The sequence below is a fragment of the Schistocerca gregaria genome, chromosome 1 (genome assembly GCF_023897955.1).
Source record: "Schistocerca gregaria isolate iqSchGreg1 chromosome 1, iqSchGreg1.2, whole genome shotgun sequence".
In the NCBI taxonomy this organism is placed as follows: Eukaryota; Metazoa; Arthropoda; class Insecta; order Orthoptera; family Acrididae; genus Schistocerca; species Schistocerca gregaria.
In genome coordinates this window covers 559,463,428-559,607,606 of record NC_064920.1, presented here as the reverse complement: position 1 = coordinate 559,607,606, position 144,179 = coordinate 559,463,428, and the positions used below count along the sequence as shown (strand labels likewise).

The 144,179-nt window shown below is 41.2% G+C and overlaps 1 protein-coding gene across 1 annotated transcript; it reads right to left on the bottom strand.

Annotated features, from left to right (window-relative positions):
* Nucleotides 1-32,718: 32,718 nt before the first annotated feature.
* Nucleotides 32,719-114,605, bottom strand: LOC126360465 (probable serine/threonine-protein kinase tsuA). The gene is made up of 3 exons (XM_050007716.1): nt 114,542-114,605; nt 114,021-114,125; nt 32,719-33,090 (listed from the first exon to the last, which is right to left on the bottom strand). The coding sequence occupies exons 1-3, from the start codon at nt 114,572-114,574 to the stop codon at nt 32,719-32,721; spliced, it is 510 nt and encodes a 169-aa protein (XP_049863673.1). The 5' UTR covers nt 114,575-114,605.
* Nucleotides 114,606-144,179: the final 29,574 nt, after the last annotated feature.

Genomic DNA, 144,179 nt, shown 5'->3' with positions numbered 1-144,179 from the left:
ACAGCAAAAAAACACATCTACGTTAATATATTTTAAGATAGCTGACAAATTTGACATTACAAGTGTATTCATTTAGCCAGTTTTTTAATAGAAATATGCGTACCTTCAAATTTACAAGCACAGTATACACGAGAGCTTGGAAGAGTTGAGCATATCTCCTTCTCTAACTACAACGCGATTTTGTAAACGTCTGAACGGCAACACTCTGTAGGCGATTATTGTTTTCGCCTGCAGCCGTTTGCGCTTCGCAATTAAAAGCTGCCACAAGTGCTGCCAGGTGTCAGGGATTTCCTTAAGTTAATGATTCGACTGTAGGATTGCCTTAGTAGTAAGGGCAACATATATTAAAACTTCATTCGTGAATCTCAGAGATTATGACGGCGTCGTAGAGTGACATAATTTTGCAGGTACTCTCAGTGCTATAAGTGGATACTGCCAACATAACTTGTTGCAAATGTGGTAAGTACGAAAAAAGCAATGAAGTAAAGCATGTCGCCAGAAACTGAAGTTTCACTGCAAGATCAGCGCAACTGTAGTAAGAGATACACTCTTTATCTTTTAATGTGGGGTATCAGCGAGCAGAAATTAGTAAACAATTGCATTTTTAAGTGAAATTTGTTGAAAAGTGGTAGGTACTCATTCTTCCTTACTGGATGAATGGAATGGGTAATTTTCGTCTCGAGAGTCACTCTGCCTCAAGACGTATGTACATTGCTTCTAACTACGACACTAATCTACCTACGTTAAACTCTTAACATAATATCATACCCCGTAATTAGTATATTGTAACTAATTTAAATTTTTAAATTCGGCTAAGAATAATAAGGAATGTGGGAAATCCAATTTCTGTGGCCCCTGGAAGCCGTTAGCAATTCAGCCTGCGACAGGAACGGAGTGATCGTGCACTGGAAAACCTGTGCAGGAATCCATTTTCTGTACTGCATTCTAGCGCCCTGTCTACCTGCTTAGCTGAGCCCCATTACGGCAGCTCAGCGTGTCCGGTCAGTGTGTTCGCTGCCCTCTGTAATAAAAAACTGAGCTAATGGTTCAACGATGAACTTCAAAAACAAACGTCATGGGACGTCCGCCCGGAACAAATAGAATGTACAACAACAAACAATATGAGATTAACAAAAAAATGTGGTTGCGTGCTTCCCTCCCATGCAGCGGGCTCGCGTTCGATTCCAGGACGGGACTGGGTGTTGTGTCGTCCTCATCATCATTTCATCCTCATCATCGGCCTGCAAGTCGCCCAGTGTGGCGTCGATTGAAATAAGACTCGCACTGGGCGGTCGAACTTTAACGGATGGGGCCTCTCGGCCAGCAGTGCCATACGATCATTTAATTTAATTTTGTAGCTCTCTTTTTTTACGCGCCGGTTATTCTTCTGAGGTTTAGTTTTTCAAATTAGAATTTCTGCAAAACATGGGACACACCAGATAACTGACTAAAGAAAATGTTTTGCTGCTGAATTCTCATAACTTTCATTGCCCGAACGTCGTAACTATTAGGTTGGTGCCAGGTACGTGGCTTTCTTCCATGAGTTTAATAAACGCAACAGATATTCATAAATGAGACTATAGTAGCCAGTAATACCTTCTCCCTCCCTATTTACAACTGTCAGAACTATGGGGTTAATTTTCGATTCCGCGACTGTGAAAATCAAGTGGTTTTCAAATGAGGAACTCGTCAAGCCATGTTTTGAGTGCATCTTCATCCGGTACGGAAGTTCCTTCAGCGTTGTTCGACAGAGAGCGGAAAAAATGAAAACCTCAGGATGCCAGATCAGGTGAATAAGCTGGGTGTGGAATGATTTCCCAACTCAATTCCTGTATAGTGTTTTTAGTCAGTTTAGTAGAATGCGGGAGGGCGTTATCGTGGACTAGAATGACTTCATATAGTCTTCTTCGTGGTTTCTGAACCTTCCCCATTGCATGCAAATGTCGCACAATGGTGGAATGTTCGCAGTGCATCACATCCGCCAATTCTCTGATACAGTGAAATGGATCGTCGTTTATTAATGCTTTAAACAGTATTCATCATACCGGGGAGTGCTTCATTAAAGTGGAGAGTCACTATTGTCAAAACGATTCTACTTTAAACGAAAAAATCATTTTCTTGTCATTTTCTGTCCTATGACATCATTCTCATACATGGAACAAATGCTTGTGGCTGCACCCGCTGCTGTCACCCCTTTACTGTACTCAATCAGAAGAGTAGGTAGAAAAATTTTCCCATTTCTCCAATTGTGACTCCCTTTTCTGGCGTCCACAGCTCCATTCACAATCTCCAAATGACAAAATGACAGTACGTAAATTCAAACAGCAACATCGAACTACAAATAAAAAATGCCAATCAGTAAATAAAGCCATAGCAACAGGAATACTAATATACAAAACAAAACCGCTACGAACTTTATCATTCCGGAGGTCGTAGTTGGAAAACAGTACCACTGGTGACACCGGAACCCGTAATTATTACAGTTAATGCTCACAGTCAGCTTTGCATGAGGATAGTAATGATGATCGGTCATCATTAAAATTATAAAGTGCAGGCTTCAACGAATAACGCAGTCATTTGGTAACAGTAGCGCTCTCATGGCCTGTGATCATTGCATCGCCAAACCGACCACTTCAAATTAATTTAACGGGCAGAAAAATACGTAAACTGTTTTTAGGTTAGTGTATTATATAACATATATCTCTACTAAATGAAACATATATTTTAGGCACTTCATTATTAAGCTAACAATTATATAGGACTTTCTCGATTGAGGTTCGAACAGGAAGAAGAACAAGAGTGAGCTGCAGATGGTCTTCACATGTTTTAAAACATGAGATAAACGTAATTCCCATAAATATCAGAATATGCACTAGACGCAAGCTTTCTATATCCCACTTAGGCCTGTCATGCTAAGTCTTATATTTACTCCAATATGTTCTATAAACTGGGATATCTGTCTCTATGTTCCACATCGCCTGCTAAACCACTGCATGTAATTCAACCAAGCTTGGTACACAGATAAGGGGAAGCAGGAGAGAGACAGAAGAGGGGGAAGAGGAAATAGGCAGAGAAAGGGAAGGGAGGAAGGGAGGAGGTGATGGACAGATAGGGAGAATAGAAAAAGTTTGAGAGAGAGAGAGAGAGAGAGAGAGAGAGAGAGAGAGAGAGGGAAGAAGAGAAATTCGATGGTGTGTTGGGGCTTATGGGCGCTCAACATCGAGGTCATCAGCGCCGAGAGAAGTTCGACAGCAAAAGGAGAGGAACAGTTGGGACAGAGAGAAAGTGGTAGGAGGAGATGGTGAAAGGGGGGGGGGAGCTTGAGGAGGTGGACAGAGGGGTAGGGAAGGAGGAAATGGACTAATAGAAGCTTGGAATAAAGATACACCCGGGCAACGACGGTGGCTCTGCAAGTATAGATTGTAAACTGAAGTCCTTGCCAAGTTTTTCTTTCTGTATGTGAAGGCTAATCTCGGCTTGGACACTAACAGATAAGACTGGTTCAGGGGAAAGTCTGTGACAGAATTAACTGCTGCAGTCTTATCTTTACGAGTACAAACTTACAACGAATATACTTGTCTAGGATGCACGGAATTACTGATTTGGTCTTGTGTAATAAAAACTTAATGAACATAACTTTGCTACTTTCGATAAGTTTTATTTATACTCTTTTCTAGGAAAAGCGTATTTATTGCGTTTACTTTGTGATTTGGGTGCATACTCAGTACACCTTGATTACGTATTCCTTACGAATAATAATGCCTACAAGACGGTCGAATTCTTCTAAATTCACCAGAACGACTAACAGATTGAGGATTATCTGTCTCAAGAATCGGATGAATGTCGTGAGGCGAGACTTGCTGCTGTTCGAGAACATCATGCTTTAAGTCGCTCTTTGGAAACTCCTTCCAACATCGAGGTGTGACATATCTCTTATCGACAGCACCGTGCGTTATCTCGCTCCCCTGACCCCTTCACTCCCAGATGATTAAAGTTACTTCTCTCCAACATAACGTCATAGAAGCGAAATTCTGGCGGGAAGTCAGGAGTACCTGTATGTACATGCGTCGTATGTCATAAAGTAAACTCACGCCTACTACAGCACTAGAATAGGTATGTAATGTGTGCAATCAGTCCATACAAATGTTCAAATGTGTGTAAAATCTTACGGGACTTAGCTGCTAAGGTCATCAGTCCCTAAGCTTAGCCGGACGAGGTGGCCTAGCGGTGCTAGGCGCTACAGTCCGGAACCGCGCGACCGCTACGGTCACAAGTTCGAATCATGCCTCGGGCATTGATGTTGCGCTGCAAACGAAGACAGATGTTTACCAGAGATAGAATCTTGTCACGTCAGGCAGTTTTTGTGATATAGGATTGATGCTGTGAGAAATGGAGAGTATCTGCCCAAAGTTGGTGAAGAAACAGTTACACAGGAAACATTAACTCGAAGAAGTATCAGGAAGGTAATTTAAATGTGTTGAGACCTCGGGGAATAACTTCGATGGTACTAAAGGGAACGGCAGAGGTCAATAACTCTAGAAGAAAGCAGAGATCGGAATATATCCAACAAATTATTATTCAGATATTGGCACTAAGTCTCATCATTGTTTCTTTTCTGCCTTTTCCTATAAGCTTCTTCGAACTCACACCGAGTTGAATTCCACACAGTGTGTCCTTTGTAACTATTTGTGTTGTTTTCTTAATTTTTAATACCAAGCGTTCTTACTTTTTACAGTCCTTGCTATCACGTCTTTCTGGGATCTCCCTCCTTTATGTGACCTACTTCCACGAGAAAAAGGTCATCCTTCCCTTAGAGAGACAGCCAGCATGTCGCTCTGATATATATGCCCAATTACTTCAGTTCTCATCTTGTATCCGGCCATCACCTAGCAAACGGCCTATTTCTCTCCACAATTCATGTCCATTTCCGGGGATATTGCTAAGTAATCAGTGAACTGTATCATGCTGACATTAATAGTAATAGTAATAATAATAATAATAATAATCCCCGTGGAGGCCCAGGAAAAGAATAGACCTCCGGTATGTTCTGCCAGTCGTAAAAAGGCGAAAAGAACAAACCGCTAATAGGGCCAACCCTCCTTTTAGTGTGATTAGTTGGTTCAGGACACAACTAAAGAAACCTCGGAGAAGCGCCGTCATGGTCGGGGACGACGCTTGAACCCTATGCCCGCCCACAATGGTAACGACACTGCTAGCCAACTGGAAAATGATTTAAATCCAAATAGAGGTGTTTAGCAGGATATGCTTCCTGCAACCACCCTAGAAGGAAAACAAAGACAGAGGATGAGATGATAAGATGAAGTTAATCGACACCTCATGTTCTGTTATTACCAAGCAACAAACCTAGGAACCAACAAAACTGGATACAGATCACAAGTATACACAACATTTATTACCAGATACCCAGAATTAAAATTTTTAACAGAACAACGACTAGCTGATCAGATCCGTGTAATAATAAAAAATAACAGGATACCCCATTCAGAATTAGAAAACATCAAACAACAAGTACAACAAATACTGGAACAAAATAATGTGCAACCAGAAGAAGAAGAAAATAGGGTAATGGACTCACACATCCCAGAGCAAACAAACGAAGAACAACACGCATCAATTAAACAATCAGAGGAAAATGAAATCTTAAGACTGCCACCAGAACAAGTACAAATAGAACAAGAAGTGACACACATGTTAGATATAGAAGAAAAATTTCAGCTGACATATATAGAGTACAAAGACACAAATATGGACATTAGACCATTCTTGCATAGACCGTCAAATAACCCACAAGTCGAAACAAAAATAAAAACTATCAACACAATCATACACAACAAAATAAATGAAAACACAACTATGGAAGAGTTACAACTACTGGTTTATATAGGAGCACTCACTACACTAAATATACACACTAGGCAGAGATCAGAACCAACCAACACACAGAAGAAACCCACAAAACCAGCATGGCAACACAGGCTACAGATCAGAATCGAAAAACTGAGAAAATACATTGGACAGCTAACACAATTTATAAGACATCAAATGTCAGAAAAAAACGAAACAGGTTAGGTAAAATCTCACAAGAAGAAGCGATAGAGCAATTAGATGAAAAAAAGCAGAAATTACAAGCATTGGCCAAACGACTTAGAAGATACAAAAAAGTGAAAATAGAAGGAAACAAAACCAAACATTCAACACAAACCAAAAGAAATTTTACGAGACAATAGATAACACACACATTCCAATAGACAATCCACCAAACATAACAGACATGGAACACTACTGGAGCTACTTGTGCTCAAACCCGGTACAACATAACAGGCATGCACGATGGATAGAAGCAGAAACAGACACATACAAGATGGTACCACAAATGCCTGAAGTGATAATTTTGCAACATGAAGTCACCAAAGCAATTAATTCTACTCACAACTGGAAAGCCCCTGGAAAAGATAAAATAGCAAATATCTGGCTAAAGAAGTTCACCTCAGCACATTCACATCTAACTAAATTATTTAAAAGTTACATTGCAGACCCATACACATTCCCTGATACACTTACACATCGAATAACTTATATGAAACCTAAAGATCAAGCAGACACAGCAAACCCAGCTAAATACCGCCCATAACATGCCTACCAACAATATACAAAATATTAACTTCAGTCATTACACAGAAATTAATGACACATACAACACAGAACAAAATTATAAATGAAGAACAAACAGGCTGTTGCAAAGGAGCACGAGGATGTAAAGAGCAACTGATAATAGATGCAGAGGTAACATATCAAGCTAAAACTGAACAAAGGTCGCTACACTACGCATACATTGATTACCGAAAAGCTTTTGATAGTGTACCCCACTCATGGTTACTACAAATATTGGAAATATACAAAGTAGATCCTAAATTGATACAGTTCCTAAACATAGTAATGAAAAATTGGAAAACCACACTTAATATCTAAAATTCAAATAATATCACATCACAGCCAATACAGATTAAGCGTGGAATATACCAAGGAGACTTATTAAGTCCTTTCTGGTTCTGCTATTGCTCTGAACCCACTATCCAACATGCTAAATAATACAGATTATGGATACAATATTACTGCACAATATTACTGCAATATACCCACACAAAATCACACGTTTGCTATACATGGATGATCTAAAACTACTGGCAGCAACAAATCAACAACTCAACCAATTACTAAAGATAACAGAAGTATTCAGCAATGATATAAATATGGCTTTTGGAACTGACAAATGTAAGATAAATAGCATAGTGAAGGGAAAACACACTAAACAAGAAGATTACATATTGGATAACCACAGCGACTGCATAGAAGCGATGGAAAAAACAGATGCCTATAAATATCTAGGATACAGACAAAAAATAGGAATAGATAATACAAATATTAAAGAAGAACTAAGAGAAAACATAGACAAAGACTAACAAAAATACTGAAAACATAATTGACAGCAAGAAACAAAACAAAAGCTATAAATACTTATGTTATACTAATATTGACCTACTCATTTGGAGTAGTGAAATGGAGTAACACAGACCTAGAAGCACTCAATACACTTACACGATCACAATGCCACAAATGTAGAATACATCACATACATTCAGCAACAGACAGATTCACATTAAGCAGAAAGGAAGGAGGAAGGGGATTTATCGATTTAAAAAACCTACATTATGGACAGGTAGATAATTTAAGAAAATTCGTTCTAGAATGAGCAGAAACTAGCAAAATACACAAAGCAATCACTCATATGAATACATCGGCTACACCACTGCAATTTCATAACCACTTCTACAACCCTTTAGATCACATAACATCAACAGATACGAAGAAAGTAAATTGGAAAACGACAACACTGCATGGCAAGCACCTATATCATCTAACACAGCAACACATCGATCAAGACGCATCCAACACATAGCTAAGAAAAGGCAATATATACAGTGAGACGGAAGGATTCATGATTGCAATACAGGATCAAACAATAAACACCAGATATTACACCAACCATATTATTAAAGATCCCAATACCACAACAGATAAATGCAGACTTTGCAAACAACAAATAGCAACAGTAGATCACATCACAAGCGGATGTACAATACTAGCAAATACAGAATACCCCAGAAGACATGACAATGTATCAAAAATAATACATCCACTGCTTGCCTTACAACATACACTTATATAACAACACGTTCCCACATACAAGTATGCACCACAAAATGTACTGAAGAATGATTAATACAAATTATACTGGAACAGAACCATTATAGCAGATAAAACAACACCACATAACAAACAAGACATCATACTCACCAACAAAAAGAAGAAATTAACACAACTAATCGAAATATCCATACCCAATAGAACAAATATACAAAAGAAAACAGGAGAAAAAATTGAAAAATACATCCAACTGTCTGAGGAAGTCAAGGATATGTGGTATCAGGATAAAGTTGATATTATACCAATTATACTTTCAACTACAGGAGTCATACCACACAATATCCACCAGTACATCAATGCAGTACAGCTACATCCAAACTTATACATAAAACTACAGAAATTCGTAATTATTGATACATGTTCAATTACCCGAAAGTTCCTAAATGAAATATAACATATGCCGTACAGTTAGAAGGAAATCACGCTTGATCAAGGTCCACGTCACTTTCTACTTTTGACCAGACATAACGTCTGAGATAAGAAAGAAATAGTAATTATAGCTTCATATAGTTCAATAGCTAGGGGAAAATCTTTCAATTGGACGACACTCGACTCACGTGTCCCTACGATAGCTCGGAATCCGAACCACGTGTCGCTTCTGGCTGAAACTAATGACAGAAGAATGCTAGGTTAGAAGGCAGACTGAAAAATACATGGCATCGTTGGGACTTTTCAATTTAGAGACACCTTATATAAAGGCACACTACCAGAACTGAGATGATAGTAATATGCCTGTGACAATCAGTTCTCACACCTAGATAGTCCATTACTGATCATTGGTGACGATGTACAATCCTATGTTTCATCTTTTCTGACTGCGGCCACTTGTCTCATCACGTCTGCTGTGGCTACTCCTTTCTGACTTACATAAAGAGAATACATTACTTACCTATTACTGTCATTGATAAAATAATATTTACGATTACAAAAAGGATTTTCCCAGACAATAGAAATAGCCCTCCTGAAATCTACGATTGGAATGTATATTATTATATGTCGATTAACTTTGTTTTTCTCGTAGAAAATGGTACTAACGGATTAAAAAATTTATCATGATTCTACAAACCATGGTTGTTAACAACTAGTAATTCAGCTATACCTCGAAGATATTTCAGTATAGACCAATAGCACCATATTTATACCTTCCTTGGAGGAGTTTTAAGCACAACGTAATGTGCAGCACCTCATAAAAAATTAGAACCACAAATCTCTTTATTTAATGTCCCAAGCCTCTTAGTACAAAATTGCTGGAATGAGTTCCCATAAGCTACGGTTTTCCATATAAATGCAGATGAGCACAGAATCGAAAGAAAATGCATAATGAAGGTTACCTTGCTCCATATTCATTGCGTAACACCGGTATTAAAAACGAAGTGTCTTCCAGTCCTAGCGGACCTGCTACGCTTCTTTCCCATCCCACTTCCACCTTGCGCCTCCCGTAATAAATTCAGCTGCTGTTCCGGAACTTCCTGTTTTCTTTTCAACAATAAGGCTTGTACGGCTGACATTCGCGGGTTGACGACAGACTTTCATTCACAATCGTTGCTTACTATAAAATTTGCTGTTTGATTATGTAAAGTTTGAGTGTAACACTGTGAGAGTGAATCATGTTTACAAATCGCAAAACGACAGTTTTACACATTCGATTTTCCTGCGCAAATATCGCAGTCGTTCAACTTTATCCAGTGGATAAATTCCTCACTTATCATGTCTACTCGATAATTCTATTTATTCACAAAATAATAGTCACCTATCTCCGCCGTAGTGTGAGAGAAGACATTCCAGACACTGATATCATACAGGTGGATGCAAGTATTTAACATGTGCGCGACAATAGACTAAGCGTACAGCCGCACACAGTCCTGTGGTCATGAAATGGTTTGAGGTATATATTCGATACAGCAGGCATTTAATTTGAAGAAATAGAGGTTCCTTCTCAATCAATTGTACACCTTTTACACTTACTCAATATACACGATACTCATTTCCTCCTTCAGCATCAGTTTTCTTAGTTATACCAAATTTACTTCCCCTCTACTCACAATTCTAAAATAAAATGACTCTGAGCACTATGGGACTTAACATCTATCGTCATCAGTCCCCCAGAACTTAGAACTACTTAAACCTAACTAACCTAAGGACATCACACAACACCCAGTCATCACGAGGCAGAGAAAAACCCTGACATCGCCGGGAATCGAAACCAGAAACCCGGGCGCACGGAGCGAGAACGCTACCGACGACCACGAGCTGCGGACACAATTCTAAAATAAACGACATATCCCAGACAATCCAGCAAAAAGCCCTATCGTAGTCATATCTTTGGTCATGAACTGCAACATCAGTGAAAGTTAGTTAATTGCAGCAATATCCACCATTCACAATAGTAGGAAACGTAAAATCAGCAGCACAAAAATTTTGACCTACGACTGCGATAATAACCACCTACAAAACGAAAAACGATGATCCCACACTAAATCTGTTTTGATTAGTGAATGAGTATTTCCAAAATTAATTTTCACTCCGCAGCGCTGTGTGTACTGAAATGAAACTCCTGGCAGATTTTCCAGACTGGAACCAGGACTTTCTCTCTCGCGAGCAAATTCTCTATCACTGAGCTATCCGAGCACAGCTCACGACTCGCCTCGTGAGTCGTGCTCGGGTACTCAGTTGATAGAGCACTTGCTCGCTAAAGACAGAAGTCCTGAGTTCAAGTCCCAGACTGGCCCACAATTTTCAATCCTCCTGGAAGTTTCAGTAAATAAGTAGTCTGTCTGAGCAGCGTACTAGATTACAAAGAAATTTACAAGTATTGGGAAGGAGTCGATAACCCACTGAGCTGACAAAAGTCATGTGATATCTCTTAATATTGTGTTACCTCCTTTTGTCCGGCTAGGGCAGACTCAGCGTGGCATGAACTCAACAAGGCTCTGCAAGTTAAGCACAGGAATATTCAGCCATGCTGCCTCCATATCCCTCCTTGATTGTGAAAGTTTGCCGGTGTAGGATTATGTGCAGGAACTGACCTCTCGATTCCGTCCCGTAAATATTTGATGGGATTCATGTCTGGTAACCTGGGTGGCCATATCATTCAATCCAGTCGTCTAGAATTCAAATCAGTAGCGAACAATTGTTTCCCGGTGAAATGGTGGATTGCCATCCATAAAAATTCCGTAGTTATTAGGGAACATGAAGTCCTTGAATGGTACTACCGTCATCTGATAATGTGCATATCGCTATTCTACCACTTTTTTCATCTCATTGTAAGTCGTGAAGTTCACTGAATTTTGTGTTGTTATTATTGAGTCAGCCGGAGAATGGACGATTCTTATGAACAACAGGGCAATACTTTAAACGTGAAGTATCAACCACACGTCAGTGTCAGTGACGGTGGTCCGAGGGAAGGCCACATACGCTCCGATCAAGATTTGTTGAAGCGGTTTCATGATTATCACCAACTTTCCTACTGGAATCTGGCCTACGAACATCCACATTTCTCTCCCTGTCAAACCTGGGATACACGAAACTCTTCAAGAAAAATTAAGATCAGTGGTATGATTAGAGATAAGACCAGACTCTGTCTTAACTTACCTCGACCTCACAATTGCGACGTAGATACTGTACCGTACTGATACTCGTCGCGATAAGCTACTGGTCAGTGATATATTTACTAATTTCTGCCCAACAATGACAGCAGGATATCCGCGTGAACCAATGTGCACGTTGCAGTTATCGATTTATCTTTGTGTGTCAAGGGTAAAATTTACGATGAGTGCAGCATAAAAGCAGCCATTACATTAGGGCGCTGGCAACTAGGTCTCCAAGATACGTTTTGAATACGCTGATAATATGTGAACAAATAATATTTCTCCAACATATGTCAGTGACGAGCCAGAACATTATGGTCATCTATGTTGTTTTTTTTTTGGTCATCAGTCTACTGACTGGTTTGATGCGGCCCGCCACGAATTCCTTTCCTGTGCTAACCTCTTCATCTCAGATTAGCACTTTCAATCTACGTCCACAATTATTTGCTTGACGTATTCCAATTTCTGTCTTCCTCTACAGTTTTCGCCCTCTACAGCTCCCTGTAGTACCATGGAAGTCATTCCCTCATGTCTTAGCAGATGTCCCATCATCCTGTCCCTTATTATCAGTGTTTTCCACATATTCCTTTCCTCTCCGATTCTGCGTAGAACCTCCTCATTCCTTACCTTATCAGTCCACTTAATTTTCAACATTCGTCTATAGCACCACATCTCAAATGCATCGATTCTCTTCTGTTCCGGTTTTCCCACAGTCCACGTTTCACTCCCATACAATGCTGTACTCCAGACGTACATCCTCAGGAATTTCTTCCTCAAATTAAGGCCGGTATTTGATATTAGTAGACTTCTCTTGGCCAGAAATGCCTTTTTTGCCATAGCGAGTCTGCTTTTGATGTCCTCCTTGCTCCGTGCGTCATTGGTTATTTTACTGACTATATAGCAGAATTCCTTAACTTCATCGACTTCGTGACCATCAATCCTGATGTTAAGTTTCTCGCTGTTCACATTTATACTACTTCTCATTACCTTCGTCTTTCTCCGATTTACTCTCAAACCATACTGTGTACTCATTAGACTGTTCATTCCTTTGAGCAGTTAATTAAATCTTCTTCACTTTCACTCACGATAGCAATGTCATCAGCGAATCGTATCATTGATATCCTTTCACCTTGTATTTTAATTCCACTCCTGAACCTTTCTTTTATTTCCATCGTTGCTTCCTCGATGTACAGATTGAAGAGTAGGGGCGAAAGGCTACAGCCTTGTCTTACACCCTTATTAATAGAAGCACTTCGTTCTTGATCGTCCACTCTTATTATTCCCTCTTGGTTGTTGTACATATTGTATATGACCCGTCTCTCCCTATAGCTTACACCTACTTTTTTCAAAATCTTGAAGAGCTTGCACCATTTTATATTGACGAACGCTTTTTCCGAGTCAACAAATCCTATGAACGTGTCTTGATTTTTCTTTAGCCTTGCTTCCATTATTAGCCGTAACGTCAGAATTGCCTCTCTCGTGCCTTTACTTTTCCTAAAACCAAACTGATCGTCACCTAGCGCATTCTCAATTTTCTTTTCCATTCTTCTGTATATTATTCTTGTAAGCAGCTTCGATGCATGAGCTGTTAAGCTGATTGTGCGATAATTCTCGCACTTGTCAGCTCTTGCAGTCTTCGGAATTGTGTGGATGATGCTTTTCCGAAAGTTAGATGGTATGTCGCCAGACTCATATATTCTACACACCAACGTGAATAGTCGTTTTGTTGCCACTTCACCTAATGATTTTAGAAATTCTGATGGAATGTTATCTATCCCTCCTGCCTTATTTGACCGTAAGTCCTCCAAAGCTCTTTTAAATTCCGACTCTAATACTGGATCCCCTATCTCTTCTAAGTCTACTCCTGTTTCTTCTTCTATCACATCAGACAAATCTTCACCCTCATACAGGCTTTCAATGTATTCTTTCCACCTATCTGCTCTCTCCTCTGCATTTAACAGTGGAATTCCCGTTGCACTCTTAATGTTACCATCGATACTTTTAATGTCACCAAAGGTTGTTTTGACTCTTCCGTATGCTGAGTCTGTCCTTCCGGGAATCATATCTTTTTTGATGTCTTCACATTTTTCCTGCAGCCATTTCGTCTTAGCTTCCCTGCACTTCCTATTTCTTTCATTTCTCAGCGACTTGTATTTCCGTATTTCTGATTTTCCCGGAACATGTTCGTACATCCTCCTTTCATCAATCAAATGAAGTATTTTTTCGGTTACCCATGCTTTCTTCGCAGCTACCTTCTTTTTACCTATGTTTTCCTTCCCAACTTTTGTGATGGCCCTTTTTAAAGATGTCCATTCCTCTTCAACTGTGCTGCCTACTGCGCTATTCCTTATTGCTGTATCTATAGCTTTAGAGAACTTCAAACGTCTCTCGTCATTCCTTAGAACTTCCGTATCCCACTTCTTTGCGTATTGATTCTTCCTGACTAATGTCTTGAACTTCACCCTACTCTTCATCAGTACTATATTGTGATCTGAGTCTAAATCTGCTCCTGTGTACGCCTTACAATTCGGTATCTGATTTCGGAATCTGTATCTGACCATGATGTAATCTAATTGAAATTTTCCCGTATCTCCCGGCCTTTTCCAAGTATACCTCTTCCTCTTGTGATTCTTGAACAGGGTATTCGCTATGACTAGCTGAAACTTGTTACAGAACTCAATTAGTCTTTCTCCTCTTTCATTCCTTGTCCCAAGCCCATACTCTCCTGTAACTTTTTCTTCTACTCCTTCCCCTACAACTGCATTCCAATCGCTCATGACTATTAGATTTCGTCCCCCTTTACATAATGCATTACCCTTTCAATATCCTCATACACTTTCTCTATCTGTTCATCTTCAGCTTGCGACGTCGGCATGTATACCTGAACTATCGTTGTCGGTGTTGGTCTGCTGTCGATTCTGATTAGAACAACCCGGTCACTGAACTGTTCACAGTAACACACTCTCTGCCCTACCTTTCTATTCATAACGAATCCTACACCTGTTATACCATTTTCTGCTGCTGTTGAAGCCGGCTGCGGTGGTCTCGCGGTTCTAGGCGCTCAGTCCGGAACCGTGCGACTGCTACGGTCGCAGGTTCGATTCCTGCCTCGGGTATGGATGTGTGTGATGTCCTTAGGTTAGTTAGGTTTAAGTAGTTCTAAGGTCTAGGGGACTAATGACTACAGCAGTTGAGTCCCATAGTGTTCAGTGCCATTTGAACCATTTTTTTGCTGCTGTTGATATTACCCGATACTCATCTGACCAGAAATCCTTGTCTTACTTCCACTTCACTTCACTGACCCCTACTATATCTAGATTGAGCCTTTGCATTTCCCTTTTCAGATTTTCTAGTTTCCCTACCACGTTCAAGCTTCTGACATTCTACGCCCCGACTCGTAGGACATTATCCTTTCGTTGATTATTCAATCTTTTTTCTCATGGTAACCTCCCCCTTGGCAGTCCCCTCCCGGAGATCCGATTGGGGGACTATTCCGGAATCTTTTGCCAATGGAGAGATCATCATGACACTTATTCATCTACAGGCCACATGTCCTGTGGGTACACGTTATGTGTCTTTAATGCAGTGGTTTCCATGGCCTTCTGCATCCTCATGTCGTTGATCATTGCTGATTCTTCATCTATGTAATAGCCCATATATCCACCCCTGGCACGGATAAAAGCGGCAATCGTCGTGGCATGGTAGCGATGAGGCCTTGGTAGGTCGCTGTAGGGAGCTGGTACAACATCTCCTCACAGCAGTCATCTGATTCCCGTAAATTCCGGGGAGGATGGGAATGAACTTTCAAGCACGTAGGATTACGAACTAGATGTGTTAGGGTTGAGATCTGGCGAGTTGGGACGACAGCTTATGAACTGAAACCCATTAATGAGTTCCTCGAACCACTCCACGCCATCATAACCCTGGTATTGTGATGTTGTGAATTATAATGTTGAGAAATACCATCGCCCTCTGGAAACACGATCGTCATGAAGGGTTTTACGCGGTCTGCAACCAGTGTAGGATACTCGTTGGCCGTCATGGTGCTTTGCAAGTGCGCCACGGGACCGATGGATGCCGATGGAGCAGCAGCCAAATGGTCTCCGACCAGCTTTACAGGTATCAAGGATCTGTTCCCTGGAAGTTGACGGATTCGAGCCGTCCCCTCGGCGTGATGAAGAAGATATCGGGATTCATCAGACCATGCAACGCTCTGCCACTGTACCAACGTCCAGTGCCGATGGTCACATACAGATTTCAGTCGTAGCTGCTGATGTCTTGGTGTTAACATTGACATGTGCATGGATCGTTGACTACTGAGGTCCCGAAGGTTAGGAGTGTTCGGTGTATTGTGTGTTCCGACACACTTGTACTCTGTCCAATATTGAAGTGTGATGTTAGCGGCGCCACAGTTCGCCGCCTGTCCTGTTCTACCAGTCTGCCCAGCCTATGACGTCCGAAATATGTAATGAGGGATGGCTGCCCAACCCCACGGCGTCGTTTCATTGTAATGTCTCCACGTTTTGAATATACTGACCACCTCGAACGCACGACAAGTAGTGCAATTTCCAAAATGCTGGTGGCGAACCTCTGGCCTTTACAATCCACTTCGGTCAAACTCAGACAGATCGTACGTCTTCAACATTCCACACACAGACAGCTGTCTGGTGCAATATCCATCGCGCATTTGTCTGACTAGCAGTCATTCCTCACCAGGTAACGCTGCTATCACCTGGACGGTTTTATGCTGATAGTAAGTCGATGATCATAATGTTCTGATTTTTACCATCCAAATGAAAATGAACAGAGAGTAAAGTAACGATTAACATCAAATATTTTTTGAAAGTAAGTTGACGCTGCTATCTCCTGGACGGTTTTATGCTGATAATAAGTCGATTGTTAGAATGTTGCGGCTAATTAGCATATATACATTTTTACCATCCAAATTAAAAAGAACAGAGAGTAAACTAACGATTAACATCAAATAGTTTTTGAGAGTAAGAGAACTTCTTTGACATTTTAGTGGTGGATTGGCGAATAAACTCGTATTCATTTTGATGGTGATACTGGTTTTTCCGTTAACGTTTCCTGGATATTTCAAAAGTTGTAAAAGGTTAGAAGTGCTTAGCCCCAGAGAGAAACAGCTAAAGCTACCCCATTGGCGAGCTTATTTTTCGGAACTATAGGGAGAAACGAACAGAAATATTTTCTACTTAAACAACGGGCTGCATCGAGTATCCAACACTTGTTGTAATCAGTGTATTTTAGATACTTGTATGTTGTAGGATGCCAATGCGTGAACTGCTTTATTTTTATAAATACATCCGAGTTTATTGGTGTACCTTTAGAACTGTTTGCTTTTAGATGAATATTTTGAAGTATTATTAAACTGTAACATCTCCAGCAAAAGAATTCTTTCGCAGTGTGTGACTATATGTGATGTTTCCGGAGAGTGATTAATATGGCAGCAACGGGATAACGGCAATAGGGCATCACAAGTAGCCTCCACTGATTCTCTGTAGTAATCGACGGGACACAGTCCCATAAGCTCTTTAATCCCGGCATAATGGCATGACAAATAGTTGGAACCCATTCTTCTACAATAGTACCAGTCGCGACTCACGCAGAATTGTAGGGATTGCATTGCATAGGAGTGAGATCATCAAGTTATGTCGCGCGGCGTTCCCTCGTTGTCTCAGGCGCCTTGCCACGATTTGCCGCGCCTACTCCCGTCGGAGGTTAGAGTCCTCCCCCGGGAATTAGATAGTTCAAGTTAGATTAAATAGTGTGCAAGCCTAGGGACCGATGATCTCAGCAGTTTGGTCCCATAGGAACCTACCAAAGTCAACAAATTATTGTGCTAGGTAATCTATGCCGGTTTGGGATTACAATTATACACAGAACATAATATTTGTTAGGTTCTTGAATGAGGTGTACTAAAAGTAACAGGAATTTTCGTTGTTCTTAAAGATTCTTTATTTATTCACCAACACCAACTTTGTTCTCTTCAAAGTAATCCCGTCGGATATAATTCTCTTGTGCTGGCTTTTTCCACTCTTGGAAGCACTTCTGGAATTCAATTTTCGTTATGGTGTTTAGCTCCTTCGACGGTTCCGATTTATGCCATCAGTGGTGCCAAAGCGATGTCGTTTCGAGGTCTCCTTCAGCCTCGGAAACCAAAAGAAGTCGCCGGGGGCCAATGATGGGAAATACGGTGGCTCAGACGACATAATGGTTAGGCTTTTTTTCAAGAAATCATGAAAAAGCTTTGAGGTGTGAGAGGGAGTATTACCATGATGTAATTTCCACAAGTGGTTTTGTCACAATTTTGGTATCTGTCTTCGGATTACTGGAGGCAGATGACGCGTAGGTTTCAGATAGACCCTACGACCATATGGCAGGACTTCGTGATGCACTATCCCATTGTAATGCCAGAAAACAGTGAGAAGAACGTTAACAAATGATCGAACTTATAATTTTTTTTCGGTTTTGGCTCTTCATGCAGTCTCCTTTGGGACGTTCGGCCTTAGTTTCGACGTCATACCCGTACACAAAATGTTTCATCACGTGTTATAACCTTCTTTAGAAGTTCTGAATTATTTTCGACATCATTCAGCAACTCCGAAGTAATGTACGCGACATATCGTAGAGGTTCCAAAACTTTCAAACAAATTTTGTAGCTACATGTTTTATGCCTAAAACATCAGAAAACATTGTTTGGCAGGAGCCAAAGGAAATGTTGACACCATCAGCTACATATTTGATTCGAGGACCACCCGAAACCAGTTTCGTTAATTCTTCCGCATCGTCGTCAGTGTCAGTGTCCGGGGCGGTCGTCGTCTGCAACTTCTCTACTCTCTGGGAAACGTTTATACTAACTGTAGCCAGCCGGTGTGGCCGAGCGGTTCTAGGCGCTTCAGTCTGGAACCGCGCGACCGCTACGGTCGCAGGTTCGAATCCTGCCTCGGGCATCGAAGTATGTGATGTCCTTAGATTAGTTAGGTTTAAGTAGTTCTAAGTTCTAGGGGACTGATGACCTCAGATGTTAAGTCCCAGAGTGCTCACAGTCAACATTTCGAATGCGGTGCTGCACTTTATATCGTTTCCCTAGCAAAATTCAGTGCTAATCCTTTGATCCACCTTTAGTGCTAATCCTTTGATCCGTCTTGTCCAATAGTAATTATTAGCCGCGAACTCGAAAACACGTGTAATCTTTTCAACTTGAAAACGATAAAATAAATATTCAAAACAACTGAAAATGCAAAAATATATCAGGAACTTATGTACTAAATAGATTTTTTTTTAAATTCGATGGATAAAGCCGACGAAATTAAAAATACCTTTTACTTTTTCATCACAATTCGTATGTTGGACTTCAGTCTAAAGGCATTTGTAATTGAGCTCTCCATGCTAGTCTAGCGCTTGTAAGTCAGCTTAAGCCTTATTTCCCTACACTACTATTATCTCCCACATTACTCTCTATTATCAATCTGACTGTTTCCTGATGAATCGGGATGTTTCAAATCTACCGATATCTTCGGATACTCGAATAACGTCACACATTTCATTTTTACTCAAAACGGTTTAGTACTCATTCATTGATTATCTAGTCTACCCATTCATTTTTCGAATTTCTTCTGTCGAACTAAGTTTCAGAAGCGCATATTCTGTCCTTGTCACTTTCTTGAAAGATGCGCTACAGACAAGTAAGAACAGAAAAGTCTTCGTAACGTGTGTATGTAAATTTTATGTCAAAAAATTCTCTATTTCACGACTGCTTTCCTCGTTAGTGTAACTCTTCACTTTATATCCTTTTTTCTTTGCCCCTCATCAGTTTATTTTGCTGCCCAGACAACACACATCTATTACTTACGATGTCTCCTTTTCTTATCTGGTACCTTCGGCATTGTCTGACTTCATTCGACTTTTCTAGACACTATCTGTTCCGTCCAACAGATATTTCAAGTTTCTGGACGTGTATGACGTTGCAAAACGTAGGTGAACATTAAGTATTTACATCAACTCCCCCTTTTAAATTCCCTTTCCCAGTATCTCCTGGGTTTCCCTTATTGTTTGCTTTATGTACCGACTGAGTAACACTCAGCAGGCTGCAACTCTTTTAATTTCTTTGTCAACCGCTGTTCCTCTTTCTTGTCCTTCGCCACTGATATTTGCAGTCCGATTTTGTAGATATTTTAGGTATCTTCTCGGCTTCTGTATTTCCTCTCTGCCACCTGTACCATTTTAAAGTGAATATTCTAGTCAGCTTCACGAAAGCTCAGTCCAGATATGTAACTGCTTTGAACGGAGATCTTTATCTTCTTCAACCCATCTTCTGACCTATATTGTAGGGTCACCAGTGCCTCGCGTGTTCTCGTATTTCTGTGGAACCTTTATAGGTCTTCCCCGAGGTCGTCTTGTATCAGTTTCTTTCATTCTTCTGTTTATAACTAAGCCATTAATTCTCAAAAATTAGTTACCTGATGGTTATTTTATATCCACGATAGTAAGCACCTATATACATTGCAACTGGATTTTTTCCATTCATCTTGAGGTCTGAAATTGTTACCCCAGACAATTTGTGTCGGCTTGTGATCACAGAGTAGGTTGTGTACATATGTTGGGTAACTTTTAGTGATGTGGAACCACTGTTTCACAGAGTTCAGGGGAATGACATCATATTTAATTATACTGTAAGCGGAAGTTCGTTTTAAATAAAACAACTCGACTATCTGTGATTATGCTGCCTAGTATAATCATAGATTGCATGTAACGAGATTAATGGCTAAAAGAAAAAGCTGATACATAACACTGTTGCAGATCGTGTGTGTGCGCCATCGACTAACGAATAGCACACTAGCTTCGATGTATCGATTCGTTAATCTCTAAAACAATTGATTCTTCCTTTATCATCTTTTTCATGCGCAAATTCGTGCCCTAATCTAACGGAATCGGTATTAATACTGACTAACAAACGCATATGCCACTTCGTCCTTCTTGATGCGGTTCTACTCTAGTAAATTCGTTCTCACCATGCACGCGCCTAGTCACCGTGAACGTAATATAGGTTGATGCGTGTATATCGCAAGGCTAAAATTTTTTGGTACTTGTACACCGATATAATTATTTTCTACGTAATCTAAATAGCAACTGAACTGGTAATGTAGTCTTCATGTGGTGTTACTGAAACAAAGGTCTTAATATACCTTTTTGAACCGACAAATAGTATTCGACGTATACTTTAACTATAAAACGTCTTGGATGTAAGTAATGGATATTTACCAACGTGGAATCATTGAAGCTTTTCCTCAACGGTAGCAATTCGCAAGAATATCGTTCCTTCTAGAGAAGATCTAAGAGAAGATCTGAACAAGTGACAGGAAGCCAGTGAACTTCGCATTCATTCACCACAGCCGGAGCTATAAATAATTTTAGCCTGGAAATGAACATATGTCAAAAGCTGAAGGCACAGAAACGCCTAACGTATTCCACTCGACTACAGGAACCACTGGCGACGTGTTAGCAGCAGAAAAGTGTCTTCGCATTTTTGAGGAGCAATTAATTGCAGAAAAACTAATTTCATAATTGTTTTATTGTGCTGTGACTATGTTTCGTGTAATTTCTTTCGCAACTAACTTGCTGTCCTTACTTCGAGAACATCAGTTACAGGAAGGAAATTTAAACCTACAATTATGGATAGAGAGATGTAAGGCGAAAGGGTTGGTCTTATGTGCCATCATGTGTCATTTCCTGTTACTACCTTATTGACATAAATACCCCTGAAACACGTAGGCCTTTGGGAATCCCAATTTCAGTTAATTACAACACAGATTGAGTAAGATATCAGATCTCAAAAACAGGACAATAACAATAGGTAGTCTGTTACTAATAAGAGTTTCAGGTAACCCTAATTATGAAACAGCTCTTAATTTTATTAAAAGGGAACAGTTAGGACTTCGCAGTAACAGCTTCCGTTAAATAAAATTACTAAATACACTCCTGGAAATGGAAAAAAGAACACATTGACACCGGTGTGTCAGACCCACCATACTTGCTCCGGACACTGCGAGAGGGCTGTACAAGCAATGATCACACGCACGGCACAGCGGACACACCAGGAACCGCGGTGTTGGCCTTCGAATGGCGCTAGCTGCGCAGCATTTGTGCATCACCGCCGTCAGTGTCAGCCAGTTTGCCGTGGCATACGGAGCTCCATCGCAGTCTTTAACACTGGAAGCATGACGCGACAGCGTGGACGTGAACCGTATGTGCAGTTGACGGACTTTGAGCGAGGGCGTATAGTGGGCATGCGGGAGGCCGGGTGGACGTACCGCCGAATTGCTCAACACGTGGGGCGTGAGGTCTCCACAGTACATCGATGTTGTCGCCAGTGGTCGGCGGAAGGTGCACGTGCCCGTCGACCTGGGACCGGACCGCAGCGACGCACGGATGCACGCCAAGACCGTAGGATCCTACGCAGTGCCGTAGGGGACCGCACCGCCACTTCCCAGCAAATGAGGGACACTGTTGCTCCTGGGGTATCGGCGAGGACCATTCGCAACCGTCTCCATGAAGCTGGGCTACGGTCCCGCACACCGTTAGGCCGTCTTCCGCTCACGCCCCAACATCGTGCAGCCCGCCTCCAGTGGTGTCGCGACAGGCGTGAATGGAAGGACGAATGGAGACGTGTCGTCTTCAGCGACGAGAGCCGCTTCTGCCTTGGTGCCAATGATGGTCGAATGCGTGTTTGGCGCAGTGCAGGTGAGCGCCACAATCATTACTGCATACGACCGAGGCACACAGGGCCAACACCCGGCATCATGGTGTGGGGAGCGATCTCCTACACTGGCTGTACACCTCTGGTGGTCGTCGAGGGGACACTGAATAGTGCACGGTACATCCAAACCGTCATCAAACCCATCGTTCTACCATTCCTAGACCGGCAAGGGAACTTGCTGTTCCAACAGGACAATGCACGTCCGCATGTATCCCGTGCCACCCAACGTGCTCTAGAAGGTGTAAGTCAACTACCCTGGCCAGCAACATCTCCGGATCTGTCCCCCATGGAGCATGTTTGGGACTTGATGAAGCGTCGTCTCAAGCGGGCTGCACGTCCAGCACGAACGCTGGTCCAACTGAGGCGGCAGGTGGAAATGGCATGGCAAGCCGTTCCACAGGACTACATCCAGCATCTCTATGATCGTCTCCATGGGAGAATAGCAGCCTGCATTGCTGCGAAAGGTGGATATACAGTGTACTAGTGCCGACATTGTGCATGCTCTGCTGCCTGTGTCTATGTGCCTGTGGTTCTGTCAGTGTGATCATGTGATGTATCTGACCCCAGGAATGTGTCAATAAAGTTTCCCCTTCCTGGGACAATGAATTCACGGTGTTTTTATTTCAATTTCCAGGAGTGTAGAAAACAGACAGGCCTTCTTTAATAACAGCTTCAGTTAAGCAAAATTACGGAATGCAAGCAGGCAACTTTCAATAATAATGGCTTCAGTTAAGTAAAATTACCAAATAGAAATGAGGTTGTCCTCCTTTAGTAACAGCTTCAGTGAAGTAAAATCATCATATAGAAAACAGACAGATTAGATCTCAAAACCCAGAACTTAACTGAAGTTCATGAATCGAAGCTGAAGCTTTCCGCTTTCCAAACGGGACCCAGCATTCAGCACAGCGAATCTGGCCTCGACTCTCTCATCGGTGTGTCACGTCCCAGAGCTGGCTGACCCGGCTATGCGAAAAGGTAGCATTTTACCTCAGCTAAGGTTTCAAATCGGCGCAGCAACCACCCGTAAGGCACCGTGCCCTGTGGAAATATTCATCTTTGGACCAGATTACAGTCTAGACGTGAAAGCTAATGGGCTAATGGGCGTTTTATACCTTGATACTCTTGCAACAACACTGCAGCAATATGGGCATTGGAGACATCAGTTTATACGATAAATCTTTTTCCGAGATGTGGAACGGCTAAGACCGGCGGGTTGTCGATAGCGGTCTTGACAGCTTCAAAAGCCGCCTGTTGGCTCTCACTCAAGACAAATTTCTCCCCCTTCGTAAGTGGATTATTTAGGGGAGCAGCTATCTGGGAAAAATCAGAGACAAAATGGCGAAAATAATTCGGCATCCCAACAAATTCGGCTATATCCTTCGTATTTCGAGGCTGAGAAAATTTCTTCATAATCTTCGTTTGTTCCTGGTCAATCCAAATGCCGTCCCCAGAAATTAAATGGCCCAGTAAGGGCGAAAATAATTCGCCATCCCAACAAATTCGGTTATGTCTTTCCTATTTCGAGCCTGAAGCAATTTCTTCATCATCTTCGTTTGTTCCTGTTCAATCCTAATGCCGTTCCAAGAAATTAAATGGCCCAGTAAGAATATCTTTTTCCTAGCAAGTGTAATCGTGCACAGCTTAACGGTCATCCCACATTCCAAGACTTGGAAAGGACCTCCTGCAGATTGGAAATATGATCCTCAAATGACTGACTATAAATGACAACATAATCAAGGTAATATAAAGACACAAGTCCCCCACGATATTCTGCAACCGCCACCCCAGTGGACAAGCCAAACGGCACCCTGTTAAACTTAAAGATTCAAGTCTGTGCGGAATGCGGTGTCATTTTTAGACTCCTCAGTAAGAAGAATCTAGTAATAATCTTGGCTGAGATCAAGCACTGTGAACCACTTAGCCCGCGAAAACCAGGTAAAGCAGTTTTGAAGATCCGGGAAGGGGACAGATTCTAAGGTATCCTTTTTATTAAGGAGTCTGTAATCAACCACCGGCCTATGTCCAGACAATGAGATTTAGGAACGACAAAAATCGGTGCTGCGTAGGGAGATGTAGAAGGCATGAAAACCTCCTTCTTCAATGTACTCGCCAATTTCTGTCTCAAGATTTTGAATTTGGGTGGGGAAAGGCATAAGGAGCCTGTCGCAATTGAAAACCTTAACACCTTCCCTGGCTGACCCAATTCAAGATGTGCCACATGAAATCCATCGGAGTTACAACTTATCGGATCCCCCACACTTGCGCAACGGGAAGAGCAAAGGCTATCTTGTTAATGGACGGAAACTTGAAAAGAGAAGATGTTGCTAGCAAAGTCGATAACTAACCAAGTTTCCTGTGTAAAATGAAACAAGAGCAATAAATTCAAGGCTACATAGTTAGCGAGGAAGAGCACAACGGCCATGAGAAATTGGAAATGGACAAACTACAGCGAATCTCGCCGACCAGAAGCAACTCTCGCTTACTGGGTCCACGACATCTCTGAAGGCAGTGGCGCACGGACGATAATTTACACAAATACCCAAACTACAAATACCAATCATAATTCAACAAGGACATGGAGCTACCTGAATCCAATAGCGCGCACACAGGTTATTGTCCTAAACGGGCATAGTTAAATGGGAGGGCAGATCCGGAGGGAGCTTCAATACGCACGTACTATGGCGCTCGCCTAACGGAAACAATTCACCCCCCCCCCCCTTCTTCATCTGTCGTCGTTTGCAGAGTCTAGGAGCCCGGGACGCTCACGCACCAAGTGATCTTGAGAGCTGCACCGAAAACAAACTTCCCAGAAGATATATGGGATGCTTGAGGAGCCCTATGAATTCTCGAAGTGGGCTGATGAGTTTCCAAGTGCTCCTCACGACTCCGCTCTTCATCGGTAAATGACAAGGATTCAATGGAACAAACCAATGTTTGCATTCCCGGAAGGTAGTGGCGCGGTAAGGTAAGGTCAAGCACGACCTATCCTCCAGACGCATGCCCTTCAAAATGTTGGACACAGTACTGAGTTCCAAAACCGTCATACCAAGAGCCAAGGTGGCTAGGCGCTTTCGCTCGACATACTGGCTCAGCGGTTCATGTGGTGACTACACCCACCAGTAATATTTGCGTGCAAGCGCGTTCCGCATCCGCGGCGAGTTCGTCCTATCGACAATCACACCCCTTAGTTGTCCCATTGAGCACTCCCGCTTTAGGACTTAAGATACAAAATCATTCAGAGTGTCCACCTGCTTAGCTGGGTGATAACGTTCTTGCCTCCCAAGCAAGTGAGCGCGGGTTCGATTTATGGCCGGTTCGGAGATTTTCTCCACTCATGGACTAGGTGTTGTGTTGTCCTCATCAATATTTCATCCTCATCACCGGCGTGCAATTCGCCCAGTCTGGCGTCAACTGAAATAAGACTAGCATTTGGCGGCCGAATAGAGGCCTCCAGGCCAACAGTGCCATACTCTCATTTCCATTTTTTTCATTCAGAGTACCTTTCGCCAAGGGGTAATGTAATACTAGGATCACATGGTGAGGCGTCCCCAAGGCATCAGCATGAAATTCAAATCGCACCAACAGCCACAAAAACTGCTGGACACTGCTCAAGGTATCGAGTAAAGCTCTGAAATATCATTGAGTAGGCACATAATTGGGTTGGGTAGCGTAGCAGAATGATTAGTCGGAGGACTACCTAACTCTTGGGCCCCGGACGCCAGATCAAAGAACTGATGCGTGGGGGTAGTTGCTGGACTTGCTCCCGCTTCCTTACTTTCCAAGCTGGTGGACTCTGTTTGGACCTGCAGATCCCTTGCTTGATCACTCATCTGCCCCACCTATATCTACATCATACTCCACAAGCCACCTAATGGTGTGTGGAGGAGGGTAACTTCAGCCTGGCTAAGTTGCAAGGAGGAAATGTCCCTCAAATGATTCCGCAAATGTGCAAGGTGGGCCTCAATTCTACTAATTTGCTTAACATCAGGTTGACTATCCTGCAGAAAGGACAGGTTCTGGTGCATCTTATCCAACACCGCGTAAATATTTTCGAGTGAAACACCTAGCTCCCCAATGGTGCTCGCGGAAACGCAAAGTGCAGCCTGGCTACCAATTCTGGAATAATACCCTCATTGCTGAGCTATCGAATTCTAAGCTCATACAGCAAGTGCTCTTCCTTTACATTCCCGATTTAAAGGCAGCCGCTTGGACCCCGCGAAAAACAGAATAAATTTATACAATGTTCGACAGACGGAAGGTATTCTTACGCTCTAAGGAAATGATCACAGGAAATGACAAATGAACAGACCAAGGGTACATAATTCCTAAAATGGCATGCCAATGGAACGCAACCACACTCGAATAAAACCTACAATTATAGGACGGCTGGGGTAGCCGAGCGGTTCTAGATGTTACAATCTGGAACCACGCAACCGCTACGGTCGAAGGTTCGAGTCCCATCTCAGGTATGGTTGTGTGTGATGTCCTTAGGTTAGTTAGTTTTAAGTAGTTCTAAGTTATAGGGGACTGCTGATCTCAGAAATTAAGTCCCATAGTGCTCAGGACCATTCGAACGAATACAATTAAGGGCAGATATAAGACGAAGGGTTAGCGCCCATGTACCATCACGTGTCATTTCCTGATACTATATTATTGACATAAATACCTCTGAAACACGTAGGCCTTTGACAATAACAGTTTCAGTTTTAGCCTCGCGAAGCGGCCACGCGGTTTGAGGCGCCATGTCACGGATTGCGTGTCCCCTCCCGCCGGAGGTTCGAATTCTCCCTCGGGCATGGGTGGGTGAGTTGTTAATAGTTTAAGCTAGTCTAGGGTGACCTCGACAGTTTGGTCCCCTAGTAATGCACACACATTTGAACATCTTTTTCAGTTTTACAGCGCAGATTAAGATATGAGATTGTTGTGTATTTAGTTCGGCGTAGTCAGCTCGTACACAACTTTCCCAATAGAGCACGTCCAGCTAAGCACAACAGCGCAGGCGCAACGCTCGTCTGTCTCTGCACTACGAGATGGCAATGTCTTAGAGACAGACCAAATTCTGCTTCCGCCGATCCGCGTATTAATATGTCTCGCAGTCTCCTCGCGGATCACGCTCGTGCAGTGATACCTGAACGCTCGAGGTATTATAACGAGTGTACAGTCAGTCTGCATTAGTCTGCATTAGTCTATAGTCAAGTTTCAGTCTGGGCCTAATAAGATTATCATATTCCTGTACATAGCCATGAAGATAAATGAATAGACACTTTGTCAAGTATCAGAGATATGTGAGAATAAGATTAACGCACCAGGATCAAGGAACTTCAGATTGTCAATTTAAATAGCATCCACAACCAAGTTAAGTTATTTTTATGCTTGTTATTATTTTAATAAATGTGTGTGAAAATTAATCAAGCTCTGTTTAAATTTGGTCACCGTCAATCTGCTACTCCAAGCATGCAAGTGGCATTTCTATCGTCTGACCTAACAGCAGAAGATAAACACACCACGATAAGACCACGAGACATATTGCTGACACTCGCCTACTTTGCTACAGCGACAAGTGAAATAATCCGATGATGCGTGTACCGAAGGTCTTACAGCACGCACACCACAGACACCTTAGTAAAAGGGCGCCAAAACACGTAGGCATTGACTAATAAGTTTCAGCAAACCCAAATTATGAAATAGCTTTTCATTTCATTAAAAGGGAACAGTCAGGCATTCTGTACCATCAGCTTCCGTTAAGTAAAATTACCAAATAGAAATACAGGATAGGTGTTTCTCTCGAAAATATTTACGCGGCGTTGGATGAGATGCACCAGAACCTGTCCTTTCTGCAGGATAGTCAGCCTGATGTTAGGCAAATTAGTAGAATTCAGGCCCACCTTGCACATTTGCGGAATCATTTGAGGGACATTTCCTCCTAGCAACTTAGCCAGGGTGAAGTTACCCTCCTCCACAGCTTCAGTTAAGTAAAGTTACCAAATACACTCCTGGAAATTGAAATAAGAACACCGTGAATTCATTGTCCCAGGAGGGGGAAACTTCATTGACACATTCCTGGGGTCAGATACATCACATGATCACACTGACAGAACCACAGGCACATAGACACAGGCAACAGAGCATGCACAATGTCGGCACTAGTACAGCGTATATCCACCTTTCGCAGCAATGCAGGCTGCTATTCTCCCATGGAGACGATCGTAGAGATGCTGGATGTAGTCCTGTGGAACGGCTTGCCATGCCATTTCCACCTGGCGCCTTAGTTGGACCAGCGTTCGTGCTGGACGTGCCGACCGCGTGAGACGACGCTTCATCCAGTCGCAAACATGCTCAATGGGGGACAGATCCGGAGATCTTGCTGGCCAGGGTAGTTGACTTACACCTTCTAGAGCACGTTGGGTGGCACGGGATACATGCGGACGTGCATTGTCCTGTTGGAACAGCAAGTTCCCTTGCCGGTCTAGGAATGGTAGAACGATGGGTTCGATGACGGTTTGGATGTACCGTGCACTATACAGTGTCCGGCCAGTGTAGGAGATCGCTCCCCACACCATGATGCCGGGTGTTGGCCCTGTGTGCCTCGGTCGTATGCAGTCCTGATTGTAGCGCTCACCTGCACGGCGCCAAACAGGCATACGACCATCATTGGCACCAAGGCAGAAGCGACTCTTATCGCTGAAGACGACACGTCTCCATTCGTCCCTCCATTCACGCCTGTCGCGACACCACTGGAGGCGGGCTGCACGATGTTGGGGCGTGAGTGGAAGACGGCCTAACGGTGTGTGGGACCGTAACCCAGCTTCATGGAGACGGTTGCGAATGGTCCTCGCCGATACCCCAGAGCTAGCTAGTCAGGCTATGCACGTAGAAAGCACTCGAACTCGGCCACGAATTCCAATCGGCCCACAAGTATACCCAGCAACTACTCGCCGGAGTCCGTGCCCAGGACGCTCGCATAAGTGCTCGCCTTAATCGCCAAGCGGACCTCTCACACCCTCCTACTCGCTCCGTTATCATTCGTCAAATCACCACGCCACAACACGCTCCGCCCCCATTAACATCCTCGAGCAAAGATCTTAGTGGTCGCATACCAGAGGGACATCACACGACGGATCGGGCTAGTCGCGCCAGGAATTCGAAAGGCATCGCCAGTAACCAACCTCGCCACGGCCTGGTAATGGAAAGTTAGCCAGCTGAACGTATGGTACAAATCAGTTACGTTTCTGCTCCTTTTTAATAACTTCGTGCTCATCTCTTCATGCTCATATATTCGGCTATGAAAGGTACTACGTAATAAATGGAGAGCTCTCTCAAAAATATTCGGAGGGGAGAAAAAGGCGTTATGTGACAGAAAAGAGGTCCGGTTATTGAACCCTAAACATACAATTAGTAGCCCGGTGTTAAATCCTCTGACACACTGAACAGCGGATTGCTTTGTACGTCAGACTGTGACATTAATATGTACCTGTGATAAAATCGGTTCTGCACCTCAATGCAACGTGACACACAGGGTCACTTTATTTTAAGAAATCGTATCAGAAATGACACGTGGGCTACGAACACTATATTTTTGTAGATTGCAAGGTTTAATTCGAAGAGCTTCAAATACGACCCTTTTGTAGTTGTCTTGTGACTGGATTGACGCAGCCCTCCACGAATTTCTCTCCTGTGCTATTCCTTTCATCTCAGAGTAGCCTTGAACCAAATATCCTCAGTTATTTTTTAGTGTATTCCAATCTTCGTATTCCTCTACAGATTTTACCCTATACAGCCCCCTCTAGTACCTTAACAGCTATTCCCTGGTGCTTTAACCGATGTCCTATCATCCTATCCCTTTTCCTTGTCAGTGTTTTGCACATATTCCCTTCCTCTCCGATTCTGCGGAGAACCTCCTCATTGTGTACAGTATCAGCCCACCTTTCTTCTGCACCGCTTCATCTCAGACGCAACGAATCTTTTCTCTTCTCGTTTTTCCACAGTCTATGATTCATTAGTATAGAATATTGTGCTGCAGAAGTACGTTCTCAGGAATTTCTTCGTCAAATTACTTGTGATACCAGTAGAGCTCTCTTAGCCAGGAGCACCCTTTGGGGCGATGGTAGCCTGCTTTTCATGACCTTATTGCTTCGTCCGTCATGATTATTTTGCTTCGTCTGCTTTGTGATAACTACTTTTGATGTTAAGTTTTACGCCATTCTCATATGTGACACTTCTCATTACTTTCTACTTCCTTCGGTTATCTCTCGATCCATATTCTGAACCCATTAGATTATTTACGCCTTCAAACAGATCTTGTAATGCTTCTTCTTCACTGAGCTAAGCAAACTTTCATCGATTCACATCATTGATATAGTTTCACCATGAATTTTAATCCCACTCTTGAACTTTTCTTTTATAGCTGTCGTTGCTTCTTCTATGTGTAGACTGAACAATAGGGGTGAAAGACTGCATCCCTGTCTTACATCCATTTAATCACAGCACCTCGTTCTTGGTCTTCTAATCTTACTGTTCCCTCTTTGTTCCTGTACGTGTTGTACATTACCCGTCTTTCCCTTTAGTTTACCGCTATTTTTCCCAGAATTTCAAACATCTTGCAGAATTTTAGGTTTTCGAACGCATTTTCCAAGGTGACAAGATCTTTCAATGTATCTTAGTTTGTTTCTCTTTTCAATCTTGCTCCCTCGCTGGCGCTTTTACCTTTCCTAAGCCGAACTCTTTGTCACCTAACAGATACGCTGTTTTCTTCTCCATTCGTCTGTATACTACTTTTGTCAGCGAATTGGATACATGATCTGCTAAGACGAGAGTGCGATAATTCTAGCGTTACCTGCTCTTCCTATGTTCAGGATTGTGTCGGTGATATTTATCCCGAAGACCGATGTCATGACGCCTTTCTAATAGGTTCTACACACAGGACTCGTTTGCTGGCGGCATCAGTCAGTGACCTATATTTTAAGAACTATAGCGCCAAATACAGCATAGCGTGTGTATTATCTGTTCTCCCTCAGCCAGTCACAGCTCAGCGCTCACGTTGGTGTGATTATGAGGAGTATTCCAAAACTAAGGTCAGTTGGTCATATAAAAATAAGCTCACGATAATTTTTTTATTGACAATAATACTTTATTGTTTTTTGATTCGGGAACGGTGATTACTTGCTTTTTTAGTTTGAGTGAACTTGCATGGCGTCACCTCATTCACTGTTGTTTTGATTCTGCTTTGGTGTACGATTCCACGTGTCAGCGCCCGTAACAATATCATCATACCCATATAGTCTACAGCGCTCCAAAAACTGTCGTACACTACACATTCTTATCTTTTTGTTCCGATCAGTGAGCACTTTGTGAACCGACATCGCACACAGGTCGTGATGCCCAAGCTGTTGAGTGACAAACCTGTAAACTGAAGTTGAAATATTATTTAGGAATTCATTAACCAGATCACCAATCGTCAATCGCTGATGATTTAGAACATTTGTTTCACTATGTCAATGATACCGTCGGTTCAAATACTGCTCCTGCCTCTCCGCTTTTCATCGTGGACTTCTATACACCAATTTTACAATTCTCGAAACGATTTTCGAACTTGTTTGTCACGCATCATTTGAGTCCATTCACTAACCAAACTTAAGATGGATTTCAGCAGATGAAGATATTCTCGCCAGCAAAAATCTAATCACACCGCACACACTTAACAACTGGCGGGATCTACGATTGTCTTAGCCATTGAACTCTGCACTCACCGACTAGCAAACGACCACAGAATCTTAACAACATTGCAGTAGTTTCCTAAACAGTTAATAAACAGCGCTGCATACATGAAACTTCATTCAGGCCTACCATAAATTGCATATTGGTCACCGGAATTAGTTTTGCGATACTCCTCATTCTTCCAGTAACGAGTAAGCGGCAATGGGTAGATCGCTGGACACTAACGAACAAGTACGGTTCAAATTTAATTGGTTATTTTTATGTTCTCGATGATGGGAGAAACGCCTTAAATGGGAGCAAAAGAACTATTTATTGAACTGTGGGCTCTGCTTGCTAGTAGGGCTCGCCTGGTTATCATATTATTTTGCTCAAGAGCTTGTCCATGAGGTCGACGTAGGGGCTGGACAGCGGGGACGGCCTCGGCGGCAGTTGCAGCGGTGGGCAGGCAGCAGCTTCCGGCTGCTTCTCCTTGCCCACTTGTGGAAGCTCTTCCTGTTGCTGCTCCAGTTTCGGAGGCTCCTGCCCCTCCATCCTGTCTGCTGGAACCTCCTCCCGCTGCTGCTGCTGCTGCTCCAGCGGGCCGCAGCCGCTGTGCTCCCTGCTGGGAGAGTGGCCGCTCTTGGGCGGGCGAGGCGGCGTCAGCAGGCTGGCCTGGTAGCTGCGCATGGCCTGCCCCATCTGCTGCATCGCTAGGCACGCCTCCGAGTCACCGTCGCTGCCCTCAGCCTGTCGGCAACGACATCGTCACCTGTAATGTAGTTGCAGGTCCACCACAACACAATTAAAACGATTCCTGCATTCTTCTACATTTAAAGTTCTTTGGTTGGTTCAATGGAGCTCAAGGGACTACACTACAAGGTTATGAATCCATCATAAGCGAAAGGTAGTGTCGGTAGCTGGTGGCACAGGCCATCTGGTCGTCATTGCGTAGTGTGTAATAACGGCATAGTCAAGGTATGTAGAACAGAAGTAATGCTCCAGATGTTGTTGTTGTGGTCTTCAGTACTGAGACTGGTTTTTGCAGCTCTCCATGCTACTCTATCCTGCGGAAGATTCTTCATCTCCCAGTACCTACTGCAACCTACATCCTTCTGAATCTGCTTAGTGTATTCATCTCTTGGTCTCTCTCTATGATTTTTACCCTCTACACTGCCGTCCAATGCTAAATTTGTGATCCCTTGATGCCTCACAACATGTCCTACCAACCGGTCCCTTCTTCTTGCCAAGTTCTACCACAAACTCCTTTTCTCCCCAATTCTATTCAATACCTGCTCATTAGTTATGTGATCTACCAATCTAATCTTCAGAATTCCAGATAATACTATGGAAATGCTGAAAGCAGTTCAGACACGACAGTTAAAATTTATTAATTGCTGCACTAACTTCAAAGTGGCACACCTACATGACACAATTTTTTAACAGCCACAGGGTTTTAGTAGGGTGATCAGGAAAGCATGTAATGGCGTAGAAGGGTAGGCTATGCTGGGAAATAATGGTTAATAAAATAAGGCCCATGAGCGCGCAAATCCAAGCGGCCAACCCCACACAATTAGTGTCAGCTGGACAGGTGGGCTGATGGGGTTACATTGACTAAACTACGAAGTCATCACTCCCTCAGTACTTTAAGTGAGAACTTGAAGCTAGCCCATAGAGAGGAAGGACACAAAACACAAATCCCAGTGAAACGGATTGTATCCGAGTTATAACAAGAGAAAGAGAAAGTAGCAAGTAGAAGCTAGAGAGGCATAAAAGGCAGAGACGTGCCCCCCAGCAAGCAGCTGGAGTCTCCCGGGCACGTTACACGATGGAAGAGACTCCCTCTCCAATATTCCACAGCTTCCCTTGTAAAAAGAAAACTAGCTACGTGGACAAGTCGACAAAACCTCACGAATGAAAACAACGACTACGAAACACTAAAACAGTCACACAAGGAACAGACTAAGAAGAAATAAATAGGAGGAAAGGACAAAAGGCCAGCCAGTACACTGATCAAGGGCGGCAGTTGGCCTTCTAGATCGGAGCAGGCGATGGGCACCCGTCCAAACCCTCAAGTGTCCAACGAGGCCAACGTACCCTACATCGGAGAGAGGAATAAAAACCACTGTCCTGTGTAAAATGTAAAACCGGATGAAATGCCTTGGCGTCATCGAGTAGCACCACAAGTAGCGTGACAGCAGATTTCGCCATAATGTGGCCAAATTAGGGCAATCAAGTACGATGTGGATCACCGTCAGATAGGCATCACGTCGGAGAACGTGGCCTAGGATCAGCCAAATGTGGCAAAGCGAATCTGACAGATAAATGTGTATTCCCTGCTAGAAGCAAGAAGGGAAGGCTGCAAATGATAATTGTCCACCTTATGGGGCGCCATTTATTCCGAGAAACCAGGGTATACCATTCCATATACCAAGCCTCCAACTGACGATGTAGAGTTGACCAGAGATGCAGTTCCAGTACCCCCAGCTCCAAGGTCTCCATCCTGATTCGCCGTTATGGCCAACCTGTCACCCTGATTGGCTAAATTCACTGCTAATTAACTTGAAAACGTCTTTTACAACTACTTCTCAGCCTTTTCTTGCTATCCAAACGTGACCAGGGGTCCATGCAGAGACAGCCGACCGCCCAGCTTGCTATAGGTCATAAAAGAGATCCTAGGTAGTCATAACCAATAGGTGTCAAGGGTACCAGTTGACTGCCTGAAGACTACTAATCTGCTCAAGGAGTCACTGCCGATTAAAAACGTTTCTCCAGTGTAATAACGAAATTGTCTGAGAACTCGAGCAATGGCCCCCAATACTGCAATAAATACACCGTATCTGTTCGGCAAGGAGCGTCGCGCACTGCACCCACTACCGAATTTGCGCTCGCAACGGCCTGATTGACTGACTTCAATACTAGGTGACTCTAAAACGGAGCAACGTATAGAATTATTTTCCTAACAATTATTTCTTGGCATAACCTATCACGCAACACCCTTACAAGCTTATCAGACTGTTTCTGACAACCCTGCGTTCGACTAATCATTTAATTCCTTTATGATAGATACCTGCTATATGTTCACGGTTCCATTCCAACAAATGTCCTTTCAGCTTACTGGAAAGATAGAAATCAAATAATGCAACATCTTGACTTCACTATCAGCATAATACATACCTGTACGGCACTGGACAAACGGTTGGCACCATTTCACTATGTCTCGAAGCGATGTTGCATTTAGCCTATTTCCGATCCGATGTCGTGAACACACTGAGTAATGAATTAAAACCCACTCTCTCTCAGAGAAAGTGAGAAACCTGATCATCAGCCAGTATCAACCACAACGAATTCTTAATGATCTTCATTCGTTGGAGTGATGTAAGAAGAGGGCAATGTCAGCAAGACATGAGAGGTGATTTGAGGGGAATGGTGTTCTTTACTATACATTTTGAAGTCGTGATTGCACTTTATACACATCCATTACAGGCACCCAGACATGCGTCAGGGAGGATCCACCCCACTGTTGCATATTTCCCTTCTTTTCCCGTATAATACTTACATTCGTTTCCTTTACTTGATTAATTGGTAATTGACTTTATATTTAAGTTCAGACACTCGTCATGGCATCCCTTTACTAAGACCATTCTCATGAATGTGGTGCTGGGTTTGTGCACTGTGTTAGCCTGGTAAGTGAGACAGGTCTCAGTCAGCTTTCGCAGCATCATGGTGTCCTGTCGACTGCATGGACTATCCGCCATGGGGAGCGACTTTCACGGCTTCCAAGGAGCTGGCAGCTACAGAATGTAGCTCCCCCTGTCCGACGCCTAAGGTGATTGGTGAGGTTAGCCGATCCGCATGGGTTGTAGGCAGGGTGCCACTGAGGTGACAGAGGGAGATTCTTTGCAGGGAATCTAGGCTGGTTACTTTTGAAAACAGTATTGGAGAAATCAGCGATCAAAATATAATATTTGAACTTAATTATAAAAGCCTAGATCGCAAGACACGTTTATTAGAAGATGTCCGATTCCGATCATCACATGATAATCTTCAGGCCTACAGTTATACTGCTGAACAATCGCCTTGCCTGTGGCAGGAACAGTTGAATGCAGTTGACTATTGTCACTCATCGGTTCCTGCCCGTGCACAGCCATTGTCCCAAAACATGGTCGCAGGTCTGAAGATGATCATGTTCTGATCGAAACCAGTCACCTTTTAATGAGCGTGCTCGCAATGCATATGTTATAATTAATTTCGAAAATCTAGTCTGGTGGCTGGCGGAAGGTCCCCATAAGTAGCCAATAGCCACAACAGTATGGAATGGAAGAATCGATGAAAACTGCAGAGGACATGTGCATTTCTGTACAGTCTGTTCAATTGCTTCTGAGGCACGTTAACTGCAACTATGACTGCAGCCTCTGCAGCTACTTAGGGTGAAGTTCATCTTCTAGTATAGCAGCACAATCGTAACATCACGCGGCAAATGAGACCATAGGCTGATATTGTTGAGTTTGTGTTAGACACTTTTCTTCTGAATTCTGGAGGATCTTATCACGACTTATGCATAATGGTTCGCTTGTCACTCAAGTATTCTGGGTTCGTGCATATGTTTTCCTTCTCCCCGCTGTGACCTATGCTCTGATCACGCCCAGTTCGGAATCGTACTTTTAAATCGTACGTTTAGTTCCTTCCGATGGAGCCCGAGATAGTACCAGATGCTTTCCTTGCCCTTCTTGCGAACTTCCCTGCTCAGTATTGTTTTATTTTATTTGAATATTGCATGGATTCTATGATCCAGTTTGTCTGTTAAATTCTTGGTTTGGAGAAGCTGACATTTAGTATAAATCAGAGTAAGTTTTCGCCCCTTATTTTATATCAATTGATGTTTGTTAAAGTGTACCCATCTTTAATCTCGGTAGTTAGATGAACACCTCAATTCCATTGATTATTATTGATTTTAACGAGGGCCACACCCGCGACTCATTCGTTTCTCCCATTAACTTCCCAGTCGTTTCCGTTGCCCACACTTTGGCATATCATATCTGAGTCGGGGGGAGCGGGGACGCATCTGCATATCGACAGCGTTCATTCGGTTGCATCTCGGGCACAGCTTCGTTTCAGCCACAGTTGTATTCCAGGATTGACTTCAGACCTCGCCTTTCAAGGGAAATTCAACAGATACACTTAAGACCCATGCATACTGAAGGAAAACCCTTTCTGATTAGTCTACATCCACCAACATATGACTCACTTTTTCTTTATCTACTTGTTCACAAAAACTCAGGTTAATCGACTGATAGACGTTATGTTTTCAAGCGTACAGTAGGGATGATTTTCTTCGATTTGCGTACGACAACTTTAGAGAAGATATAACAAACGATCCTCTTTTGACTGTCCTGACATTAGGAATTAACTGCCGGTACTGTATACGCAGTTATTTACAGACGTAAACACGTACTCAGTATACGAACAGCTCAAGTTCAGAGCAACTGTTCCAAGTGCTGGTCTCCAAGATCAAGCACGCATTGCAATAGAAGAGAAAATTTTGCCGTGCTCCTTCAAGTATTACTGTTGTCTACTGTGCAATGACACTGACAGGTAAGACCGTACCAACCAGATCCTATTCATTTTCCGTTTTGGGAACATGCACCTGAGATTTTATGTAAAATTACAGAAGAAATTGCTTGAGAGTTGAATTAAGTGATCATTTTACGATGGTGCAGTACCAACCATAAGGGAATCTCTCCTTCATGAACTGCACACTGCGTTCTTCGAAATTCGCAAGTGGATGCCGATGAATCTTTTATATCTCAATCCTACAACGTGTCCTCAAGTTATAGTGTAAGACAATTTTTTTCGAGAACGTTGAAGAACCATTTGACGCTTTTACAGTCCAGTTACTTACTCGTTTCTACTTATGAAGACAAGTTTATAATTAAGTAGACCGTTTTTCTAACTTTTCTCTGTTAATTTATCGTGCTTGACCAGTCATTAAACCCAAGTCTGATGGTCCGTTTAACAACTAATGTTCCTTCTTCGAGAACACTTCATAAACTGTAACCACGTAACAATTGATTGTGTACTGTTTTATTAAGGTAACCCAACCAATTCCCATGTGGCAGACAATTGATTATTAAACTTAATCGATTTTCAAACACAAGCCTGAAATACCTGATCATTCGAAACTTCGTAGCGCTGAAATATTCATTTCTAACCATTGGTTTCTCATCACGGAACACTCAGATTAGGATCCCCTGCTCTCTGTATTTCTACAGTAAAGGGCATCCATAATGTACTGTCATGCAGGTCCGGCCTTAGAGAAACTTGTAATCCCTCAGTATTTTAGACTCTGGCTTGTAATCCCTACGTATTTTCGACACTGGTGGCTTGGATGGCCTTCTTTCACCTAATTATTTGTAGAAAAACTTCTGTTGTCTCATAAAAGCTTAAAAAGTGTTAAAATAAGTTAATTTCTTCATTTCACTTCATTTAGAAAGGATGTCATAGTTCATGCCGTTCAATACGTCCATCTGTATTTACATCTATACCTTGCAAACTACTTTGAAGTACGGATCGCAGGAAAAATGAATGTTCAGCTGTTATTTGCTTGTCTTCGCATTTCTTATAGGAACGATGTGTACGTGGTTTAAGTTCATTCCTAAATCCCTCAAATAAAACTGCTCCTTAAAACGTTGTAAATAGGCTTTCACTGGATACTGCGTCTGTGTTCAAATGTCTGCCAGATTTCGCTTGCTTTCAGCATCTCAGAGGGGTTCGTGTTTGTCAACAAACACACAATATCCGTTAAAATTTGGCTTATGTTCGTAACAGCACCTCAGATATAGACGTGCGACTCTTCGTGTTTAATATAAATCCTCTGTTTGATGTGCAACTCCTCTGTTTAGACGGGATGAAACTACTTCGTTTCGTTTGAGTGTGCGGATGGAGGTATTCATCTAATGAGTGATCGATGTAGCCAGCCTAAGCAATTCTCTTTCATGTACAATAAGTTTTCTCCCATATACTCAAGACAGAACCGTTAGTAGCAAGATCACTGAACGTGAAGAAGTCTCGTATACCGTTGATGCGTTTTCCTCAGAAAATTTTTGCATTGCTGCATCTGCAGCCACGTGCCATGGACTCCCAGATATCAATATACTCAGCAGAATGCAACCTATTTACCCTGATGATTGAAAATCGTTTCTCTGAAGAACTTCTCTGAAGAATATACACTCTACGGACATTTTAAACAGCTATATGCGAACACGAGAAGATGAAATCTTTGTACGATTACATCTCTCGTTTCCTTTCCCAGCTTGAAAGTTGTTGGAAGATTAGAAGGATTTTTATATTGGTCCCAACAGTCATAAGCATTCATTTCTCCGTGGGACAATAATTTCGTCAACGTTATGGCTGTCGAAAGTACTGGCATCTTCCTGGCTGAAATTTTGCCTTGTTGAAAAATGGTTCAAATGGCTGTGAGCACTATGCGACTTAACTTCTAAGGTCATCAGTCCCCTAGAGCTTAGAACTACTTAAACCTAACTAGCCTAAGGACATCACACAAATCCATGAGCGAGGCAGGGTTCGAACCTGCCACCGTTATGGTCGAGCGGTTCCAGACTGTATCGCCTAGAACCGCTCGGCCATCTCGGCCGGTTCCCTTGTTAATTATTTATTCTCATTAGTGGCTTTGCTAATTATATACAGGTAATTAATGCTGACGATTCATTGAGAACTTACACTATGTGATCAAAAGTATCCGGACACCTGGTTGAAAATTACTTACAAATTTGTGGCTCCCTCCATCGGTAATGCTGGAATTCAATATGCTGTTGGCCCGCCCTTAGACTTGATGACAGCTTCCAGTCTCGCAGGCATACGTTCAATCAGGTGCTGGAAGGTATTTTGGGGAATAGCAGCCCATTCTCCGCGGAGTGCTGCACTGAGGAGAGGTATCGATGTCGATCGGTGAGGCGTGGCACGAAGTCGGCGTTCCAAAACGTCCCACAGGTGTTCTATAGTATTCGGGTCAGGACTCTGCACGCCAGTACATTACAGGGATGTTATTGACGTGTAACCGTTCCGCCACAGGCCGCGCATTATGAACAGGCGTTCGATCATGTTGAAAGATGCAATCGCAATACCTGAATAGCTCTTCAACAGTGGGAAGCAAAAAGGTGCTTAAAACATCAGTGTAGACCTGTGCTGTCATTGTGCCACGCAAAAGAACAAGGGGTGCAAGCCCGCTCCATGAAAAATACGACCACACCCTAACACCATTGCAACCGAATTTTACCGTTGGCACTACCCACGCTGGCAGATGACTTTCACCAGGCATTCGCCATACCCACACCCTGCCATCGGATCGCCACATTGTGTACCGTGATTCGTCACTCCACACAACGTTTCTCCACTGTTTAATCGCCCAATGCTAACGCTCCTCACACCAAGCAAGGAGTCATTTGGCATTTACCGGCGTGATGTGTGGCTTATGAGCACCCTGTCAACGATGAAATCAAAGTTTTCTCACCTCCTGCCTTACTGTCAAAGTACTTGCAGTGGATCCTGATGGAGTTTGGAATTCCTGTGCGATGGCCTGGATAGATGTCTGTCTATTACACATAATGACCCTATTCAACTATCGGCAGTCTCCGTGAGTCAACAGACGAGGTCGCCCTGTACGCTTTAGTGCTGTTCATGTCCCTTCACATTTCCACTTCACCATTGCATCGGAAACAGGGGACCTAAGGATGCTTATGAGTTTGGAAATCTCGCGTTCAGACGTATGGCACAGGTGACACCCAATCACCTGACCACGTTCCAGATCCGTCAGTTCCGCAGAGCGGCCCATTATGCTCTCTCACCATGTGTAATAACTACAAATGTCGCTAATATGGGGGTTTCTGGATGCTTTTGATCACATAGTGTACGTTGGAGCTGTACTTCAAAGCAATTATAAAGGCAATTTTGACAATATTGATGGCTGTAAGGTCTGGTCGCTTTCCTCGCCAGTGCATAGGCGGCTTATGATTTTGAATTCACTAATTTTCCTTTCCTCAACCTAAATTTGCAGTCTCTGCTCCAGTTAGCATGTTCATCAGAATACTTAACATAAAGTAGTGGCAATGCATATTGCATTGCATCCACATGTGCTTCTCCATCTGCAACGTGTAGTATGATCGTTACAAACGAGGCATGTGTGAGTAGAAAGATGTTAGCTACAGCCACGAATAGGATATGCAACGTATGGTAAAGCCTTCAAAAACACAATCCAAAAGACTACATTCGAACGGTTATACTCAACCGAATGTCACAATAAACACAGATGCGGTTTCCAGCTTGTCACTGACTCATTTTCACATATTTGCACACCTGCGACTACTTAAGTTTGCCGTCTTCTTTCAAAATGCTTCAAATGGCTCTGAGCAGTATGGGACTTAACTTCTGAGGCCATCAATCCCGTAGAACGTAGAACTACTTAAACCTAACTACCCTAAGGACATCACACACATCCATGTCCTAGGCAGGATTTGAACCTGAGACCGTAGCGGTTGCGCGGTTCCAGACTGTAGCGCCTAGAACCGCTCGTCCACTCCGTCCGGCGTCTTCTTTGATCTTGGTAATATCATACGCTAGTAAATCTCATAAAATGTGAACATCCTTTCTGAAATAGAGTGTTTTATGCATCTCTGATTCTATAGTATCCTTCTTAATGTGGAGTTCATTCGTTGTTCGAAGTGTCTCTGTATCCATGCAGCGTGTTCCGTTCCGCCGCCTTTTCATAGCTTTTAATGCTTTATGAATACAAAACAGAGACAATCTAGTATGCTCCTTTCTCTCTCTCGTTACACGGCAAGTACATTTCCTAGCAACAGAGCGTTTTCTGTCGCGTTTATAATGTTTTGAAATAGGCTAGTCTAAACACGATGGCCGTGTGGGTGGTACCACTTCATTTTGCGTGTGTTTTTAATCCCCGCCCATCCAGATCAATAAGTGTTTTAGGTTTTCATGTTAGAAGGGAAAGGATGTTCGGTCCAGACATTATACCGCTAGGACTAGTTTGATTACGACTTTGTTGTGGAAGGAGTAACGAAGTTTTCTGCTTGGTAATGTTTCGTATGTATGAGACAGGCGAAATACCCTCAGACTTCAAGAAGAATATACTATTTCCAATCCCAAGGAAAGTAGGTGTTGACAGATGTGAAAATTACCGAACTATCAGTTTAATAAATCACAGTTGCAAAATACTAATGCCAATTATTTACAGACGAAGGGAAAAATGGTTAGAAGCAGACATCGGGGAAGAACAGTTTGGATTCCGCAGAAATGTTGGAACACGTGAGGCAATACTAACCTTACGACTTATCTTAGAAGAAAGATTAAGAGAAGGCAAACCAACGTTTCTAGCATTTGTAGACTTAGAGAAAGCTTTTGACAATGTTAACTGGAATACTCTCTTTCAAATTCTGAAAGTGGTAGAGGTAAAATACAGGGAGCGTAAGGCTATTTACAATTTGTACAGGAACCAGATGGCAGTTATAAGAGTCGGGGGGCATGAAAGGGAAGCAGTGGGTAGCCTCTCCCCGATGTTATTCAATCTGTATATTGAGCAAGCAGTAAAGGAAACAAATGAAAATTTTGGATTAGGTATCAAAAACCCACGGAGAAGAAATAAAAACTTTGAGGTTCGCCGATGATATTGTGATTCTGTCAGAGACAGCAAAGGATTTGGAAGAGCAGTTGAACGGTATGGACAGTGTCTTGAAAGGAGGATATAGGACGAACATCAATAAAAGCAAAACGAGGATAATGGAATGAAGTCGGATAAAGTCGGGTGATGCTGAGGGAATTAGATTAGGAAGTGAGACACTTAAAGTAGTAAAGGAGTTTGACTATTTGGGCAGAAAAATAAATGATGATGGTCGAAGTAGGATATAAAATGTAGACTGGCAATGGCAAGGAAAGCGTTTCTGAAGAAGAGGAATTTGTTAACGTCGAGTATAGATTTAAGTGTCATGAAGTAGTTTCTGAAAGTATTTGCACGGAGTGTAGCCATGTATGGGAGTGAAACATGGACAATAAATAGTTTGGGCAGGAAGATAATAGAAGCTTTCGAAATGTAGTGTTACAGACCAATGCTGAAGATTAGATGGGAATATCACGTAACTAATGAGGAGGTATTGAATAGACTAGGGGAGAAGAGGATGTTGTGGCACAACTTGACAAGAAGAAGGGCCCTGTTGGTAGTACATGTTCAGCATTGGAGGGCATCGCAGAGGGTAATAAGCGTATAGGGAGACCAGGACATGAATACATTAAGCAGATTCAGAAGGATGTAGGTTGCCGTAAGTACTGGGAGATGAAGCAGCTTGCACAGGATAGAGTAGCAGGGAGAGCTGCATCAAACTAGTCTCACGACTGAAGACCACAATAACAACAACAACGATGTTTCGTCATCACAAAAGTTGGCTCTGTCTTCGATACGCGTGACGTTAATCCAAAATTCTAACTCTACAAGCACCACGTTCCATCCATCGTCACACCTCACTCTGATCGCTGAACACGTCTGAGAGTTTGTGGCATTAGAAGATTTTCGTCATTGACCATTTCACGTCTCCTTGGGATCATCAAACGTGTATCTATCCATGATGGCCGATTTCTGTTGGTTTGGGGTGGGGGGTGGGGGGGGGGAGAGGGGGGAGGGAGAGGAAGAACTACGACATTTTTTTTTTTTTACATCGCTACCTTTACCAAAATATTGTCTGTAGGGATACGCGTAATATCAGCTACTAACCTGACTGAAGCAACCAAGATAAACACCTGTCGCTGATCAACGCATATATTATGACCGTATGTTACAGCAAGCTTCAAGATGCTGGATTTAGATATGTGTAACAATGTAATTAAGGAGACCATTAACTTAGGTATGTTCGAGACATCAAAAAACAGAGCCAAGGAAGTCTTTCAGTCTTGCATCAAATGGTTAAAATCAGGAAACGTGTCTCATACATCAGATGCGATAAGTTTATGGGATGAGCATTTCACGCAATTTCGATGTTGAAACCTTAAACCATGTACACACAGCCGAACTGTGGTGTATATAGGAAAATGACAACACTACCACTTCCATTTTGTTTGGGGTCGAGCCAATGAAGACGAAAGCCCATAAAATATGAAGAAGATTAATGGGTCCGTCAGAGAAATATTGCTAAGTAGAATGAAATCACGAACCGGTAGGAATATTATTTTGAAATTATTTTAAAATTCCTCTACCCACGAAAATTAAAACATGTGAGCTGCAGAGGGTGGTTTACGACCTTTGCCTTTCAAGAAGTCTTCTTCGGTGTCCTATTCACAAAGGCGCGGGGAACCGATCATCACACCTTAGCGGTAGTAGACGGAAAGCTCTCAGGGATCAAACCAATATTTCTTTACCTTCGGGAGTAAGAAGTAATTTTCCAAGGTGATATACAAGCCGAGGCATCAGTTTGAAACGGGAAATACAGAAGGTAATCCACCTATGCGTTATAATTGAGTACGTGGAAATGCAGGTTGACAGGAGACGGCGGTTAGGCGGACATTTCGCGAAATAAGATCCTCGGTCTCTGTTCAAAATGGTTCAAATGGTGAGCACTATGGGACTTAACAGCTGTGGTCATCAGTCCCCTAGAACTTAGAACTACTTAAACCTAACTAACCTAAGGACATGACACACATCCATGCCCGAGGCAGGATTCGAACCTGCGACCGTAGCAGTCACACGGTTCCGGACTGCGCGCCTAGAACCGCGAGACCACCGTCGGTCTCTGTTAGCGATAAATTCTGTAAAGGAGAACGAGGCGTGCATGGGCAGCTGCTCTCGGTGAATTCACGCCCACGGATATGGCTCGCGAAAATATATTGACTGAAATGAGTGTGAAACGTGTCCTTGTACGTACTTTTGGATGTGCCTATGTGGTGTAGTTAGGCGTCTTCGGAAAATGGTCTCCTATTCAGGCTCTTATTTTCAGAGCTCCGATATTGACTAATGTTGTTCTGTGAAAGACCACTCCATAAACGGAAGTAAGTAAACCTAAGTTGTTTGGAACGACACTCAAAACGTTTTTCATCATTCCCCACATTCTTCAACTAGAGCGTAAGGTTTCTTGGACGGCCGTACCTAGAAATTATGTCCACTGGTATTTAGAAGGTTAGTTAAATATAAAGCTATCACTCATAGTGAGTGATTTTATTTTCGACGATCCCTTGTGCCCTTGTCGGCTACGGTAATATTTATTTCTCGGAAACAGATATTTCTACACATGTTATTATTCTGCCGTTGGTGCATCGCATTTTCGAGACACGAACAGCACTTACTTCTTTCTATATTTTTTATGTTGCGAATGTTTGTAATTACGATAGTTTTCTTTCTCTCTCCATTTGCGTCTATGGGCTTCACAATAACCGTTCCCCGTTTCAACTTCTGCTGACTTCGTTGTGAGTACTTAGTCAAGCACAATTACAAAGAAACAGCACTCCATTTAGCCATCCGTTTAGCTAATTATTTATTTATGCGGCCTTGTTGTCTACAGCAGTTAATGCACCAATAACTTCAACCTAAGGTCACAAAAGTAAATATGTATTCAAACAGGCGGCAATCGACGTTACTTTTCTCATTTTTTTTCATCAAATTTATCTTCAAGCTCCCATGGAACTGAAGTGTCTACATTCCCTTGATGAAGCATTGGTAACAATAATACTATTACGACCTAGGTATTTCTTTCACCTTAGTTCTACACATCGCCTTCTAAGTGTCCTTAGAACAGCAACTAGACCATACTTCCGTGTACTCATGCAAATATTCAGGAAAACTTATAGGCCTCTAACGCCCTTACTTTCTCAGACATAAGTAAGACTTTTCTCGTCAGATAGCGTGAACGTCATACACCTTGTGGGACACGTATCTTATGAGAAAGGTGCAAGAAGATGTATTTGTGTTGAGTGGTAGTAAGTGTAGGGGCAAGATCTCATGGAATAAGTTGTATTAACTCTCTGTGTACATTCCACGAAAACCTAATTGGTATCGCGGAAATTTAACGGTAAATCTCCCACCTAGGTCCTCTGTGAAGTATCGCCTTTAGCTAGCAAGCATACCTCTCAAATTCAGTTTACTGAATATGCTGTTAGCAAATGAAACAATGCGTTTTATGTAGGCCTAACCCGTTTCTACGTTTAACTTTTGTCATTGAGTGTCAGTAAATTCATAATGGAGAAACACTGATTCTAGAATGCAATCTCCAAACATGCCACATTTCACCGAGTCAGCATAAACGCTCGTTTGGTGAATGCTTTATGGGAAGATTAAGTACTAGCAACTTGCTGGTTGAGTGTTGGGTGTAACCAAGTTTTTCCTTTTCAAACTTAAGACTTGACAGTTTTCCCTATTATTATCATTTGAATTAAAATTATGTTTTTCACTGCATTATCTCATGGTCTGTGACAGTAACAGAGCTCACTGAAGATGGTGACAGTAATACGGCATTTGAATACGTTGAAATGTGTGGCTTTTGTTGGTGATATCGCCTTTTGGGGAGAGACGAAGACGGAAGTTCAAGAGGAGACTGGATTACTTCGGTAAAAAGTTTAAAGCATTCTAGTTGACTGTGAGCAAGAACTAAGCAGTGGCAATGAAGGTGATACATTATAGTATCATACTGGAAGGAGAGAAGGTTAAATGGTGAAAATTTTAAATTATCTAGGTGGTGTCATATCAAGTGATGGAAGTGCCAAACTAGAAGACTTAAACAGAACGATGAAAGGATACAGATTTAAATAATGAAAAACTGCACCAGTTTCCTATTTTTTTTCATGTTTAGCGCAGTGTGTTTTGAGAATATTTTCTCATTTTCAAGTGCATTTCTTTACATGGATACTTTTGATGATTTCTGCTTGTAGGATTTCTGCCTCTTTTGTGTTGTAGGTGTCTTTTTTAGGCTGTACTCCAGTCTCAGTATCGAACAACACGAATCTTGGGAGCGTTCTCATATGCTAGTGTCGGAAATGGTACTACGTGTCTACTTGTAGGTATTGTGCCTCCTCCATTACACAGAATGTCATACACACTAAAATCATCAAGTATTTATTAAAATTCCTACATATTATTTAAGTTATTACAGTTACGATACGCAGGAGTAACATTTTAAACATTTTACTGATTCAATATCTGGAATAAGGTTGAGAACTTTACGTCCTTGCTTTTCGAGATATACAACAATTATAAGTTCCCTCATTAAATTCATTGTACGTGATTTTTGGATGTGATGGAACATCTTAACATTTTCTTCCAAGTTTTCGAATTGGTACCAATGTCTGTTGCTATTGCTGATTTTGTGAGTTTGTTTAGTGGTAGTAGTTGTGTTCATTGTATTTAATTTACAAATTGTTGCCATTTGGTCCCATCTTACAGCTTGAGCAAGTTTTAAATGTGATTTTTATATTCTTGAGTCCGAAAACTTATCTTTTTCATTGTTTAATGTGTGGGCTATTTTCTGTTATTTTTTGTTTGTGGAAAAAGCTACTTTCATTTCATGTGAAATAAATAGGTTTTCCTATTAAATTTTTTTTTAAAAAATGACACAGTTGCAGACTGTTCTAAAACATCGATGAGGATGAACGAAATGAATGGATCCAGCTTAATCTTTCCAGTATAGACCCAAAGCCTGGCACAAGAGAGACTCTGTAAGAGTTAAACGGCCCTTGTATAAAACCTATCTTCTGCCAAGCACGACCTAGCGTGGAGAGCTGTCTCATAGATAAGAGAGAATAGAGTCTTCTACAATTACGTGAAATGAAGTTCTGTAAGTCATTACTACAAAAGACAGTAAGAAATAGTCAGTAACTAATATGTAAGGAGAGACACGCAGACTACCTTGACCATAGAGAAATGAATGAGTGCTGAGAGAATGAAATAGCTAGGTCATGTGAACCGACTCGAATTCAACGTCAGTATTAGGAGATGGAAGTAATGGAGAAAAGGCCGATTTGGCCCCCAAGGAAGATATCGGCAGACCAAGTTAATGGAGATTACGAGAGGAGAGGAATAACGTAGAATACTGTGAAGAGAGAACAAGTGAGAAATCAATGGAGGCATATGATCCACAACGTCCCTACCCAGCTCGCTGGAAATAAATCCTGACGATGACGATGATAACGACTGCAGATAATACATTATATACACTAATGTCTGCTGTTATTGAAAAGCTATATTCGATGCATCATGTTGGACTAAGGTAAACAACTGAATGGACTGTTAACAGACCCCAAAGTTTTAATGAAGAAACTGCATTAATTATATTTGCATACTTACTATGAAGTCACCAGAACTTGATGCAAATGAGTTGTTTTGAAGACGATGCAAATAATAATACACACTAAAACAAGCAGTTGGTCTATGGTTAGCAAAATAGTAAAAGTTCTGTGGCTGATCATCATATAAGAGAGAGTTTTTATTGTAAAATTAGTAGTGTCTGTCATCTTGAAGAGAACCAGTGAACTCAAACGAACTGAAAGTGACGCACACATACTGCATTGCTGTGCTATATAATGAACATGAAGCATGGCCTTCACAGATTTGGGCGCTATCTCGTCATCTGTGAGTTGTGTAACAGATGAATCTCAGACTCTTTAACGAAATTAACCATGAGAAATACGGAATAAATATGCCACTAATGTATATGAAGAAGCGTTTAAAGGTGTCAGTCACGTCGATACTTGGGGTTTCATTAAATATTTGCGTAACCTTACAGTACTTTTAAATATAGTTTCATCTTTTCAAAATGACTTGTAACGGCAACGAGTGTCCTTATAGAAACATTAACATAAAGCCAGTGGTGGTCTGACGTTTCGTTCCAACTCTTATCCATTTAATTTACAAATAAGCAATGCTAATGTTGTTTGTGAGAGATAAGAAACGCAAACTTTTAGTTTCTAACATTTCGTTTGTATTTCAATGAAGTTGTAACGTCATAAGGGTCAGGTCGATTCAGACATTCAGGATGAAAGCCTCGCGTCTCTTCTATTACTTTAAGTTTAGGTAAATTGTGGAAGTCGAAGTGGAGACATAATTGAATAATGGGGTAAACATTTAGTCAGTTCAAACACAGCTACAAAAGGTGCTGTTCACTAATTCGAAAGACGCAATTATTGCCTGAGATTTTGCATTTCGAAGAGACTGCTTCAGAGTATGGTAATACGTATTGACAGTTGTATTCGATTTTTTAACAATTCTAGAGCTGATCCTACAAATCCATCTGAACTTGTAAATGTTGTGCTTTGTTTATTGTGACTGGAGAGATTAGAAGTTGCACATGTATGTTACCTAAATGGAAGTTAGTCGACGTATTTCAGACGTAGGTTGTACTTAATAAGCAGACCTTGAGTATTCATGATATATGCCCAGAGAAGACTGTAGCTCCACCAAGCATCGAGTTCACGGGAGTTCCTTGGAAGCTGATTCCAACATCATGTAAATAATAAAATTATGCTATTCACTACAGAAATTTAAAGCAGTGTCTGCATAATATTACTTCAGGCAAAATTCACCTTGTGGGTGAACTATGGATGAGTATTAATTCCCAGAAACGTATAAAACAAACAAAGAATTAGAATAGAATTTTTTCCGATTTAATAAGTGAAAGCGTTCTCGGCAAAAATATACATAATATACAAAAATATGAATGATATGAAGCTAGTAACGAATTGAAAAGTTAGACGTGGAGCTGCTGCTATGACTGCAAGACCGATTTCCCGCAGTATCGTATTTAGGGGAAAATTTGGTTGCTATTGAATTAAGAAGAGTTACAACTGTTTTTGTCAACCCCATAATGTCAGTTTAAATTTAGTTTAGATGTTTCTAAAAGACGCTTCTTGTAAATTTTCATTGGGCGTATATGGTGTTACACAGTGTTAAAATGTGTTACACAGAGACGAATAACATACTACGTCACCTGATTATATCATATATTTATGGTATCATTAAAAGGGATGAGCATAGGTGGTCCGAAAATTCAACATCCCGAGAATCAATAAAAAGAAATTAGGTTAAAAAATAAGATGAATTATTTGGCGAACATTATTGTAGAATTGATAGGAATAACAATATACACATTCGAAACGGTAACCAATGCGTAAAGCGTGGAGGGAGAGGTGTGGAATGTCCATTAACCAATGAAAACTGCGCTGATGTATACCGGGAATGTGTATTAAATAATGTCGATAAATCGATTGTTCAGGGTATAATTCGATCAAAGTTACATTTTCCACTACAGAGTAATGTAAATTGGCGCTAGAGGTAATGTAATTTGGCATTATTGGCAAAAGATAATAAGTCCTTAATATTCGGTAATAAAATGAGCAGGTCATTTTCTGGAAGACATAATTTAATCAGCAACCGTGTATGGAACATGAGGGGACATAAAATTACTTTGCAGTACATAACTGGTTATCAACGTAATTTACCCAAATTTTAATCCATCTGAGGTGGATGTAGAAAACGTGTTAACTGAAATTCTAACCTACATGTGATGATAATGTAGTGTACTGAATTTGTAACCTATATGTTATACAGCAAAGACATAATGTTGGCAGTAACTCATATGGTAACTTAGTTGTTACAGATGTATTACGATGGTGAAAGTATTTCTATCAGACTGATAATAAGTGCACAGTTGTTGCAATTCTTATTTTATGAGAATGTAACGAACAGCTTCCATATTAAATCGACCCAAGTATCTAAGTGCTTTTTTTCTTTTTTGTGACCTGTACCTGCCATACTAGTTTAAACCAGTGCGTCAGACAGAATATTTCACATTCTATATGTATGTGTGCATTTACCTAGATTGTGTCAGCTTTCAGAGAGTGTGCAGTCAAACTTAGTATAAGCTTGTTCCAAGATGGGAGGCGGATAATTAGGCTAGTTCAACATCTACATGACTACTCTGCATTTCACATTTAAGTGCTTGGCAGAGGGTTCATCGAACCACAAGCATACTATCTCTCTACTGTTCCACTCCCTAACAGCGCGCGGGAAAAACGAACACCTAAACCTTTCTGTTCGAGCTCTGATTTCTCTTATTTTATTTTGATGATCATTCCTACCTATGTAGGTTGGGCTCAACAAAATATTTTTGCATTCGGAAGAGAAAGTTGGTGACAAATTTCGTAAAAAGTTCTCGCCGCGACGAAAACCGTCTTTGCTGTAATGACTTCCATCCCAATTCGCGTATCATATCTGCCACGCTCTCTCCTATTACGTGATATTACAAAACGAGCTGCCATTTTTTGCACCCTTTCGATGTCCTCCGTCAATCCCACCTGGTAAGGATCCCACACCGCGGAGCAGTATTCTATCAGAGGACGAACGAGTGTAGTGTAAGCTGTCTCTTTAGTGGACTTGTTTCATCTTCTAAGTGTCCTGCCAATGAAATGCAACCTTTGGCTCGCCTTCCCAACAATATTATCTATGTGGTCTTTCCAACTGAAGTTGTTCGTAATTTTAACACCCAGGTACGTAGTTGAATTGTCCGCCTTGAGAATTGTACTAGTTATCGAGTAATCGAATTCCAACGGATTTCTTTTGGAACTCATGTGGATCACCTCACACTTTTCGTTATTTAGCGTCAACTGCCACCTGCCACACCATACAGCAATCCTTTCTAAATCGCTTTGCAACTAATACTGGTCTTCGGAAGACCTTAATAGACAGTAAATTGCAGCATCAATTGCTCAGATTGTCACCCAGGTCATTTATATAGATTAGGAACAGCAAAGGTCCCAGGACGCTTCCCTGGGGAACACCTGATATCATTTCAGTTTTACTCGATCATTTGCCGTATATTACTACGAGCTGCGACCTTCCCAACAGGAAATCACGAATCCAGTCTCACAACTGAGACGATACCCCATAGGTCCGCAGCTTGATTAGAAGTTGCTTGTGAGGAACGGTGTCAAAAGCTCTCCGGAAATCTAGAAACACGGAATCAACTTGAGATCTCCTGTCGATAGCGGCCATTACTTCGTGCGAATAGAGAGCCAGCTGCGTTGCACAAGAGCGATGTTTTCTGAAACCATGTTGATTACGTATCAATACATCGTTGCCTTCGAGGTGATTTATAATGTTTGAATACAGTATATGCTCCAAAACCCTACTGCAAACCGACGTCAATGATATAGGTCTGTAGTTAGATGGATTACTCCTACTACCCTTCTTAAACACTGGTGCTACCTGCGCAATTTTCCAATCTGTAGGTACAGATCTACCGGTGAGCGAGCGTAATCTGAAAGGAACCTAACCGGTATACAATCTGGACCTGAAGACTTGCCTGTATCAAGCGATTTGAGCTGCTTCGCAACCCCTAAGGCATCTACTTCTAAGAAACTCATGCTAGCAGCTGTTCGTGTTTCTGATTCTGGAATACTCCATTCGTCTTCCCTGGTGAAGGAATTTCGGAAAACTGCGTTCAATAACTCCGCTTTAGCGGCACAGTCGTCGGTAACAGCACCATCGGCACTGCGCAGCGAAGGTATTGACTGCGTCTTGCCGCTTGTGTACTTTACATACGACCAGAATTTCTTCGGATTTTCTACCAAATTTCGAGACAATGTTTCGTTGTGGAACCTATTAAAGGCATCTCGCATTAAAGTCCGTGCCAAATTTCGCGCATCTCTAAATTTTAGCCAATCTTCGGGATTTCGCGTCCTTCTGAACTTCGCATGCTTTTTCCGTTGCCTCTGCGACAGCGTTCGGACCTGTTTTGTGTACCACGGGGGATCCGTTCAATCTCTTACCAATTTATGAGGTATAAATCTCTCAATTGCTTTTGCTACTATATCTTTGAATTTGAGCTACATCTCGTCTATATTTGCATAGTCATTTCGGAAGGATTGGAGATTATCTTTTAGGAAGGCTTCTAGTGAAAATTTATCCGCTTTTATAAATAAAATTATTTTGCGTTTGTTTCTGATGGACTTGGAAGAAACGGTATTGAACCTATCTACAACTACCTTGTGATCACTAATCCCTGTATCAGTCATGATGCTCTATATCAGCTCTGGATTGTTTATGGCTAAGAGGTCAAGTGTGTTTTCGCAACCATTTACAATTCGCGTGGGTTCGTGGACTAACTGCTCGAAATAATTTTCGGACAAAGCATTTAGGACAATCTCGGAAGATGTTTTCTTCCTACCACCGGTTTTGAACAAGTATTTTTGCCTACATATCGAGGGAAGATTGAAGTCCCCATCAACTGTAACCGTATGAGTTGGGTATTTATTTGCTACGAGACTCAAACTTTCTCTGAACTGTTCCGCAACTGTATCATCGGAGTCTGGGGGTCGGTAGAAGGAGCCAATTATTAACTTAGTTCGGCTGTTAAGTATAACCTCCACCCTTACCAATTCGCACGGAGTATCTACTTTGACATCACTACAAGATAGACCACTACTGACAGACACAATACTGGACGATAATGATGCCATGCCCCGCCTACCGTTATCATGGGAAGCTCTGTGACCATCTACACGGTTCTGAGCTCTAACTGAGATATCTAAATACGTGCAAGACAACTGGCTTAGGAGCCCTCAAATTGGCATATTTCCCAAAACGGGTCGTCACTTAGGAAGAAGTTGAGAAATGTGACTGGGCCGTACAAATACTGAAAAGAGGTAAATCTGTGATTGGCTTAGAAGCTGTCAGATTGTCCTAGTACTAAGTCATAGATGTGGTATAAAATAGAATTGGGAAATGTAACTGGGCAGTAAAATACTGATCTGATACTGGGAGAGCTAAAAATTTGTGTTACATTAGGCTAAGTACCTCTCTGACGGGCGTACATCCAAGAATGACGGGGGCCTTGTAAAGAGTCGAGAACTGAGAATGAATAGTTAAGTGGGAGAGCCTATGTCCAGAAAGGAGTGTGGCTTAGGAAGGAGTTGAATAATGTGACTGGCCGTTTTATATTAATGACAGGAAATTCCGAGCTGTGGTTGGAAGAGGTGAATATGTTAAACACAAGCAGTCTGACCGGCTACATTCCAAAAAATGTGCATAGCTCAAGAAGTGGTTGTGAAATATGATATGACAGTAAAATAGTCAACTGTGATTGAGAGTGCTGAATATGGCTGTGAGAAGCTTGTTTCCAAGCAAGAGAGGGTGACTTAGGAAATGGGAGGGGATGAATGGGGTATAGCTTTGGAATGAGGAAGATAGTGACGATAGGAAGGTGGGGAGGGAATGGGTAGTGGGGCTCTGGATTTGGGGGCATAGCAGTACACGGAGGAATGAAGGAGCAAAGGGAGAGGAAATATGTGTGGGATGGGAAGGAGAGGTTCAAGTTTAAAGTTCAATTATGTTTTGACATTAGGATTCAGTTCTTGCATACATTCACAGAATAAATTCATTTTAATTCTGGTAGAATTACAGTAGCCTACTTGTTTTGTATGGCTTTATTGCTCTTCTGGCATTTGCCCATCTTCAATTGCCTTAATATATTTCTATCTTCTTCAGTACAGCACCTTAACGTTGGAGCTATAATTCACAGTCACACTATAACGGCATTGTGTTATATTTCTAACAACACGTTCTCTGAGTAGCGGTGTTATCACCATGATAATAAAAACTCTAAAATTCGAAATATAGCACAGTCTTTTAACGAGATGCCCATGTTACCGTAGGCCCAACTGCTAATACGCCCTTTATTAATTACTACTCGTGTGTTTAAGAATACTGATTTTACTAGTCTGGGAATAGGAATCATGTTTAGACTTCAAACAGCTTTGAATAATAGATAGTTAATATGCCATTTGCTACCATGTAATTACAGAGTATAACAGCCGAAAGGAATCAAACCTGCATACAGTTCTCCTTACATCTTTAAATATTTAAACATTAAAATAGCCTTTCACAATTTACAAGCCAATAACTGACGAGAAGATTGGACGTTACAGTTTCATCACCAAGGACGTGAAAAACATATCACGGAAAAAGATAATGTATCCATTTCCGTACACACAATTGCAGTTGCAGTTCCTAGCCATTTTCACTGGCTTAATTCGTCATGAGACATAAAATCTTTGCACTAGAAATAATCTAATAATGGAAGTCATGGGTACCGAATGCTCTTAGATTTATCGTAGAGATCCAAATAACTCTGCGCCATTTTTGTAATACAGTTCATCACACGTACATGTGTAATGATGTTCGCATACCTCATCTCTGCAGGCATGAGTCCTCAATGTAGCTAGGTCCTTAAGGCTTTCATCACAGTTATTTGCGTCAGCCACAGGTGCTTTTGCCGGGACTTCCTTCCCCTTCGACTTCATACCGGTTAATACGTCGAATTTTGAACTGATATTTCCGAACAAGTTTTCACGGCTGTTGCTATGCAACGGATTTTAACGACAACAGCAGAAAGTCGTAGCTGTTTTGTCATTCCGACGTCCATACTCCACATGCAAATTCGTGTTTATCTGACATGAATCGTTACCTTTCATCTTCATAAAATCATTTTAGTAATTTGGAGAAACGTTGTGACACAAATACATCTTTCAGCTTCGTCTCATATCTGCAAGAAAAACTAGCAGTGCGAGGTGAATGTGTTTCCTGAAGAAATTTACACTCGGTAAATTTTCTCTCTAATTAGTTTCTGTGTCCCCTTCACAGATCGTCTTATGTACAAAGAGCTTCAATTTCGAAATGTGGAAGAGTCTATCTGAATATACTAATAATTTAACCAGCCAGACAGAGAAAACCTGGATAAATTCTAGCGTACGATTCTACCCTTCAGTTTTGATCAGTGACGACACATCGGACACAATGGCGCAACACACACAAGATTTCTAAATGGTGACCAACACTGTAAACGTTTTCGTAGTGCCGACATGTAATCACGAATTATAAAGTCGCGGAAAATTCTTAATAACACATATACCAGGAACTCGTGGGAACTAACGGGGACAGCCTGGTAAAATGGTGTTGCACGTGGGGAGAACTAACATGTAAGACCATCACAATGACGGTAATAGTAGAACACAGGAAACTCAACAGACAGGAACAACATATAGCAAAAAATCATGAAAAATAACGTAGCATATAATCGACCACTAGAATAGAACCATATGACCCAAGTACAAAGAGCGATATCCAAAAAACTTAATTATAAAAAAATACATTACACACCTAATAAAAAATTATGGAAAATAAAGAAGTGTGGAATTTAAAACTTGAATTGAACTACATACCTAAAAGTAGAGAGAAGAGAGTGATACAAAAACATCCTAAAAAAAAACAAATATGTGTGACAGCTAAGATTATGAATATAACTGCTGCTCTGTTCACTTACTGAAAATTTTGCTGTTATAGAGGAACACGTTTCCGAAATACGCAGTGTAGTTTATACCTTAATACGACAACTATAGACACAATTTAATAATACGCTGCTTCCATCCTTCGCATCGTAAGTCATGACGTCACATATGACTTTGTGGCTTAAAGCCGACCTTGGAAACGCACATTAGAATTGACTAGAAAACCTCAAGAAATATATATGGTCTTGTATTTCAATTATCCATGAGTTCAGAAAACGCAAAAGATTCAGATTAGCTTTGTATTTTGTTAGCGCCTTTTCAGTTAACCTTTGTCATCTGGAATTTTGAGAAATAATAGCTTTGCCACAATACAGTATCGCTACACAACTCGCACACACCAGCACAAATGGTAACCATTTAAGCTAGTCGTATTAATGTTGTAGTGTAAGTCCGCATTTCAAGGAAAGAAGACAGGAGAAACATTTCAAAATTTTAATTAAATTCTTGTAATTGCTATAAAATGTTTCCATGGATCAAGAGTTCTGTCACATAACATCATCGCGAAAGTGGATTTTCTCGCAGCACCAGAAGTTATTTCTTTCATCACCTGCACAAGCAATTACATGCAACCCTCTTCAAGCCACACATATACAAAATTAGTGTCTTTTTCTGAGACAGTGGTCAAACACCAGTAGCAAATTAAAACAATTAAAATTAAACGGTTTTCGGATTGTTTCGTTTGGTTATCGGGCAAATCTCACACCTGATAATCACCTCAAAAATATTCACAGCTGGACGTATCGTTGGAGACGTTATATAAAACAAGCATAATTCCTCGGTTCTAAAAGAAAGTTTCGAAGAGGTTTCTGTTTTTGCAAAGCAAATCCAATACCGTGTAACCCCTCCCAAACATTGCCTATTGAAGAACTCCTTTGCTCCAGTCGCAGCTCACCGTGATTTTGCTAATAAGAACGTAGCTCGCCATTGGTCCCTGTTGTGTAATGACTGAAAGCCTTAAAAAAGCTAAAAATTAATATTTATAGTGCTACGTGTCGTAAGGCGGACGACTCTTATTCAACGTATGGACGTAAATAAAATGTCACCCGCTCAATCGGCCGAATCAAGTAATAATCAGCCATCGACAGTCACGCTAAGACCGACTTTCGAAACAATTAGGGCACAAAAAAATTAGGGCACTACGTTTTAATCTCCACTGTATATTTCTCCTTTAAAGGTCAGTGGCAGCGGTACATCTCGTCGCTCGCCGCTTAGGAATACTCTGGTTGATTTCTTTACACTCTGTACTAATAATAAATCTGTAAAACCGTCGTATCTGTCCGTCTGTCTTTGAAGACGTTAATCTCCAAAATACCTCTACGGATTTTTATGGTGTTCTCTCCAGGGAATTGAGTGTAGCTAGGGGCACAGTAAAGACTATATTTCAGCAAATTCGAATCAGGGAATAAAATAAACTCATACATATTATAAATCTTTGTGTATGTATGTTTGTACGTCGAAAATCTCCTCCGAAACCACTGAAACAATTTCAGTCAAACTTAGCAAACTTAGCGTTCATATCACTTACTGTCTACAAAGAATCGTCATGGAGTAAGAAAACCTATCTATTGAAAGGATAGGTTTGCGGGTGAAAGATATTTGTAGTCTATAAGACGCGAGTACCCATATTTCATTCACCCTTTAGTGGGAAACGGGAGCACTGTTTCCAACAAACTTTACACACCATTTCAAATCCTTACGATACTTTATATCGCTGATAACCCCTCTCCCCTATTACGTGAAAATACAAAACGAACTGCCCTTTTTTGCACCCTTTCGGTGTCCTCCGTCAATCCCACCTGGTAAGGATCCAACACCGCGCAGCAAAATTCTAACAGAGGACTAACGAGTGCAGTGTAAGCTGTCTCTTTAGTGGACTTGTTGCATCTTCTAAGTGTCCTGCCAATGAAACGCAACGTTTGGTTCGCCTTTCCCACTATATTGTCTATGTGGTCTTTCCAACTGAAGTTGTTCGTAATTTTAACACCCAGGTACATAGCTGAATCGACAGCCTTGAGAATTGTACTATTTATCGAGTAATCGAATTCCAACGTTGACAGCGCTCTGCGCCGACCGGGATTCTGTGGTTGGACGGACTAGCAGTTAGCGAGTGGATAGGAAAGAGTGTGGACATGGTGGTGTTAGTGCGGACTCATATGAAATGATGTGTTTATAAGAAAATACGCAAGGAAATGTATGAGGATGGATGTATGGTTGACAGGGTTTGGGTAGTGGAATTATTGTCATGTATGTAATTCTGGAACTGGATGTCGCATGAATAAGGTAAAATTTTATAAAGGCACTGTTTGCTCTTCAACAAAAGCTTTCTTTTTGCTAACCATATGCCTCCTTGTAGTTAGGGTCTATAGTAGTAGGAAAATCTTTATGTAGCTGACCATTGTTGCTACTTGCTGTAATCGCCGAAGTTCGTGATATGAAAATTTTCCGTAAAGTAAGTGATTTGTGGAGAAAAATTGGGTTTCCACTATCGGGATTCGTGGCTGAAATGAGCGTAGGCAATTAACAGAGTTGGAGGTAGTTTCATATATTATGGATCTGTATTAGTGTTTGGATTTCTAGCAATTAAGTGTCATTCTTTTGAGTTACTTATTGGGAGTCATGTTGTCAATGTATAGCGGCCAGACTGCGTTAGGTTTGTATATTGTGGGCAACAAGTGAATAGGTTAAATGTGAATTGTCTTGGTACGGTAAGATTCTGTAGGTCAGTGTTTAAAAATATATAATTAAAGAGACAGTTTTACCTGACGACCCTTAGCCGACAATACTTCACTGGAGCCTTCTAATTTCCTTGTAGTTTGAATAATTTGCTCATGATTAGAAATTAATTATTGTTTATTGCTAGCGCGTAATTGTATGTACGGAATTGTTTTTGTACTTGTATTTTCTTATTTTTGTACTGTATTGTCATGGGCATGCATGTGGCTTTGCACTAAGTATCGCGCAGTCGCTTTTGTAACTATTTAGATATTTATCATTTTCAGTGTGGTTTTAGTGTTTGTTTTAGTTTCCCTTTCCTAATTGTTTTTAGTATGTTATTGTGCAAAATAGTAGTAGAATCATGGCGTGTGACAAGCGTAACACTAGGTTACGAAGCAAATTGAGAAATGACAGTGACGACTAGCGTATCAGCACCTAGTCCCAAAGTGACAAATGTTCAAGACAATAATTTGGTATTGGTGCATAGGGATATGGGCCACACGGTGAATAACGGGGTAGAAATTGAAACAATCAGTGAACAGGGAACTGTTGTCGGCGATCGGTCAGTAACAGTTCGCTACAGGACTGCGAAATATCAGAACAAAGTCCCGTAGAATCAGGTTTTGCATCAGTACATTTTTCTCAGTTAAGATACACTCTCTACTTTTCAATATACGAATATTGCCGGTGCAAACACATTGGCGAAAAACCAAAAGTTATATGTTTCAGTAACGAATGCACTGTTATTGCAGTTAATTCAAAAATTTCATCAAACAGACCATAAACTTCAAAAGTTTGACACAATGGAACCAAATCAGAAGCAAACACCACAATAACTTCCAAAGTTTGAGACAACTGACCAAATGAAACCAACACGTGAAAATTAAACCGCTGAGATACACAAAATCGAATCGAAACTCCAAACATATCTGAAGACGTAATAACTCAAATTTGTGAGCATTTTCATCCTTTTTTTCGCGACTTGAAGACACATTACAGAACCATGAAAAAGCAATAAAAGAACTGTACACCACTGTACAAACGACTCGCTGGCTAAAACGCTCTGATGCATCTATCGATATGGTTGCGCAGCTTACAAATAATCAGGAAAACTTAAAGGACACAGTAGATATGACTACGACACAAATGGACACTCTATAACTTGGCTCGGACAAACACACGGAGGAAATCAGCACATTATCAGAAAAAAGCTGAACTTTCAGATCAGTTAACAAATTAATCTACGGAGGTAGATGATTAAATGATACAAGACCAGTAGCCTTTACTGACACAGAGGAGTACCAGGAAACTTTAATATGCAACACAAAAGAAAAATACATGAAGTACAAGATCAATTGGGCCAGGTGATTCCAGAATTATGTATTTCAGAGGGTACCCGCGCTTCGACACGGGAAGAAGGATTTAGAAATACGGGAAAGTCACACGGTAATAACATATGGTATTTCAGAGGTCTTGAAAGGAGTCAGCAGAGTGTACCGAGCCTTGAGATGGAACTGCTGACACGAAGTAACAATGACCCATCTGCAACTCGGCGATACGATGACTTTGACTATAAGCTCTTCATCACAACACGTAAATTTAAAATTTATTTTAGCAATGACATACATCCACGAGCTTGGCTTCATTAATTTTCCCATTGTTGTCCTCCTAACTGGTCATTAGAGCACACATTAGAATTTAGGTGTGGCTTTTTAGAAAATGAAACACCTGTAATATTGCGATCGGTTATTCGTGACTGTCACTGTGATGGACATTTTTATTACGCCTTCCTTTCTGCATAATGGTCTCAGGCTACACAAGACCAAGTAAAACACAGTACTATAATGATGTAGTAGAGATATAATCTTGCTTAATATATATATATGAGATTAATAAATGTAGTGTGTGTTTTGTCGGCAGCGAGTACTTATCCTGTAGATGATCCAGTGCTTACTAATTAAATGTTGCCCTGGCCATTTTTGTGTAGGCGCATTATTGTAGAGACGCCATTAGTAACAAAAATTATATTAGTCTTCCAACGGTCAGGTAATACTAAAAGTATAGAAAGAATCATCTTAATAGTCTGAAAACTGCGTTTTGTAGTATTTTTCAATTCATATTACGCCAGAGGTACAATTTCTTATTATTAACGATGTCAATGAATGCTTACGCTCTCATTGCAAATCCAGCATCCAAGCCCCACAGAAAAAATGACTAAGCATTGTTTAAATGTATTATCGCGTAATATTAAAACGGGCTCTTTAATACATCGTGAGCAGGACTGATGTCTTCACGTTGGGATACGTATGCTATTGTTGGTGATAGCGCACTGAGAAAAACTAACCGAGGCTTGTAACAAACATAAAAGAGAAAAGATTCATTACTTTTATGTTTCTAAACCATTTCATACAATAAGAACAACGGCACAGTTATCATTGAATGAAGTACTCATTTAAAATTTTATTATTAATTGCGCGATACTCTGTAAAATATTTTCAAGATATGTTACACAAGAATCAGTATTTGTAAAACCCGTACAGCCGCTCGGAACTTTCTCGCATTTGCATGATTAAGTTGCCTAAACACTTAAGATATATTATTTTGGGTCGAAGTTTTAAAGATGCTTTTCTGGGACTTCCTTAAAAACTGGAAATCGACACGAACTGTCGCATGCTGCGAAAACAGGAAAACAACAACAATTGCAGGCCACATCCATCAGAATTTCGTGACGACAGAAATAATAACCGTACACGACAAGTCTGTCATTATAACGCCTTCCGTGAACAAAACAGACACCATCCGTGTGACAACCATTGGCAGAATAACAATGATTAAAGCAATTATTAAAGAGACAGATCACATTTCCATGGTAATGACTATGACAGAGATCACTGTAGAAATAGACAATATGGGAACCATAATAATTCTTACTTATCAAGGGAGACAAAATCACTTCAGACGCAAAAGTCCACCCCACAATTACGATCCTGGGAGAAATTCTCCACCAATTAATCGACAAGAAAGAAACTACAGATACTATCGAGAAGACGACAGACGCTATAGTCGTGACAACAGACCTGAATTTAGTTAGAAGTGGCGTGATTCACATGGGGCAGGCACTCTTGACCAGTGAAAATTATAGAAATAATACATCAAAATCCCAGTAACGACGCGCGACAACGAGGAAATAATAGACATTGACTCGCATCACAGGCAGCTACAAAGCGTACTTATGAGCCTGACGACGCAGCTACCATGACTATCAATTATGCGAAAGTAGGAGACATTATGTACATTTTACTCCAGGAACGTTACATGAAACAGAACAATACTACATATCCAGTAATTCACATCACAACAAATGACATAAAAGTTATGGCAGTACTATTTCGGTAATTAGTGAAACAGCTTGAAGTAAATGGCAGAAATCTAATTATTGCCCCACACTTCAATTTACGCAAAATTAAATTACAATGTGCAATTTCTGGAAAATGTGTAGATGTACGCCAACAAACTAAATTAGAATTCTTTTGTCAAAGTGGCAGACCTAGTATGAATTTCCTTATTGTTCCATTGTTGTCGGCAGAGATCATATTAGGTGTAGAATTTAAACATTCAAAACGATGAAATAAGTTTAGAGAAAAGGGTGAGTCAATAGTTTTGAAATTTGAAGATTGGCTTTCAAACCATGACGAGGAAATGAATTGGCTTTACCTTTTGTCTGATCACAGTTTGGAGCTTTCGACACTAATGAACACTGTGGAAGTACTGGCAGGGACGATATTGATGACGAATTAGATACCAACGTTTTAATTGAGAACTGAAATGACACTGATAGGCAGGACCTTTTTGACATCTTACAATCCCTTTCCACAGTTTTGACTCACAAAACAGTAACAATTACATTGTTTCAATACAAATTTCGTGAGTGTACTACTTTATGCGTAATTCTGGTACATTAGATGGGCCGTGCTAGAACAGAAATACAGTCTATGCTTCACGAGGCCATTATTGAACCAACGGTCAGCTCATACAATAATCCATTACATGTTGTTGAGAAGAATAACGGGCAGATCAGGCTTGTCTTAGATTCCAGACTAATAAATACCATACTCATTCCTGAAACAGACAGGCCGCAAACGTTGGAAGAACTTCTCTCAATTTAAATGACGTTAAATTGTTGTCTTCTATTTATCTCACATTCAGCTTTGGGCAAACTGAACTTCATCCATATTGTAGAAAATATGAGGGTTTCCTTTGTTTCAGCGTTTGTTGTCAATTTCGAAAACTTCCTTTTCGTTTGAACATATCTTCGGCAGTATTCATTAGTGGGCTGAATTCCATATTACCTGAGTTTTTAAAATGACACATCACTTCATACACGGACGATATTTTACTAGCAGAAGGCTCATGGCAAAAACATAATCGTATTCTCAACAGTTTATTGCGTATTTTTATTGAATTTGCAGTTAAGAGTTTCCTTTAAAGAATCTGAATTCGGTAGGATAAAGATGAAGCTTTTGGGTCACATTATTTCTTCTGAGGGCATTCAGCTGTATATTGAAAAGATGGAAGAAACCAGAGCTATTACTGTTCCATCCACAGAAAGACAAGTTCTCAGTTTCCTAGGTCTCGTGAATGTCTACCGTCGTTTCCTAAATATGCAGATTCTAGTAACTTCAAAACTTTGTTCTGTCGCTGGCAAATAAACTATTTGTAATTGGGACGAGCAGGCACAGTTGGAATTTGAGTCTTTGAAAGAAGCGCTACTTAAGGCTCATAAAGATCTGTCACAGGATTTCTGTCTTACCATACACTCGTCTAAATCTGGTCTTAGTGTCCATTTATATGAAGACGTTATTGAAAATGACATTACTGTTCAGAAAACCATCGCTTTTCCAAGCCGCCCGATAGCAAAATCTGAAAGAAATTATTCTGTCACCGAAGTGGAAGCTTTAGCATTCGTTTGGAAATTTGATGAAATTCCTTTTCTTTATTTTTGCCAAACATGTAAAAGTTTGCAGTGATCATAGAACACTGCAAATTCTTGTGTCTTCAAAATTAAATCATGACAGGTTGACACTTTGGGCATTATCTCTGCAAGAATTCCCCTTCACAGCAGTCTACGTTCCTGGCACGGAAACATAGTGGCAGACTCACTTTCATGTGCACCGGATGGCCTTGAGAATAGCAACACAGAAGCTAACCTTGAGAAAAATTTCAGTATTCTTTACAGTCAAAAAGTAGCTTTTCAAAACTTCGTCACTGCGCCTTTAAAGGACGTTGCTTATGAGCAAGATAAGAATTCGATTTGTAAAGATACTAAAAATAAATGACACGAAAAGACACCCGCACATTCGTCATTATTATCTGGTTAGTAATAACACACTCTTCAAACGTTGCCCTGTTGGTGATTAGCTCAAAAATTGTTCAAATGGTTCTAAGAACTATGGTACTCAGCAACTGATGTCATCAGGCCCCTAGACTTAGAAATACTTAAACCTAACAAACCTAAAGACATCACACACATCCATTCCCAAGGCAGGGTTCGAATCTGCGATCGCAGCAGCAGCGCGGTTCTGGTTTGAAAAGCTATGTGTAATTTGCATTACTGACGATTTTGTTAATAAGCTCATCTGGTACAATCATTTCAGCTACCCACAGTTTGGTACACCAAAATGTTGTCATATACCTTGGGTCGGCATGTTATTTTATCAAAATAGAAAAGAGAATAAGGAGAGTTCTGCCTATTTGCAAACTTTGTCAAAAACCTAAACTATGTACTATCTCACATCGTGCCCCATTGTTTCCTATTATTCCTACTGGATTAAAAGAATTATTTGCAGTTGATCGTCTTGGACCCCTTGTCAAAACATTGAATGGATTTTCGTACGTTTTTGTAGCTGTTGGACTTACTTCAAACATTGTTTTTTTCACACCGTTACGCAAAGCCACTGTACATTCTGACTCCAACACCTTTGTTAAAAACTTCTTATTTGAAGTTGGACACATTGACAAGGCCATTCCAGACAAGGGACCACAATTCAGATCTGCTATTTGGTCACGCGAGCTTCGGCATCATAAAATGAAACCTGTTTTTGTTTCATTGTACTTTGTACATTGTAACCTTTCTGAAATCATTACGAAACAAGCTTTGCAGACTTTATTTTCACAGAAAGCATGAGTGTTGGGACAGATACTTACACTGATTTCAAAATGTACTGAACGGAAAGCCTCATGAATTCACTGCCTCACCGCCTACACTTTTGCTGAAGAATGAGGAACCTTCTAACAGACTCAGAGACCTTGTACCTCTCCAAACCCACGTAAATTTTGACGTAAACACATAATTGATATGGTTATTAAAAATATAAATTCAGCTACAGACAAAACGAGAAAACTACACAGTAAGAAACAATGCTAAGAAACTACATATTGGTCAAAAAGTTCTTATTGAAGTCCATTCATTGTCACGTAAGAAGAAACATTTAAGTCACAAATGTACTTTCTGATTTACAATGGACCTTACAGAATCCGACATATGCCGCATGATAATTGCGTTGAAGGCGAAACTCTGTCTCCTTAGAAAAGTAAAGGATTACAGCACATTTCTCATGTAAAACCGTTTATTGAGAAATAATTTGCTTTCTGAGTCAGTCTTTGCTATAACATTTTTCACTTCAAGTTACTATTACGCTTTGTCACATTTAGAAACTGCTAACATGCAGCAGTGTTTTGATGTTAACTATCCACTAAAGAACCTATGGAACTCATTAAGACAGTAATTTTAAGAGTAAACTTTTACAGTGAACAGATGACACAGTCTTGTTGTGAGTACATTTTCGCTTGTCAGTTGCATGATTACTTGAGAAAACATTTTTTTATTTTAAGTACTTTCTGAGAGGTCACAGATGAAAGTATTTGGTTTGTTTGACAGCTACACGATTGTATTATGACGCTACTAATGAGTGACACAATTTGAAATATTGCTTTTCTGCTTTATCTGTTTTATGGTTTTATGTATGCACAGTTTCTCTGCGTTGTTCTGGACACACGTTTTAGTAACGGCATTTGTGACATGGCTACAAGAAGACACTTATTTTCGTAACACAACGACTTGTTACAGTACGGTACTTTCAAAGTCACGGCAATGAACGCAATAACTTTGGCATTTATACGCATAGCAATTTACTTTTGTAAATGATAAGGTAAGTACATCGATTTTTGAAGAACGTTGCTTATGAACGACCATAACTATGACACTTGACACATTTTTAGCTTTCAGCGATGAAAATGAAATGTTCTTATAGTAAGAAGTACCGTTTACTGCTAATGGCATGCATTTGAGTGATTACTTTTTGTACTTGACACATTATTAGAAATATTTTTGAACTACAATGATACAGAGAAGGTTTTCAGTGATACGTTTCATTTCACAGTTTTAATCCATAAGATCTGAGGTATAATTACATTATCTCTCAAGGGGGTACACCTACTATATGTACAATGCCTGTGGCAAGTACAAGGAGCCCTAGCTGACGTGGTATTTGCTTGTACAGTTTTATACATCTGTACCATATTTCTCTAACACAGAACTATACACCTATCTGGTCATTTAACAGAGAGAAATGAACATTTTTACTATATCACTGACACATATCTATGTAGTTACACAGCTGGATTACTTTGTATTTAAGAAATTGTTTTTCATCTTCAGTTTGTGAACTGTTCACATATATTTTCTGAACCATTGTGAAACTGTGAGCTTTCAGTGATGTATATTAATTGGGATCCCGATTTTTAAGTACATTTGAGGTAGAAGACGCTACTGACACGAGCAGAGAGCATTCGTTTTAAGAGGTTTTGAGATTATTGAAGGAAGCTACGACGATTTTGAGTCTTGATTCATGTGTTATGACGGTATTATTTTGATGTCGATGTGTATTATGATGATATATGAGGAATGTGATTATGCTATATGTTTATTATGCTGAAATATTAAAGAAGTACCGACGAATATGTGTATGTTTAATGAGGCAACGAATAATGAGTATGTGTAGATCCTCTGGTTTGTGGAAAAAAATGGTGGAAACCAAGAACTGTACTTTTAAGAGTTCAGAAAAGTGAGTACATATGTGAATATGTGTACCAGATGAGATTTCGTTTCTACACACTTCTCCCATAATTATTCAACATATGAAACTTTTTTTCCTTCTATGGAACTGTCATTGTAGCTGTAACTGCTGTCTTAAATATTTTGGTAAAGAGTATATGTGACCTTGACATAATGCAATGCTGTGCTGGGCTCTGGGGCAGCCGCCTTGAAATATGTCAATGGCTGTGCTGCCTTTCAACTTTACTGGTGTCACTTCTGTCGCTTTGAAGCTCGCCGCATCCCGCAAGCACTCACATAGCTGTGTAAAAGAGGACCCTTTACCTCGCTATTGACATTTATTTGAAGAACACACAATAAACACGACATACACTACTACTTGTATGATTAAACTTTGGAGTTTGAATTTTGTGTTATTTTCTGAAATGCTTGTGTATTGATGAGAAATATTCTTACGTTTACACACCTGATTACTGCAAGTGTATCTCCACCATAGTTGAGAGAATTTCTACTGATTTATGAAATGCCACAAGGCTACTGAATGATGTTTTTATGTTTTTCTTTGTACATGTTTGGTTATTTTACTTGATATATGGTTTCTAGCTGCGCTACACCTTTGGGTTTGTCAAATGAAACTTAATACATATGCTTATGTAAACACTTTCTCTCAATAGATCCATTAGATAATAATTTTATGATCCACATTCTTACAAAAAAGAACACCTGGAAAGGAAAGGACAATAAGAAGGACAAGGGAATAATAACATGAACTGCATACATAATTTTCTTTTCAAGAACTGGGTAATTGTTTTTGGCAGAATACGTTGTTGTGGTGCACCACTTTAGTTTTCAGATGTGACATACAACCACTGCATTTTACCAATTTTGTTCAAGACTTCGACTGATACTTATGTGGGCCTGTTCTGTTGTGGCCCATTACCAATCTTATGATACCATCTCAAAACTTCACCTGAAGAGTCAGTACTGTGTGTCTGTGGGGAGGACAAATTACTTCTTCATGACTGCATGATTGTGCACTGCTTACTTGTGCATTATGATATACTGTTCAGCCTTTGTGCGAAAAACTGGCATAGACCTCTATTCTGATGAATTATTATGAATGTCTTCAAGGACTGATATTTTTTTCTGTATTGAGCAACAGCATATTACTTCACCTTTGAGTGCAACTGCTCTGTTTGCTATTGTTAATATAAAAATTTTAACACCTTAGTCATGGTCACTGCCCCAAATGCTCCATAAAATTTTTTTCAGGGTAGCAAGGGGGCTTGTAAGTTGCATGTTTGTATGTTGGCAGCGCTATAAACTGTGTTAATATCGCTGCAGCACTCTGCCTCCTCAGCAAGAGATTCTGAGGTATAATTACATTATCTCTCAAGGGGGTACACCTACTATATGTACAATGCATGTGGCAAGTACAAGGAGCCCTAGCTGACGTGGTATTTGCTTGTACAGTTTTATACATCTGTACCATATTTCTCTAACACAGAACTATACACCTATCTGGTCATTTAACAGAGAGAAATGAACATTTTTACTATATCACTGACACATATCTATGTAGTTACACAGCTGGATTACTTTGTATTTAAGAAATTGTTTTTCATCTTCAGTTTGTGAACTGTTCACATATATTTTCTGAACCATTGTGAAACTGTGAGCTTTCAGTGATGTATATTAATTGGGATCCCGATTTTTAAGTACATTTGAGGTAGAAGACACTACTGACACGAGCAGAGAGCATTCGTTTTAAGAGGTTTTGAGATTATTGAAGGAAGCTACGACGATTTTGAGTCTTGATTCATGTGTTATGACGGTATTATTTTGATGTCGATGTGTATTATGATGATATATGAGGAATGTGATTATGCTATATGTTTATTATGCTGAAATATTAAAGAAGTACCGACGAATATGTGTATGTTTAATGAGGCAACGAATAATGAGTATGTGTAGATCCTCTGGTTTGTGGAAAAAAATGGTGGAAACCAAGAACTGTACTTTTAAGAGTTCAGAAAAGTGAGTACATATGTGAATATGTGTACCAGATGAGATTTCGTTTCTACACACTTCTCCCATAATTATTCAACATATGAAACTTTTTTTCCTTCTATGGAACTGTCATTGTAGCTGTAACTGCTGTCTTAAATATTTTGGTAAAGAGTATATGTGACCTTGACATAATGCAATGCTGTGCTGGGCTCTGGGGCAGCCGCCTTGAAATATGTCAATGGCTGTGCTGCCTTTCAACTTTACTGGTGTCACTTCTGTCGCTTTGAAGCTCGCCGCATCCCGCAAGCACTCACATAGCTGTGTAAAAGAGGACCCTTTACCTCGCTATTGACATTTATTTGAAGAACACACAACAAACACGACATACACTACTACTTGTATGATTAAACTTTGGAGTTTGAATTTTGTGTTATTTTCTGAAATGCTTGTGTATTGATGAGAAATATTCTTACGTTTACACACCTGATTACTGCAAGTGTATCTCCACCATAGTTGAGAGAATTTCTACTGATTTATGAAATGCCACAAGGCTACTGAATGATGTTTTTATGTTTTTCTTTGTACATGTTTGGTTATTTTACTTGATATATGGTTTCTAGCTGCGCTACACCTTTGGGTTTGTCAAATGAAACTTAATACATATGCTTATGTAAACACTTTCTCTCAATAGATCCATTAGATAATAATTTTATGATCCACATTCTTACAAAAAAGAACACCTGGAAAGGAAAGGACAATAAGAAGGACAAGGGAATAATAACATGAACTGCATACATAATTTTCTTTTCAAGAACTGGGTAATTGTTTTTGGCAGAATACGTTGTTGTGGTGCACCACTTTAGTTTTCAGATGTGACATAGAACCACTGCATTTTACCAATTTTGTTCAAGACTTCGACTGATACTTATGTGGGCCTGTTCTGTTGTGGCCCATTACCAATCTTATGATACCATCTCAAAACTTCACCTGAAGAGTCAGTACTGTGTGTCTGTGGGGAGGACAAATTACTTCTTCATGACTGCATGATTGTGCACTGCTTACTTGTGCATTATGATATACTGTTCAGCCTTTGTGCGAAAAACTGGCATAGACCTCTATTCTGATGAATTATTATGAATGTCTTCAAGGACTGATATTTTTTTCTGTATTGAGCAACAGCATATTACTTCACCTTTGAGTGCAACTGCTCTGTTTGCTATTGTTAATATAAAAATTTTAACACCTTAGTCATGGTCACTGCCCCAAATGCTCCATAAAATTTTTTTCAGGGTAGCAAGGGGGCTTGTAAGTTGCATGTTTGTATGTTGGCAGCGCTATAAACTGTGTTAATATCGCTGCAGCACTCTGCCTCCTCAGCAAGAGATTCTGTCGTTGGACAGATGAGCAGTTAGCGGGTCGATAGGGAAATGTGTGGACATGATATTCTTAGTGGAGAATCTGGGTTGGTAGGACATGTGTTGTAAAGCGAGATGAAGTAATGTGTTTATAAGAAAATACGTATCGAAATGTATGAGCATGGATGGATGGCTGATAATGCTTTGGTAGCGGAATTATTGTCAACTATATAATTTTAGGAACTGGATGTCACACGAATAAGGTAAAATTTTCTAAATACATTGTTTGATCTTAAATAAAATCTTTGTTTTTGCTAACCATATGCCTCCTAGTAGTTAGAGTTTATCATAGTAAGAGTCTCCGTATGTAGCTGGCCGTTGTTGCTACTTGCTGTAGTTGCTGAAAGTCGTGTTATGAAACTTTTCCGTGAGGTAAGTGACTCATAAAAAAGAATGGGTTTCCACTATCAGGATTCATGATTGAAATGAGTTTAGGCAATTAATAGAGTTGGAGGCAGTTTCATATTTCTTGATTTTGATATTTTTTCTGGATTTGTATTATTGTTAACATTTCTTGGAATTCAGAGCCATTCGTTTGTGTTAATTATTGGAATTCATGTCGTCAATGTATAGCAGTCAGATTGGCTTGTATATTGTGGGTAATGAAAAGGATAGGTGTGAGTTATCTTTGTCAGGGAAAATTTTGTAGGTCAGTGTTTCATAAAAAAATAATTGAAGGGGTGGTTTTATGGTTTACTACTGAAGGCTGTGGCTGTGACAGTCATTTGCAATGAAGAGTAACATGAGAATGGAGTTATCGCACTATATTTCAGATGCACCCCTTTTTATGGATAGCTTTTGGATCGACAGTCGAAATACACTCCTGGAAATGGAAAAAAGAACACATTGACACCGGTGTGTCAGACCCACCATACTTGCTCCGGACACTGCGAGAGGGCTGTACAAGCAATGATCACACACACGGCACAGCGGACACACCAGGAACCGCGGTGTTGGCCTTCGAATGGCGCTAGCTGCGCAGCATTTGTGCATCACCGCCGTCAGTGTCAGCCAGTTTGCCGTGGCTTACGGAGCTCCATCGCAGTCTTTAACACTGGAAGCATGACGCGACAGCGTGGACGTGAACCGTATGTGCAGTTGACGGACTTTGAGCGAGGGCGTATAGTGGGCATGCGGGAGGCCGGGTGGACGTACCGCCGAATTGCTCAACACGTGGGGCGTGAGGTCTCCACAGTACATCGATGTTGTCGCCAGTGGTCGGCGGAAGGTGCACGTGCCCGTCGACCTGGGACCGGACCGCAGCAACGCACGGATGCACGCCAAGACTGCAGGATCCTACGCATTGCCGTAGGGGACCGCACCGCCACTTCCCAGCAAATTTGGGACACTGTTGCTCCTGGGGTATCGGCGACGACCATTCGCAACCGTTTCCATGAAGCTGGGCTACGGTCCCGCATACCGTTAGGCCGTCTTCCGCTCACGCCCCAACATCGTGCAGCCCGCCTCCAGTGGTGTCGCGACAGGCGTGAATGGAGGGACGAATGGAGACGTGTCGTCTTCAGCGATGAGAGTTGCTTCTGCCTTGGTGCCATTGATGGTCGTATGCGTGTTTGGCGCCGTGCAGGTGAGCGCCACAATCAGCACTGCATATGACCGAGGCACACAGGGCCAACACCCGGCATCATGGTGTGGGTAGCGATCTCCTACACTGACCGTACACCTCTGGTGATCGTCGAGGGGACACTGAATAGTGCACGGTACATCCAAACCGTCATCAAACCCATCGTTCTACCATTCCTAGACCGGCAAGGGAACTTGCTGTTCAAACAGGACAATGCACGTCCGCATGTATCCCGTTCCACCCAACGTGCTCTATAAGGTGTAAGTCAACTACCCTAGCCAGCAAGATCTCCGGATCTGTCCCCCATTGAGCATGTTTGGGACTGGATGAAGCGTCGTCTCACGCGGTCTGCACGTCCAGCACGAACGCTGGTCCAACTGAGGCGCCAGGTGGAAATGGCATGGCAAGCCGTTCCACAGGACTACATCCGGCATCTCTACGATCGTCTCCATGGGAGAATAGCACCCTGCATTGCTGCGAAAGGTGGATATACACTGTACTAGTGCCGACATTGTGCATGCTCTGTTGCCTGTGTCTATGTGCCTGTGGTTCTGTCAGTCTGATCATGTGATGTATCTGACCCCAGGAATGTGTCAATAAAGTTTCCCCTTCCTGGGACTATGAATTCACGGTGTTCTTATTTCAATTTCCAGGAGTGTAGATTTGAATCCAGACTGCACAATAATATATTATCATTGTCATCTGCGTTTATTACAGAAGTAGCACTCGAATAGCACTGATGTCTACTTTCATTTGCAATTTTTAGCTTTGATGCTGTAAGAAGTTCTACTACATACAGCATCCCGCAGCATAGACGACACACACTTGTCTAAAAATTTAAAGTGCCTTGAATCAAATATCATATCAGTACAATAATGGACAAATAATTTTGTAACGTCACGTCTAATTACTAGTGGAGCATAATCGACGAGCCAGGTCGGATAAGCATTTAATGTGGTGTCGTGAAACTACTTTCCTGAGGATTTAAAAAAGAGAGTAGGAAAAAGAAAGGAAGGAAAAGAAAAGGAAGGTAAGATTGTCTTGACATGGGCTGTACTGCTCACCGAGCTCTACTGCTAAATGAAAGCAACCGAAGACAGACACCACTATATTTAAGGAACCAGACTGGCATTTATCTCGGATGAGACGTAGAACACCTTTTAGTGTAGTGAGTTTAGAATTTCATCGTCTACTTTTCTATTATGAATACAGTGGCTTTTAAAATGTGCCTACGCTGAAAATCCTTATCGGATAGTGGATACTAAAGGTTTCTAGATTACGTTGATTTTCGATAAACTGATTGCAGTCAGAAAAGTAGCCTAAGTAAATGGTGATCAGTAAAACTTTGTTGACTAATGTATCCAGAGAAGAAAGCAGAGACGTAAGTAGGAGGAAATGAGCTACAGAGCAAAGCTGGCCCGTTTATCGGCCGAGTGTGTCCAAGTTCCAAGTAGCAAATCCCTCGGGTTGCTTCTGGTACAGCCTCAGCAGCCGATCTGCAGTAAGTGCGCGGTCGGAGCAAACGAAGGGGGCCGTCATTTGAGTGGAGTGCAGCTAATTAGCGTATCCAGTTAACTGGCGGGTAAATACCAGTTTCGAACTAGTCCACTTCCATCGATTACCCACAGTGCTGTCGTAAAAGGCGACGAGGAAACGGATGTTGCGGTCATTTGACCAAGCACAGTCCACGGACATTCACACTGTATGTTACAGTATACATTCGTACACAGCACCAGTTAGCTTGAAATTTATGTACATTTGTAGCTCTTTTATCTGATTATATTACGTTTATAATTACAAAATGATTTTTTTTCAGAGGGTCAAAATGGAGCCTCAATGTTTGTCAGTAGTCTGAATGAAAGAAGAGCGAACAAATATCTTTATATCTGCTGTGGGCGGTCCTGTGACAAATGTGGAGGCCTCGCTAGTCTCCATAATCATTTAAAACAATGGCTCGAAAAATATTACGATGCTAAGGACCCAAAAAATAAGGAAACTGTTACGTACGGAAGGGGGACATTGGATATATACCGAAGCTGAGTGGAAGTGTTATTATAAGGTGAAGGGCAAGCAGAGAGACAGAGTTATGGAGGGTCTCATCAAACCAGCCAGAAACCTGAAGACAAAATAACAATTTCTTATAACTGGGAAGAAATTATGTTGTAAAAATATATTTAAAAGTGAGTTTTTTTGGGAGGGGTGGGGCGGGGGGTGGCTGTGCGCAACTCTGAATTTTTTGCCTATTTCACCAGCAAAATGCTTTGAAGGATAAATGATACTCGATTAAATTGACTGCCGCTTGCGAGGTGTGAATGGTGTACAATGGAATCAATCTTCATAAATCAGGCACATGGTGACATTTACTTACACTACTCGTTCTTAATCTGCAAATGTTTTCAAACCACGAATGTTTTTTAGTAATAAATTTTAGCGTTCTTAATTTGTAAATGTATTCAAATCACGAATGGCTTTTAGTAATAACTAATTACTTGTCAGTGTTTTAATTTATAGAGAATGCATAAAGAGCGCCAGATGTTATCTGCAGCCGGCCGTTGTGGCCGAGCGGTTGTAGGCGCTACAGTCTGGAACCGCTGGATCGCTACAGTCGCAGGTTCGAATCCAGCCTCGGGCATGGATGTGTGTGATGTCTATAGGTTGATTAGGTTTACGTAGTTCTATGTCTAGGGGACTGATGACTTCAGATGTTAAGTCCCATAGTGCTTAGAGCCATTGGACCATTTTTTGAACCATTTCTGTCATCTGTAACTACCACTTTGGAACCAGAAACCAGCTCAGTTTCCTCAAGGAAAGATAATTTGGTGACAGCATTCCAGTGGTTAAAAACATTAGTATTTCTGCTATTTTATGAGGCGATAAAGACGAATCGTCAAAATGACAATAGGATATCAAGATCTTCAGCGTGTAAAAAGTACATGAAATGGAATAAATAGCAGAAACTACATACGGCATTCGAAGAAGCGGCGTTACCCAAAGACCGTCGTGGCCAGCTGTTTGAAATTACGTTTCACCATATTCCACAGCATCTACTCGAAAACTCCAAGAGACTCGCTTTTTGATCAGCAGTACACCAATGCGGCCGCAATAGAATTTCACAAAACTTGGAACATATTTTTAAATCCTACAACGTCAAACAAGCTTTTCGATTCAAAAACGCACTGAGACTCAAATAACGTCTCAGCCTAAATGAAAAGAACGAGAATTTTGAGAATTCCATTGTGTGATAAGTTCATTTTTCTTCATGCAGTTCAAATTATATGACACAAACCTAAACAGTATTTACAAGTACCTAAAACTGCGGTATCATAGATCGCTAACATCCCATTAGCGTCTCACAGTTGGTAACGGAAACGCACGGTGCCGACAGATGCCGACAGCGGTGGCACGGCTACCCAGCAGATCCTACGGCTCACGCCTGCTGAGGGCGTCTTAAGCAACTCTGACTACTGAAGCCCTCTGCCGCTGCGATGTAGTAAGGCCGGCGGCAGCTGCGGGCCCAGTCTCAGTCGTAGCCTTTGACCGGGTCTCAGTCTGCCTGCGAGAGTGCGCTCGTGAATTAGTAACGCGAGCGTCAGACAGCCCGAAGTGTTTAGTTTGCTTCTTGTTATAGCGGCACTTTATTGCTGTTTGTTATTTTTAACGTTTCTTCACAACGCTTGGAGTAAGCTGCAAGTTTATTTTTACTGTATTTACGTTTTCGCTAATCATTTCTGCTCATGCCCAGTTTACCTACGATGACACTACTGCACAATTTGTAGCACACCCCTCCTTGCCTTTGTGTAGAAATAGTACACAACAAAAATAAACATAATAATGCTTTCAGGTTTCACAGATGTGATTTATCAGCTGCTGATAATCACATTTATTTAACGAGTTACCCAGTCACAGATACCGAAGACGATCCTCGAGTGCTACACCTAGAAGAAATTGGTCAGCCCTGGATGAAACAGAAGAGCTTGATCAGACCGTGGGTGACCAAAGGAATTTCTCCATCAGGCTTGTTACTTTACCTTAACGTTCTCAGTCTCATAAGAAACTCAGTACAGCGGCTATGAAAAACGGGCGTGACAATAACACATAGTGAAGGCGTCTGTATCACGTGTCATTTGGACTCTTTTTGTGTAACTCCTTCCACAGCTTCTCTTTCGCCAAATAAAGAGCGTCTGGATCAGTTAACAGCTGCTGTTATAGTGTTCAAGATTGGTTTACTGCGGCTCTCCACACTAGTATATCCTATGCAAACCTTTTCATCTTAGCACAGTTACACAACCCACATCCATCTGAACCTTCATAGTGTATCCACGCCTTTATTATCCTCTACGACCATTACCCTCTCCAAATTCCTCCACACCTCTTGTGACGTGCTTCCATTACCAAACGGAAGTCTTCTTTATGACTCAGATTGCATCCTATCAACCGATCCTGTATGACAGTGAAGTTGCGCAAAATGGCTCTGAGCACAATGGGACTTAACATCTATGGTCAACAGTCCCCTAAGACTTAGAACTACTTAAAACTAACTAACCTAAGGACATCACACAACACACAGTCATCACGAGGCAGAGAAAATCCCTGACCCCGTCGGGAATCGAACCCGGGAACGCGGGCGTGGGAAGCGTGAACGCAACCGCACGATCACGAGCTGCGGACGTGAAGCTGTGCAATAAAGTTCTCTTCTCCCCATTTCGATTCAATGCCTCCTCAATAGTTACCAATTACGGAGGGAATAGGGAAGGTTTAGGTGCATCCATACTGTGGCCGGCTGAAAAATATAATAAGCTTCTGTCGCTGCTAACTATGGTAATACGTCACACTGCTGACGGAAGATGATGAGCCAGAGAAGGAAAATATTACCAATAATCTGACTCTAAAGGCCACATATCGCTCATACCAAATACGACGAAGTCAGTTATTATGATTACTTATATAGGGACAGGACTTAATTTACTTGATGCTCTGTCATCTTGTGCATGTCAAAGAAACAAAACAGCATAGGCGTATACCTCCATGCAGAATAGAGTCATTGTTTCTTTAGACTGTCTGTGCATTAGTCACACTGTAGTTTACCTATCTTCTCACTTAGAAATCTTACCTATGCTGCCTCATTCAGTATGTGGCCAATAATAGCAACTTAAGCAGAATAAAAGATAACTTTTTTCAAATACCTTCCATAGTTGTGGAATGCTGTAAATGTGTATAAGAGAGTGGTCTCAAAGCGTTAAGACCCCTTAAGATGGCTGGCCGCGGTGGTCTCGCGGTTCTAGGCGCGCAGTCTGGAACCGTGCGACTGCTACGGTCGCAGGTTCGAGTCCTGCCTCGGGCATGGATGTGTGTGATGTCCTTAGGTTAGTTAGGTTTCCGTAGTTCTATGTTCTAGGGGACTGATGACCACAGCAGTTGAGTCCCATAGTGCTGAGAGCCCTTTGAACCCCTTAAGATGGATATTTTGCTTTAACGAGAATGCGAGTAAATTTTTATTAATTATAGCCCGACACAGAGTGAGATAAATGCCTATCTTTCCAACAGCAGCCTGTTTGCTTCTTTTGCCGGAATATTTCCCGTCACTAGCGCTGTTAATCTTTTAGTGATAACCAAACAAAACACAATAGGAATATGCGTCTATTTTGATCATCTGTTTGATTTTACTTTTGAATTTCATTTTGAGGTTTTCAAAGTATCAGTTTATACCATGTTCCCTGCATCATTTGCACGATAAAGCATAATAATACGGAACGAGTCATTATATAAAGCCATCATTTTTGTTTTATAAAGATGCCTTTACGCCCATCATTTATTGGCTTCTAAGTTCTTTAATTGAAGACAGACAGATGTTAGTCCGTAATTCCACCCATCACCATCTACACATTACAGTAACAGATAATTTTCCGCGTAATAGGAGTAATCGAAGAGAAATGTTTTGTGTTTAGTTTCAACTTTTATTTTCGGATCGATTATTACAGCCGTAAACAACACAAGCTGGTATTTTTCACCTAACACCTACGTCTTCACACAATCAAAGCACCCAATACGCTCGAAACTCGGCATAGACACGGCAGAGTGACGTCACGGGGAAGTGTCACCGCAGCGAACGATGTGTATACGAATGCGGTGAACCTACACTACTGGGCATTAAAATTGCTACACCAAGAAGAATTGCAGATGATAAACGGGTATTCATTGGACAAATATAATGTGATTACATTCATTGGACCAATATAATGTGATTACATTTTCACGCAATTTGGTTACATAGATCCAGAGAAACCAGTACCCAGAACAACCATCGCTGGACGTAATAAAGGCTTAGATTACCCTGGGCATTGAGTCAAACATAGGTTGGATGGCGTGTACAGGTACAGCTGTCCATGCCCCTTCAACACGATACCACAGTTCATCAAGGGTAGTGACTGGCGTATTGTGACGAGCCAGTTGCTCGGCCACCATTGACAGGACGTTTTCAGTTGGTGACAGATCTGGAGAATGTGCTGGCCACGGCAGCAATCGAACATTTTCTGTTTCCAGAGAGGACCGTACAGGACATGCTACATGCGGTCGTGCATTGTCCTGCTGAAATGTAGGGTTTCGCAGGGATCGAATGAAGGGTAGAGCCATGTGCCGTAACACATCTGAAATGTAACGTCCACTGTTCAAAGTGCCGTCAATGCGAACAAGAGGTGAACGAGACGTGGAACCAATGGCACCCTATACCGTCACGCCGGGTGATACGCCAGTATGGCGATGACGAATACACGCTTCCAATGTGCATTCACAGCTATGTAGCCAAACACGGATGCGACCATCATGATGCTGTAAACAGAACCTGGATTTGTCCGAAAAAATGACGTTTTGTCATTCGTGCATCCAGATTCGTCGTTGCGCACACAATCGCAGGCGATCCTGCCTGTGAAGCAGCGTCAAGTGTAGCCGCAGCCATGATCTCCGAGCTGATAGTCAATTCCGCTGCAAACGTCGTCGAACTGTTCGTGCAGGTGGTTGTTGTCTTGCAAACGTCCCCATCTGTTGACTCAGGGATCGAGACGTGGCTGCACGATCCTTTACCGCCATGCGAATAAGATGCCTGTCATCTCGACTGCTAGAGATACGAGGCTGTTGGGATTCAGTACGGCGTTCCGTATTACCCTCCTGAACCCACCGATTCCATATTTTGCTAACGGTCCTTTCATCTCGACCATCGCGAGCAGCGATATCGTGATACGATAACGCGCAATCGCGATAGGCTTCAATTCGACCTTTATCAAAGTCGGAAACGTGATGGTACGCATTTCTCGTCATTACACGAGGCATCACATCAATGTTTCACCACGCAACGCCGGTCAACTGTTGTTTGTGTATGAGAAATCGGTTGGAATCTTTCCTCATGTCAGCATGTTGTAGGTGTCACCACCGGCGCCAACCTTGTGTGAATGCTCTGTAAAGCCAATCATTTGTATATCACAGCATCTTCTTCCTGTCGGTAAAATTTAGCGTCTGTAACACTTCATCTTCGTGGTGCAGTAATTTTAATGGCTAGTAGTGTAATTTTTCGAACTAGTAAAGATGGCGAGCATCGGCTCAAGTTCGTGACGTAATGACATCCCCCCCCCCCTTTCTTTTTTTACCTCTATTCATGAACGTCTATGGATAACAGGATTGAACGTGGGTCATTACCGCTCAGTTTTGTTACACTCTGTGACAGCGGCGTTCCAAGAGGCTAGCACGCAACACTTCTAAACATGACATCAGATGAGTGCGAATAGTACCGTTCATATTGAACTGTTACGTAGTTTTTACTACGGAGAGCTTTTGTAGTGCCTTAAAAATGGCAATACCTAAAAGGCAAAAACACATTTCTGTTTTTATAATTTCCTATGGACCATGGGATATGTTAAGCGATACGTTACACAACAGTTGATTTACGGTTCTCCTGTACCCTACAGATATATATATTCAAGAACAGCGCTTTATTTTAAGAACAAAGGAACCGGCTTGTAAACACCAGAAGACCTTGCTTTCTGCAGAAAGAGACCATTTACTCAACGCCGTGCAGTTTTGTTCGCTACAAATCCAGTCAAATCATTGTATATGGAACGTAATAAAGTTATATGAGACGCAAGTCCTAGATTATTTAACGTACCAAATTATCTACCACAACTGTAACTGAAGGAAAAACCACACATACCTGAAAACAAAAGGACAAAAATAATAAAACTGTAGCCCATCAGAGAAGGACCTGTTCCCCTATTGTTGCTACATCTGGGGCATAAACGGCAAGAATCTTCAACACATTCACCTTTGAAGCAAAATAGTTAAATTTGCAAAACTATTCGTGTATAGGAAAGTCGAGTGAACTGAAAGAAAATTGCAGTAATTTCACACTACACCAAACTGTTATGTGTCAAGGAACGTGCCAATCATAATAAGAACAGACCGCGACAGAAATATATACTTCTCGTACTTCAATATGTTTTTATATTCTACTGATTTCAGCTGTGTAAGCTACAGTTACACACGTATTCGTGACGATTTCTTCGTGAATAAGTTGTAGCTTATACTACTCAGTCAGTGGTATTTGGCTGTTGCCACATTTATGTCATAGTAGTTCATGTTTCTCGATAATTAAATAATACTTGGGACACAAAAACATATTTATTTATTTCATTAATTGAGTAGAAATGTAATTAAAAACAAACGTTAATTTTACGACTGCATTCTTGCCGCTAAGGACACTAGTCTCGTTCCAAGAGTCAGATGGTAACAATCTTCACAGTAGTGAGTGTAGCGACTATTCTTGTTAGACTATGATTATAGTGTTAACATTATTATAGTTACAACAAAACGTTCCAAATTACTACTTTTTACAGGGTCTATCATTTTGTCTTGGTTTACTTACTTTAAATTTATGAAACTTCTACTGACCCGATTGTTTTTACCAATAAACTCATTCATTTGGACGAGTATTTGATTATGGCATAACTGTTTTCACAAAACAGCACTTAAATAGTGATGGCGAGCTCGTGTATGAGTCGTTCAAATGATCGCTTCACTCCAGTGAACTGTGAACTAACTACTCAATTTCATCGAACTGGTAATTCAAACTCTTCACAGATAGCACGCTCTACACTTTTTTCTAGTTCACGCACTCTCTTCCCCCCCTCTCTCTCTCCCACTAAATCGGCGCTACGTCACTAAATCTCCCTTCACTTCAGTCCTCCCTCTACTGCCTGTTGACGAATTGCCTGGTGTTTGTGGGGAACGAAAGGTTTAGGAGTGGTTGGTGAGGTAGGGGCGCAGGGAAGGCAAATCTGCTGCTTCCTGCAGTGCTGACATCATTACCTGTGACTAGTTGTGCAGTTATACTTTGCGTCTACGGGTAGCCTACTGTTGGCACCGCTAGAAGACAAATGAATTTAAAGGTACGAGCGAAGAGGCTGGCTGTGTGAGCACGCACTGCCAACATGAAAATTAAATGCTTACCTTGTGAGTATGGAACAGAAGCATGCGTGAAATCCACGCTTGAGAGATAATCGTTCATGTAGGAATGTTTATCTCGTACACATTATTGAAACAATTACACTAGATATCAATTTGAGGATTGTCCTAATTAAATTTAAAAAAGTATATATATTTATGAATAAACATCAACGGTTTTGGCGAATGGTCAGAGATTTCCATATAAAAACATGACTTGTTCCACTATTTTGCTGTCAGGCGATTTCTTCTGTCAGTTATAAGGTGTCCTGCCTTCAACTATACTCTTTCACATGGCGTGGAGATTGCAACAATACACAGCCGTATTTTTGCAAGTTCAAAGAGCGAGGGGTATATTGACAGTCGTTCAGACCACCACTGAATTGGATTGCCTTTTCTCTGTAGCAGGGCTCTTGTAAATATTTCTCCACTTCCACTATTGCAGCAGCCCTCGGGTGTGGATTACTCTGCAGCCTGGAAAACACTTAATCAAATTCCAGCCAGAGGTTAGAAGTAGATTCAGTGGTTGGAAAAGGGATTGTTGCAGTAGCAGTGGATGTGTTACTCACAAATTTCTCACAGTGCCTGATCAGGTTTTATTTCAGCTTCTCAGCAGAATTTTTATCAGAAAAACCATGTAATTTTCCTCTATATTTCGAAATCGTCGTTTTAGGTCTTAGCTAACTTTTCGGCCATCCGTTGCACGTCTACATGAATTTTAGTGTTATTAACAAACCTGCAACACAATTATTTCAACGAGAAACTAAGGAGTATAACTTTAGAAGCGCTGACAACATTTTCACTTGACATTTCCTCAGTGCAGTCTTTGGAAAGTTTCAAGAGGTCACAGGCTTTTGTTACACTTGCAATGTTCTCTGCAGTCAGATTTGGAAGATCCTGACAATTCAGAGTGATAACTGTCATTAGGGAATTCTTAACCTCGATTATTCTTCGCAGCACATCATAGGTTGAATTCCATCTTGTAACAATGTCCTGTTTTACTGTCAGAACTGGCTGTTTTAACTGTTCCTGCATTATTTTCAGTTCCGTGCTGGCCTGCGAACTTCTTTTAAGAAATTCAACTATTTTTTTTACTTTGTTCAGATTGGGTTGAATGTACGGAAGCCCATTCTGAACAATTAAATTGAGGGTGTGTGCAAAGCAGGGGATGTGTTTCGAAACTGTGAGTCTTATAGCTGCCACAACATTAGCAGCACTGTCGCTAATAATACACACGACCTTTTCTTGAATGCCCCATTCCCCTGTGACACGTCGCAATTCTTCGGAGAGTTCTCCTGACGTGAGCCTTTCGTCGTATTTAAAGCACCCTCGGAGGGAAGACACCAGCTCCAGGTCTTTAAAGTAGTGTGTTGTCACCGACAAATAACTATCATTTGTGGTTGAGGTCCACCCATCCATTGTCAACACAACCGCTTCCACAGAATTAATTATGACTCTCAAGATTTCTTTCATCATGGCGTACTGTTGTTGTAGTAGTGTATTGGAAATGGTCTCCTGAGCTGGCATTCTGTAAGCACCATTCAGTTTGCCTACAAAACTTGGGAAACATTTGCTTTCCACTATGTTGAAGGCAAATAATCCTTTACAACATCTCCAGAAGTGCCAAATCAATCTCCTGATTTCTTTTGTTCGAAAGAGGTTTCGGGAAGTACATAGGTAATGTTCCGTGTTATTGATGTCTTGCTGTCTGATAATGAAGTGATGCTGTTTTTTTCTGGCACCGACTGCTGTTCGCTCCAGGCAACTGCTGATGTTGGTTCCGGATTGTCCTGGTTATTTGTCCAAGGAATTTCGAAAGATGCAGGAGCAGGGGGCGCTAAGCGCTTGACTGACAATGACACTGTAGGATGCAGCACTCAAACATGACGCACTAGGTTAAATGTATTTCCTCCTTTATATGAAATAACACTTAGAACAACAGTTGCACTTTGCTTTCCTATCACCTAAATCGGCGAAAAACCCCCAAATTTTACTAGTTTTACGCGATCGCGAGTTGCTAGCCATTGTATAAGGGTGAACAGACACAAAAGCTGCTTTCCGAATAAAATAAAGAGGGATTTTACCAGAAATCATAGCAATGACTATAGGTGACAGATTACATTCCGTATTTGGAGGGTTATTATTCTCAACAAAAATAAAATCTACAAGATAACTTCTGAATAATTACTTAAGGTAGGTATATAGAATTTGTGACAATGGTAAACATACTCATTCTATTTAGGATAAAATTTTAAAAGGAACTTAAAATTGGACTGCATTTCGTTGGTAGCCATAATTTTTAGTCTATAAATACAACAAATAGGATTTCACTTGGCAGATAAAGACCTTTTTGGTCGCTTCATTAGAAAATGTCGAGCGAGATTGAATGTAATACCTTCTTTATATGTGACAAGCTTCTCTGTTTATCTTTCCTTTGTCCCCTTCGACCATGCTCTATATAAGTTAACTCAGACGCAGTAAGAGCGTAAAACGTTGCGTGCACGTTATTGCACGGTTCAGCTATCTGTTGGTAAAATTATGAAGTATTTATTACCTTTATTATACGAGCGAGGCGAAGCGAGCGTACCCGCGGCTGAGCGGGGAACTGGGCAACTTCGCCAGGCCAGGATTCCGTACTTCATGAATCAACTACTTCATTTGAACGTTTCACGGCAAAGAGTGAAATGAATAAAGTAGTTCACGGGAATGAACGAGTTTGAGGCACCTCTACACTCAATGACTTATAAGACAGTTTTATCGATATTTTCTGGAGATTCTGATTACCCCGCACTGATACAGTGAAAAGAACCAGTTTTGTTACTCGGCTCCCAGAGGCAGGCAAAAAGGAATACAAACGTCTCAAAAATGAGATCGGCAGGAAGTGCTCAAGAGGGGTAAGTTAGATACTGCCTACAGGAAAATTAAAGAGACCTTTGGAGAAAAGAGAACCACTGGTATGAATATCAAGAGCTCAGGTGGAAACCCAGTTCTAAGCAAAGAAGGGAAATCAGAAAGGTGGAAGGAGTATATAGAGGGTCTATACAAGGCCGATATACTTTAAGACAATATTATGGAAATAGGAGAGGATGTAGATGAAGATGAAATGGGAGATACGATACTGTGTGAAGAGTTTGACGGAGCACTGAAAGACATGACTCGAAACAAGGATACCGGAGTAGACAACATTCCATTGGAACTACTGACGACCTTGGGAGAGCCAGTCCTGACAAAACTGTACCATCTGTTGAGCAAGATATATGAAACAGGCGAAATACCCTCAGACTTCAAGAAGAATATAATAATTCCAATCCCAAAGAAATCAGGTGTTGACAGGTGTGAAAATTACCGAACAATCAGTTTCATAAGCTACAGCTGCAAAATACTAACACGAATTCTTTACAGACGAATGGAAAAACTAGTAGAAGCCGACCTCGAGAAGGATCAGTTTGGATTCCGTAGAAATATTGGAACACGTGAGGCAGTACTGACCTTACGACTTATCTTAGAAGAAAGATTAAGGAAAGACAAACTTACGTTTCTAGCATTTGTAGACTTAGAGAAAGCTTTTGACAATGTTGACTGGAATACTCTCTTTCAAATTCTAAAGGTGGCAGGGGTAAAATACAGGGAGCGATAGGCCATTTACAATTTGTACCGAAACCGGATGGCAGTTATAAGAGTCGAGGGACATGAAAGGGAAGCAGTGGTTGGGAAGGGAGTAAGACAGGGTTGTAGCCTCTCCCCGATGTTATTCAATCTGTATATTGAGCAAGCACTAAAGGAAACAATAGAAAAATTCGGAGTAGGTATCCATGGAGAAGAAATAAAAACTTTGAGGTTCACCGATGACATTGTAATTCTGTCAGAGACAGCAAAGGACTTGGAAGAGCAGTTGAACGGAATGGGCAGTTTCTTGAAAGGAGGATATAAGATGAACATCAACAAAAGCAAAACGAGAATAATGGAATGCAGTCAAATTAAATCGGGTGATGCTGAGGGAATTAGATTAGGAAATGAGACACTTAAAGTAGTAAAGGAGTTTTGCTATTTGGTGAGCAAAATAACTGATGATGGTGGAAGTAAGGAGGATATAAAATGTGGACTGTCAATGGCAAGGAAAGCGTTTCTGAAGAAGAGAAATTTGTTAACATCGAGTATAGATTTAAGTGTCAGGAAGTCATTTCTGAAAGTATTTGTATGGAGTGTAGCCATGTATGGAAGTGAAACTGGACGATAAATAGTTTGGACAAGAAGAGAATAGAAGCTTTCAAAATGTGGTGCTACAGAAGAATGTTGAAGATTAGGTGGGTAAATCTCGTAACTAATGATGAAGTATTGAATAGGATTGTGGAGAAGAGAAGTTTGTGGCACAACTTGACCAGAAGAAGGGATCGGTTGGTAGGACATGTTCTGAGGCATCAAGAGATCACCAATTTAGTATTGGAGGACAGCGTGGAGGGTAAAAATCGTAGAGGAAGACCAAGAAGTAAATACACTAAGCAGATTCAGAAGGATATAGGTTGCTGTAGGTACTGAGAGATGAAGAAGCTTGCACAGGATAGAGTAGCATGGAGAGCTGCATTAAACCAAGCTTAGTACTGAAGAGAACAAAATCAATTCATACAGGGCGTGTGAAGATAATACATGTATGGGGTATTAACCTAGATCGCCAGCAAAACAACTGTGAGAACCACGTGCATTTTCGTGCAGTAGCTTTTATCTGATGCGCGTACAAACGGACAGGCAGACAGACAGACAAGAAAAATAGTTGTAGGTTCTATTGCTGTTACAGAGATACCTCACATTAAGTTTACTCAAATATCTCGTATGTACAGACATCGGCCAGCTATAATTTTGAAACGGAACTCGTCCCGTTCCATATTTTTCTTCATAAATTCCGGTACAGGTGAATAATAGCGGGAGTCTTTTTACTCAGCAGAAATAAAATTATGGGTAACAAGTAGGAGAGTTAATTTGTTTACGGATTTTTGTTTCGTGTGAGCCACGTTTCCCAGCATTCATTTCTGGGCTGTATGAATGAGAAATTACGTGAAGTAGCAGAAAGCTTTAGTCGGAGGTTGTAGCATTGCATGAGTTGAGTTGCACTGTGGTGGGATAGTACGAGCCCCCTAAACGCAAACAAGTTTGGCAAAGAAGGTGAGCAACTCAGATAAGAGAGGAAGCGAAGGCACGAATATTGGCTCTGTCAGGTTGGCGAACTACCCCGTCCACCACATTTTCCTGGGTAGCGACGTTGGACAGACGTGGAAGACGGAGATCTTGGTATATGGTGGCATTAACGAAGGTATTAGAATGTTTCATATCTGTTCTTTACTAAAGTCTAGATGTTGAAATCATTTGTGACATTGCCAAGAAACCCCTATAAGGGAGTTTATGTTCGTAATTTGAGTAAATTTCACTAAGAACTTTGAGTTTTTGCATTTGTCAGGCACGCACCATGGGCGTTAAGCTCACGGTCGTGTTATTGCTTTGTGAGTGACATAGGTTAATTCATTTAATAAATGTTAATGTGGTGTTTCATTCAAAGTAATATTTTCGTTTTTCTTTTTATTTCTCATATATTTTCTTTGTGTGCTTGGTTTCCCGCCACCTGGTCGGTTGGAGCTACCGACACATTGGTACAGTGCAGTTTCGTTCTGAAAATGTACAGCAGGCGAGTGAATAACTATACGGTAGTGCGTGAGTGTAGGATAGGGAAGGAATAATCTTGTTTGTCGGTATTTTTGTAATTCTGTTGGCAACCGCAACTTTGCCACGTGTGCGGAATAGTATCAACTCCGTAATCAGTAAATGTTCCTTATGCCCCCCCCCCCCCCGCCCCATAGCTATTTCAGTTGCTTACAATTAAGTGCGTTACATAAATTATAGGTTTAAACTCTTGTATCTAGGGAAAATTCCGATTTTAATGCCCATTTATGGGATAAAGACTTGCAAAATTTTCCCACTCCCAGCTCAATATTGGGGTGTTGTTTAGGAACGCAGGGTTGAACTAAAATTGGCAGTCATAGTCAAGTACACCACTTGCTACCTCCTCTTCAGCGTACGTTTTTAATGAAAATTGATGTATTTAGGCAGATACTCTTCCACCTTGACCGAATTCGTTTGTAGTGTCTTTGCTGAATTTGTTCTGCGTGACCTGTAGTAATTAAAAGTAATATCTAAATCTAAATCTACATCCATACTCCGCAAGCCACCTGACGGCGTGTGGCGGAGGGTACCTTGAGTACCTCTACCGGTTCTCCCTTCTATTCCAGTCTCGTGTTGTTCGTGGAAAGAAAGAGTGTCGGTATGCCTCCGTGTGGGCTCTAATCTCTATGATTTTATTTTCATGGTCTCTTCGCGAGATCAACGTAGGAGGGAGAAATATACTGCTCGACTCCTCTGTGAAGGTATGTTCTCGAAACTTCAACAAAAGCCCGTACCAAGCTACTGCAGAGTCTTCCACTGGAGTTTATCGATCATCACAGTAACGCTTTCGCGATTACTCAATAGAAGGCATGGGTTTTAAATGTAGTTGTGTACCTGCATAAAATTCCAATGAAACCAGGTCTGCGCTCTCCTCTCCGTTTCCAGAATTACGTAGCGAAGGAAAGTCATGTTGCCTAGACAGACCAGTTGTGACGATGTATAATGAGAGAGCCCCTGCTGTTGTGTAAGAATGGACGGTAACTATTCCAATAAACACCGGGCTAGTTGTTTAAATGATATAGGTATTAAATAAACATCAATTAATCTATATAGTCGACTGATTATTTCCTCCCTTGTGATTCTTTAGTTTCTCAAGGCGTATTTCTTGCTCGAACAGTCCACGGGTGTACTGCAGGTCCATAGTGTCCAGCGGGCACAATATTTCGGCGATCAGACATGTCTGACGATGGCGATATGTGTGATTGCCGAAATATTGTGCCCGTTGGACACTATGGACCGGCAGTACGCCCTGGTCTGTTCGAGTATTTCCTCCCTTCATCGTAAATAATAGGTGAAACCTAAAGTTTGTTACTACCTCAGCCGCAGGCTTGGTAAGAAATGAAAGTAAATAAAAGCGCTGGCAGGAGTGGCCGAGCGGATCTAGGCGCTACAGTCTGGAACCACGCGACCGCTCCAGTCGCAGGTTCGAATCCTGCCTCTTGCATGGATGTGTGTGATGTCATTAGGTTAGCTAGGTTTAAGTAGTTCTAAGCTCTAGGGGACTGATGACTACAGAAGTTAAGTCCCATAGTGCTCAGAGCCATTTGAACCATTTTTTTTTTTTTTTTAAATAAAAGCTCTACGCTGCCTATTAAGCCTTGCATGCGTGCCTTCTGTAGTGATTCTGAATATTGCGTTATCCGTTGCCTTGACATTTTTACCGGTTGTTTAAACCCACCCGCTAGAAAATATTAGTACCCACACAGTAACTCGCAGGGGCCTGCAATTTCGTGGACCACATGAAATTTGTTAGACCAGTACTACAGAGGTTAACTTGCAGGAGCTGTAGGACATGACAAGAGACGGTAATCTTTCTACCAGGTCGAATTTTACCAGTATCAGAGGTAGTATGGTTGCAATGCAATTTTAATATACGCGTAGTTATAGACGAGCGTACCGTGTCGCACTTACCCGCATCCCACGAGTGTTTCTTTCGCCTTCGGCAGTGGCGGACTATAGCATCAATCTAAAAGACCTGCTGTTTCCGTACTGCGTAAGCGGGAATTACCGCTTTCGTTAGCTAGGAGAGTGCTGGCGGCGGCCTCGCGAATGGCGGTGAGTAGGACGGAGCCTTCGGGGCGGTGTGAGTGGAGGGACACGGGGCGTAGACACGTTCTTCTCCTGCGCGTGTGTTTCCATTAGGTTTTTGTTCTGAGATTTTTGCTTAGTCCGCGTAGTTTGAGATGTAAATTATCCGGCTGTCGATGTTTCGAAAATTAATGACGTCGTGTTTTCCTGTTGGTTAATGCTGTTCGAGTAAGGGAGTAGGGATTAACAATTTATCGCTCCTTCTGTTGTGCTTACGCACCTTCCTTCTGGAGGAATATGTTTGACGTATATTAAGCAGTGGATAGCGTTGTTATAGTTGTTCTTTAAATATTTTTGTGATTTTGTGTGCTACCGACTTACTGGCACCTATTGATTCTGATGTGCTGATGATACGTCGTAGTCATTTTACGGTGTACAAGTCCGGCGGTGTTAGTAATATTCGTGACAAGCTAGTTAGCTTCCCATGTAAGCATATGCGTTGATGTAGTTTACCTCTGGTTGCAAGTATCTCCGGAAACAGGGCATTCGTAAATACACTACTCGCCGCTAAAATTGCAACATCACGAAGACGACGTGCTACAGACGCGAAATTTAACCGACAGGAAGAAGATGCTGTGATATGCCAATGATTAGCTTTTCAGAGCATTAACACAAGGTTGGCGCCGCCGGTGGCGACACTTACAACGTGCTGACATGAGGAAAGTTTCAAACCGATTTCTCATACACAAACAGCAGTTGACCGGCGTTGCCCGGTGAAACGTTGTTGTGATACCTCGTGTAAGGAGTAGAAATGCGTACCATCACGTTTCCGACTTTGATAAAGGTCGCATTGTAGCCTATCGCGATTGCGGTTTATCGTATCGCGACTTAGCTGCTCGCGTTGGTCGAGATCCAATAACTGTTAGCAGAATATGGAATAGGTGGTTCAGGAGGGTAACACGGAACGCCGTACTGAATCCCAACAGCCTCGTATCTCTAGCAGTCGAGATGACAGGCATCTTATTCGCATGGCGGTAACGGATCGTGCAGCCACGTCTCGATCCCTGAGTCAACAGATGGGGACGTTTGCAAGACAACAACCACCTGCACGAACAGTTCGACGACGTTTGCAGCGGAATTGACTATCAGCTCGGAGACCATGGCTGCGGTTACCCTTGACGCTGCATTACAGACAGGAGCGCCTGCGATGGTGCACTCAACGACCAACCTGGGTGCAAGAATAGCAAAACGTCATTTTTTTCTGTTGAAATCAGATTCTGTTTACAGCATCATGATGGTCATATCCGTGTTTGGCGACATAGCGGTGAACGCACTTCGGAAGCGTGTACTAGTCATCGCCATATTGGCGTATCACCCGGTGTGATGGTATGGGGTGCCATTGGTTACACGTCTCGGTCACCTCTTGTTCGCTTTGACGGCGCTTTGAACAGTGAACGTTTCATTTCAGTTGTGATACGACTCATGGGTCTACCCTTCATTCGATCCCTGCAAAACCCTACATATCAGCAGGATAATGCATGGCTGCATGTTGCAGGTCCTGTACGGGCCTTTCTGTATACAGAAATTGTTCGACTGCTGCCCTGGCCAGCACATTCTCCAGATCTCTCACTAATTGAAAACGTCTGGTCAATGGTGCCCGAGCAACTGGCTCGTCACAATACGCCAGTCACTACTCTTGATGAACTGTGATATCGCCTTGATGCTGCATGGGCAGCTGCATCTGTACATGCCATCCAAGGTCAGTTTGACTCAATGCCCAGGCTTATCAAGGCCGTTATTACGGCCAGAGGTGGTTGTTCTGGGAACTGATCTCTCAACATCTATGCATCCAAATTGCGTGAAAATGTAATCACATGTCAGTTCTAGTATAATATATTTGTCCAATGAATACCCGCTGATCATCTGTACTTCATCTTGGTCTAGCGATTTTAATGGGCAGTAGTGTAGTACGCCTAATACGGGGATGAAGTTCGTGATTATATTGCAGCGCTTCCGGAATTGAGTGGACTTAGTTCAATAGCGTGTGTGAATTCCTATGGGACCAAACTGCTGAGGTCATCGGCCCCTAGACTTACACACTACTGAAATCCGTGACATGGCGCCTGAAACCGCGCGGCCACTCCGCACGGCTGGGATTAGTTCATTCACTAGAATGGTTCTAGTACTTCGTTAAGTGTTTGTGCTCATACTTGAGTGTTTTGAATAATCGATTATGCTTCTGTGGGGATCTCAGTTTAGGGTTTCTCAGTATCATCTGTTTCTGAAGTTGTTAACTAACGGTGTTTTTGAGGTATCCAGCTGCAGATTAAGTCAATTCTGATAGTAGTGCTGTAGTAGTAGTTTTTCCCTTTTACACCTGTCAGTGGGGATTCCGCGCTGTTCATGCTAAGGGGCCTTAAGACAGTTATAGATTCTAGTACAGATAATGCCCGATTTATCTCATGTCAGTTGACGCGGCTCACTTGCTGTATTTAGTTGTTGGTCTTCTCATGAGGTTAAACTTTAAGATATATGAAGTTGATTCAAGTCGCATTTTGCCCTAGATGATTGTTGGTTCTGGTCCCTGACTTAATTAAGAATTGCTCGTGAGACAGAGCAGGGACCTCATGAGTTATTCAGTCTGAAGTAGAGTGTGCGATGTATTGGAATCTCTTGACAGATTCTAACTGTGTGCCGCAGCGGAACTCGATTCCGGAATCTATTCTTTCGTGGGCATTGCTTTCATGGGCAGAGCTGTGATGGCACAACTCATAAGATGTGTAAGAAAAGTCCTGGTTTGGACAAAGTTTTCATCTGTCAGGAGACTTATAGTTTCTTATCTTTAAGCAATTCATGTACACCTGCGTAACTCGTTTGTAAGTAGGCTGTTTAGCTTTTTTATTGGTTACGCCGCCGCCACGTAGCGCTCTGTATGAAAAATCACTGGCTCTGCTGTGATGAGAATACAATAACAAAGGTACAAAATACATAATTAAAGAACATAACAATACAGATAACATTTTCAGTAATACAGGCTTTACAAAGGAATAGAAATATAGATATACATCAGTGTTACAAGAATTATGACATAAGTACATACATAAAGATCAGAATAATTTTTGAAACATTAACTTCACATATGAGCAACAAAACAGAAAAGATAAATAATGTCTAAACATTTTTACAAAGTAAATAACATATTATTAGAAAACTTCTACAACATAAATCTTATTAGCTAAACACATAAAGACAGGACAAACACAGATTCACATAGCGTAATAACACAAAATACAGGACAGAGTTTGTTTTCAGTGTGATATTTGGTACTGCAGTCCAACCCAAAACGTCATTCTATAGATCCTTCGTCTTATCTCAACATTTGTTTCCACCAAAAATATCCTATCCAAGCATTCTTTCTGTATTTTGTTCGCATCCTCTTTCAAAAATAGTTTTCCTCCACTGCACACTACTTTTTTGGTCAAATCATTTTCTTATAGCTCCTCAATGCATTTCTTCCAATTCATCACAACTCGTTCTCTAATATAGACTACCCCATCTTAAGCTAACTTAAATCTACTGAGCTCAGATGCTAAACTAAGGGACGAGGCAATGCAGCAGCACCAAACAATTAATACAAACAGCAATAAAGAAATGGACGTTGTCAAAGCAAGCAGCAATATTAAAACTAATATAGAGCTATAAAAATTGAAGTTGTCAAAGCAAGCAGCAATATTACAACTAATATAAGGCAATGCGCAGCAAACAAGAAAAATAAATCCGTAGTAAAACTTCCTTAACAGAGTAATACAAAGTCAAATTCAGTAACATTATGCCTGGCAAACAGCAGCAGCAAATGCAATAACTTTTACCTAAACATGACAAAGCTCAAGCAGAAAAAATATTACAGTAAAAATGACCATGTTTCATACCTACGTCACATCTTACACTAGGGTGATGCATCACGAAAACTTACTCTAGCAGACAAGTTACCAAATTGTAAAAAAAATTATTTATGCAGTTCCTGCGAAGGGAAATGTCTATTTATGTCCCCTCGTTTTCTTGGAAGTAGATCATAATTTTGTTTACTGGATCTGTAGGCATAAAATAACTGTACATCAATTAAATTTTATTTTAACCAATGCTGCAGTGCAGCTAGAAACTAGATATTACACAAAATAGGCAAAGCAAGGCGTGAAATGTCATTCGCTAGCCATAAGGCATTTCATAATGCAGTAAACAATATTCCAACTAGCAAGACAATAGACATGAAACGTTGCTCATGATTTTATTTCAGTAAATATCGTAAATTAAGAACTCTACAGTGTAATCATGTTTTCAAGTTTGAGGGTGTCGTATTTACGATGCTTTCTACAAAGGAATGTCAATAGCGAGGATAATAGGCTCTTTTTTTTCTCTCCACATGCGCCTCTGACAGGCACACACTAATCGCTTTTTTTAAGGCGTCTGTCGCGCACTGGGTGCCCACGACGCATTACGTGCAGGTGGTCACTTAACTTTCTTACCGAAATATTTACGACAGCAGTTTCCGCTACAGTGACAGTCTCATATAAAAATATCTCACCGGTCAAGAATTTGCGTTACAAATCTGTAGAAACAAAATCCTTTAAAAATAATAGCGTCCAAAAAATTTTCGCCAGCATAGCGATACAATGACGCATAGACACACATTTCATAACTCTTAAAGTACGATTCTCGGTTTCCAACATCCATTTTCACAAACCAGAGTCCCTAACCAATACTCATTATTCCTTACCTTATTACACATATACATATTCGTCGACATTTCTTCAATATTTCATCATAAGAAATACGTAGCATAATCAAATTCAGCATATACGGTAGCATCAGCTTATTGATCATAAACATACTGCAACAGAGTAATACACATCGTCATTATAACAAAGCTTCAATGTCGTCTTTGCAACGTCCTGCCAAAATAATATGCCGTAAATGTTCCGGTAATTTGATTAAGCAAATGCGGATGAGTTCTGAGGGGCTGTATGGGTTTGGCAGGTACTGATTCTTGTGCAACATGTCTTCAAAATATTTCGCAAGACTGGAGAATTCAGATTGTTCGAAATGTTTCATCATGATGATGCTATGTTTTACTCGGTCTTGTGTAGCTTGAGACCAATATGCTGAGAGGAAGGCATGATAAAATTCTCCTTCACTGTGGCAATCGTAAACGACCGATGGCATTCTTACAGCTGGTTCATTCTCTAAGTAGCCACACATAAATTTTAATCTGTGCTGCAATGACCAGTTGGGAGGATAACAATGAGAAAATTGATGAAGCCTTGCTCGTGGATGAATGTCGTTGCCAGAATTCTTAAATGTTTTGAATTTACGTGTTGTAATGAACAGCTTATAGTCAAAATAATCATGTCGGCGAGTAGCATATCGGTCATTGTTACGTCGTGACGACGGTTCCATCTCAAAATTGAATGCGCCTTCCCAATTTCTTTCATGATTTCCGAAATGCCCTGCGTTATTATTTTGTGGCTTTTCCGTATTTCTAAGTTCCTCTTCCCGTGTTGGATCCCGAGTGTAATCTGAAATACGTAATTCTTGCATTACCTGTGTCAGCTGATCTTGAACTTCCCGGATTTCTCTTTGGTGTTGCGTATTAATTTGATTCTGATTTTGTTTGAATTTCTTAATTTGTTCATGCTCTTCTGTGTCAGTGATGGCTACAGCTGTTGTGTCATTCAGATCATCATCTACCTTTGCACTTAAGTTAGTGAACTGATCTGAAAGTTCGGCTACTTTATCCGATAGTGAAATTATTTCCTCTGTGTGTTTTTCTGAACCAAGTTTCAGAGTGTCCATTTGTGTTGAAATCGTATCTACTGTGTCCTTTAAGTTTTCCTGAGTTTTGCAAGTTGCATAACCGAATCGGTAGACGCAATTGAGTCAATTTTAGCTTGCAAGATCTCATGATTTTGATGAACAATAGTTTGCAGTTCTTTTATGGCTGCTTCGTGATTCTGTAATGCATTTTCATGCCGCGAAAAAATAGGTTGAAAATGCTCACAAATTTGTGTTTTTACGTCATTACAGACTTTTTGACATTTCGATTCAATGTTATGTAACTCATTAGTTAAATCTTCACGTGTTTGTTCAAGCGTGGTGTCTAACTTCCGAAGATTTTGTTCAATTGTGTCTAACTTTTTAAGATTTTGTCCCATTTGTTTCTGATTTTGTTCAAGCGTTGTGTCTAACTTTTGAAGATTCCGTTCCATTGTGTCTAACTTTTGAAGATTTTGTTCCATTTTGTCTAACATTTGAAGCTTTTGTCCCATTTGATGCATTAATTGTAATAGCAATGCACTGGTGTCTGAAACATGTTCCTCAGTGCTATTCGGCAATGCATTTGAACCGGCAATATTCGCAGTTTGAAAAACAGAAAATGTGTCTTAACTTATTTGAGAAATCGGTGAGGACCCAAAACCTGAATCTACAGTATTTGTAAGATTGTGTCCTGTCATTTCGGAATCTTGAGGCGAGCTGTTGCCGACCGATCGATCGATAATGCTTCCCTGTTCACTAATTGTTTCACTGCCTACACCATAATTTGCAGCCCGCTCCATTTCCCTATGCACAGTTACCAAATTACTACTTTGAACATCAGTTAATTCATTACATGATGGCGCTAACACACTGCTTTCGTCTTCACTGTCATTCCTCAGTTTTCTTTGGAGCCTAGTTTTACGTTTTTCAAACGCCATTATTGTCACAATATTTCACACGACAACACAGAAAAACACAATATGAAGAGCAAAATAAGAAAACACATTAACGAAGCACTGAAAATTATATCTACTTAATTACAAGCGCAGCTGCGAAATACTTGGTGCAAAAGTACATGCATGCCACAACTGTTTTACTGTACAACAATGAAAGACTGCAACTACAAAGGAAATTCTCTCTATGATTACGCGCTAGCAATAAACAAAAGCTACACTAATTACACAAAATACAAGAAAAAATCTGAAGATTCCAGTGAGGTAACCTCGGCTAACGGTCGACATATGAAACGTCCCCTTAGAAAAATTATACAAGACAGTGCTTAAACTGACACACAATATTTTTAGCGCAACGCAATCTGACTTTCAATAATCCCTACAAAAGAATGGCCCCGACTAACATTAAACTTTACCTTTCACAAATCACCTACCTCACCAAAAATCTTCGTTACTCGAACTACTGCAATACAGCGAGCACCACAACTGCCAGCTAAATAAAAGATTCAAACTACGGAAGGCACTAACTACTGATAGGTATAGTTAGCAAATGGAAGCTTTTAATAGAGAACAAACAATGTATTTACCTTAATAGTCATAATAGATATATAGCAGTTCATGACATCCATCCTCACAAATTTCAAAACTCCGCCATCTCTCTCCCCACATCCACCACTGCTGGCGGCTCACCTCCAACTGCGCAATGCTATGCGCTGTTAACATCCAGCTGCCCAACACTACAATGGGAGACAACAATGCAAACTAGCCACTGACTGCACACAGCAGAGCCAGTGATTTTTCATACAAAGCGCTACGTGGCGGCGGCGTTACCAAAAAAAAAAAAGAAGATCTAAACAGCCTACTTACACATTGCCTAGTGTTTCACTGCCTTGTGGATGACCCTGCTCCAATTCCCGGGATGGTGGGAGGACTGGAAGGGGATGGGCAAAAATATGAAACACGAAAAATAAGACATATTGGCATGCCTAATAATATGTAGGGAAACAGTTGGCATTTAAGCACCTATGAGTCTCTTCAGAATGGGTAACTATATGCCCTATAGGTTTTTCAAGGGAAGGTGATACCATCCTTACTGCGAAATAGTGGCATAGTCAGATAGCGATGGTGGAGGAGGATAACAGCCACGCTTCCCTCCTCCAAAGTAGATCACAAAGGCTCAGTAGAACTGAGATCTGATTACCATGGCGGTAGGGAAAGGTGCCGAAATTCATTCTCGTGCTCACAAAAATAGCTTTGGACGATGGGAGCTGTGTGAGCACAGGCGATGTCGTGTTGGAACACAGCATGAACAATAGGGAACATACAGTGCTTCATGGGACGGGCCTGAACAGCCAAAATGGACACGTAATCCTTGACTGTAATACGACCTTGCAGAGTAACCATGGAACCATAGAAGATCACGACATGGCTGCTAAAATCTTCATCCAACCCCCACAATGTTTGTCTCTTCGGATGTAAACTCGCCCATAAATTGGATATAGTTTCAAACTAGACTCATGACTGTCTTGCATTGATCCGTAGTCCACGTCTTATTGCTTCGGTACCACTATTTTCTGTTATGGGCATTTGTATCACTGATGCGTAGTTTTGGAATTCCAGATCCCTGATTCTTCGGTTTTTCTGTGTTGGTTCACTGCTGAAAGAAATGAGTTTACAGGCACTCAGCGGAGAGATTATCAAAGGACAGGATTCGCGTGTGCGACATTCAATTCTGCAGTGACGTTTGCAGCTGTCGTCGTCTTATATTTCGTCACAATCCTCTTCAGTGTCCGTTGTGACGATCACTGAATGCACATTTTCGTCCACTTTGTTGCTAAGCGGACAACGTTGTATCGCTTCCCCAGTAAGCTGTGTAAATCTTGAAACTCCAGACACCTCGACTACCCTGGATGCACCTAACGGTCAACAACAATTTACCCACGTTGGAAGTCACTTAGCTGCGACATAATGCGCTAACATCTATACGGGACCTGTTCTGACAATGATGGACCCTTGCTGTTAGTGGTCAAATACAACAGCGCAACTTGCTGACCTTTATGTTCAATGACACATTTGTCGCGATTGTTCCATGTTTTGCCCACCCGCTGTACTTGAATATGACATGACGGCTCCAAGGTTTGGAAAGCCGCCAACGGCAGGGAGACCGGAGTGCAGGCGCCGTGGCTATCGTAACGCATCCACATGATACCAAATGGTACAGGTTGACATGGTGGTCGGTCGGCGAGGCGTGGTTCTCTGAGCCTGCTGGCGGAACCATTTTTATGCAGTTGATAATGCATTACTGCCAGAAAACGTAGTGAAAAATGGTATTTATCACTCCTCCTTCATTAGTCAAGAACAGGCATTCGCTTAGCATGCCCGATTAGATGATATAAGTAAGTGTTGGACTAGAACTGGAACCCTAAATCTTGCATTTTATTGGTTAGGCTGAACATACAGGAATGAAACATTCGTACCTTTGCTATATGGACATATTCACCTTTTCAATTGTTAGTACCTGTGCTACGAAATATAATGAATGGTTTCAAGTAAAGTAACGTGATACTTGATGCCATCCCCCCCCCCCCCCCCAAGAGCGTGTCCAGCACCAGAAATTTTATCCTCCCAGAAAAACGTCTTAGCTCTTCACCCATATAGAATTACTTATTGTTAGTATGGCTGGCGAATGTCCTGGATTTTGGGAAGACACTTTAGTTTATAAATTGCAAGATGCAGGGCTGCAACACCTTGAAGCTAAGAGAATTCACTGCGCTGGGGAAGTAGGGTTAACTCGTCAAAGAGTGCAATTATGTCATGATGTTTTGCTTTAAATTTGAAGCTGCCAGATAAGTCAAAAAGCTAATGTCGTTATTTTACATCCCTTACTCTGCCCACGACATATTGGACTTTCCTTGTGCTATAGTAGGAACATTTCCATTGTTGTTCACAGCTGTTACTCTACGAATAATTCGGACATTACACTGCCTCAGCTTGGCAACCAAAGTGGAGTTTTGTTGTTTCTTGATAACTGATCCGCTATAGATCGTTTTTATTATCTTTTGAACGACAATGCTTATACTGTGGCAGCAAAACAAAAAGACGACCATTAAATACGTGTATTTGTGTCCCTTCTTACAAAATCTGAATCGATTTTCAAACTCGCAAAAAACGTTAGTTTACACGTAATATCCAAATGAAGATACTTTTTTTGAAAGGAAGTTGTTAATTTTTGAATTTTTTTATAATCTGAATTACTTTAAAGTGCTTCTGCTCATTTTGTTCCTGTTAGGAATAATTTTGGTGCCACATTTACCTCAAACTTAAAACCTCGTATCGCGATAACAAATACATATTACTGGACATAAAGAAATTCGTTTCGACTTTATCCATTTACCTACCTGAGTGTAAAATTTGAACCGATTCGTACAAGATCAAGGCATGGAAGTGGCGTGCTTCAAAAAACTCCGGGCAAATGTATTTTCTATACACATTTGTAAGGAAAATCCGAACGGTGGACATAAAAATGTTGCATTAGCTGAGCATTAATTCAGTCCAATTAAAATCTTTTGTGAAAAAAATTAATCGACGCGCACAATTTTCCTGGGCGCCATCTCCGGTACGTTCTTCAAACATAACTTAATATTCCGGAACATAGCGACAGTGAGACAGATGTTCGAATGGTTAGACAAATGTCCTAAACCTAAAAATTTTTACTCCACGTTCCTAGCTCAAATAGCAACCGAGCACCAAGATCCGAAAACCACAATTTTGTGGGTGGCCGTCTCAAACACGTATCATTTTGAATGCTCACGATTAGAAATGTCATTACTCCAAGCCTTCCTTCAAACTTAAACAGCTAATCCTTTAACATACTTGTTGAGGTGCAGCAAACAATTGGTCTTCAGCTGCGTGAGGCGTTTTGTGTTTCACAGTCTGCCCTTTCGTCTAAGGTGTTACTGCTTTTACTCACGACGTGCTTCTCCGAAGCCGACTGCATTGCGGCTCGCCTCGGGGCGCCGTGAATTGTGATGTTTGGCGGTCTTTTCCGGACACCGCGTTCAAGTAGCAGGTGCTTCCCGGCGGCTGCGTGACCAGGAAGGCAACCACAAACTTGCCACATACCGTGAGATGCGGGCCGGCGCCCAGCCGCGCCGTCTCCTTCCGGCGCGGATAAAGAATGGACGGACGGATCAGCAGGAATCCGGCGGGGAGATTCAGTTAACCGGCGCGTCTCCTATTCCTATTCCTATTCCTGCTCGGTACCGCCGTCCTCGAAATGCAGGTCACGCAACATAACGTGCTGCCGGAACTTCGCACTAGGGCACGCTATTTCGTTCTACTGCTGCTTGATTAATCTGAAAGCAGTCAGAGGGCTGGCGGTTTTTTCGCTCTCCTTTCAGCACCGCTTCAGGTCCCCGTTCGCTACAGAAAGAGCTCAATATGCTTTAGTCTAAGCTACGCAAAAGTAATGATAATAGTTTAAATTCTGTTATTCAAAATCTTCCTTTCATACTGCGACACGAATCACGTGAGCTTCTTCTGACATTTTTCGAGGATCGGCTCCAATGTACATTGGGCAGGTGTGAAGTATATAGGAAATGTATTCTTAATTGTGATTATGAACCACCATCGCCTGTGTATTGGAACGATGACAATGAATATTTGTGCTGGCATTGGATTCGAATTTTGATTTCCTGCATTGCACGAATGGTTCACTCAATTGCTTCGGCTATCTGAGCACTATACACGGCCAAGCCAAACTTCCGTAAGTCGTCGTCCATGTATATCACAACCCGTAATCGCATCCCACGTATATTCCGGTCCAGGAAGGACAAACTTATGAAGAGTCGAAGGGCTGGAATTGGAGAATAAATGCGAAATAGCGGTCAGTGCCCGAGTTATTAGAAAGAACGATGCAATGTTCCTTTATAACATAGGCGCTGCTGTTTCGTAGCAGTGAAGAGATGTGAAGCGGACTGCGCCCTCATTCGCTTCCGACCCGCGGGAGCCACTGAAGTGTGTTATTGGCCGTCCAAAAAATATTGCCTTACCCCTGGACCAGATTGTCAGCCTTGCTGTGTGTCATTCCTCGTCGGTTATAGTCTCACACCTCCTTTTCTTTTTTCTTACAAAAATGACACTTATATTATGAAGCAGTCTTTTAATGCCTATTATTAGTCAGAAACCGAACTAATAATTTGTCATTATTGTTTCGTGTACAATAAGCCGTTCACGCTGTTACGCTTGTAATGTTTGTTTTCATGTGTATTTGTGCGTTGATACAAAGACACAAGAGTGTACTTGATCCCTTAGGGGCCACACTACACACTTACGTTGGTATGGGACATAATTTCAGAATTGATTGGAGACGTAGTAATTTAACGCTCGTTTCGTATTAAATATCTACACAAAATTTCATAAGCATTAGAATTCCGCATCGTTGTCGAACACGTCTCATTTCTGTCAGTATCTGTTTCACCTTAACGAAGCAAATTGATAATTTATCCCGTGGTTGCAAAATGCACGCGTGAAGACACAAGCCAAAGGCTTTATATAGTTACACAGAAAAGGAAGCAATTTGGAAAAATGGGTCTAAGGAATTAAGCGAATAAGTCTTTTAGATTAAACACATACCAAAACATGCCACAATCCAGATGGAATTTTTCACTCTGGCAGATTAAAACTGTGGGGCGCATCGAGACTCGAATTCGGGACCTTTGCCTTTTCCTTGCAAGCACTACTCGTTTGGATGGTAGGAGATGAGGTGGTGAAGGAAGTAAATCTATGGGGAGGGGTCGTGAATCATGCTTGAGGAGCCCTGTCAGTGGTGCTCTTGCTAACAAAAGGCGAAAGTCCCAAGTTTGAGTCTCGGCCAGGCACACAGTTTTAACCTGCTAGTAAGTTTCAAGACACAATCGTTCGTAAACATAGAAAAATAACTACGCTGAAGGTTACCGAAGGTTTTTAAGTAGCAGTAATCAAGAATGGACATAACATACCCACAGGAATAAAGGTTAAGGAATATGTATTAGTGGAAGATATCTCAAACACATTACATATCCATAATAATATAGGTAAACGAATATGTGTTAGTGGAAGCCATCTCAAACACATTGGTATATGGCTAGGGCAGATGAATTTAAACAACGAATGAAATAAAATAGACAGGAACTAATAATTTGTGCAGACTTTCCCAACCACAATTTCCATATGCCGAAAACAGGAAGTTAAGAATCAGGTTGTATTACCTGTTGTGATTTGCAGCAAAGAGGCAAGTAAAGAACAACATTTATAAACCATAAATAATACGGAGTTCTGTGACAGAAGCTTCGTTCGGTAGACAGTGTGACCTGTGGTGTAAGATCTGTGAAAAGTTCCATTCGATATTGCATGAAAGATTGTTGTGTCATATATTCAGGTAATCACCAAAGGACACAGAAATAAATAACAAGTTAGAAATCGAGCTCATTTGTTACTTAACTGGTTTCGATGTGTATATGATTGTACTATGAAACAGAAATTAAAATCCTGTATCCATCAATACTTAATTCGTTAAGGACACATTGTTGAGTATCACTTTGTGATTAATGAACTGATTGGCTTCCCGAAATCAAGTGCCTTATTGAACATTAACGGTGGTACAAAAGCAATACAGTTATACATATAATTTGTTAATGCCAAATAAGTTTCATTACTTTTTATTTAAAGTCATAGTGTTTGGCTGAATCATTAACCACTTCTGTATTACTTATGTACTGGAAAACTACAATGTGTTTAGCGTCGAAGTATATTTCGGTTCGTGCATTTATCTCTAATACTGATTCATTACCTTTGATTGGTAATGGTAACTGCAGGAGAAATGGCGGTTGAAGTGTTGCGCCTGCCTCTGAGTGCATAATAAGTGCCAAAACAGACGCAAAGACAACCGTGTCTAGGTTCCACGGTTTTTGAAGACTTAATGGAATCTTGAGGCTGTTTGTCAGGGTGACGGTTTGTATTCTGAATGTCTTGCTCGTGTCTGCAGTGTTTTTTTTGCCTCAGCAGCATTAGAGATGTTATTTTTTATAAGGATGTGCGAAGTAAAACTGGCCCATGAAATATTTGCAATAACACTGACTCGGGACTCATCCTTGTAATAGTTTTTATTCACATTGGAGTCCGTTTCATACCTTTTTGCCACTATATTTCGCATTGCAGGATTTGTTGGAAGTTTTGCCAAAGCAGTTTGTGTGTAACACTCTTGCGATAACAGTTATGCATAACACTCGACAATGCACACGGGCTGTTTTATTGTGAACACCGTTTCATGTTGCATTCAACAGTCCGCTAAACACGTCACTTCCTCTCATTCACACGATATTGATGCCGTAACGGAGTGCTCCGAACAGAGCATGTTGGAGATGCACCTGACCAATCATGTGACAGCAAGTGACTGATACATCGATGTAACGGTTTGGAGAATTTTTGTGACGGAAGTTCTCCTATTCCTTAAGGATCAGTTCCGAATCAAGCTTATAAACATTTTCTGTGGCAGTTGTACTTTGCCATTTCCCTACGAGAGAGGTCTGAGGTTTGAATCTTATGAACTTTCTAATGCTTTTAAGTCATTAAAACTAGTTTACGAAACTTCGGAGAATGATCACCCGCCACTGAACACAATCGAAAGGTACTGGTTACTAATTCCACTACTGCAGCAATCTGTTTGCTGACGTGTTGCAGTTTGGTTGCAGAAGTAGAGTAGAAGAGACGACGTAATGGTTGATAAGTAGAGGACACTTGGAAGTATGTGTATGACTGAAACCACATGGAAATCCGTGTAGAGATGTGGATGAGGCCTTAATCAACGTACACTTCTTGTGTTGGTGTTCTTTAGCTATATCACAATTACAAAGCAAGCTATCCTTCGGCTTTAATGGTGCTTAATGTAACGAGATACGTAGCTTCCAAATTTTCTGAGAATTTCACTGTTCCACTATGAACGATATGTTCACTGCAACAAAAGATGCAGCTCTGATAGTAAATATAGAGAAAGATTTATATTCGTATCAGTGTACATGTTTCACCATTCCTCCACTAAACTCCAGTCGCTTTTGCAGAAATGACACGCAGGTGGACTGCTGCCCTATGGCTTGCTTCAATTCCGTGAATTATCAACTTTCAGCGTATGATTCCAATAGTACTCTGAAAAAAGTCATGAAATTTCTTTGACGTATAACCCTATCTTGGAGCATGAACAAGTAAAGAGACATAGAGAGTGTTTTTCCCATTCTAATTTCTCATCACGCTCGCGTCTCAAGGGCTGCAAATAAATCGATTGGAAGGAAACTGTTTAAATTTCCATAGCAACAGTTTTCACGTTTTTTTCTATCTCACACTGGATATTCTTTCGTACTGCCTGGATCTTTCCTATACCTATATTAGTGTGCACGCTATTAGACGTAAACAGAGACAGCAGATGTATTCCTTAATTTATCCTACTCATAGCTTTTTACAGAATTCTAAACACTGATACTGCTATGTGAAGTTTTATGGCTTCGAAACACTTGCAATTAGACGAAACAAAACAGACTGAATGCTTTCCTTCGGAACTGCTAAAATAGTTGTGCAAAGTGGCAACGAAGTAATTTTTGAAATCAGCTTCTTGAATCTATGACAACCCATGCTTCAAATTTTCGCAAGAGCAGCATGCATGCAACCCGGAGGAGAGTGGAGACGGATAACTGCGAAAACTGTTCACAATCAACCTAACAGCTCATTCGTGTAAGTGGCTAAATACAGAAGAACGAAAAATAAAACTAATAGTCTGTTAGAAGACGCTTAATTTAACTTCAGGGAAGATAAAGGCACAAGAGAAGCAGTTCTTACGTTGTGCTTGACATTGGAAGCGGAATTAACAAATGTCTACACAAGTTCATAGCATTTGTCTACACTAAAAAGGTATTCGACAGCTTGAAATGGTACAGGGAGTTTGAATTCCTGAAGAATCTAAGTTCGGGAAAAGGAGGGTAATACATCATGTACTAGATGCAATATGAAGCAATGAAAGTGGAAGATGAAGGGAAACTGTTCGGATTAAAAATAGCGTAATGGAGGGATGCAATCTTTCTGCTCTGTTAAGTCCGTTCATTGAAGAATCAATAAAGGAAATAAATAAAAGTTTGATGAGTGGGATCGGAATTCAGTGGGAAAGAATACTAATGATAAGATTCACTGGTGTGGTGTTTGATAACGAATCGTAGATTGTGATGCAACCATAAAGAAGCGAAAGGAAGTGTCTGAGATGTGGTGTTACGTTGACGAAAAGACGAATTTCTTCGCAGAATCAGCGACGGAAGGAATGCCTAGAGCTCACTGACTAGGAAGAATAGAGGATGGCAAGTGTAGTAAATAATGTAAGTCATGGGAGAATGACGTCCACGGTAAGTTTCGGAATCGTGTGTAAAACCGCGTTGGGGGGGGGGGGGGATACAGAGACGAGAGTAGATCCCACAATTTACTGTAGACATTGTACCAGACTAGGTTGTGACGAGCCATCTCACATCCGTTGAAAGACTAAGTAACCGCCTCACTCGAAAAAAAAAAAAAATGCAGTTACACAATACTGTGACGTGACGGAAGACATGAGATCCCTCCTAATATCGTGTCGGACCTACTTTTTCCCGGCGTACTGCAGAAATTCGACGTGGCATGGACTCAACAAGTAGTTGGAAGTCCCCTGCAGAAATACTATGCCCTGCTGCCTCTGAAGCCGTCCATAACTGAGAAACTATTACCAGTGGAGGATATTGTAGACAAACTCACGTCTCGATTGCGTTCTATAAATGTTCGATGGGATTCATGTTGGCCGATCTGGGTAACCAAATCATTCGTTCGAATCGTAAACAATGTTCTTCAAACTAATCGCGAACAACTGTGGCCCGGTGGCATCGCACATTGTCATTCATGAAATTGGAACCCACGAATGCTGCAAATGGACTCCAAGTAGCCGGACATAACCATTACCACTGAGTTATCGGTTCAGGTAGACTAGAGGCCCCAGTCCGTTCCATGTAAACACAGCCCATGCTGTTGTGAAGCCATCATCAGCCTGCACAGTGTGTTGTTGACAAAATGGTTCAAATGGCTCTGAGTACTATGGGACTTACCTTCTGAGGTCATCAGTCCCATAGAACTTAGCACTACTTAAACCTAACTAACCTAATGACATCACACACACCCATGCGACCGTAGCGTTGCACGGTTCCAGACTGTAGCGCCTAGAACCGCTCGGCCACCGCGGCCGGCCCTTGTTGACAACTTGGGTCCATGGCTTTATGGGGGCTGAGCCACGCACGAACCGTTTCATAAGCTCTTACCAAATGAAATCGGGACTCATCTCATCAGGTCACGAATTTTCAGTTGTCTAGGATCACGAGACCTATAGAAGCGCGGCAGGCGATGTCTTGCTGTCATAGTCCAGTAACACAAAATTCCTCCGGTCATAACGGATAAGTTCGTCGTACGTCCCACATTTATTTTTACGGTCGTTTCGCACAGTGCTGCTTGTCTTCTGTTAACACTGACAACTATGCTCAAACGCCCTTGCCCTTGATCGTTACGTGAAGGCCGTCGGCCATTGCGTTGTTTGCGGTGAGGGTTGATGACTGAAATTTGGTATTCTCAGCTCATTCTTCACACTATGGCTCTCGGAATACTGAACGTCCCATGCGTCTACCACCATCTACGATTCTAGATTCAAAGTCTGTTAATTCCCGTTGTACAGCCATAATCACTTCATAAATCTCTTTTGATAAATCGGCTGAGTACAAATGACAGCTCCATCAATGCATTGTCCTTTTATACCTTGTTTACGCGATACTACTGCCAGCTGTATATGAGTAAATATCTATCCCATGACTTTTGCCACATCTGTGTATGTGGTTTAAAAGACGTACAGCTCCTTTCCCTGTAGAATTTAAGCTGTTATTGACAATTTAGAAGTCATTTGGGATAAAATCTTTGTAAAGCAGTACGATACAACCACCCTATTTTTAAACACATGTATCTTTCTTATGCTTTTATCAAACTAATAAATTATTCTCAAAATTATAGGTGCGTATAACAGTAAAGACATGTAGTGTTTTTGGTTAATGATGTGCGCTCCGTGACAACGGCCTCATTCGGAAGAACTGAAAGATAACACGCAGCGGACAGTTTAACACCCGGTTTAATTCTGTTCGCGCAACATAAATCTCGCCGCTCGATTCGTCGGCCGACACGCGCAATGAGCACACACAGAGCGACACAAGTGCACCGGCGATCCAAAACAACCAGACCACTCGCGGGGCTTACACGAAGGGACAAAACGAACAACATGCCTGCAGGCGAGTGCCCGGTGTGGGTGTGGCCTGCAATCGTGTTCACTCCCTGAGGTAACTGCCGATGGGATCCACGCCCGCTCTACACTCTCTTAACACTGGATCGTGCTAAGCGCAACAGACTTCCGTCAGCTAGGCAGAATCAACACTCTCATGCAGAAAACATGCCGTTGATTAGTTATAGCTCGTCTTCTGGTTTCGGAGACAGACTACAGAAGTGTTATAGCAAAAACTCCTGGAAGCTAGAATGATTTACATTTTGTCATACCCAGTTGATGCTAGAAGCGGAAATTCCGAATGTACGATAACCTTTGGAATTTTTGATCACATCACTGTAATATTCGGATCCTCGGGGTTTCCTGTGTTTTGAAATCAACTGTGACTCTTCCGACGGCTCTAGTGTACATGGAAAGCGTATGGGTAATATGGTTGATTAGGCTTTTAGTGATACGACCTGCGTGGAAGACAACGGAAACATTTAAACATTGTAGGTCAAATTAAACTAAGCTTCAGACGATTCCGAAACGGAAAGTTTATGATTAGTATTTATTAGCAGTTACAGCTCATGATCGTTGCTAAGGAGATGGGAGATCACAGAGATACTTAGGAGCCAGGATCTTTTAACTGCCAAAGGAGAAATGCTTATTGGGAAATATTAGAAGTGACAGAAAAAAAAAACTAGATAAGAGCATAGGATGTAAAGGAAGACATAAGTAGAAAACGATATAGAGATGGATGGATTGTGCGCAGAAGTGAACAACAGGTAGATGAACAAAGAAGGTTGCCTGCTCTATTTCAAAGGATAAGAAGAGATCTGGGCGACCTTCCAGCAGAATGTTGTAAATGGGTATAAAAACATGAAAGCTCACCTTGTGTGCTCCTAGCTGAAGAAGCAAGGCAAAGTCCAGAAATTGCTTTTATGTTTTATTGGAAGTGATAAGGGATATGGCTGGTGCTTCTGATGATGGTGAACAACATGTGAAGTTGTTAACTACAAAATTACTTTCACAACTCGTGACGTGTTTGCCCCAGTTACTCCCCTTTTAATATGATTTGTAGTTTTGTTTTAAAACAGTTACTGTCTAACGCAACTAATAAAATTAATGTAATTTCATATTATTCTATGTGGATTTATACTAAAATCCACGATTGTGGAATACCACTTCCAACGTTAATACGAATGCAGAAATTAATCATTTATGTTATCAAACTTACAGTAGTCATATTCTTAATCTTCGTTTCTTTTCGAGTGATATACAGGTTTGAAAGAACCATGACTTCTTTTCATTCATGTTTGGTAACTACAGACCCAAGGAAAAACTGTAACATGTACGTTAACTGCTGAAATGAATTTATTGGCAGTGTAGTGAACTATAACTGTTGATCTTCCTTGCATGTTCAGTTTATCTGTTATTATTGTTTTGATTGTTATTTGTTTATCGTAGACTACACTTCAAATCTCTTGGCTTACAACGCTTTTCTCGCTACTGAAACAGCAGAATGTACACCCAACTCTAAGTAAAATAGTTGTGCTATAATCAAAACATGTCGCCATCATCAGGTGAACTGACGGACTGAGCTCTTGTGAACGCGCCGGCACGGAGATCCGTACGCTACGGCTGCTCAGGGGGAAACGGGTTCAGTCGCGGCGGCGGCCGATTTAAATACCCTCCGCCCGCGGCGCGCTCCCTCAGCTGTCCGCGCCGCGCGCCACTGTAGCGCGGTGGAACAGATTGCGACGGCGTCTGAGATGACGTCGGTGTGATGGCTCTGTCCGCCGTGGTCGTCACAACTATGCGTTTGCTCTATTTACTCTTGATTAACCCAATCGCTGGTTCCCAAGCCTTGCTAAGATTATAGCCACAGTCACCGTTTATGAGGTCGTCATTGGAGCGAATTTCGATGGCCTCTCTAACAACGCTGTCCCAGTATCTCGACGTCTGTACCAGAATCCTCGTGCGGTCATACTCCATAGCGTGATTTTCCGACAAACAATGTTCAGCGACCGCCGACTTGCTCGGATACATCAGTCGAGTGTGCCTCTGGTGTTCACGGCGTCGATCCTCGACGGTACTCATCGTCTGACCAATATACGACTTGCCACATTGACACGGAATCCATTTATTCACAATGTGTCTCAAGATCTTTTAGTTACATTTCGATTTAGATTGCAATATCTATGTTCGAGCAAACAATCGCAAGAAAGATAAGTTTTGTTTCGATTGATTTGCTGTAACATCATTATTTCGCCCATTGCACTGCTTTATGATACCTGATTTTTTTTGTCTGGTGCGTAAATAAACAAAGAATATGATTTACCAAGATGGGAAAAGGCGACATGCAAGAAGCATGCCACAAACCCTAAATGACTGCCTTGTGAGCTGTTAATGTTAATTTATTGTCATTACGAATGGAATAGAAATAAAATAACTATATTTTCTGGACACATCGGAAAACAAAACTAAAGTATATGTAATTTTGTTTTCATTTTGGACGGAGTATTTTCTTTCAGAGTTTTCTTCAGATCTACCAAACTTTTCTTCAATTGAAAAAGAAGTCATTCCCATCCTGGGAGCATAAAGAATAAAACATATAACGTAATTCACCGAACACATCGTCCCAATCATCTATTATTATCGAGAGTGCATCCAAATAGTTATGGTTTTTGCCGTTTGTGCGAATTAAATGAGCCGGCCGGTGTGGTCACGCGGTTCTAGGCGCTTCAGTCTGGAACCACGTGACCACTACGGTCGCAGGTTCGAATCCTGCCGGGCGCATGGATGTGTGTGATGTCCTTAGGTTAGGTAGGTTTAAGTTCTACAGGACTGATAAACTCAGATGGTAAGTGCCATAGTGCTGACAGCCATTTGAACCATTTTTTTTTATTTGATGACCTCGTTTTGTAGCCATCCCTAATTTTTTCCTGAAAACTTTTCCAGGACCATAACGAACAAAACTAAAATATTACACTTATTTATTATTAGAATCGTGAGTTGTCTTGCCTTCTTACAAACATTGTAAGGAATAAAGCACTTTCAAGTTATTCCCAGTTTTACAACTTTCCAGGCCGGCAGTAGTGACCGAGCGGTTCTAGGCGCTACAGTCTGGAACCGCGCGACCGCTACGATCGCAGGTTCGAATCCTGCCTCGGGCATGGATGTGTGTGATGTCCTTAGGTTAGTCAGGTTAAGTAGTTCTAAGTTCTAGGGGACTGATGACCGCAGCAGTTAAGTCCCATAGTGCTCTGAGCCATTTTGAACAACCTTCCGGGCAACTCTTCCAATTTTTGTTTTCTCAAAATCGTAATTCTGTCTATTCCGAAAATATTTTTTAAAAAAATTGGCCATATCGGACCAGCCGCTCTCAAATGATGCGCATAGTAGCTTACCAACTTACAGCGTTAGTTTATATTTATGTAGATAAATGAAGTACGTTATAGTGACCAGTTCCCACGCTGAACCGTGGCGCAGAAGGGGTACAACAACTAGTGGATTAGAAAGTGAGCACGGAACCTGAAGTGGATGCTTGTAAACGTAATGGAAAGTTGTGAAACTAACTGTGATTACGAATAACTATGTTGACCCTTTGCGGTAAAGTTGTGTGCTATAAGGCTGAACAGCAGCAAACGATTGAGCCTCTTAGTTTATACTAACGGGAAGTAACTAAGACTGGCACTAGATCTAGGAAAGGCGCAGGTCCGGGGGAATTAAATGTAAGGTAGTTTTTTTTTCGTGCAATTCTCTCGTAATACTATTTCACGACAGTGACTGACACATGTCAACAAAACCTTAATGCGTCTTCGGTTTCTGCAGTGAGTAATAGGGCTCTTGCAACCACAGGGAATGCTGAGACGGCTGCCTGATGAAGAACGTGCCTAAAATATCTTCCCTCTTTAAAAAATATTAAGAGTGTTTTTCTGAAACATCTCTTTATTACCGACATATAATTCATCTTCTCAGTAATCTAATTATTAAGTATCTACGGCAGCCACGTATCAAAAACTGGAATGGAAGTGCTGGGGCTCTACGGCAACAATTAAGTGAAACAGTTATGGACAGTGTTATAGAAGAAGTAGCAAACAGTAGACGCCGCTGGAATAGCTTCGTCTAGAATTACAGCACTGATATGCGAAAAAAAGCAGTTGTCCAAGCACCTGTATAAGAAAACAAGAAAGGTTCAACAGAGCTAAACAAAACGTAGATGTAAGAAGTTTTTTGAACAAATGACCTACTCGGACTTTCTACTTCAGAAGGATTTGAATAAGACGATTGAAGAATAGTGAAAAAATCCACAGGAATAAAATGAAAATTCATAAATTATTTAAGGGGCGTACGAGAATAATTCGCTAGAGTAATTTCACGATAAATAGCATCTTTCAATTAAACTGAATACGATGGTATGGAGAAACATAGTGCGTTAGCGTTCATTGTTTGAGCAGGCTCTAGAGGAAGATGGGAAATTTTCAGAGGGAAAGAGTCTGCCGTCAGTGAAGATCAATAGTAATGACGAAGGCAATTCATTTCAACAAAATCCTCACATTCCCTTTTTGAAAATACCATCTCCATGTTTTCCCTTAACCTGATCAGTCCTGAGCACGTATTTAATCTACAAGAGGGCTACGTTTATGTTAACTGTCTTGTGTTAACGATAGTTAACAATGAAAGACCCTGCTTATCACATAAAAAGCTTCGGCTAGAACTGAGCGGTACATTGCTGATATACCAGGAGAAACAGAACCCCGTCTGAATTTAAAAACCCATGATCTGCAACAACCGAGGGCTCCAAGACATGCAGCATGCAGGGCACAAATTTTGATATTTTGGTAAATAATGTCACTCCAAACAATGGATAAAGTACGCATGGTGACTTACCACGTGATGGAATTAAAATTTTGTATGGCATAAAGCTAACGAAAAGTAATGATCTGAATCAGAAATTTGTCTGTTTTCTGATAATATTCTGTATTTCGCATTAGAATGCCGGTTATTCTGTGTTCTTGCAGTCGCTCATGAAATTACAGATAACATATAAATTTTCCTTGGCGATTTTGTCGTTAGCTGTATGTTACAGAGCTCAGTCTACGTTTTGGAGTGACAGCAAAATATACGAGAAACAGTCAAAATTGTTTCACTGTGAGCGCTAACTCCTATAAGAATATTGTCACTTACTCTCTCTCTTCTCACTTTTTGCATATACTGTGTACCGCTGTAATGACAATATATCGATAGTTACTTGGGTGAAAGCTGTATATAACAGTAGCTTAAATAATGGTACTTTCTTTCAGCAAGACTCGGTTGCACACCCAAATGAATTTTAGTTAAACATAATCCAGCACCGAAAAATTCCGCTGGTCATTTTAGCACTTAACTTAAGAGATGACTAGGTTGCTTTCTGCTTCCTAATGTGAACTTTGAACAACTGCAAAGGGAAACATATTTATATGACACTAAAATCTGTCTCCGAATTCTGAGAAATACGTGTAATGGAGTTAATGAAGTTTTCGGGTGTAGAGTTCGCTTAGTAATATTTTCAATAAGTGAACCGTTTTTATAACCAAGGTAAAATAGAATTAATGTATCATAATTTCCATTAAATCCCGCTAAAGAGTATTTCTCTACAATAAAGGAAACCAAATCAGTGACCTATTCCATACGAGAATAACGACTAAAACGATGGGAACGTTTGCTATCTCCTGGAGATATGTCAAATAACATTTTACTCCTCGCTACTCGTCATTGAATCAGAAATTTGTGTTTGAAACGCATCAGTTTAAGCTTTTGTAAGTCGATTATATGAAAAATCCAACATAAGATACATTAATCGTTTCAGGCAACTTAGATCGATAACCTAGCACGGGAATACAATTTTGTGAATGAAAACTTATAGATTCAACAAATGTCAAGAACTAGGATAAGAGAAGGAACTTGGTAAAAAATATTAACTCAGTTGAACTGAGAGATTAATGTCAGCTCCAGATATGAGTATGTGGACGGGAAACTTTAAATGCTAAATCAAGTATAACCTAACAGAACCATGAACATGAATAAATAGAACTGATATACACTACAAATGATAACTATCAATATATTTTAGGTTAAGTACCTTAAACATTCCACTGTTGCAATATTCAAACCAAGGCCATCGGATATCCACGCAATGTGTTCTGTCCGTACTCATGTAAGAATCTATTGAGATCTCAACACACAACTGTGGAAAAATAGGGGAAGTAAGTAGATGTTCATGAAGAACAATCATGCTTTCTAATCCATTAAATCTGGTGCTGTCAAACGTAAATATTATGTAAATACCTTTCCACAAGGGGAAACGTTCCTCCAGTTTTCTATGTTGGAGATAACAGACAGTTTATATATACTGAATAATCAGAAGAATTAAACTTTTCACACTGAGAGACATGATCAAGCTAAACTATATATTGAGGATATAGCGTTACTACTTGATGTTAACTCACATTTACTGCTTCTATATTTTGCAAATCAGTCGTCCTACTCAGCTTAGGGAACCAAAGATATAACAAACAGTTAGTGAGCAACGATAACAAAAGCCAGGATCATTTTAAACGCCGGGAACGATGAATATCTGTCACAATCGGATTAGTTACTTACTAATAAGCTCTCCATATCTGCATGATAAGTCATCTATTTCTCTCCACAGGGAAATAGATTTAAGGAAATATTACTTTCATTTGTCAGTTCGCTGCGTTGTAAATCCTGCATCCATCTGCAACTGAAATTTTCATGTACATTCCCAGGGAACTGATGAATATGTATCCTCTTATTAGCGAGTAACATGGTGACGTGGTATCGTTTTTCTCGTGACTTCATGTCAGTTTCACTGCTGCAGCGGTTGCAACATCAAGCGTTTCACAAGGAAAATACACGAGAGAAAAAGTACGCCTGGATTCGTGCGAGAACGATGCTATTTGCTAGCATTAAAGTCTTTGCTCTTTGTCTTTAATATGACGTACTACCGTCAGAATTATTAGCCACATTTTAGGTTTACGTGTGACTGCTGTTTATATTGTGACCTTACAATAAAATAAAGACATGAAAATGTGTTCTGTGTTCTGCCCTCTGCGTCCGCTTGAAGGTCACGCTTAAAATCTTACCATCTTACTTTATTGAATGCGGGATTCGCAGACAATATTAACTCTTTGAAATGGCAGATATCAGATACTTCGAATGTATCACATTCAGAATCGTTAACGTTGTCACTGCAGGTATATATTTGAACATTTTTAGTGGATTGAAAGGTATACAGCCACTTCAACTTCAAACACAGCTTCAGTCATTGATTATTTGTGTAATTCACTCCCCATCAGAGTAAATAATTAATACATTTTGCAACATATTTGTTGTACACTGGGACAAACAGAGAACACAAATAAGTTGTATATTGCCGTTCTTCTTTTTTCTCTTGAATAGCTCCGTAACTATCTGAAATGCAATAACTGAATAAAGACAATTCATATATCACTAAACATTAGTTATAACAATCACATAAAATTTTGACGATTGTGGCCACTTTACAGGATGTTGTGGCATTTTTGTATAAAAACTCCTGAATGCTTGGTGCTCTGCAGCTTAAAGATATTTGCTAGAGGGCATATTCTAAGTACCATGAGCGGAACTTGAAATGTTTATATCCCAAACCGGTGTTCCGTTGTAGGACCCATCGACATTGGTATCTGCTATGTACATACATAGATTGCTGCAACAATACAACTTTATGCATAATACCAGCAATGTGTAACTCTACTTGTATTATGTACCCCTACTAGCGCGTTAGTTAATAAGATGGGCTAGGAAAACCGCCCAATCACATTCTGCATTTACGTTATTGCCGTCAAATCTAATGTAGAATCTTTGAGCTGCCAGTTACATGTTTACACTGTAGGTAGTTATGTCAAACGTGATCAAGAGTTACCACTACCTAAGGTTTGACGTCAATAACATACTTGACAACATATTGTAGGAACAGATGTTCTTACAGTTGTTGTCTGTTTCTCTGTATCAAAAGTCGCTGACGAAGGGTTATATACTGGATTAACAGGTTGGCAGATAAATATTTCAAGTGGCGTTTATGGTGTTTTAAATATGTCGTTTAATATATCCTATTTTTAAATGTATTACGTTGTAATATTTCCAAAATAAACGTTCACAGTAGTACGTGAGTCAAATGATATACAACAGATAACGATAGAATTTACGTCACGTTTCACGTGGGCGCCATTACATTTACAACACGTTTTAACGTACGACTGCGTCCTTTAAACTAGCTTTGTTAATAGTAGCAAACACCTATTGAGATTTTTTTTCTGAAATGTAACGTTATTCTCCCTGATCAAACGTGACCGGAAATTTAAGTACATACTCCTAAGGGAAATTGATCTGTAACTGTCATCTACCCTTGGTCTTTTTAATATATATAAGATCAATAAGCAAACATCTAAATGGAATGCAAAAGTATTATAATGATCTGTCCAGAGCAACGAGGATTGACGAGGAGCGAGCGCACTTTGCATTCAGTTGTGCACATCAAAAGTAAATTGGTGGTTACTGCATAAACACCTCTCTACATAACCATGGAATGAGGTCTAAACCGAACTTATATTTTCCAATAAAGTAGAAACATGAAACTCTAAATAGCATTTTTATCAGGAATGAAAACTGTGCAATAAATTTCCCAAGTGGATTACAGAGATTTCAAAAACGAATTCATGTAGAAATGCAGTTAAAAAGTACTTATTAAGCATACATTCTATACAGTGATGATTAGTTAAGTAACACCGAGTAAGTACTCGGTAAAAATGTAACACGAGTATATAATAATGGCACTAATAATAACAAAACGTCTCTCATTTCACATAATAGCTACAGGTACGGCAACTAACGCTGACAAATTCAGAATTTCATGCCGACCCCATAAAGATATGGGATAAGCTTGGGAAAGGAAAAGGAGAAGAAAAGATCATTAATATACTGTTTTCTTCTTTTTTTCTTTTCTATAAACGTTAACTCCCACAGCAATATTTCACTCATTGTAGATGGATTCTGCATCGCTTTTCATGCAAGCAATTGGAAAAAATGTTACACATAAGACTGGAAATGAGCATCGTCGCTATGGTCCTAATGTCTTCTGATGGTGTGAGTACTGTTACATTATTAAATAATTTGCTATAGCGTGATTAGTGCGTGGAATGACTGGGAAATGAAGGAACTGTATCACTCTATCTTTTAAGTTATTCATTAGTTATTTACAAATTCCTTATTAGGGATAAACTGAATGAGGTAGCAACGTTTATAACAGACTGACCGTGCCTTCGGAAAGATGGAGGTCCAGTCTTCAGCTGGCCACCCAGAGCTAGGTTTTCGTGGTTTCTTTTTATTACCGAATGAAAGTGCCAAGGTGGTTCCTCTTCGAAGATCACACTTGCCTACCAGTCCCATCGTTGTCCAACTAACCATATCTACATCTACGTCTACATCCACACTCCGCAAGCCACCTGACGGTGTGTGTCGGAGGGTACTTTGAGTACCTCTATCGGTTCTCCCTTCTATTCCAGTCCCGTATTGTTCGGAAACAGAAAGATTGTCGGTATGCCCCTGTGTGGGCTCTAATCTCTCTCATGGTCTCTTTGCGAGATATACTGCTTGACTGCTTGACTGCTTCAATAAAATCCGGTACCGAGCTACTGAGCGTCTCTCCTGCAGAGTCTTCCACTGGAGTTTATCTATCATCTCCGTAACGCTTTCGCGATTACTAAATGATTCTGTAACGAAGCGCGTTGCTCTTCCGTTTGGACTTCTCTATCTTTTCTTTCAACCCTGTCTGGTACGGATCCCACACTGCTGAGCAGTATTCAAGCAGTGGGCGAACAAGCGTACTGTAACCTACTTCCTTTGTTTTCGGATTGCATTTCCTTAGGACTCTTTCAAAGAATCTCACTGGCATCTGCTTTACCGACGATTAATTTTATATATTGTTGTGGTCTTCAGTCCCGAGACTGGTTTGATGCAGCTCTCCATGCTACTCTATCCTGTGTGATGTCCCTCTACCGATTTTTACCCTACGCGCTGCCCTCCAATACTAAATTGGTGATCCCTTGATGCATCAGAATATGTCCTACAACCGATCCCTTCTTCAAGTCAATTTGTGCCGCAAACTTCTCTTCTCTCCATTTCTAGTCAATACCTACTCACAAGTTATGTGATCTACCCAACTAATCTTCAGCATTCTTCTGCAGTACGACATTTCGAAAGCTCCTATTCTATTTTTGCCTAAACTGTTTATTGTCCACTTTTCACTTCCATACATGGCTACACTCCATGCAAATACTTTGAGAAAAGACTTCGTGACACTTAAATCTATACTCGATGTTAGCAAATTTCTCTTCTTCAGAAACGATTTTATGGCCATTGCCAGTGTACATTTTATATCCCCCGTACTTCGACCAACATCAGTGACTTTGCTCCCCAAATAGCATAATTCATTTACTTCTTTAAGCGTCTCATTTCCTAATCTAATTCCAACAGCATCGCCCGAATTAATTCAACTACATTCCATTATCCTCATTTTGCCTTTGCTGATGTTCATTTTATATCCTCCTTTCAAGACACTGTCCATTCCATCCAACTGCTCTCCCAGGTCTTTTGCTGTCTCTGACAGAATTACAATGCCATCAGCGAACCTCAAAGTTTTGATTTTAATTCCTACTCCTAATTTTTATTTTGTTTCCTTTACTGCTTACTCAATGGACAGATTGAGTAACATCGAGGATAGGCTACAACCCTGTCTCACTCCCTTCCCAACCACTGATTCCCTTTCATCCCCCTCGACTCTTATAACCGCGACCTTGTAACCTCCCCACAAAATACCAAGTGTAACCTCCACACAAAATAAAATAATATGAATAATATTCTCATTTACTGTAACCTCAAAACAGAAAAATTCCTAAACCTCTTAACAGTATAAAATATAATTATGTCGATCACATTCAGTATAACCTACAAACAGGAAAATTGCGTAACGTATCAATAATAAAATGTGACTAATCTCTCAATAAAAAAATGTGGGTCACTTATAACCTTTCAATAATTGACAGTCAATTTAACCTGGTAAATTTTGGACGTCAGCAATGCTGCGTCATGGCCCTGATACATCATTCTGAATTAACTGAAAAATCTTACCTTAATTAGATCGCCGGATAACGCGTAAATACCTGCTCCTATAAGAAATTTTCCTAGCGCAGCTAAGTGCAATGCTGGCCGATAGATTTGTCTTAAATAAAAGGGAAGAACTGATTTTTCTTTTCAATAATCGGGATGGCCAAGGATTGGAGAAATTAGTGAATTCTTTAAATTGAGATGAATGTCAAAAGTTACTTTTTATGAGAAAGATTATTATTAACAGATTTTTTTCTAAAACATTTACATGGGACTTGATGGAACAATACTACATATGCGCGAGGCTGCTTTTACCTTATCCTACAACGCCCAGGCTCCGCCATCGCTGCACACGACCGACCCAACCAACACGATACACCAGACACGACTGCTCGCTAGCAACAACTTACTCCTACTAACACACAGTTCTTACTGCAGTCAATACTGCTCTTTGGTCTCAGAGTCTCTTCTAGCTTACATATCGCAGGCAGCACGTGAGCAATCCATCGAAATTACATCTGCTCGACTGCGCTAGCGACAAATTCTTTAATCATGGACCTCTTACAACCTGCTTTCTGTACAAATTGTAAAAAGCATTTCGCTCCCTGTATTTTACCCCTACCACCTCCAGAATTTGAGACAATATTCCAGACAACATTGTCAAAGCTTTCTCGCAGTCTACAAATGCTAGAAACGTAGGTTTGCCTTCCCTTAATCTACACTCCTGGAAATGGAAAAAAGAACACATTGACACCGGTGTGTCAGACCCACCATACTTGCTCCGGACACTGCGAGAGGGCTGTACAAGCAATGATCACACGCACGGCACAGCGGACACACCAGGAACCGCGGTGTTGGCAGTCAAATGGCGCTAGCTGCGCAGCATTTGTGCACCGCCGCCGTCAGTGTCAGCCAGTTTGCCGTGGCATACGGAGCTCCATCGCAGTCTTTAACACTGATAGCATTCCGCGAAAGCGTGGACGTGAACCGTATGTGCAGTTGACGGACTTTGAGCGAGGGCGTAGAGTGGGCATGCGGGAGGCCCGGTGGACGTACCGCCGAATTGCTCAACACGTGGGGCGTGAGGTCTCCACAGTACATCGATGTTGTCGCCAGTGGTCGGCGGAAGGTGCACGTGCCCGTCGGCCTGGGACCGGACCGCAGCGACGCACGGATGCACGCCAAGACCGTAGGATCCTACGCTGTGCCGTAGGGGACCGTACCGCCACTTCCCAGCAAATTAGGGACACTGTTGCTCCTGGGGTATCGGCGAGGACCATTCGCAACCGTCTCCATGAAGCTGGGCTACGGTCCCGCACACCGTTAGGCCGTCTTCCGCTCACGCCCCAACATCGTGCAGCCCGCCTCCAGTGGTGTCGCGACAGGCGTGAATGGAGGGACGAATGCAGACGTGTCGTCTTCAGCGATGAGAGTCACTTCTGCCTTGGTGCCAATGATGGTCGTACGCGTGTTTGGCGCCGTGCAGGTGAGCGCCACAATCAGGACTCCATACGACCGAGGCACACAGGGCCAACACCCGGCATCATGGTGTGGGGAGCGATCTCCTACACTGGCCGTACACCTCTGGTGATCGTCGAGGGGACACTGAAAAGTGCACGGTACATCCAAACCGTCATCGAACCCATCGTTCTACCATTCCTAGACCGGCAAGGGAACTTGCTGTTCCAACAGGACAATGCACGTCCGCATGTATCCCGTGCCACCCAACGTGCTCTAGAAGGTGTAAGTCAACTACCCTGGCCAGCAAGATCTCCGGATCTGTCCCCCATTGAGCATGATTGGGACTGGATGAAGCGTCGTCTCACGCGATCTGCACGTCCAGCACGAACGCGGGTCCAACTGAGGCGCCAGGTGGAAATGGCATGGCAAGGCGTTCCACAGGACTACATCCAGCATCTCTACGATCGTCTCCATGGGAGAATAGCAACCTGCATTGCTGCGAAAGGTGGATATACACTGTACTAATGCCGACTTTGTGCATGCTCTGTTGCCTGTGTCTATGTGCCTGTGGTCCTGTCAGTGTGATCATGTAATGTATCTGACCCCAGGAATGTGTCAATAAAGTTTCCCCTTCCTGGGACAATGAATTCACGGTGTTCTTATTTCAATTTCCAGGAGTGTATTTGCTAAGGTAAGTAGTAGGGTCAGTATTGCCTCTCGTTTTCCAGTATTTCTACGGAATTCCAAATCATACCCCCGAGGTCGGCTTCGACCAGTTTTTCCATTCGTCTGCAAAGAATTCGTGTTAGTATTTTGCAGCCGTGGCTTATTAAACTGATAGTTCACTAATTTTCACATCTGTCAACATCAGCTTTCTTTGGTATTGGAATTATTATATTCTCCTTGAAGTCAGAGGATATTTCGCCTGTCTCATACATCTTGTTCACCAGATGGTATTTCACGAAATAAGCGTCAAACGGAAAAGCTACAAAGAACGAAACTTGTCTAGCTTTAAGTGAGAAACGAGACTGCGCTATGGTTGGCCCAATAGATGGCGCTGCCATAGGTCAAACGGATATCAACTGGGTATTTTGAACTAGGACCCTCCATTTTTAATACATGTTCGTGTAGTACGTAAAGAAATATGAATGTTTTACCTGGGCCACTTTTTTCGCTTTGTGACAGATGACGCTGTAATTGTCGTATAAGTACGTGGTATTACGTAACATTCCGCCAGTGCGGTCGGTATTTGCTTCGTGATAAATTACCCGTGTTAAAATGGACCGTTTACCAATTGCGGAAAAGGCTGGTGTCGTGTTGATGTCTGGCTATTGTGATCGAAATGCTCAACGGGCGTGTGATGTGTATGCTGCTCTGTATCCTGGTCGTTATCATCGTTGTGTACTGATTGTTCGCTGGATAGTTACGTTATTTAAACAAATAGGAAGTGTTCAGCTACATGTGAAATGTCAACCACGAGCTGCAACAAATGATGATGCCCAAATAGGTGTTATAGCTGCTGTCGCGGCTAATCCGCACACCAGTAGCAGACACATTGCACGAGATTGGGAATCTCAAAAACGTCGGTGTTGATAATGCTACATCAAAACCGATTGCACCCGTACCATATTTCAATGCACCAGGAATAGCATGGGGACGACTATGAATGTGGTGTAACAGAAATTACGGGACGATGACAGATTTTTTGCACGCGTTCTATTTAGCGGCGAAGCGTCATTCACCAACAGCGGTAATGTAAACCGGTATAATATGCACCATTGGGCAACGGAAAATTCACAATGGCTGCGACAAGTGGAACATCAGCGATCTTGGCGGGTTAATGTATGACGCGGTACTATGGGAAGAAAGATAACTGTCCCCCATTTTATAGATGTCAGTCTAAATGGTGCAATGTATGCTGATCTCCTATGTAATGTTCTACCGACGTTACTAGAAGATGTTTCACTGCATGACAGAATGGCGGTGTACTTCCAACACGATGGATGTCCGGCATACAGCTCGCGTGCGGTTGAAGTGGTATTGAATAGCATATTTCATGACATGTGGATTGGTCGTCGAAGCACTATACCATGGCCCGCACGTTCTCCGGATCTCACGTCCACGGATTTCTTTCTGTGGGGAAAGTTGAAGGACATTTGCCATCGTGATCCACCGACAACGCCTGACACAATGAGTCAGCGCATGTCAATGCATGTGCGAACATTACGGAAGGCGAACTACTCGCTGTTGAGAGGAACGTCGTTACACGTATTGCCAAATGCACTGAGGTTGACGGACATTATTTTGAGCATTTATTGCATTAATGTTGTATTTACAGGTAATTACGCTGTAACAGCATGCGTTCTCAGAAATGATAAGTCCACAAAGGTATAACAGAAATAAAATGTTCAAACGTACCTACGTTCTGTATTTTAATTTAAAAAACCTAACTGTTGTCAACTGTTCGTCTCAAATTGTGAGCCAAATGTTTGTGACTATTACATCGCCATCTATCACAAAGCGAAAAAATTGGTCCAACTAAAACATTCAAATTTCTTTACGTACTACACAAACATGTAATAAAAAATGGGTGTTCCTATTTAAAAAAACGCAGTTGATACCCGTCTCACCTATGGCAGCGCCATCTATTGGGCCAATCATAGCGCAATCTGGTTTCCCCCTCCAACCTAGACAAGTTTCGTTCTTTGTAGCTTTTCCGTTTGACGCTTATTTCGTGAGATATTTGGCCCGGTCACGATCAATGGATCAACCTGTATAATATATCTAACACCTTGCAGTATCTCCAGGGTTCTTCCATATATACAACCTTCTTTTATGATCCTTGAACCAAGTGTTAGCTATGATTAAGTTATGCTCTGTGCAAAATTCTACCAGGCGGCTTCCTCTTTCATTGCTTACCCCCATGCCAAATTCACCTACTACGTTTCCTTCTCTTCCTTTTCGTACCATCGAATTCCAGTCACCCATGACAATTAAATTTTCGTTTCCCTTCACTATCTGAATAATTTCTTTTATCTCATCATACATTTCATCAATCTGTGCGTCATCTGAGGAGCTAGTCGGCATATAAACTTGGTACTACTTTGGTTGGCCTGGGCTTCGTATCTATCTTGGGCACAGTAATGCGTTCACTATGCTGTTTGTAGTAGCTTACCCACGTTCCTATTTTTTTTATTCGTCATTCAACCTACTCCTGCATTACCTCTATTTGATTTTTTATTTTTTAACCCTGTATTGACCTGACCAAAAGTCTTATTCCTCCTGCCACCGAACTTCACTAATCCCCACTATATCTAACTTTAACCTATCCATCTCCATTTTTAAATTTTCTAATCTACCTGCCCGATTAAGGGATCTGACATTCCACGCTCGGCCCGTAGAGCGCCAGCAAAGTAAGGCCGATTTGGTTAGTGTTACAAGGCCAGATCAGTCAATCATCCAGACTGTTGCCCCTGCAATTACTGAAAAGGCTGTTGCCCCTCTTCAGGAACCACATGTTTGTCTGGCCTCTCAACAGATACCCCTGCGTTGTGGTAGAACCTACGACACGGCTATCTGTATCGCTGAGCCGCTCAAGCCTCCCTACCAAAGGCCAGGTCAATGGTTTAAGGGGGGAATTGTAAATAGTCATTCCATTTTAAATCATTCCTAATGCCTTCCCCCTGATAATTTATGGAATAAACTGCTTCCAGTTTCCGACCTGCTGTATTGTATCTAAATGAAGGATCATTCTTTCTATATATTCGCACCACATTACACTTGTCTAGATTGAGATTCAATTGCCATTCCCCACACCATGCGTCAATTCGTTGCAGATCCTCCTGCATTTCAGTACAACTTTCCATTCTTACAACCTCTCGATGTATTACAGGATCATCCGCAAAAAGCCTCAGTGAATTTCCTATGTCATCCATAAGGTCATTTATATATGTTGTGAGTAGCAACGGTCCTACGACACTCCCCTGCGGCACACCTGGTGTCACTTATACTTCGGAGGACTTCTCTCCATTGAGAATGGCATGCTGCGTTCTGTTATCTAGGAACTCGTAAATCCAATCACACAATTGGTCTGATAGTCCATATGCTCTTACTTTGCTCATTAAACGACTGTGGGGAACTGTGTCAAACGCCTTGCGGAAGACAAGAAACAGGGCATCTACCTGGGAATCCGTGTCTATGGTCCTTTCAGTCTCGTAGACGAATAGCTCAAGCCGGGTTTCACATGATAGTCTTTTTCGAAACCCACGCTTATTCGTACAGAGTAGATTTCCAGTCTCCAGAAAAGTCATAATACTCGAACATAATACGTGTTCCAATACGTTAGAGAGATATAGGTCTATAGATCTGCACATCTGTTCGACGTCCCTTCTTGAAAACGGGGATGACCTGTGCTCTTTTCCAATATTATGGAACGTACACTCTTCTGGAGACCTACGATACACCGCTGCAAGAAGAGGGGCACGTTTCTTCACATACGCTGTGTAAAATCGAACTGGTATCCCATCAAGTCCAGTGGCCTTTCCTCTTTTAAATGATTTTATTTGTTTTTGTATCCCTCTGTCATGTATTTCGATATCTACCATTTTGTCATCTGTGCGATAATCCAGAGAAGGAACTACAGTGCAGTCGTCCTCTGTGAAGCAACTTTGGAAAAAGGCTAATAATATTTTGGCCTCTAGTCTGTGATCCTCTGTTCCAGTACCATTTTGGTCACAGAGTGTCTGGAATTTTCGTTTCGATCCACCTACCGCTTTGGCGTAAGACCAAAATTTCTTAGAATTTTCTGCCAGATCAGGACACAGAACTTTACTTTCGAATTCGTTGAACACCTCTCGCATAGCCCTCCTCACACTACATCTCGCTTCGTGTAATTTTTGTTTGTCTTCAAGGCTTTGACTATGTTTACGTTTGCTGTGAAGTTCCCTTTGCTTTCGTAGCAGTTTTATAACTCGGTTGTTTTACCACGGTGTCTCTTTTCCATCTCTTATCATCTTGCTTGGCACTACTCATCTAATGCATATTGTACGATGGTTTTGAACTTTGTCCACTGATTCTCAACACTATCTGTACTTGAGTTAAAACTTTTGTGTTGAGCCGTCAAGTACTCTGGAATCAGCTTTTTGTCACTTTTCCTAAACAGAAAAATCTTCCTACTTTTTTAATATTTCCGTTTACGGCTGAAATCACCGATGCTGTAACCGCTTTATGGTCGCTGATTCCCTGTTCTGCCTTAACTGTTCCAAATAGTTCGGGTCTGTTTGTCACCAGAAGGTCTAATATGTTGTCGCCCCTAGTCGGTTCTCCGATAAATCAATTAAAAATCTCCGATAAATCACTTAAAAAATGTTAATTCCTGTTCATATGAATTATGTTATTTTTGTTGATCTTTATTTGTAATTCATCTACGCCTGAGACGATCTTATAACTGTAGGAATCTGGTGCTCTGCCAGATCACGGATTTACTCTGTTCTGCTCTTCGTTGATTGATGTTAGGCTTGAAAACGAAAGATTTCAGGATTGAAGCGTAACAATGTGAAGAATAATAAAGCAACTAACTCATATTTTCTGAGGAAGTTTCATTTATTTCAGACTTCGGAGTTTTGTTTTAAACAATGGAACATCTCCTTTAACTAATGGTTCATGGTTAGTCGTTAAGAATCAGCATTCGGATATGACCGGTTATATCAACCTAACTAATTATGGACCGACAGAGTAACTAATTTCGAGTTAACATTGAAGTTGACTATTGACTATACGTCTATAGACAATTACAGAGTGCTTTCCACATCACTGACAATTACCAATAAATAAAAGACTCCTTGTAGAAATGTTAAACAGCCAGTTAGTTGTAAATTGGAAGCTTTATTAAAACACCTTTACCATGACTTCAACGTTTGTGAGAAGTTGGCGGCAGAGGGAAATATAGAGAACTTGATTACAAGTTATGGCTGAGGTACGTTAAAATGTAGCCGAAAAGCATCAGCCATATGTAAAATTTCACCTCCATTATAAATTAAAATATACAATATGGCTGAAGTCATGTAGTATTTCCTCAACGATGTGCAGATGGTGCCATGTACATGTTTTGATTAATTATGGAGATGACGCCTTTCGGCTGTATTTTAACGTACCTCCGCCACAACGTGTAACCCAGTTGTCCGGATTTCCTTGAAAAAAGACAATTATGTAACTGTTGAGAGGGGTTTTAATAAACCTTCCAGTTCGCAATTAATAGCCTGTTCACAATTTCTGCTAGATTTCATTGTATAGTTGCTGCGCAAGTCATATACAGAATTAAAAGACTACTATTAAACTTCCAAATAATCTCAGTTGTAGTTAAAATACTATGGGCAACATTATTTACTGATTCATAATAAATATCCCAGAGAATGGTTATTGTAGCTGCTATCAGGCAGATTACCCACCACCACTATTCTATACAATAGTAGCGGGTCACTGCAGTTTCTGGTGGAAAATGTGCTGACATCAGCACCAGCACTTTCTCCTCTGCAGTTGTCATACTACAGCTGACGCAGCTATGCATATCATAAACAAGACTTGTGTTAACATTTGCGAGGGGAGGCCCAGCTTCTGCAGTGCTGAAACAGTTGTGCTTGTTATATTTCGCTGATATCATCATTAGCAGTTTCCTATCATCAAGGTAATTTCGCTCCCCCCCTCCCCCTTTTTCCCACTCCCACCACGAGTGATCCCGCCCCTGCACTCTCGGTCTGTAACCAATTTCATGAAATTTCAGCTCCCTACCCCTCAAGCATCTTGTTTATAATAATTTGATTGCATGTGTGTTATCATCTGCTGCCCAGCACGAAGTGCTGCCAACAGCAGCAGAAGCAGAATTCAGGTGGCAAAATCCAGTGCTGCAGGTCTACACTCAGACATCCCCATTTGAACGCTACAGCAGTAGCAGTCACCCTCCACAAGATGTCTTCGTGACCTTTCTGAGCTCACGTCATCTGTAGTCACACAATAGTTAAGACTATTACTTAAAATAATCTTATTTCAAACATGGGTGTGTACAGAGCACCTCGAGTTACTGCTGATAATAAGGCGAAAACCCTGTTCATTTATCAAATGTTTTTACGAGCTTCAAACACGAGCGACTTCAGTGATGGATAGATACTGTGATTGCTGTGTGCACATGCGACCTGAGTTGGTGACCCTTCCCTCATATCTCCAGGCAGTGTTGTATTCTGTCACACAACTTCTGGCTGCTGCCAAAGGGCATCGCTGTGGGGGGTCACACGTGGGGTAGGAGGGATGTCGAGCATGTCCCACATGACCCCCACTCGGTCAACCGCGAGGCCGCCCTGGGTGCTGCCAGCACTGAGGTTGACCCCTTACCTTTGCTCGAGTGGGAGATCATTCCAAAGTATGGCAGGCAGCAAAAGACTTCCTGATGGGCTGATCGAAGGGCCTCCTCGGTTCGTTTGACGAACAGGTTTCGGGCATTATCTGTGGCTGACGAAGTCTTTGAGCCGGATGCAGTTTTCCACACTGTTCCAGAGGAAGTTCTTCTCGGCGCACAAGGTCTGGGCATTCACAGAGTGTGGGTTTTGTGGCAGTTGGGACCTCCAACGTTAGGCGCGTAATGGGACCCCTTAGGAACATGGTTGCCAAGGAGGGGAAGGAAGCCAGTGTGCACTCCATGTGCAAGATTAAGGCGGAGCTCACCATCTGCAGCATCGTTGATAGAACCGACTGTGGTGCAGAGCCCAGAGGAGGGCGTGAATCAAAGTCTCAGGTGGTTCTGTGACCATGTAGGCTGCAGATTCCTTGACTTGCGACATCAGGTGGTAGGTTCCTCTTAACAGGTCAGGAGTCCACTACACACAGGAAGTGGCTACACAAATATTGGGGACTGTGTGGAAGAGACTGGGAGGTTTTTTGAGGTTAGAGGGCCTCAGGAAACCATCTAAAAGAGGGCAGGTAAAACACAGTAAGGGAGTTGCAGAAATGCTCGGTATTGTAGTTGTAAATTGTAGTAGCTGTGTTGGGAATGAACCAGAGCTGCAAGTCCTAGTAGAGAGCACTGAAGCTCAAATAGTTGTAGGTACAAAAAGCTGGCAAAAGCCGGAAATACGTTCAGCCGAAATTTTTTCAAACGACCTAACAGTGTTCAGAAAGAATAAATTAAATACAGTTGGTGGTCGAGTATTTATTACGGTCAGAAGTAGTTTACCTTGTATTGAAATTGAAGTGGACGGTTCCTTCGAAATACACATCAGAAAAAGCTTTGCATCACCTCGGTTCTAAGAGTTCCCGAACCTGTACAGAAAACTGGAATAGGGATCAACATAAACATTATTTTCGCCCTTTATATTGCTCAGGAAAACCACACATTGCATGTCATGTTGTATAACGATACAGCGAGTCCTTCAGAGGTGGTGGTCCAGATTGCTGTATACACTGGTACCTCTAATACCCAGTAACACCTCGTCTTGCAATGATGCTTGCCTGTATTCAGCGTGGCATACTGTCCAAAACTTCGTCAAGGCACTGTTGGTTCAGATTGTCTCAGTCCTCAACGGCGATTCGGCGTAGGTCCATCAGAGTGGTTGGTGCGACACGTCGTCCATAAACAGCTCTTTTCAGTCTATCCCAGGAATATTCGATAGGATTCATTTCTGGAAAATATGCTGGCTCCTCTAGTCGAGTGATGTCTTTATCCTGAAGGAAGTCATTCACAAGATGTGCACGACGGGGGCGTGAATTGTCGTCCATGAAGACGAATGCCTCACCAATATGCTGCCGATATGGTTGCACTATCGGTCTGGGGATGGCACTCACGTATCGTACAGCCGTACGGCGACTGCCATGACAACCAGCGACGTACGTAGGCCCCAGATTATGCCACGCAAAAGCAGCAGGGAACCACCACCTTGCTGCACTCGCGGGACAGTGTGTCTAAGGCGTTCAGCCTGACCGTGTTGCCTCCAAACACGTCTCCGACGATAGTCTCATTGAAGGCATACGCGACACTCATCGCTAAAGAGAACGTGATGGCTATTCTGAGAGGTTCATTCGGCATGTTGTTTGGCCCACCTACACCGCGCTGCATGGTGTCGTGGTTGCAAAGATGGACCTCGCCATAGACGTCGGGAGTGAAGTTGCGCACCATGCAGCCTCCTGCGCACAGTTTGAGTCGTAACGCGACGTCCTGTGGCTGCACAGCTTTCAACATGGTGGCTTTGCTGTCGGGGTTCTCCGAGCCATAATCCATAGATAGTGGTCATCGGCCTGAGCGAGGAATGTCATCAACAGTTCCTGTCTCTCCGTATCTCCTCCATGTCCAAACAACATCGCTTTGGTTCACTCACAACGCTACTGCCTGGACAGTTTCCTTGTTGAGAGCCCTTCCTGGCACAAAGTAATAATGCGGTCGCGATCTAACCGCGGTATTGACCGTCAAGGCATGGTCTAACTATAGACAACACGAGCCGTGTACCTCCTTCCTGATGCAATGACTGGAACTGACCGGCTGTCGGACCTCCTCTGTCTAACAGGCGCTGCTCATGCATAGTTGTTTACATCTTTGAGCGGGTTTAGTGACATCTCTGAGCAGTTAAAGTGGCTGTGTCTGTGGTAGATACAACATCCACAGTCAATACCTATTTTAAGGAGTTCTGGGAACCGGGCTGATGCAAAACCTTTTTCCATGTTTGTAGCCAGAGGTTACACTTGAAAATCGGAGTAAAGTATTAATTGGAGCGTTTTAATGACCACCGACTCAGAAGATATCGTCGCTGAACAGTTCAAAGAAAACTTGAGTCTCATTTCCAATAGGTACCCCAATCATACAATCATAGTCATTGTTGACTTCGGTCTACACTAGATATGCTCTAATAATTATACGTTTAAAGCCGGCAGCAGGCATAAAACATCATCCAAAATTGTACTGAATGGTTTCTCAGAAAAGTATTTTGAACAATTACTTCATGAGCCCAATCGATGCGTAAATTTTTGCGAAAGCATTCTTGACCTCATAGGAACAAGTATCACGGGCAAATAGGGAGTATCAAGACAGATACAGGGGATTAGCAACTACAAGGCAGTTGCTGCTAGGCTGAATACCGAAACACCCACCACTATAAGAAAAACGCAAAGTACATCTATTTAAAAAAAAGCTGATAAAAATGCTCTTAATGTCTTTTTATGTCAGTATCCGCTCCTTCCGTTCTGATCATGTAAGCGTAGAAACTATGTAGTATGATTTCAAAGAGATAGTATTGACCGCAGTTGAGAGACTTATACCACATAAATTAATAAGTGATGGTCTGATCCCCCATGATACAAAAAACGGGTCAGATCGCTGTTGCACAAGTAACGAAAAAAGCTTGCCATATTTAAGAGAATGCAAAATCCCAAGATTGGCAAAGTTTTGCAGAAGGTTGTAAGATGGCGCGTACTTCAATGAGAGATGCTTATAATAATTTCCACAACGAAACTCGGAATCCGGCAGAAAACCCGAAGAGATTCTAGTCATACATAAAGCGCACCAGTGACAAGACACAATCAACACCTTCAGTGCACGATAACAACGGTGAAGTCAATGATGGCACTGCCACTAAAGCAGAGTTATTAAACACGGTTTTCCGAAACTCAGTCATCAAAGAAGACGATGTAAACATTCCTGCATTCAAAACAGGAACAGCTGGCAAGATGAGAAACATTGAAGTAGATATCCCTGGTGTAACAAAGCAGCTTAAATCACTCAATAAAGCCAAGACCTCCGGCCCAGGTTGTATACCAGTCAGGTTCCTTTGAGAGTCTGCTGATACAATAGCTCCATATTTTGCAGTTATATACAACCATTCATTCACAGAAAGATCCGCACCTATTGACTGAAATATTGCTCAAGTCACACCAATACCCAAAACAGCAGTAGTCTGCCTAATTACCGGCCCAAATCACTAACGTCGATTTGCAGTATGGTTTTGGAGCATATACTGAATTCGAACATTATGAATTGCCTCGAAGAAAACGAATGACATATAGTCAGCATGGACTCAGAAAATATCGTTCTTGCTAAACACAACTTGCTCTTTATACTCATGAAATAATGAGTGCTATCGACAGGGGATGTCTAATTGATTCCGTATTTGTAGATTTCCAGAATTCTTTCGACACCGTTACTCACAAGCGTCTTCTAACGAAACTGCGTGCCTGCGGAGTATCGCTTCAGTTGTGCGACTGGATTCGTGATTTCCTGTCAGAAAGATCGCAGTTCGTAGTAATAGGCGGAAAGTCACCGATCACCGTGGACAACCGAAGTAATATCCGGGGTTCCCCAAGGAAATGTTATAGGCCATCTATTGTTCGTGATCTATATTAACGACATAGGGAGACAATTTGAGTAGCTCTCTTAGATTGATTGCAGATGATGCTGGCTTTTACCGTCCTGTAAGGTCATCAGATGATCAAAACGAATTGGAAAATGATTTACATAAGATATCTGTATGTGCGAAAATTGCCAATTGACCTTGAATAAAGAATTGTGTGAAGTTATTCACATGAGTACTAAAAGAAATCCGCTAAATTTCGATTAGAGGAGAAATCAGTCAAACCTGAAGAATGTAAATTCAACTAAATAGTTAGAGATTGCAATTATAATGTGGAACCGCCCAACCGCCACGGTCGAAGGTTCGATTCCTGACCCGGGCATGGATGTGTGTGATGTCCTTAGGTTAGTTAGATTTATGTAATTCGAAGTTCTAGGGGACTGATGACCTCTGAAGTTAGGTCCCATAGTGCTCAGAGCCATTTGAATCATTTCAATTACAAATAACTTAAAGTGGGACGATGACATAGATACTGTTGTGGTTAGAGCAAACCGAAGACTGTGATTCATTGGCAGAACACTTAAAAGGTGCAGCAGGTCTACTAAAGCGACAGCTTACTTTACGCTTGTCCGCCCTATTCTGGAGTATTGCTGCGCGGTGTGAGATGCTCATCAGGTGGGAACAACGGATGGCATCGAAAAAGTTCAAACAAGGGCATCTCGTTTTGTTTTATCGCAAAAATCGGGAGGTAGTGCCAAGGACATTATACGTGAATTGGAGTGGCAATCATTAAAAAAAAGGCGTTTTTTGTTGCGACTGGATCTTCTCATGAAATTTCCATCACCAGTTTTCTCCTCGGATTGCGAAAACATTCAGTTAGCACCTATATACAGAGGGAGAAATGATCATCACGATAAAATGAGAGAAATCTGGGCTGACACTGAAAAATTTAAGTGCTCGTTTTTCCCACTGCCTGTATACTTGATTTTTGTTTCTCATTACTGTCCATCGGTATATGCAAAGTAAATGTTGAAACAAACAAATGATTACAATTTCAGAATATCTGCAAGATTCATTCAAGTGAAAGAGCTGCACAAACTGTGGAAGTCAATAACACGTTGGCACACCTCTCGTCCTGTTACTCGGCCAGGCACTGGCTGACAGAATTACTGGATGTTGTCCAGAGGGATAACGTGTCAAATTCTCTTCAATTGGCGCGTCACAGCTCAAAATCCCGAGCTGGTTAGAGGGCCCTACCCATAATCCTCTAAACATTCTCCATTGGGAGAGATACTACAACCTCGTTGGCCAAGCTATAGTTTGGCAGGCACAAAGAGAAGCAGCAGAATCAACCCCCTGGCGCGGTGGGGCATTACATTGCTGAAAGGTAAGACCATTATGGCTTGGAATCTCAATCACTGGAGTGGAAATGTCTTCAGTGATGAGACCCTTTTCCAACTAAGTCCTGATGACGAACTAAAACGTGTGTGGACACTCTCCAGACAGCGATGGGATACAAACCTGACTGTCGCTTGGTATATGGTCCGATAATCAAGAGTGATGTAGGGGTGCTCCATTTCTTTTCATACCAGAACCCTTTTGCCCCTCACCCTCGTCATCCTTACAGCACAGCGGTAAATCGACGATATTCTACGCCCTGTTTTACTACCCTTTACATCAAGCTACTCTTGGCATATATTTCACTACGATGATGCCCGCCAATTGGGCCAATTGGAAAGAACTTGATACTATATCTCTCAAGAGAACATATTTCAACTCTTGTCAACCAACACCAAGCCGAAAAACTGCTTTCATAAGGGCAAAACGTGGAAAAACGTTTCATTGACTTGCTCAGTCTATGTTCCTTCTCCCGAATACATCTGCAGATTATGCGTCCCATTCAGAGAATTCCATACTAGGGTACTTGCAGCCATCACAGAACATGCTGAATTAAAACTATTCGGAAATGTAGTAGTAGTGTTAGTATTAGCAGTATTAGTGGTTCTCTTTATGTGTAAATTACTTTGACAGGGATACTGAATATGTCTCGATAGAACAACAAAAATCACGTAACTCATGTACATGGTCATTTACATAGCTACAGATTTAGTTTGAAAAGGATGGGACAGGCAGTCTTCGAGAGTTGTCATAAATTACAATCATAATTTATTAGACAAACAATAGAAACAGTAGCTGTATTATGAAAAAACGAGAACTTTCAAAAACAATGCGAGAAATTGAAATACGAGGCGAGATCTTACCTCATTTGAAACAGACCGTAAAATGCAGTGATAACAAAAATCAAAGTCAGTAGAAGACGTAAAAGGCATATTACAAGTACATATCAAACGCATTAACACTTGATTTTCTCTGCCTCGTGATGACTGAGTGTTGTGTGCTGTCCTTAGGTTAGTTAGGTTTAAGTAGCTCTAAGTTCTAGGGGACTGATGACCATAGATATTAAGTCCCATAGTGCTCAGAGCCATTAACAGTTAGGATATGCATATTACTGATTTGCACAGTACAACTGAACATTCTATTACAGAATTAGTCTGTCAGAGTCAAAGTTTGAGTTAAATAGATAATAAAGCTCAGAATCTGTTAGAGCAATGTACCAACCATGAGGAAAGAACATATTCATTAGAATCTGGTATACTCCTTTGACATAATATTACTTTAAATTGTAGTCATATGGTAAGTATCTATCCATTCTCTGAGAAGTTTTTTATGAATCAGTAAATAATGATTATAATTCCTTTCAATAAAGGAAGAAAACTATTTTCCACAATATAAATGTTACTGAATGTAATTTAAAATTTAATAAATAGTCTTTGTTTTTTGTTATCAAGCAGCTGTTTTGGAATGCACTCTGTACTGTACATACAATAGTCAGCTTGGATATTAACTCGACATTAGTTACGCCGATAAAACAGGTTACATTCGAATGCAGAACTATGAACCACCAATAATTGCCAGTCAGTTAATGGAGTTGTTCCGATGTTTAAAATAAGACTCTGCAGACAGAAAATATATTAAATTGGCTCACATTGGGCAAGGTGCACGTATTATTCCTGATATCTTATACTTCATTTCTTCTTGGTTTTACCATCTGATAGCAAATGACGAACAATAGCAGAGAGTAAATCTGCTGTCGGATAGAGCACCTGATTGCTGCTGCACTGATTATAACGTCTGTAGCGTATGACATTTCAGAACATTATTCCACGATATACTATACGGCCCCCGATGTGAACAAAAACCTTTTGATTATAAAATATTTGTGCTACTATTCTCTGTTCGATATCCTATGTCTGGAGACCATTAAGTAATGATGAGCTCATGACTGTAGTGAATCTTCGTCCTCTGTATACATGAAATTAAATAAGGTTTTAATCACACTGAGATGTGCACTTAGTTAGTGTGGGTAGTGAACTTTTGAAACACCTTGAATCCTTCTTCCAGGAGTAACGGCACATAAGTGCGTTGTGTTTCGTCATTTCTTTTGGTAGTCAATTCAGGAAAGATAGTTTGCTTTCGTTCTCTTTTCTTCATTCGATTATAAAATTACGTGAAGTGCAATTACGTTGCTAAGGGTTGGAATTCCGTAATTCCAAGATCGTCAATTTGCTTTCTTATTGGGGCACAGCTCACAGGAAAAAACCTGGGAAAAACCGAGCGAAACTAACGACCCGGAATTCCACAGTTGCTACATCTACTGTTACTTTTAATGGATATAATCAACAATTAATTAATCCAAATGTTCTTTTCTACCTGAGGATGCAGAGTCTATTGTACACGTATTAGTAAGAAAATTTTAAATAATGACATTCCTTCTGTTCTCGTCGGTAGTTGTCGCCCAGGTATGACAGCAGAATGGTGTGAGCTCTTTTGGCAGCATGTTGAAATGGTATGTAGAAGAGAGAGATGAACCGGTGAGGTATGTCATCAGATATTTGGAGGGGGTTAGAGTTAAAAGCCTCAGATGGAAAAGATGGCTCGAGAAAGCAGCATCAAACAGCGACAGTGGAACACATTTAACATTGAAATAACGTAAAGAGATCAATTTAACTTCCTCAATAAAATGGGCTAGTGCACAACGGATCGTAAAATGCTGTTGACGTTGTCATCTAGTGACATTTGGAAATGCAGTACGATGCCGTTCATTTCACACATGTGCTATAGTTCATACTTGTTTAACACTAACTTTTGAGCATTCGTCAAATTGAGGGATTTGTTGCCTCTACGGTGCAGTCACTGAGTATCCATGTACAAGCGCCCAACACCATGTTCTGCACTAAAACGCCTCCATCCAACAGCTTCAACAATTCATATATGCGCAATTAGACTATTGTCGAACAATGCAGCCACACATATCACCAGATTTTAAGTAATTCGTTTGCTTTTCATTTGACACGTATATAGGATTCATGGATTGTACTCAATGTTCACAACATCATCAGGTTCACATCACTTTTCCACTCTCTTAAAGTATTTTCAGATGACGTTAATTTTGCGAGTCTTTAAATCTTTTGACACCAACGCATTATTTTAAGTTTTCTCTCGTGTCTCAAGAGAGCTCCGTTAGCCAATGAAACTCAACTTTCATTTCTGTTGTAATTGATGACTTCATATTTGTTCTGGTTTCTACCTTTACTGCGTTATTCTGTGAACTGCAAGTACAAAACTTGAAAATGGAACTGGTGACGAAAAAATGAAGTAGTTCGTATTGTACACTCATATCCATGAATCACTCCACCCATCCCACGTTCATGAGCCGAGAACACTTTGTTAGCCTTTATTACTAACATTTGTACATGAATAACTACTTTCAGCAAGTTAAATAGCCACCTTCAGATCACTTATTACAAGTCAGTAGTGTCTATATCAATCTGTGGAGTTAGACATTTTGTTACAACTGTGTTTTAAAATTTAACACAGAGTACATGCATTACATTACGTCTCGCAACATTATGTAATCATTAGAATCCCACTGTCGCTCCTGTCCTTTATTCTCCAACTTGCAATTACTGTTCCTGTTATCTCTGTGATTATTCATATGCTAGCTGTTTGATATGTCTTGTGTAATGTCATTCCTAGTCCCACAATAATTTCCATTGTTGATAATCGATCGTTATGCTGACCTGATCGACTTGCCTGATTAATAGCTTGTGGCATTTAGATTCTGAAATCATTGTGTAAAAGGTCCACTGTATCAAGGACAGAAATGAATTTTTCAATATTTGACTTAGATACATGGATCAGTTTCTTCCATATCTCACGTCAGTCAGTAGCTAAGATTTAGAAATTCCCAGTAGACCCAATTGAGAGGTAAAATGTAAATGTCGTGTGACTAAGGGCTCCCCTCGGGTGCAAGTCTTTAGATATGACGCCACTTAGGCTACTTGCGCGTCGATGGGGACGAAATGATGAAGATTAGGACAACACAACATCCAGTCCCTGGGCGGAGAAAATCTCCGGCCCAGACGGGAATCGAACCCAGGCCCTTAGGATTAACAATCTGCTGCGCTGACCACTTTGCTACCGGGGGCGGACAGTGAGAGGTAAGGTCCTCCTAGCATATGGTCTTACTTAAATACCTTTCAAAATATTTTCGGTTGCTACCCCACCTGAAGCTGGAGGGTCCAGGGTTGAACGTCTCTTAGTCTTACTTCCGCCCCAAAAGACCGACATTTGTCTAAAATTGCCTTTCCAAATTCCTCAGCTTCAATCATGGCTCTTAGAGCTGCATCCCCATGATTATATCGGTTAAGTTTTTGCATTTTCTGCTCTTCAGTTCCTGTACAGGCCAGTGATCCTCTAAACGAAGACAACCAGGTGAATACTCTTTCTCTCGGGAGTAAACATTAGAAACAGTCTATGCTTAACAAACATTGCTTCCATAACAATAATTGCACAAATAGCGATTGACCCCTACGATTGTGTCTCGTTACTGTATGGGTTTTCTGAGAGCCGTACATGAAGTGGTATGTATTCAGAGTTATGAATTACGGATTGAGTTTCACTGATCACTTCCTTGATTTCACCTGTTTCTTTGGTCACATTCTCTACGCGATTTTCAAACATACAAGTTTCCTTTTGCTTTTCAACCATTCAGTGAATACTGCATCTTGTTTAAGCGCCCTAGTTAATGTCCGGTATACCTTTTCGATGCTGCACAGAAGTTCCACCAAATGATCGGCTAGTGGTTTTTCCCGAGCAGCAGGCTCAGTAATCGATGCAGTTGCCTGTACACCGGCTTCGACTGTACCTTTAATTCTGCATTGCTTGCTAGTTACCCTTTAGGGACGGTGCACAACACAATAATTTCATAATAAATAAAAAAATTCACTGTTAATTAGTGCTATAAAATTAGTACCCTTGACTCTTACAAAAAGTTAATAGTGCAACAATAGGGAGTAATTAATGCCACCAACAAAACTTTTTCAATGCTTATCAGTGTGCTATATCATATCAAAGAGGATAAGCAGTGGGGCTCTGCTTGCCCATATTACAGCGATAGAGTTCTGGATGATCAGTCAGAGGGGTCGGCCAGCATGCGAATGGCTGACGTCTTCTCGCAGCCATCTCTTCTCTGTCATTCCTGACTGTCTTGCCGGCGCTTGACTTTACACAGTAACAGAAAACGTGAGTTCCATTTCCCAAAATAAGGTACAGTTTACTGACAGTATGTTTTCACCTAGTTGATCTTCCGCTGAGACTGTAGATTCCGTCATAGCAAAAGATGCTACGGTAGAGTTTGCTAACACTCAGGTATCAGAACAGAATCCGGACAATGAATTCCCCAATTCCTTTAGTCTATCAGAATACCAACACTCTGTCAAAGGGCAAAGTAGTGCAAAGTACTCAGTCTCTTCTAAACAATTAGTCAGATTCCGTTAGCGGTAATTATATAGATGATGCAACAAATGAGACGCCCATGGTCTCCACATCACAAAGCACAACACAGGAGATAGCCGATGCACCATTTCAAAGGAATATGGAATCTAGCTTTCAAAATCTCAGGCAGACGATGAGAGAACAAGATGATACCACCACTCAGTTCCATGAACGGTTTACTCAGTTTAGAGAACGATTAAATAAAAATTATGTACTATTTTGCAGAAGACGGAAAAACAAGATGACACCTCTACTCAGTTAAAGGAACAATTTTTCAGCGTGTGTAACTAGCTTAAATAGTACACAGAAACGACTGATAACCGTTTCAGGTAGGTAAATACATATACTAAGGGCAGTGGAAAACGTCTTTGCGATACAATTGAAGCCTTATTCAGCCAGTACGCACTCAGCAACAAACCTTTGAGAGATGACATTAATTCTTTAAGGCACCAATGTATTGAAAACTGTAAAAAGCTTATAGATGAAATCCAATCAGATAATGAAAAATCAACAAACACACAGTTAGATGTACGTGTTAAGGTTCACATTAAGATCTCAGAAAAGAGATATTAAGAGTTTGTTCGTAAACACACAGAGGAAAACAACCAGTTTTCACAGTCATTTGCAGTACAAAGACAGGAAGTAAAACAGCAGTTGCACACTATTATTACAACCAATGTCGACGCCAGTAAATTCCGTTACAGACGAGGTTAAAATAGTAAAGCAATCACAGAACCAAACGCCGACATATGTAACTGATTTCTAAACCACTGTTGACACACGGATTCAGGAAGTTAAAGAAAAGTGCGCAGAAGACAGTGACTCGTTAATCTCTCGTCCTCAACAAATAGAACTCGTGCAGAACCTGACACAGTTAAAGCAGATTTGAAAAAGATGTACAAAACCACAAACAAATTGCAGAAGAAAGTCGACGCGTTAGATTCAAACAATTCCACACACATACTTACGCTCATGGAAAAAGGTGATGGGCCATTGGCAAGGTTAGGATCACTCGAAGACCAGTATTTCCAGTAATACTTGTACTCGTAATTCCTACTTTATAGTCGAACGTTTGGTGGCTTCACAGATCACACCACAGAAGCTGCCTACTCCATCCTCTTTAGCTCAGAGCAGCTACCTACTGCTGTGCGACAAGCACTCTCTTACACCAGCACTACAATCTCAGATGAAAAACATTATCTTTGGTTCGCGGTCATACAGAGTCAGCGATCCGCTTTAGAGAGCCCACCAAAGATATACATCGTTTATAATTTAATAGTTTCATTTTACAAACATCCACAAGTGAGCATCATATCAGATGATGAAAATACCTCTTTAGTTGTAAATTTCTTTCATTCTTACGACCGGCACAGTTGCGACACCTGAGGATTGGCTAATGACAGCCGGAAATCGGTCGTGATAGTAAAAGGGATTTACAACTAAAGCGGTATTTTCATCCTCTGCTTTTCATTTTAGTTTACATTAATATCATTATAATATTCGGGTGCCACATATAAGTGTATCCCAGTAGACTCCTTTCACAACCCGCCAGCGGGGTTTAACAAATTTGGTACATATCTGGAAGTACCTTGTGCCACAAATGTGTGGTAAATCTATCTCATTACTGATAAGTAGAAATCTTGAGTAGTGTAGAATCTTATAGTGTCGCCCTATGGATAATAATCAAGCAAGATGCCATAATTGTAAAAAAGAAATCCAACTGTATAACACCAGTAAACTTTAAAGAATTGTGATCGCTCTGGTGCACTAGTATTAATCGTAATGTGGTTATAATATGAGTAAATTGTCTAGTAATCAAGGTTGCTGACAAGTACATCATATAAAGCAAAATCAGTGCAATCCTAATCGTCAAGATAATGTATGGCACTAGTTTAGGGAAAGGAAGAGTCACGGCTGGAGCCTATGAGCAAGTAGAAGTGACAGCATCATAAAGTCAGTTTTTTTTGGTTTGTCGCATGTTCAACAACTTAGTAGTGAGGAATGTGGATTGCATTCAGTGTACAGAGATCTGAACTCCTTATTATTTTCTTCTTTCATGTATACAGATACAATAGGAACACAGCAACAAATCACCAACAACCATAGTTGTCGATAATCATAATGTCAGTAATGTGATCACCAACATTATCACTACTCTTCATAGTGGAGATTCTTCTGAGATCCAAAAGACGTGTATAGTCACTTACGGTTAAGTATGAATACCAGTAATAATTTTCTCCAATCCCATGAACAGAGGTAGGAGATCGGATAATGGAAGGTATGAAAAGGCAGCAAACGTAACGTAGTGGAACATAACCATTTCTATGCATGTCAACAACGAGTAATCTATACGACCAGAAAAAGCTCAGAGTCGCAATAAAATTACAGACTGGTAGCGCAACAGTGCTTTACGTCTGAGTGGACACACAGAATTAAAAGTGAACTCTGAATAAGACAAAACCAATAAGTGTAGCTTCAGGCTGCCAATTAGACATAGAATAACCTAACATGACATCAGTGGTTCATAATATTATATTGTGGCACGTAGTGGCCTTGTATGTGCAATATTGTGACAAAATTATATAAGAAAACCAAACTGTAAAATCAAGAACTGAATGGTTCCAGGTGGCCTTGTAATTGAAATACATGCAAGTCTTAATATCTAAAACAATGGAGTCGAAAATGTCAATAAGATGCTGAAAGTGGACTTCACATACACATAAATGCTGATCTTAATAGCTGCAAAATGACTGAGACTCCAAGTGGCTTAGTACATGAAATAAATCCTGGCCTTAACAGCTAAAAATGTAAAAGAACAAATTTTTATGGCTCAAAGTGCTCTAGTATATGAAAGAAATGCTGACTTTCATAGCCAACAATGTGACAAAATTCGTTTTTGTTGCTCAAAGCGGCGTAGTTTTACATAGCATAAACCTCAATACTTGGAAATTATCATAAGATATGATTTACCTATATCATAATATGACACTCAGAGGCCTCTGCATAATTCTTATGAGAATATGTAGCTCGATATGGTTTTTACAAGAACAAAGTACATATATAGCAGTATTATATAGAAGTATGGCTCTGGATTGCCTATATGAGTACATATTAGACAAATATCATCATAAAATCAAAGTACGGCATTGTACTAGTATAGACACAATATTTATAGGCTGTATAGCACCCTCGGGGCTTCATAAATTTCACTTAGTTAAATAACATATATCGCTAACAATGTGCATATCTACAGGGAAGTATATGGGAATTATTGATCACGGAAGTGCACTTTATCTGTAAATAAATCGATTAATAGTCAATCGTTATTCGTTTTGAGTCACGAACTGCTATGGTTGAAGCAAAATAAAGCTGCTTTAAGCTTTTTATAGGGTTTTGCATCCTGTATCGCTCACACACAACTGTGCACCAAGTGCTCTCTTAGGCTCATTTCACCTTGGGACACTGGTGAAGGTCACCAGTGACGGTCACCGATAATTGTGGTGAACGCTCCGGTGTCCGACACCACAGGTATTGCCAACTGATCATTTAGTGAAATGGACTGGAGCGAGGAGGAACTTTTGTTAGCACTTATACGCAGGAGGGGGAGGAGGAGGCGAATGAAGACAAAACGTTCATTACACGTACATCCACTGCTATGTGATCGGATGGAGAAAGGATTCTTTTAAACTCTTTGTTTTCATCAGAGACAAGATGAGAAGAGGTTTTTTCAGTATTTTAGAATGTCGAGAACTTCATTTGATGAACTGCTAGGAGAAGTGAAAGAAGAAATCCCAGTAATTGACACTATACTGTGGAAGGCTATCCCAGCTGAGGAAAATCTGGTTCTCATATTAAGGTTGCCTTTTGTTACATTACTGAAAGCATATTTCACAGATTTCAGCTGGTATTAGTATACTTTACAAATTATTGTAAAACTTTCATAGATAGTCTACCTTCATTGTTGCTCTGCCTGTGCTGTTGAAAAGTATGTTAAGGATTCGTCACTGTACCCAGAGGGCGTTGGCGAACACACAGATGGTAACTGATCGGACAACCTGGACTGTCCTCCAGTGTAGCCATGAACTGTTCCACGATGCGCAGGGTCGTGATACGGACCCTCAGTAGCTAAGGTGATACCGGTACAAATCCTATTTCGGACGAATTGGAAGCGCTGTAATATTGTTGGCCTTTAGTAATGACATTCATTAAATCAGATTTCATTTATAATCTGGGAATTTTTTTAAATTCAGTCAGTAAAGATTGCATGAACCAGATATTTTCGACTGCCTGTTGTGTTGAATTGTGTTTTGCAGCGTACTTTTCCTTCAAAATGCTATACAGCATATCATCTTCTTCTTCAAGACTCTTGTTTCCACGTGCCTTTTTTTCGGTAGCACAGTAGTTTTTTCGCGTGCCTCCTGGTCTAAATTTTCTCCTCCATCAAACTCATATCAGCACTGTCACCATCATTCTCAATACCAGAGGTAGCGCGCTTACAGTCAGCTGTTAAGAATCACAGCTGATCGAAGAAGGTCTACTTCTTCCTACCAGAAGCTGCAGAAACCTTCTTTCCGGTTTTTTGCCTTAACAACTCTCTGGTATAACTGGCCCTTAAGCTCTTGCATTTCCATTGAAGAATTGTCAGAACATCAAATAAAAAGCACCATAGTACTGTAATATTATCCTTAGTGTGCAAGTGTGCGTGCGTGTGAATGCGTGTCTGTAAAGAGTATACTTTTGTAGTTTTGTTTCATAAGCTTTACCTTTTTGTTACAGATACCTTCAGTACAGAATTAGTGTATCATCTATCTAGTTTATTATAAGAGACGTTTGCTCTGCCATGTGGCGTAAAATGAAGTCAAAATGTTTTCCTCTCCTCTCGAAAGAGCCATGGCTTATCTCAGCTGAAGGATTCCATATGAGGGCCAACTGTCCTCATTATGTCGGTGCAGTGCGCGGAAAGCATATCAGAATTATAAAACTCACTTCCAGTGGTTCACTCTGCTATAATTACAAGAACTATTTTTCCATTCTGTTGTTGGCTGTTGGTGATTCGACGTATAAATTCTTGTTTATATACGTTGGAGAGTATGGCAAATCGTCCAACAGAACTGTTTTTCGTAATTCAGTGTTAGATAAAGAAATACAAGATGGTAGGCTAGATTTCCCTGCACCGAATCTACTGTCATTAATTTTTGAAAGATCTATGCCATTCTATGTTAGTATGTGATGAAGGTTTCGGGACTGTCAAAATTTATTCTACGCCCTTTTGGAGGAAAGTATTTAGACGTTAGGACACGTGTGTTTAACTATAGACTGTCCAGAGCAAGAAGGTACATTGAGTGTAGTTTTGGAATTCTTGCAACTGGTGGCGCATTTTCCATAGACTACTCGTGTTA

Coding starts and splice junctions, on each gene's coding strand:
- LOC126360465 (XM_050007716.1), bottom strand. CDS start 114,574: ATGACTTATCATGCAGATATGGAGAGCTTATTA. Junction 114,126..114,541: donor CAGATATGGAGAGCTTATTA/GTAAGTAACTAA, acceptor ATTTTTCCACAG/TTGTGTGTTGAGATCTCAAT. Junction 33,091..114,020: donor GCAACAGTGGAATGTTTAAG/GTACTTAACCTA, acceptor CGTTGCCGACAG/GCTGAGGGCAGCGACGGTGA.